General features: G+C 47.0%; 1 protein-coding gene across 1 annotated transcript; it reads right to left on the reverse strand.

Moving 5' to 3' along the window:
- Positions 1–2,542: 2,542 nt before the first annotated feature.
- Positions 2,543–119,747, reverse strand: TOMM70 (translocase of outer mitochondrial membrane 70). The gene is made up of 12 exons (XM_063956235.1): positions 119,404–119,747; positions 85,834–86,007; positions 84,816–84,942; positions 83,881–83,990; positions 82,549–82,697; positions 66,247–66,454; positions 50,119–50,253; positions 31,237–31,344; positions 30,904–31,020; positions 19,098–19,195; positions 7,376–7,498; positions 2,543–7,300 (listed from the first exon to the last, which is right to left on the reverse strand). Exons 1-12 carry the CDS (start codon positions 119,629–119,631, stop codon positions 7,147–7,149), a joined length of 1,731 nt encoding a protein of 576 aa, XP_063812305.1. The 5' UTR covers positions 119,632–119,747; the 3' UTR covers positions 2,543–7,146.
- Positions 119,748–144,179: the final 24,432 nt, after the last annotated feature.

Genomic DNA, 144,179 nt, shown 5'->3' on the forward strand with positions numbered 1-144,179 from the left:
GCCTCCATCCATGTGCTTATAGTCAAAGAACATATAGCCTATTTCCTTACATGACCATATATACATATAGTATTTTATATACATTTTCTATGGTATAACAAGTATATAACACAATGCAGCCCCTTCTTTAGCATAGGCTGTCTATTGCTGCTGCATAATCTCTCCCCCCCCCCCCCCCCCTGCAGCTGCGCTGCATGTAATAGGGACAGGGAAATCCTGACTGCCCAGCATGAGCCCACTAGTTACTAGAGGGCTGTTTTACAGGTACAGACCGCGGCAGCAGTGTGCACTGTCCGCGGTCTGAGTGATCAGAGGCGCCGGCATCTCCTCCCCCCCCCCCCCCCCCCTGCTACCCCCTTAGCGTGTGCAGGGAGCGCTGGCAGTGCTGAGTTATTGAGACGGCCCGCGGCAGCAGTGAACGCTGTCCGCGGTCTGAGCAGTTACCTTCCCCGAAGCCTCCGACCGTTACAGGGACAGACCGCGGCAGCACTGAACGCTGTCCGCGGTCTGATTGCACTACAGGCAGGGAGGCCTGAGAACGGCGCTTGCAGCGGCCGTCCAGCGCGTCCCACTGAGCGGCGTCCGGGAATAGGGGAGCGGCGGCGGGGAGCTGATAACAGCGGTGGCGGGGACGGAGCAGCAGGATGCCTCGGGCGACGCACATTGCCCCCACACGGCGGGGCGGCAGCGTGAGCTGACCGCCCCGGTCATAAATACCTGGGATCCTGTGCTCTGACGGGCTTCTGCAGCAAGCTCCGTCCTGCAGCCTCAGCTGAAGGTAGCTGATGTACCTGGGCTCTGACGGGGCTTCTTCCAGCAAGCTCCGTCCAGTCCTTTCTGCAGTCTCAGCTGAAGTTAGTTGAGCTGCTTGTGGCTGTGAGGGGGCTCCCTTGTGAGGCCCGACACGCTAAGAGCTGCACGCAGCAGCTTCTGTAATCCTGGACCCATAGCTTTTGTGTAAGCTGGGAAAGGATTGTAAATATATAAAAAGCATAAAAAGCAAAAATAAAAATACAATATGTGGAGGAGCTCCACGCTTGAGCACCGAAAAAACACTGAGGTATTCTGGGAGTATGGAGGGGAGGAGAGTTACTGAAATTTGAATATTCAGTGCCCTGTCCTTGCTAACACCGTCCATATCCCAAGAGTACTCCGGTGACCCCTAGTGGATGAAAAAGAAACTGATTTGCCTGAGCAAGGAGGTGGGGATATATGGACGGGCCCGTTGCATGCTGGGAGGCCGGAAAAGCTTTAAACGATTGGTGCAAAGCCTCTGTCGCTTCATCATATCCCATTGTTATCCTGTGGACCCTGCGGGAGAAAAGTGCTGTTTTCTCGCACTAAATGAAGACCCTCCCATATATTTTTACCATTTTTGTTTTATAATGTGAGTAGTAATACTTCTATTTTTTTTAAAGCATTCTTACTTTGCAGAATTTTCCACACCTGCCTAAAACTTTTGCGCAGTACTGCATGTGTGCTGTTCGAGTGTCCACAAATTTGTGTCTGCATGGAACAGGAGAATCACAGCATGCATGAGTAGCCAACATATCTACAGCAACAGGGAGAAGCTATTGTGACAGCAGAATATCTAGGTAATATTTCCAGCACCTAGCTGAATCCATACCACAAAAAAAAAAAAAAAAAAAAAGCTGTTCTGGTGGTAAAGTGGAGTCCTATCCAATACTATAAAGGTGAACCTAGTAGAACATGCGCACATGCACAAAATGGAAATTATATCAAGTTATAAGTAATGGTAGGTGCTTTGAATTTGTATATGTCTGCATATTGGGGTTCAGGAGCAGTTCTGGTCGTATTTTTCTTTTTAACCTTATTTATACACAGACAAATATACCGGTAGGAGAGTCCCAACGTAAACATCAAAATCCTTGTTAAACATATTTCACTACCGTATCTTATAAATATATATGGGATGTAGTTACTATACAGACGCCAGGATCCCGACCGCCGAGAATGTCGACAGCTGCGCCAGGGCTATTCCCACTCGTGGGTGTCCACGACACCCATAGAGTGGGAATAGAACCTGTGGTGAGCAGAGCGAGCATGCAGGGGGCTTTCTAGCGCTTGCCCCACTGCCGGCATTCCATCCCCAAACCACGAATATAAATACACAGAATGCAAGGCACTGCCACCTCATTTCCACGAGTTGCTTATTACTCCTCCCAGAAGAAAGCAGAATACAGAACACACAGATACTGTGCATGATTTTCACAATGGAAAAGGTAACTCAAGGGTCACAATTATTGAACAATGTCAGTGTTGGTGTTAAAACTTTTTGTTGAATATTATTTCATATTTCCCATTTTCTTTTTTATTATTATTTATATACCTTGCATTGACTATTATAATTCTTATAACATGTTGATTTATGTACTACTTCTTTCATGCCAATGTCTTATAGGTTATTTTGTTACAATTTACGAATAAAAATTATTTCATAGAAGGAAAAAAAAACTGATTATATTCACTACAACAGATGTCTGGTGGAGGTGAAATTTCTCAACCAAGGATCACAAATCACTTTTATTGTAATATTTATTTAGTATGGATTTTTGTCATATGGGATCATTTACAAAATAACAAATGTAGACAGCATTAGTGCACTTTCACATAGCAGTCAAACAATCTGACCTGGAATGCAGCACAATTCAGCTCATGCTGTGTCCGGTTTATAATTCTGAGAACTGAATAGCACTAACATAAGTGATATAAGCCATGCAAATAAAACACACTACAAAGTTCATATACAAGCTCGGTGCAACCTTCTAACCCTGAGCTAGAGTGTTCTTAAAAATAACTGAGAACATTTGTCAAAAGCCCTTTTTATCTAGAAGAGGTAATTACTTTTCTACAGAGATAGCTTTTAGCATTTAGAAATAGGGAATTGGAGGGTCTAAAAACCCATAGAAAGCATCAGTTTTCACAGTGCAGCCAGCCATTGTGCGATCTGAACCAGCGTTCAGGAGAATAATGGAACCAGTGACATCACCAAGGAATATAGTGTAATTTACTAGTTCCTAGTGGATTTTCAGGCCCACAAACCAGCTGCCACCACTGCACGTGACAGTCTAACATAACGCTAAGCCCAATCACACCACCCGTTTGTACCACTGCAATCTACTATTCAACAAATTACTAATATATCAATCTGTACTATACACTGTTAAAAAAAAAAAAAAAAAAAAACTTGTCTCCATTTATAAAGGAAACTGGTCATTTTATATTTTTTTGTTATTGGTTTTTATATACTCTGAAGAAATTAAAAAAACTTTTATACCAGTCAGCAACATCGGAGTTTAGTTTAAAGATACCTTTATATGTGGAATCAATTACGCTAACACGAGTGGGGTACGTTTGAAAAGCATTTATTTCAGCCGTGATTTGTGCCTGATTCTCGTTAAAGATACCTTTATGTGTATTTCCTAATCCCCTGTTATGCGAGTCTTTGGTACGCTCAGATATATATATTTGGAATGGTGGAGACATCCTATTCTTTCATCTATCAAAGAGAACATCACGCCAGAGCTCTCTTTCTGTAAATTTTATGAAGCATTATTCATTTAAAGCAATATTACACTGTGTATTATTTTTTTCTTTTTATTATCATCCTGTGAACTTTTGGACAACGATTGATTCAAGGAAACCGCACAAACATGATGAATTAGTAATATTTTTATTGCTCCTTACCTATCTTGAGAGAGCTGTATTGTTGTTGATGGTTTGTTTTTTCTGGTGGCACCTTTGATCATTCCCTTACTTCTTTGCATTTGTATTCATTTATTACTAGTTTGGGCAGGTATTGAAGGGTTTTAATTGGGCAGACCCATTATTTGCACTACAGTTTACCCTTTTTCTATTTTATATTGGTCACGGATTCAACTGTCTACTGCACAGATAGCACCTTTGTATTAGGGAAAAGATTCCCAGAAGTTTATAAACAATGGAACAGGTAACATCACAGGGGTATATAAAAAAACAAAAAACATTTTTTTTGCTTGGAACCGGAAAGGACTATAGTAGCAAGTATAACTGCACATACCAGACATTCTGTGCAAATAATTCCAAGCAACTGTTCTTTATTATCAGCCATGCATATAGCTACAGTTGGTGGCTAAATGTTGGAAGCTGTACAATAGTGCAGTTGGATTATTGGAAGGAAATCTGCTCAAAGGACAACAATGGCCTCACTTCTAGATCACAACTTTATAGGCTGGAAATTAAGTAGTGTTTCTTACTGGCACCTCCAGACTACCAAAAGATGTAAAATGGGGGTATGTAAAACATAATAATCACTCTATTATCCGGGTGTCCTATTTTTATACATTGTTTATTAGAATCACCCTGAAGTTAGAGCACTCTATTTAGGCTTTGCACATTTATTGGGGTATCATAATTCTATCATTTTTGGGGGGTCCCCAATCCAGCACCAGAACTAAACAAATGTATTTTAAATGGAGTACCTTCATTTCTCTCTAGCTCCCAAAACATTTAACTGTATATCTGTGAAAGTCAATCATATTTTAAGTTTAGTGATCAATGAAAGAGTGCAATGACATGAGTACCATTGTGAAACATTGTAGTGTCTCCTAGAACTGTTTTAAAAGAGAGCGTAGCTTCAATATAAATCAAAGGTGCATTTTTGACCATCTTTTCTATTAAGACCGCCTCAGCAAAAGTAAAGTAATAACGAGATACAGAGAAAGTACAAACGTGCAACAAAGGATGGTAAAAGACAGGAAACAACCTCAGTGTAAGAAAACGATAGATGGTATGTGCCACTGATCACTCTCGTAAGTCAAGAATATAACTGCAAGCCCATTTCTGCATATACTAGAGATGGCTGAAGCTCCAGAACTAGGAGTCAGCTGGAAGACTTGTAGTGAAGCTCATCAGGGCTGGCGTACTGCAGCAGATCTGAAATCTGAGCAGGGTCTGGGTAGATTAGACACACAGCTCAGCTTCCGTGGCTTTCTACCAGCTTAACAATTTAAAATTAAATTTAAAATTTGAATAATATTTACAGCCAGATATAATTGGTTAATTATAATGGACATTGAATCTAAAAGAAACAGAAAATGTTGTAGCATTTGGAGCAGCCTGGATATTTTGGCTATGGAGAAAGCAGACCTAGAGCACGGTCAACAAGGTTTATATGCTGCCACAAGGATTGTTTCTGATTTCCATTAGCTATCTGAAGATAGCAGCCAAGTTTACACCTGTCCAATGAAAACGTGCTACACGGGCCATTGGTAAGATAAACATGAGGTGTCCAGTCACATATTGTCATTTACAGCTGCCGTTTCTGACGTGCAATTGCTACTTTAGTAATGTTTATCAGCCCAACCACCAATTTAAGTTGGTGATATAAGGGATGCCCAAAAACATCAGTTGCAACATACTGTATAAATGTAATTATCTCTACTATAAGCTCAAAGATCCCAGGCTAATGTCATATACAAGATAATGATGCCATTACATAACACTAGTTACCAGCCCGTCAAAATTACAGATCATAACTAATGTCACTGAAGGCGGCTGTGCGCACCCGTACGGAGCAACACTAGAACTGTTCCGTTGGGCGCCATCTAGTGGTTGCCGGCACGCAAAACACTTGAATTTCCCCCATAGAGGGGAGGAGCAGCGTTAGCCTTTTAATATATAGGATAAGGAAAATAAAGGAGAGATTATTTTTTTTTATATCCTCAATTTTTTAAGTGGGTTTGCAAATTATACATTTTTTTCTGGAAAAATTAGCATTTGCAGGCATCATTTTACACTTAAGGGCTACCTTTTCTAATATGTTCCAGAGATCTGCAGATAAAATACTCCAGCAGATATGTTAAAAACAGCTTTAATATACGCTTTATTTCCACCAAAAGACAAAAAACAACGATTTGCAAAAAAGTTTCATCATTAAAAAGGAAAATAATAAAAGGAGTGGAAAAAAAAAAAGGACATTTTATGTAATTTTACCCAAATCACATTAAAGTCCCCAAAAAGAAAAAATAAACAAAACAACCAACAGGTGGCTGTAAGAGAATGAGCATTATGGTTTTATTTAGAGTATAACTATTGAAATTTCACAGAAAAAGAATTATAAACATCTGAATAAAAGGTTGTGAGAATTAAAGGGAACAGTATAACTCAATATTGTCACTGAGAATATGCATTTACATATAGGTGTGAGGAAGAAATATTCTCTTGAAACCTTATGTTTAATTAGTAACAGGCACATTGTAAGTGTTTCCTAACATGCTGGACAGCGCCCTTGCAACACTAGGAGGAATTTCGGAACGGACCTGCAAAAAAAACTTGCAATCACTGCAACTGTTCCAGGTTCTGCATATGATAGATAAAAAAAAAACAAAACATTTATGGCCAAGAATATAAAGATAGTTTTGTAAATTGCCTTAAAGACACTCAAAAAATCATGTCAGCTCAGGTAGAGTAACCCAGCACAATTCGCACTGTTAGGTTGTTGGGGGCACTGTAGCGGTATTTCCCACACAAAAAAAAAAAGCTGTTAATTAAAACCTAGAAATAAGATCTCTCATAAATCAGAAGGGGATGTTAAAGTTGTACATGCTGAGTGTCTGTTTATTTTCAAAGCTGGTAACTTAAAAAAATAAGTTGCTTTATCACTACTAAAAAAGGAATAAATCAACTATTTGTGATCCATTATGTACAAGAGAATAGAAAGCATAGTAACGCAATCAACAGGAAAAACAAAACGAAATGTAAAAAATATCAGAAATATTTAAAAAAGGAAAAAAAAAAAAAAAAAGAAAACTACTCACAAAATAACCGCCCATTCCTTGACAAAAACAGAAATAAACAAATCAGCAGTTTTATTTGCATGGCAAACTATGTCCTTCTGTTCTCATGCAGCGGAGCCTCTATTTGCCCTTTGACATCACAAAGGGAAATGTGGCAAATAAACCCCGACACTCACGCCCACAATACCAAAAACATCTAAGAGAAGGGATGATTGACAACACCAAAAGCAGAAAAACAGGGTCCGCCATTCCCCCTTTTTTGGATGCACTACTCTCCTTGAGAAATAAACTTGTCGTATAAGGACAAAACTTCTCAGTTATCACATTTGCTCGTCAGCTGGGAGTCCGTTTACAGTGTTGGTGGCTTCAAGCCATACTTCCTGGCGACTTCTGTCTGAGCGTAAGCGGCGTCACATAGTGAGTAGAGATGCGCCATTTCCATTTCAGATTTAGCCAGATTAATGGCTTTATTGAACATATCAATGGCTTTGTCCAAATTCCCCCTGGAAAAACAAACGTACGTTACAATCAAAGCTATACATAAAACGGACACCAAAATTCAAATCGCTGTATCTAACCTCTGAACTTCTATTGTCCCCATTGTCTCGTAGGCAAAGTCACATTTGTTATCTATTTCAATGGCCTTGCTGATGAGATCTAAGCCTTTATCCAGATCTTGCTTCCACTGCAGTTGAAGTAAACTGTAAGAAAGGCAACAGAATATTACATTACATGCAATAAAAGATAAAAATGCTAAATTTGATTACTTGTGGCCTAATTTCCTGTAGATTGTGTGTGTATAAAAATAGGATTTTGGTACTTACCAGGTAAATCCTTTTCTTTGAATCCATAGGGGGCACTGGAGTACTCTTGGGATATGGACGGCTTTAGCAGAACCAGGGCACTGAATATTTAAATTTAGTAACTCTCCTCCCCTCCATATTCCCAGAGTACCTCAGTGTTTTTTACTGAGCCTAACAGGAGCGATAGAGAGGTTGACAATGGAGAATTACATATAACATAACGGACAACAATAAAGTTGACACATAACGTTACTGACAACTAAACAGTTGACACCATAACCAGAACTTGATAATTTGAACCAGTCGGTGAGAGTGTGTTACCATAAGATCCCCTGAACTTACCAGAAACCAGGTAAAACTGCTCTGGGTGAGCGTCCAGTGCCCCCTACGGATTCAAAGAAAAGGATTTACCTGGTAAGTACCAAAATCCTATTTTCTATTTCATCCACTAGGGGTCACTGGAGTACTCTTGGGACGTACCAAAGCTTCCCCCTTGGGCGGGAGAGCTGTTTGGCACCTGTTACACTAGGCGGCCAAAGCTAGATGCTGATGCCGCAAACGTATCAAACTTGTAAAAGCGCACAAACGTGTGCACTGATGACCATGTAGCCGCACGACAAAGCTGCGTCGTAGAAGCTCCACGACCAGCTGCCCATGAAGTTCCCACAGAACGTGTGGAATGAGCTGTTACTGATGTAGGCGGCTGTAATCTAGCATGAAGGTAAGCCTGACGTATGGTCAGTTTTATCCATGTGGATAAGGTCTGCTTAGAAGCTGGCCAACCCATATTGGCAGCATCATAGAGAACAAACAACGTATCTGTCTTACGAACTATAGACGTTCGGGATACATAAACGCGGAGTGCGCGTACCACATCTAACGTTCCAGGATCTCCTGTTAACACAGGAACTACTATTGGTTGATTGATGGCAAAAGATGACACCTTTGGTAAGAAAGCGGGATTCGTCCGAAGTTCCGCTCTGTGATCATGAAACACCAAATACGGTGGCTTGCATGACAAGGCACGCAAATCTGAAACACGCCTTGCCGAAGCTAAGGCTAGGAGAAAAATTGTTTTCCAAGTGAGAAACTTAATATCCACTTGTTGTAAGGGTTCAAAATATGAAGACTGTAAGAAATCTAAAACCAGATTCAAGTCCCATGGCGCCATAGGTGGAATGAATGGAGGCTGTACTCTGAAGACACCTTGCAGAAAAGTGTGTACCGACGGCAATAGAGCCAATCGTCTTTGAAAGTAAATTGACAATGCAGATACCTGCACCTTTAGTGTAGATAAACGCAGTCCTCCATCTAACCCGTCTGCAGAAATAACAAAAGACGGGATAACTTGAAAGATGATGTCGGAAACTTCCGAGCTTCACACCAACCTATATAGGCACGCCAAATTCTGTAATAATGAGCTGCCGTAACCGGCTTCCTAGCTCGTAACATGGTTGGTATAACCAATTTTGGAATGCCCTCTCTTCTTAAGAGGGCAGTCTCAACAGCCACCCCGTCAAACGCAACCTTGCTAAATTGGGGTAAAGGAACGGACCCTGTTGTAACAGGTCCGGACGTAGTGGGAGAGGGCAAGGATCGTCTGAGATCCGAGAACCAAGCTCTCCGAGGCCAATGAGGCGCCACTAGTATGACTGTGATGGACTCTATTTTGATCCGTTTTAGCAATAGAGGGAGCAGCGGAAACGGTGGAAACAGATACACGAAGCTGTACGGCCACGCGATTGTGAGAGCATCCACTGCCACTGCCTTTGGATCTGTCGTTGTGGACACATACTGGGTCGTTTGGCGATTGTGGCGAGATGCCATCAGGTCCACTTGAGGGTAACCCCACCTCTGGACCAACATGTGAAACACTTCTGGATTTAATGGCCATTCTCCTGTATGAAAATCCCGACGGCTGAGATAATCCGCCTCCCAGGTGTCCACTCCCGGAATGAACACTGCCGACAATATCCCTTGGTTATGTTCGGCCCAATTGAGGATTCGAGCTACTTCCCGCATTGCCATGCGGCTTCTCGTTCCTCCGTGTTTGTTGATGTACGCGACTGCCGTCACGTTGTCTGACTGCACCTGGACAGTCAGAGACCGAAGCATGTGTACTGCTTGTCGTAGCGCAATGTAAATTGCCCGGAGTTCCAGGACATTTATAGACAGCAACCTTTCGTGATCCGCCCAGAGACCCTGGAGCTGACAATTTTGAACTACAGCTCCCCATCCTCTGAGACTCGTGTCCGTCTTTAGAATTATCCAATTCCAGGCGCCAAACAGTTTCCCTGCGGTTAGATTGTGTACTTTGAGCCACCAGAGTAGAGATACCCTTGCCCGTGACGACAACCTCACCCTGTGGTGAATCTGCAGATGCGAGCCCGGCCACTGTGCGAGCACATCCAGTTGAAATGGACGTGAGTGAAATCTTCCGAACTGAAGCGCTTCGAAAGCCGCCACCATTGTGCCTAAGAGGCGAATGCACAAATGTAGTGACTGCGTGGCTTGAGCACTAATTGTACCAGATGACGAATAATCTGTACTTTCTGTTCTGGTAGGGTAATTCTTTGATCTACCGTATGGAGAATCATACCTAGGAATTGAAGTCATTGAGACGGAATTAGATCTGATTTCTTGAAGTTGACAATCCAACCGTGGTGAACCAGTACATTGTACGTTAGCAACGCATGTTGGAGGAGCATCTGTTGAGACGGAACTTTGATGAGCAGATCGTCTAAGTACGGAACTATTGTCACTCCCAGGGATCTGAGATGAGCTATCATCACAGACATCACTTTGGTGAATACCCGAGGCGCTGGCGAGAGGCCAAACGGTAGATCCTGAAACTGGTAATGGTTGTGGCGTATTGCAAAACGCAAGAACCTCTGATGAGGTGGTCAAATTGGAAAGTGTAAGTACGCATCCTTGAGATCTAGTGCAATCATGAATTCCTGTGGCTATAAACCTGCAATTACTGACTGCAGAAATTCCATCTTTAATCTGTAGTAAGTAACGTACTGATTGAGACCCTTTAAGTTCAATATTGGCCTGACGGAACCATCCGGCTTCGGTACCACAAACAGACTGGAATAATAACCCTGACCTTGTTTGTGTACCAGGACTGGAATCCAAACTGCTGAATCCAGCAGAGACTGAGTGGCAATTTGCCGAACCGCCCTCTTGTCGTCCGACAGAGGCAGTCGTGTCTTGTAAAACCGCAGTGGCGGGATACAGCTAATTGTTTAACCCTGAATTGCGGATCCACCCATCTGTGGATATCTGGAACCCCGCCAAATGGAACGTCTGAAGGCGTGCTCCCATAATTGGAAATCCGAGATAGCCAGGGAGCCCGTCATGCCACTGGCTTGTCGGTGACCTTAGCGTCCTGACGACTGGTGTTGGTTTGTTGGAAACCACCTTCTCGACCTAGTCTACCAGGCGTGACTGTTTTCTACCACGGCCTTGAAAGGGCTGAGGTCTAAAGGATTTGAACGCCGGCCCAGAGTATTTCCGTCTGTGTACTGTTGGAGGCAATGTTAGGAAAACAGACTTTCCCCCCGTGGCCTTAGAAATTCATTTGTCCAATTTAGGACCTAACAACTTCTTGCCACCGTATTCTTTTGACCTCTGACTCCGCTTGCCAAGAACGCAGCCAGAGTGCTTGTCGTGCTGTAACTAGCGACGATGAAAGGCGAGAAGCGAGTTGAAAGCCGGCAGTAGAAGCTGTACATATATACTCAGCAGCTTCTCAGACTTGATTAGCGAGAAGTATAACGTGATCGTCAACGTAGGGCAGACTTGAGTTCTGTTATCCATACAATTAGCGCCTTAGTGACCCAAATGCCCTTCTATCTTACGTCTGAAGGGTCTTTTAAGTTTTGACACAGATGAATCCACCAATGGCGGATTCTCCCATGTAGATGTCACTGACTGTGGAAACGGGTAACTAGACTTAAATCAGCGATGTATAGAACTGGTTATTCGGATTCTTCCGTGTTTCTACTAACATCTTATTAAGAGATTCCGAAACAAGAAACCCATTGGAGATCTCTGTCGTTTAGTAAATACGACTTTATTATATGTCAGAGGCTTCTTAGTCTCTGTAAACTTCAGAGACCGACGCACTGGCCTGATGAGATTATCAATGCTTGTGCTGTCAAATTCTGCACCATCTGACTGCTGGTCTAATTCGCCTTCCTCACCCTTCTTTAGCGCAGTGAGGTCTGGCATAGAATCTTCAGACTGCAACATAGCAGAAACTGGTAAATTATAAGACAAATTAAATTTATCCCGTGTACCCAAAGTGAATCTGGACCTTTGCAAAGGCTGAGAGCCCTTCGATAGTTCTGGCGGTCTCACCCGAGATTGAGACCTTGCCGCTCGTGTCGAACGGCGGCCAATTGTGATTTCAACCCAGCCATTACTTTGTTTAACATAGACCATGGAGTATCCGGGAATGAAACCTGCTTCCGGAGTGGAAACCTACAAAACATACTGTACATGTGGTAGATCCATGTACAGACATTGCAGTGAAACTTATTTTTAGTCTTTGCTGGTGCCTTACTCATTATGCATACAGACAATACAATATACAAAGACAGACACTTGCACGACTCAGTAAACGTGTTACTTAAGGTGTGTAATATATATATATATATATATGGCCGAAGTGAAGTTCACGTGGCCAGCCCTATATGAAACCTGAACCAAAATTCCCACTAACACCCCTGCACCTCCGGTGGAGTAGAGATGTAGGACAGGAACGTTCTGGAATCACAAACAGGAAGAAACAGGAAGCATGGTTAAAATGGCCCCCAAGCCATGCTTACAGTTATAATCACAGTGCAGGTTACAATACATGACTTTACAACCTGTACCTGACTTTGGTTTAATATAGTCTTAATAGGCTATTAATATAACCTATGCAGCATAAGTAATCTGGCAGCCTGTCCTGCAGCCTATTTATCTCCTTTGCAGCAGCGCTGCCTGTGACCAGCTTCTCCCCCCTTCCCCTGTGCTCCGTGTAGCGCTGTGTCTCAGCGGGGAGCGATTGCCGGGAAGCGTGGCTTAATTAATTGCAGGGAGGCGGGGGACGCTTATAAGGAGAGTGGCCGTGTGAACGGGGTTGGCGGGCCGGAGCGGCGTGTAGCGGCTTTAGGCGGCGCTAGTGTGAGCGCTGTGGTGCGGCGGTTCTCCCCCTCGTATCGCTGGAGCAAACTTTGAGATCCGTACAGCGCGGACGGAGCGGGCGGCCTGCATTAGCGGCGGGTGCGGGCGGCGGTGATAACACGGATCCAACACAGCGGGGCGGCAGCGTGTGCTGACCGCCCCGTCCCCCCCAGCATACCTTGTGTCCTGTAGGGAGGGCTGCGACGGGGCTTCTTTCTGTAAGCTCCGTCCAGCTCTTGCAGCAGTCAGTGGGCTGCGTGTGGCTGTGAGGGTGCTCTTTGTGAGGACCGACACGCCATGCGCTGCCTCCGTGCAGCGGCACTATCCCGGACCCACGTTTTTAGCAGAAACTGGGAAGGGATGTGCTTAAGTAATAAAAATAAAAAATCAAAAAATATTCAAAGAAAGTGTGAGAGCCCCACACAAACCTTGTTAGTGCTGTGAGCACAGAAAAAAAACTGAGGTACTCTGGGAATATGGAGGGGAGGAGAGTTACTAAATTTAAATATTCAGTGCCCTGGTTCTGCTAAAGCCGTCCATATCCCAAGAGTACTCCAGTGACCCCTAGTGGATGAAAAAGAAATAGGATTTACCGGCAGGTAACCAAAATCCTTTTCTCGTAGTCCGTAGAGGATGCTGGGGTCCACATTAGTACCATGGGGTATAGACGGGTCCACCAGGAGCCATTGACACTTTAAGAGTTTGATAGTGTGGGCTGGCTCCTCCCTCTATGCCCCTCCTACCAGACTCAGTCTAGAAACTGTGCCCTAGGAGACGGACATCTTAGAGAGAAGGATTTAACACAGATAGTGGCGAGATTCATACTAGCTCACACATAAAAGGCACATCAAGCTAACTACAGTAGCTTGAAAAACTCAGCAACTGCTGAAACATTACTTACCAAGTAACAATGCAGTACATAACTAAACAATGTTGTACTGAACCAGATAACGGTTTCAGGAAAACGAAGCGCTGGCCAAACGCCCAGCATCCTCTACGGACTACGAGAAAAGTATTTACCGGTAGGTAATCAAAATCCTGTTTTCTCTTACGTCCTAGAGGATGCTGGGGTCCACATTAACAACATGGGGATTTACCAGAGCTCCCAGAACGGGAGGGAGAGCGCAGAGGCTCCTGCAGAACTAATTGACTGAACTTCAGATCATCAGAGGCCAAAGTATCGAACTTGTAGAACTTAGCAAACGTGTTCGACCCAGACCAAGTTGCCGCTCGGCAAAGTTGTAACGCCGAGACACCCCGGGCAGCCGCCCAAGAAGACCCCACCTTACGAGTAGAGTGGGCCTTAACAGATTTTGGACACGGCAATCCTGCCGTAGAATAAGCATGCTGGATAGTGAACCTAATCCAGCGAGATATAGTCTGCTTTGAAGCAGGACACCCAATTTTCCTGGGATCATACAGAACAGAGTCCGATTTCCTGTGACGAGCAGTCCACAGACGCTAAGGCCAACAACGTGACAGCCGTCCATGTAAGAAATTTGACCTCAACCTCCTGTAGAGGCTCAAACCAGTCCGACTGGAGTAACTGCAACATCACGTTAAGGTCCCAAGGTGCCGTAGGCGGAACAAAGGGAGGTTGAATGTGCAGAACTCCCTACAAAAAGGTATGTACCTCAGGGAGGGCAGCCAATTGTTTCTGGAAAAAAATAGACCGGGCCGAAATCTGGACCTTCACAGATCCCAACCTCAGGCCCATGTCCACACCTGCTTGCAGGAAGAGGAGATAACGTCCCAGTTGAAACTCCACCGCAGGAAACTTCTTGAACTCACACCAAGAGACATATTTCTTCCAAATACGATGGTAATGTTTAGACGTTAACCCTTTCCTAGCCTGTATCAGGGTAGGAATGACCTTCTTCGGAATGCCCTTCCGAGCTAGTATCAGGCGTTCAACCTCCATGCCGTCAAACATAGCCGCGGTAAGTCTTGATAGGCAAACGGCCCCTGCTGCAGTCGGTCCTCCCGAAGAGGAAGAGGCCTCGGCTCTTCCTGCAAGAGATTCAGAAGGTCCGCGTATCAAGCCCGCCTTGGCCAGTCTGGAGCAATGAGGATCGCTTGAACTCTTGGAATGAGTGGGAGTGGTGGAAACACGTACACCGACTGGAACACCCACGGAGACACCAGGGCGTAATTGCCACTGCTTGTGGGTCCCTCGACCTGGAACAAAAGCGGCAAAGCTTCTTGTTGAGACGAGAGGCCATGATGTCTATTTGGGGTAACCCCCAAAGGTCTGTTATTTCCTTGAACACCTCCGGATGGAGACCCCTCTCCCCCGGATGGAGATCGTGTCTGCTGAGGCAGTCTGCTTCCCAGTTGTCTACTCCCGGAATGAAGATTGCAGAGAGTGCCAACGCGTGTTTTTCTGCCCATAGGATGATTCTTGTCAACTCTGACATCGCAGCTCTGCTCTTCGTTACGCCATGTCGGTCTATGTAAGCCCCCATCGTTACATTGTCCGACTGTAGACAGCTCTTAGTTCCAGGATGTTGATCGGCAGGCCGGCTTCCAGACTTGACCACATTCCTCGGAAGGTTTCCCCTTGAGTGACTGCGCCCCAGCCCCGGAGGCTCGCATCTGTGGTTAGAAGGACCCAGTCCTGAATCCCGAACCTGCATCCCTCCAGAAGGTGAGGCAATTAGAGCCACCAGAGGAGTGAAATCCTGGCCCTTGGCGACAGATGAATTCTCTGGTGCATTTGTAGATGAGATCCTGACCACTTGTCCAGGAGATCCAGTTGGAAGGCCCGAGCATGGAACCTCCCCAACTCGAGAGCCTCGTAAGAGGCCACCATCCTTCCCAAAAGGCGAATGCATTGATGAACCGACATGCAGGCTGGCTTCAGGACATCCCGGACCATGGTTTGTATCACCAATGCCTTTTCCTGTGGAAGAAACACCCTCTGCACTTCCGTGTCGAGGATCATCCCCAGAAAAGGCAATCTCCGGGTTAGTTCCAAATGAGATTTTGGAAGGTTCAGAATCCAACCGTGGACTCTGAGTAAGTGAGTTGTGAGTACAATGGACTGCAACAGCTCCTCCTTGGACGATGCCTTTAATCAGTAGATCGTCCAGATACGGAATGATGTTTACCCCCTGTTTTCGGAGTAGAACCATCATCTCCGCCATCACCTTGGTGAACACCCTTGGTGCTGTAGAGAGGCCGAATGGCAGGGCCTGGAATTGGAAATGACAGTACAGTAATGCAAAACGGAGATAAGCCTGATGCGGTAGCCAAATCGGAATGTGGACGTACGCATCCTTGATATCCAGGGATACTAGGAATTCCCCCCTCTTCCAGACCTGATATCGCCGCCCTGAGAGACTCCATTTTGAACTTGAACTCCTTCAGAAAAGGGTTCAGTGACTTTAGGTTCAGAATGGGCCTGACCGAACCATCCGGTTTCAGTACCACAAAAAGGTTCGAATAGTAACCCGTAGCTTGCAAATGAGGAGGTACTGGCACAATGACCTGTGCCTCCACCAACTTCTGGACCGCTGCTTGTAGGACAGTCCTATCCGCCAGCAGAACTGGCAAGCCTGATTTGAAAAATCAGTGAGGAGGGAGATTTTGAAATTCCAACCTGTATCCCTGGGAGACAATATCTATCACCCAGGAAACCAGTACGGACGATACCCAGACGTGACTGAACTGTCTGAGCCTCGCTCCCATTGGCCCCACCTGTCATGCGGAGGACTTCGGCGTACTGGAAGCAGGCTTAGTTTCCTGGGAACCTGCCGCAGCAGGTTTCTTGGATTTAGCTCGACCTCCCCTAAAGAAGGTAATGGACGGCTTGGCCTTTCTTGGCTTGTTAGACCGAAAGGACTGTGATGCTGATGAAGAGAAGGATTTCTTCGGAGCAGGTGTAGCTGAGGGAACGGAGACTTACCCGCTGTAGCCGTGGCTATCCACGCATTCAAAGCTTCCCCAAAGAGAACCTGACCTGTGTAGGGTAGGGACTCCACACTTTTCCTGGATTCCGCGTTGGCCGACGCCACAGTCCCCGACGAGCTGAAACAGACATGGAAGAGATCCCTGCGGCCATGGAACCCAGGTCTTTCATGGATTCTACCATAAAACCTACTGAATCGTGAATGTTACGCAAAAACAATTCAACATAAACCTTATCCATTGTATCCAAATCCTCAAGTAAGGTGCCTGACCATTTTACTATAGCTTTTGCAATCCATGCAATAGCAATAGTGGGACGTAATATGGCCCCCGAAGCAGTGTACATTGATTTAAGTGTATTATCAATTTTTCCATCAGCTGGCTCATTTAAGGCGGTAGATCCCGGAACAGGTAAAACCACCTTTTTGGACACAGATGCGTCAACAATTAGCGGGCTTTCCCATTTTTTCCTATCCTCCTCAGGGAAAGGAAACGCCACCTGGACCCTTTTAGGGATCTGGCATTTTCTCTCAGGGTTTTCCCATGCTTTCTCAAATATAGCATTTAATTCCTTTGACGCAGGAAAGGTTAGCAAGGCTTTCTTATTTTCAGTGAAAAAAGCCTCCTCAACCTGCTCAGGTGTGGTATCAGTAATATTCAACACATCCCTGACAGCCTCTATCATCAATTGCACCCCCTATGCAAGAGAGGCAGACCACCGCAACACATCCCCAGTACAGTCTGTGGTATCAGAATCGGTATCCGTGTCATCTTGCATGACATGAACAAGCGCATGTTTGTGGGGGTATATAGCGGAGCGCCCTGAGGTACCAGAATCGGGCCATACTGCCATAGAGTTCTGTAATACCTGGGTTGCGGATTCATTAATGGCAACCCTATCTGAAATCTGAGAAATCCAAGACTTGATAGAGGAAAACCACTCAGGTTTCCTTGCTGGAATCTGTGCTAAACCATGGGATCATCCTGGGAGGACATATCCTTCGCAGCATATGACACAGTGTCCCTGGACATAGCTAAAGGAGACAACAAAACACTACACACACACAGGGGAGGGCAGACAGAGTTTCACCTCAAGAATGGCAAGAGAGACACAGATTGGAGCCAACCCACACACAGCGCTTTTAACCAAAGGGAGACCCCTTGTCAGCGCTGACTGTGCACCTTAATAGGACACACAGCCGTATTGCAGCCTCCCTCCCTTCTACAACCCCCTGGTACCGTGAGAGATAGCTGGAGTTGCTGTGGAGGGACCTTCTTTCTCCTGATCAGCGTTGTGCAGGCAGGAAAATGGTGATGAACGCTGCTAGGTCCGATCTGAGAAGCTCCGCATCCAAAATGGCGCTGTGTTCCCGCTCTTCATCTGATTATACTGGCCGAAGGATTGATGCTGGCTGAGATCCTGGGACCCCGACAAGCTTTGTGACCAGTGTAGGGTGTAAGCGCTGGCCCAGGGCGGCTCTCACCGCGCCACACTATGTACCACTGAACCATCCTGGAGCGCAGTTAATACTGCGCTGCTGCCGCCATCTTCACACCGGCCCTCGCTTGCTAGGGGGGGGTCGGTGTCTTACTCGCCACAATCTTCAGCTCTGTAAAGGAGGCGGTGGCATGCTGCTGGGGTGAGCAATCCCCTGTGGCAGGGAACAATATATCCCCTCAGGAGCTCAGTGTCCTGTAAGTGGCTCAGACCCCACAGGGCGGACACTACCAGCAGCCTCCCTGTAAAATCTAAAACTCTAAAATAACTTTTTACTAGAAAAGCTCTGGAGAGCTCCCCTAGCTGTGACCCATGCACATTTTCTAAACGGAGTCTGTTAGGAGGGGCATAGAGGGAGGAGCCAGCCCACACTCTCAAACTCTTAAAGTGTCAATGGCTCCTGGCGGACCCGTCTATACCCCATGGTACTAATGTGGATCCCAGCATCCTCTAGGACGCAAGAGAAAATGGTTTTAGGGAAATGTGTGAACACTATCTTCAGACACAGCAGAAAACAAGACAGCGGCACCAGGGAAATGTTTTTATATTTTATGGTATGGTTTAATGGCTAAAAGATGAAAGGTTTACAGAGAGGAATATTTAGTCAAGCACCTTCATTTATGCTTTGTATTTTCCTTTCAACTGCAACCAGCATCGGGGGGAATGGGGGGAGGAAATGAGGAAATGAGGGGGAGGAAATGAGGAAATGAGGGGGAAGGGGGAGGCAGGGAAAAGGGAGGCAGGGAAAAGGGGGAGGCAGGGAAAAGGGGGGAGAAGGGGGGAAAATAATGCAGATTACCTGTGCCGGTCAAACGTAGGACCCAGCTGGACTTGGAACATATACCCACTGCAAATTATGAAAGGATGTGTTTTGGGATTAGGAAATATAGCAGTCAGTCATCAGGCTGCACTTACCCTTTATGAACGTATGTTGTAGCATTATCTGGTTCTAGATCTATGCACTGATCGTACATCTCATCTGCTTTTCCAAACTGCTGTTGATCTGTTAAAGCCTGTACGGATCACATTAGCAAAGGTTACTTTATGGGCATTATTTAGCTCTTGCTTCACATATAAAACCCCTAAATAGCCCCCCAAAACCCATAACGATCCGGTTTCCTGGGTTTGAATTCCAGATGATTAGCTGTGGAGGAGGCTCACTACTGGACTCCAACAAAGTGTGGAGAGCCAAAAATAGGATTTTGGTACTTACCAGATAAATCCTTTTCTTTGAATCCACAGGGGGCACTGGAGTACTCTTGGGATGTGGACGGTGTTAGCAAGGACAGGCACTGAATATTTAAATTTAGTAACTCCCCTCCATACTCCCATAATACCTGTGTTTTTTCCTGAGCCGAACAGGAGCGATAGAGAGGATGACAATGGAGAATTACATATAACATTATAACATAACGGACAATAATAAAGTTGACACATAATGTAACTGACAACTAAACAGTTGACACCATAACAGATCTAACTTGAACCTTTGAACAAGTCGATGAGAATGTGTTACCATAAGATCCACTGAACTTACCACAAGACAGGTAAAACTGCTCTGGGTGGGCGTCCAGTGCCCCCTGTGGATTCAAAGAAAAGGATTTATCTGGTAAGTACCAAAATCCTATTTTCTTCTTCATCCACTAGGGGTCACTGGAGTACTCTTGGGACATACCAAAGTTTCCCCCTTGGGCGGGAGAGCTGTTTGGCACCTGTAACACTAGGCGGCCAAAGCTAGATGCTGATGCCGCAAACGTATCAAACTTGTAAAAGCGCACAAACGTGTGCATTGATGACCATATAGCCGCCCGGCAAAGCTGCGTTGTAGAAGCCCCACGACCTGCTGCCCATGAAGTTCCCAAAGAACGTGTGGAATGAGCTGTAACTGATGTAGGCAGCTGTAGCCTAGCATGAAGGTAAGCCTGACGTATGGTCAGTTTAATCCATCTGGATTAGGTCTGCTTGGACGCTGGCCAACCCATCTTGGCAGCATCACAGAGAACAAACAACGTATCTGTCTTATGAACTGTAGACGTTCGGGCTACATAAATGCGTAGTGCGCGTACCACATCCAAAGTTCCAGAATCTTCTGTTAACACAGGAACTCCTATTGGTTAATTGATGTGAAAAGATGACACTACCTTTGGCAAGAAAGGGGGATTCTTCCGAAGTCCTGCTCTGTCATCATGAAACACCAAATACGGTGGCTTGCGTGACAAGGCACCCAAATCTGAAACACGCCTTGCCGAAGCGAAGGCTAGGAGAAACATTTTTTACAAGTGAGAAACTTAACATCCACTTGTTGTAAGGGTTCAAAATATGAAGACTGTAAAAAATCTAAAACCAGATTCAAGTCCCATGGCACTGTAGGTGGTATAAATGGAGGCTGTACTCTGAGGACACCTTGCAGGAAGGTGTGTATAGACGGCAAAAGAGCCATACGCCTTTGAAAGTAAATTGACAAGGCAGAAACCTGCACCTTTAGTGTAGTGTAGACAAACGTAGTCCTCCATCCAACCCCATCTGTAGAAATAAAGGACGGGACAACTTGAAAGATGTCGGAAACTTCGGAATTGCACACCAACCTATATAGGCACGCCAAATTCTGTGATAATGAGCTGCCGTAACTGGCTTCCGAGCACATACCATGGTTGGTATAACCGATTCCGGAATGCCCTCTCTTCATAAGAGGGCGATCTCAACAGCCACCCCGTCAAACGCAGCCGCGCTAAATCGGGGTAAAGGAACGGACCCTGTTGTAACAGGTCCGGACGTAGCGGGAGCGGCCAAGGATAGTCTGCGAGTAGTCCACGAAGATCCAAGAACCATGCTCTCCGAGGCCAATGAGGCGCCACTAGTAGGACTGTGGCGGACTCTCGTTCGATCTGTTTTAGCAACAGAGGGAGCAGCGGAAACGGTGGAAACAGATACACAAGGCTGTGCGGCCACGTGATTGTGAGAGCATCCACTGCCACTGCTCTCTGATCTCGCGTTCTGGACACATACTGGGGCGTTTGGTGATAGTGGCGAGATGCCATCATGTCCACTTGTGGATAACCCCACCTCTGGGCCAACATGTGAAACACTTCTGGATTTAATGCCCATTCTCCTGGATGAAAATCCTGACGGCTGAGATAATCCGCCTCCCAGTTGTCCACTCCCGGAATGAACACTGCCGACAATATCACTTGGTGATGCTCGACCCCATTGAGGATTCGAGCTACTTCCCGCATGGCCATGCGGCTTCTTGTTCCTCCTTGTTTGTTGATGTACGCAACTGCCGTCGCGTTGTCTGACTGCACCTGGACAGGCTGAGACCGGAGCATGTGTACTGCTTGTCGTAGCGCAATGTAAATTGCCCGGAGTTCCAGGATATTTATAGACAGTAATATTTTGTGATCCGCCCAGAGACCCTGGAGCTGACAATTTTGAACCACAGCTCCCCAACCTCTGAGACTCGCGTCCGTCGTTAGAATTATCCAATTCCAGATGCCGAACCTTTTCCCTGCAGTGAGATTGTGTACTTTGATTCACCAGAGTAGAGATACTCTGGCCCGTGGAGACAACAGCACCATCTGGTGAATCTGCAGATGCGAGCCCGACCACTGTGCGAGCACATCCAGTTGAAAAGGACGTGAGTGAAATCTTCAGAACTGAAGCGCTTCGAAATTTGCCACCATTTTTCCTAACAGTCGAATGCACAAATGTACCGAGACTGTGCGTGGCTTGAGCACTAACTGTACCAGATGACGAATACTCTGTACTTTCTGTTCCGGTAGGTAAATTCTTTGATTCACCGTATCGAGAATCATTCCTAGGAATTGAAGTCGTTGAGACGGAATCAGATTCGATTTCTTCAAGTTGACAATCCAACCGTGCTGAACTAGCACATTGTACGTTAACATCGCATGTTGGAGGAGCACCTGTTGAGACGGAGCTTTGATGAGTAGATCGTCCAAGTACGGAACTATTATCACTCACAGGGATCTGAGATGAGCTATCATCACAGACATCACCTTGGTGAATACCCGAGGCGCTGACGAGAGGCCAAACGGTAGAGCCTGAAATGGTTTTGCCGTACCGCAAACTGTAAGAACCTCTGATGTGGTGGCCAAATTGGAATGTGTAAGTACGCATCCTTGAGATCTAGCGCAATCATGAATTCCTGTGGCTCTAAACCTGCAATTACTGACCGCAGGGATTCCATCTTGAATCTGTAGTAAGTGACATACTGATTGAGACCCTTTAAGTTCAATATTGGTCTGACCGAGCCATCCGGCTTTGGTACTACAAAAAGACTGGAATAATAACCCTGACCCTGTTGGTGAACAGGGACCGGAATCAAAACTGCTGAATCCAGCAGAGACTGAATGGCAATTTACAGAACCGCCTTCTTGTCTTCCGACAGAGGCAGTCCTGTCTTGAAAAACCGCACAGGTGGGACACAGTCGAACTCTATTTTGTAACCTTTTTTTTTTTTTTTTAAAGTATTTTATTGGACAGCTGTACAACATTTGCATACGTTATCTCAAAACAGGGCAAAATGATACAGTAACATATCTATACATTTGGTACAATTAGTTTGAGATAAAACAATCAACATACATCAGTTCAGTTCTATCGAAAAGCACCACTGTAGAAGGCCTTTTCAGAAGGGCGGGTGTCCTAGGTCTAGGATTTCTAGGTTATACCATGTGGTGTACTGTATGGCTTGGCGTAGGGAGATTTTGACAGGGTTATCTAGTGTTTGCACGTAAGGTAGCCATATGTCAAAGAATTTTGTTATTTTGTTCTCTTTATCTAGTAGCATTTCCAGCCATTCCATGTGGAAGAGGTATGATATTCTTGGCAAAAATATAGCTATGGATAGGGAGTCTGTGACTATCCATTGGGACAGTATTGCTTTTTTCCCCGCTGCTGCTATTTTGGTTAGTAATTGACGTTTTCCTGTCGGTAGCTTAAAGGTAGGGTGGTATGAGTGTAAATCCCATATAACCCATTCCGGGGAAACATCTAAGTGGAGGTGTAGTTTATCTCTAACATATGTTTGAATTAGGTTCCAGAATTTTCGTACTTCAGGGCAATTCCATAAACAGTGATAAATATCAGCATCTGTCATGTCACATTTAAAACACTTGGAGTCAGAAGCTGCTCCCATCTGGAGCCGTAGTTTTGGTGTAATGTATGATCTGTGTAGGATTTGATAATTCATTTCTGCGTAAGATGCTGATATAAGGGTTTTATTGATCTTATTAAAAGCCGTAAGCATGGTGGGAACATCAATGGATGGGAAGTCTGGTAGCCACTTTACTAGTCCCGTCTGGGTGGACTCCCAGTCAATAGATTTTTTATGTATGTATATAGCAATGCGGTAGAGGTGTGCATGGTCGGTGTCAATTGTAAGGCAATGTCAAATGCGTTAGTCCTATCTTCTGCAGACATCAGGGCCATGGACTTTTTGATGTAGCTACGTATCTGAAAGTATATGAATAGTGGGATTTTAAATTGTGGGAAGCTATCGCAGAGATGTGAGTATGTGTAAACCTGGCGGGTGTTTTGGTCAATCAGTTGGTATAACAACCTAATTCCTCCATCTGACAGGGAAATTAATGTGGTACGTGCCGCGGTCCCTCTAAGGTCTGGGTTATGATCTATAGGGAGAAACATCGTGTTATAACTGGATATACCCATCCTTGAGCGTGTCTGTCTCCAAGCCGCGCAAGTCGAGGTCAGTAATATATTATTTTTGGTCGAGGGTGGAAGGGCCGATGGGCGCAAGTGTAACAAGCTGACAAGCGGGAGTTCAGGGCAAAAAGCTTGTTCTAGGCCTGTGTTGGCAAAGGACTCAGTTTTATGTATCCAATCGATGGCATATCTACAGTTCGCTGCTAGCATATAACTTCTAATACAAGGTAAGTTAACCCCTCCCAGTTTTTGTGATTGACTCAATTTAAATAGGGAAATTCTGGGCTTTTTTTGCGCCCAAATAAACTCACTAAAGGCTTTGTTTATGGTTTTTATGTCTGCTTCAGTTATTAGTAGGGGCAGCATCTGGATAGGGTACAGCAGTCTTGGGAAGGAAATCATTTTGATTAGTTGGCAACGTCCCAAATAGGACAGGGGCAGGTGTTTCCATGCCTGAAAGTCCGTCAACATACGTGTTATAATTCGTGGGAAATTGAATCTGTATAAATCAGTCGGATTTATGGGTATCTGGAGACCAAGATATATAATTGATCGGCTCGCCCATCGAAAAGGGAACTGAGAGCTCCAACCTTGTGTGGCTTTTAAGTGCAAGGCCAGGGCTTCCGTCTTAGATTTATTAATTTTAAACCCTGAGATCGACTCAAATGTCGCCAACAATGATATTAGACTAGGGAATGCATACTGCGGATTCGAAAAATATAATAACAAGTCGTCTGCATAAGCTGTGACCTTAAGTTTATGATTTTCAATTTCGATCCCCTGCCAGTCAGAGTTCAGATAGCAGTGTCTGATGAGTGGGTCTAGTGCTAGGTCAAAAAGGAGTGGGGACAGGGGGCACCCCTGTCTCGTGCCTCTATGAAGTGTAAACGAGTCTGTGTTTAAACCGTTCACTGTGATGAACGCGGAAGGTGTGTCATAGATAGTGCGAAATAGTTTGACGAAATCGGCTCCAAATCTCTGCCAGTGAAGCACCCTTAGCAAGTGAGACCATGACACGCGGTCAAACGCTTTATCAGCGTCACAACTCACTATCAAGGAAGACCCACCCGGCGTCAGGGCCGATATGGTCAATGCGGCAACTAATTGTCTAATATTGTGTACTGATGTTCTCCCTTTTACAAAGCCGGTCTGTGATGGGTGTAGTAATGTGGGTAACACCGTTTGCAGCCTAAGTGCCACTATTGTTGTCAATAATTTAAAATCTTGGTTTAAAAGTGAGATGGGACGGTATGATTGAACCAAGGTAGGGTCTTTCCCTGGTTTCGGTAATACTATCATACGCGCTTGGTTAAAGGTGGGCGGGGCAGCATTACCGGCCATAATGGAGTTAAGTAAGGTCAGGAGATAAGGTGTAATGTGGGGTTGCAGTAATTTATAATACTCTGCGTTCAGACCATCAGGGCCTGGAGATTTTCCATTAGCCAATTGTTTAATTGCTGTCGTTAGTTCTAATTCAGTGATGGGGGCCATAAGGGAATTTTGGTCCTCTGTTGTCAATGTGGGGGATCCTGCTGATCTTAGGAAGTTCATGCCGCTAATAGCGTCATCTGGCGGAGCTGTGTATAGTTCTTTATAGTAAGATAAGAAGGAGTCAGCTATTACTGCTGGGTCAGAAGATATTTGTGTGTGTGCTTGGAGAGTGAGAATGTGCGAGGTGGGACGTTGACTACGAACTACATTCGCCAGAAGTTTGCCAGCTTTATTTCCCCACCTAAAGTATTTATGCTTTTGAAAGTCTAAAGCATATTGGGCTCTCTCTGTGCAGAGGGTATCGTACAGGTGTTTAGTCTCTATATAGATCCTGCGAGTATCTTCTGTAGGGGAGGCTAACAACGCAGCATAAGAGTTTGTTAGTGTCAAGCCGAGGTCACAAAACCTTTGGTTGAGGCGCTTACGCTTGGCGGCTACATATGCTATGATATATCCCCGTACTACTGGCTTGGAGGCAGACCAAAAGAGGCCAATGTCCTCTGTGTGTTGTGCGTTGTCTCTAGTATAGTTAAGGAAGTTAGTCTCTAAATATGACTTAAATTCGGGTGAGTTGTATAAGTGAGAGGGAAACCGCCAATTATATGATGTCTGCTTAGGAGACTTCAGCTCAAGTGTAAACCATGTAGGTGCATGATCAGAAATGGCTATGTTTTCCACTCTGGAGTCATCCAGCCTGGAAAGCAGTTTTGCTGGGCACAGCCAGTAATCTATTCTAGTTGACGTGGCATGTGGGTGCGAATAAAACGTGTATTCTCGACTAATAGGGTGCTGGTGTCGCCATGGGTCTATTAGGTGGAATGAGGACAATAAAAATTGCAGTGATGCTGGGATGGAGTAATTATACCCACTAGATGTGCCTGACCTGTCCAGGGCTGGCTGTAAGGTTGAGTTAAAATCGCCTCCGATGATTAGATGACCCTCGGCCCATTCCTGAAGTCGAACATAAATGTCTGTAAAGAAGGCATTATGGTCCGAGTTCGGTGCATATATTGTCACTAGAGTGTATAGCTCCCCTTCTAATTGTACTTTCAGAAATAGGAATCGGCCGTCCTCATCCTCCAGTGTGTCTACTATGTTGTATCTAAGAGATTTACGGAATATAATCATTACCCCTCGCTTCTTGGAGGTGTATGATGCAGTGTTAAAGCCCTGAATCCAGGTATCTCTAAGTACATTGGGATCGCCCAGCTTCCAGTGGGTTTCTTGCAACATCGCCACATCCGGTCGCAGGCGTTTAAGGTGCTGCAATATCTTTCTTCTTTTAATCGGGGTATTAAGTCCCTCCACGTTCCATGTAAGGAATTTTAAACTCGTCTTAATCTCTGTAGAGGCCGCCATTTCAGTGTCTGACCTAGCCTATACCCGTCCTTTCGGACACATAAAACAGTGACATCTTAGATCGCGGGGTTCCCCATATCCCAGCGAGTAGGGAAACCAAGGCCAATGCAGTGGTAATTAACCTGTGTTTTAACAATAATAACAATAGTGTTTGTGAACTTTGTGTTACAGCATGTCCATTTTTCATATTTTTATGAACCCATAACAGTGGTCCTGGGGACTCACTATAAACCATTAGTATATCTCTGGTCAGAGTAATGAGAGGGGGGGGGGGGTGAAAGAAGGGGGGGGGGGAGGCAAGGAAGAGAGGAACACAGAGGCGGGGGAGAGAGGAAAAGGCAGACAAGCCCTGTGATTTCCAAATTCTGAAACAGGTGAAATTGTTCGGAACAGCATATAATAAGCAATAATGATCAGCCATACATTACCAATCACGGCCTCCATAAGGGAGGTGATACAGATGTTGAGCTTATAAGGACGTTTGTGGTTAGTCTCTGTCATTAGAGGCAGATGAAGGGTGGCTTCGTACTGATTCTGCAAATGTCTTTGCTTCCGCGGGTGAGTCGAACAGGTACGTTTTGCCATTATGTTGAGCCCGTAGTTTCGCGGGGTAGAGTAGAGCAAACCGTATGCCCTCATCAAACAGGATCTTACAAGTGGGGGAGAATTCTCTCCTTTTCATGGCCACGCCGTATGAGAAGTCCTGGAACAGGAGTAATTTGTCTCCATGATATAGAAGTTCCTGAGCTTTGCGATACGCATCCATCACTTTGACTTTGTCTGTGTAATTGAGAAATTTGAATATAACCGGTCTAGGTCTGCGGCGGTCTGTCTGAAAATCAGGACCAATTCTGTGCGCCCGTTCTATTGCCAAATTTTCACCATTTTTCAAGCAGCCCAACTCGTGCGGCAGCCAGGAGGAGACCAGCGCCATCAATTCTCTAGGTTTTACGGATTCCGGCAAGCCAATCATGCGGAGATTATTTCGACGATTGCGATTTTTTAAATCTTCTAACTTCTCCTGTATCACGGTGATGGAAGACGCTTGTGATTCAATTACAGAGAGGGCAGTGGTTAAGTCATCTTCTAGATTCGAGACCCGTTGTTCCACTTCATCTATTCGTGTGCTATGTTCCTTTAGCTGTGTCATGGTGGAATCGATAGCTTCCTTCAACCCTGCGAGTTTCTTGTCTAATAGTGGTGACAATATCTCAGATTTCCTGTGCCCTGGCCACGGCGTCCATGGTGTATCTCGCAGGGTCTGTTACGCCATCTAGGACACTAGCATTAGGTGATGGTGGCGGTGAATTAGCAGAGGCGGAAGCAGATGCTCTGGTGTCTTTAGTTTTTGCTGGTGCGGAGCCTCGTCCTCCTCTCTGAGGTTTGGCCACAAATTTATCCATATCTGCGCAATGGTAGAGAGTTTCAGCGAGAAACTGGATATAGTACGGTGTCCTGCCCTGCAGGGAGTATAGGCTGATGTGCAGTCACTGAATGGGAGATAGTGATGCCTGTGTGCAACGCCCGCTAGTTTGTGAGTCAGAGGCCGTCTTTTGCAGGATCTGAGATGACACTGACCAGCTCCTGTTAATAAGTTTAGGATGGGTCCAAGTGTCTGTTGGTCTGAGGAATGCAGTATAGTATGTGCAAGCCTGTCTTCCTGTCATTGGTGGCAGTGGAGTGAGTGTGAAGTATGTGTGGGGCTCAGCATGGTGCACTCACCCCTTTACAGGTCTCCTCCAGTCACCTTTCTTCCTTATGTGCTTATCTGCACTCTCTCCTCCGTCCGCGCCCCCCTCCACCAACAGCAGCCGTGCAGGGCTCAGCGGATCTTGTGGGGAAAGGATCAGGGCGCCGTTCTGTTTGTACTGGTAACAGGGGGGGGGGGGGGGGGGAAGCCCAGCGTTGTGCCTCTACCCCTGTGCAGATTCCTCCAGGCTGTGTCTCCGTCCCAGCCGCACTCCTCACCGCCAGCAGCAGCGTGTATTGCTAGGGCTCGGTGTAGTGCTGGCCGAGCAGGGCTTCCAGCCGCAGCCGCCTCTGTCGGCGAGTCGGGCGAGGAGGGGGACGTCAGGGGTGTCCGGCCACAGCCAAGATGGCGGCCGCAGACAGCATGCGCCACAGCTGGCGCTCAGACTCCGGTGAAGGGGGCGGTGGGGAGCCGGGGAGATGGCCTCCTCTTACCCACCAATATCTCCGCTGGCCCCTGATGTATTTTCGGGGCACAGGTCCCGATATATAGCTCTCAAGTCGGCTGCAGGGTGTCAGGGAACGGAGAGCTCTTCTAAAAAGCGGCCAGCTGGAGGTCCGCCCACCGGAAGTCCCTATTTTGTAACCTTTTAACACTAAATTGCGGATCCACCCATCTGTGGATGTCTGGAACCACGCCAAATGGAACGTCTGAAGGCGTGCTCCCACAACTGGAGATCCGAGATGGGCTGGGAGCCCGTCATGCCACTGGCTTATCGGTGACCTAAGCGTTCTGACGACTGGTGGTTTGTTGAAAACCACGTCCTCTACCTCGTCTACCAGGTGTAGTTGTACCTCTACCACGGCCTCGAAAGGGCTGAGGTCTAAAGGATTTGAACGCTGGTCCAGAGTATTTCCGTCTAGGCACCGATGGAGGCGATGGTAGGAAAACAGACTCCCTCCCTCCCCCCCGTGACCTGTGTTCTTGGGCTCTCCAGCAAGCTCCGTCCAGTCCTTTCTGCAGCCTCAGCTGAAGTTATCTAAAAGTAAAAGTAAAATATGTGGAGGAGCTCCACGCTTTGTGCTTCTATCCATGTTAGGCACCGAAAAAACACTGAGGTATTATGGGAGTATGGAGGAGGAGAGTTACTAAATTTAAATATTCAGTGCCTGTCCTTGCTAACAGCGTCCATATCCCAAGAGTACTCCAGTGACCCCTAGTGGATGAAGAAGAAATTACATATCTGTGCGCTGCATTAGTGTTCATTCTAGCATCCAGCATCTTATCAGCGAGGAGGGCAGATTTACATTTTTAAGGACAAAATATTATACGTGATTTATCGCTACAGTAGTTGTAGGAATATATCCAGTCTAAAAATATGCCCTCCTCACTTGATAAGGTGCAGGGTGCTAGAATGACCAGTATGCTACATAATCAACGGTCACCTTCATCGCATGACACTACAGTCTAAATAGAGGATTTAAGAACGTACAGAAAAATACGGAGTACGAGTTAATAATTATTACACCGTTGCAATCTGCATTTTTGTTGTAAGCAGAATAAAAGAATGCGGAGAAACCTTTAACTCAAATAAAGAAAATGTTAGCAAACCAGGAAACAGCGGCTCTCCTACGATCTCAGGCTGTGATAGTGTTGGGACATTCAGCAAATGTCACTCTAACATCTGCATACAGATGGCTGAGCAGAAGTACAGAACAGTGGGATCTGTAGAAAAAAATGCTTCTCTGGGGGCGAGTGGAGACAGGGGCAGAAGATTTATGATTTTTAATTCATCTATTATTTTCACCATTTTTTGGCAATGAATGGGTTAATTAACACTCTCCCCCCAAAACACCAGAATTAATGTAAGAAAGATGGATGAGGGGGAAAGGGGTGGCAGGACACGACTTTTAGGAGACAGATGGTCACATCCTCACCACAGTAATGTCAGTGGGAATTTCCCACTGTGATGTGGGCCACTGTCTGATCCTGCGGAACTCATTTCATTTTTACCCCTTTTGGGGTAATTTACCCATGTTCCCTGACCTAGAATACAATCCTATTGTGTACACAGACAACCACATTTTCCCCACAAGACTCTACAGGGTTTTGTTTTTGTTTTTTAACCAATATTCTATAGAATCATAACACCACCTTATGGCACATAGGTGACAGGTGCATGTTACACACCACCATTTAATGGCCTAACCAATATTCAGTTGATGAACTCATTGGGATTTAGTGACGTTATAAAGGAAGGAGGTGTAAAAAAATCTCATGCCTCAAGAGAGGTCACCAGTTGCCAGGGAACGGATAGGCAGCATTTTTGCGGCTGTCCCCACTGTGATAGACAGGTAAACCTTAAATATCCGCTTTAGACTGCAAAAAGCTATTCATAGCAGGAAATTCTCCACGGGCAAAGGGTCAAGATGACTGGCAAATGATCACAAAAACAAACAGACCAATCTTTATAGAGTAATAAATTAGATGCTGTACCTGAGCGTAAAGGGCGTAGCCTTCTGCACATTTCGGAAATTTCTTAATGACATCTTCAAACCCTTTCATGGCTGATTTGATCTGTAGAGGATTGCTACCTGTATATGCTTTCCGATACTAAATAAAAGAAGGAATATTAGGAATACTATCGTTATTTTTTTTGTCCAATATCGGTCTCTTGAATTTGGAACATGCATAGATTTTTAACCAAAGAGATTTTGCATACAGAAAAACCTTTAGCTGTTTTATCGAAAACTTTTCCTTCGGCACATTACTTGACACTGCCTCATGTATGGTTCCAGTCCCTCCCATGGGGTACATGCCAATACTTACTAATGCAAAGCATTTCTGTGCTTGAGCGAGAGCAGAGTCTGGTCGTAACCTAATACATTCATCAAAGTCAGCAACGGCTTCCTCCACTTGGTCTAGAAGGATTTTTAGCTGTAAATGAAGAGAGAGTCGGAATTGTAGAATTATATATTGAGCAACCCCATTCCCTTGGCTTGCAAATTAAGTAAACCCACGCATTATTTTTGTACTCGTAAATGTATTTAATTAAAAAATATTTTTCCATTAAAATGGAGAATATTTTTCATCATGTAACTGATAAAGAGGGGATTTTCACCATCAGATTATCAGATGAAATCTATGGCTCTTATGCTGCAAACACACGGTGCCACCCATGCGGCGGCTGATACTGACTATATAGATGCCGGAGGCATGAGCCTCCGATATAGTCAGTATCGGCCCCTGCCTGCACTCACTATATTTCCTTGTGATCCTGTGGGACCACGCATCGGCATCACAAGGTGCATACATATGGTGCTATATGCACTATATTTACTTCCGATATGGACTATATCCATATCGGAGATAAAAACACACCCTGTGTAGGCCTCTTTACAAACATGTTTGCTAAGGAACTAGCTGCCATCTGCTCTGGTCACCAGTGTCTGTACTGGGACATAGCACAAAACTGCTCCCTGCACAGCAGAGATGTGCCGTGTCCCAAGGTGACGATTACTGTTGTCGGATATAAAAGATCTGAAAATACAAGTAAATGCTACAAAAATAGGGATTTTTGTTTACTTACCGTAAAATCTCTCTCTCTGGTTCCATCTGGGGGACGCTGCGCACTTACTGATGGGTTAGTGTGTGTGTGGGAACGGAGTCTGGCACAGAACCTATAGAACCTAGAGAGACTAACTCCTCCCCCCCTCTAACTTCTCCCATCTGCAGCCTGTTCAAGAATCACCTCAGTTGACACCCAACAAAAAACAGTCTCCAATCCAAAAGTATGAAAACGTAGAACTTTGTGAAAATATGCACGGACGACCAGGTCGCCGTTCTACACAGCTGCTCGACAGATACACCGCCGCGAAAAGCCCAGAAGGCTCCAACAGCCCTAGTCAAATGAGCCCTCAGGGGGTCAGGAACGGGAAAAGTAAAGGATACATAGGCCTGTCGAAGAGCAGAGGACACCCAACAAGCCACGAGGTCGGCCAGCCACGTTTGGGTGCGTGAATAAAAATCAATAAGGTATCTGTATAGAAAATAGACTCCGTATGAGACAATAAATGCGTAAGGCCCTAACAACATCCAATAAGGCCAAATGACTATCCTCTCCGGAAGAATTCAGAACAAACACCAGAACTACAATGTCCTGATTCAGGTGGAAAGCAGACACCCGCTTGAAGAGTAAGGAACCACAATTCTACAGATTACAGAGGTTCAAACAGAGGCTTCTAAATAGCCTTAAAAACTAAAATTAAATCCCAGGGGGGAACCTGAGGAACAAACGGAGGTTGAAACCTGAGAATCCCTTGAAGGAACGTCTCGACCTGCGGAATGAGAGACAATTTATTTTTTAATTTATTTTAAAGTCCCTGACACCGCAGTACGGGATCAGTACTAAATGCCGCCGGTCGGAATCCCGGCGGTCGAAATACCGACGCCGGAATCCCGACCACACAATCCCGACAGGGGTGGTGAGCGGAACGAAGCCCCTTGCGGGCTCGCTTCGCTCGCCACGCTGCGGGCACGGTGCCTCGCTACGCTCGGCACACTATTATATTCTCCCTCTATAGGTGTCGTGGACACCCACGGAGGGAGAATGTGTCGGGATTGTGGCGGTCGGGATTCCGGCGTCGGTATTTCGACCGCCGGGATTCCGTCCGGCGGCATCCTGACCGCATCCCCGCAGTACTGCAACTATGTGGGCCATGATTTTCCTAAATAGCCGAGGGGCCGTGGATAGATCGAACGGGAGAGCTTGAAACGGAAAATGTCGAGGGCCGATTATAAAGCTCAGAATAGCATATTCTGAGCTTTATAATCGGCCCTCGACATTTTCAAATGGGAAACATGTAGATATGCGTCCTTTATGTCTATGGAAGCCAAATATCCTCCAGTTCCATGGAGGCGATGATTGAACGAATGGATTCCATTTTGAATATCTGTAGAGAGATACGGATTTAGGCAATTTAGATTTAAAATGGTCCACAAGCGATCCGTCCAGGTTTGTTTACGAGAAAGAGACTCGAGTAAAAGCCCTGACCCTATTGTTGTTTGGGAACCATAAGAATTACTCCTGTGTGTAAAAAGCGCGCAAGTTGCCTAATCAGTGCTTGTCATTTGGAGGGATCGCATGGGAGAGGAGTGATGAAAAAGCGGTGTGGGACTGGTTCGAGGTTCAAAATATATCCTCGGGATACGACCCCCGTCACCCACCGATCTGGTTTAAACAGGAGTCATACCTCCCTGAACTGAAGTAACCGAGCCCCTACCACCAAGGATCCCTCCCGAGACCTCAGAGCGTCATGTTGTAGACTTATCTGTAGACTTGACGGTTGGCCGACGAGTTGCCTGGGTTCCCCTACCTCGGAATGCTCCTCTACGTGGAAATCTTGAAAAGGCTCGAAAGGACTGGAAACTTCCCCTGCCTTGAGTACGAAAGGACCGAAACTTCGTTGGGTGTCGGCTTTTGAAGAGCAACTGGAAGAAACAGGCACTTGCCCCAGTGGTATTGGAGATAATGTTCGTAAGCTCCGAGCCAAAGAGAAATTCCCTTTCAAAGGGAACAGCTGTTAAAGTCTGTCTGGAATCGTAGTTAGCGTTCCAAACCCGAAGCCAGAGTGCACGCCTTGCCGTTACCGCTAAAGCAGATACACGTGACTGGGGCGAGGCAGAGTCCAACAAGGCTTCACCTACATAAGTGAGTGTTTCAGAAATTTGTTCAGCTAATTGTATAGCCTCGGATGGGTCATCAGATTGCATTACAGACTCCACCTGTGCAAGACAATCCTCTACGGCTTTCAGGATCCAAGCGTCGGCTAGGATTGGACGTAGAGAAATACCTGATAAGGCGACCATGGATTTAAGAATTGCCTCTATTTTCCTATCCGGGGGTTCCTTCAATGTCAGTGATTGTACTGAAGGAATAACCATAGCCTTCGCCAGATGTGTAATAGGAGCATCCACCTTCGGGGACTGATTCCCAGAATTTTGTGTCTTCCTCTGCAAATGAATACAGAAATCTTTATTTTATTATTATTATTTTTTTTTTAGGAGCCTGAAACCGCAAATACAGCTTAAGCTATGGCTTTTAAAATATTCTCAAAATGTGTATAGGAAGGGAAAACAGCCACTTGTCTATTCTGTCGTTTGAAAAAGGCTGTTGAAGTCTCCGTCACTGCCGTATCCTGAAAGATTAAGAGTCTGACGTATGGCTTCTATCAATAACCAGACACCTGACCTTGTAGACAACTCCTCCTCTTCCCAAGCGGAGATATCCTCCCACTCAGGATCTACTTCACCTTCCTCCAGAGGGGGAACTAAGGAATATAACTCCTCTCCAGGGAAAGTGATAGTGGGCAGTGGCTGCTGTCGCTTAGTAGCAGTGGAACCCGAAGCAGTTACTATCTTGTTCAAAGACGGTGCTAAGTCAGAAAGACATTTGCCCATATTTTTTGTCCACGGTGGCTCCTCAGCATACTGTCCCGAGTCAGTACCCGATTGGGACCAACGCAAGACAGCAATAGCATCGGCCATTTTCTTGGCCCACTGAGGAATTCACTGATCCGCAGAAACCCCCTGCTGCTCCGTAACAATATTTCCAGAGCACGCAGTGCAGAGAGGACCTGGGTCCGTGCTACCATTAGAGAGTTTGGAGCCGCATTGTGAACAGGTGAACAAACAACGGAGCCTGCTTTTCCTTTAGCAGATTTGTCCGGCTTATTGACCATATTGCTGTTAAAATCTTACAAGTGTGCTAATAAGTAAAACTGAGTAGTAAAAAGGGGCCTGAATTAAGCATTTATAATCCCCTTACACAATGTCTAATACAGATATGAACCCTGCCTGTATTAATAACAGGGTGAGTAAATAATAACAGTGATTGCAAAAAGAAATGTCTACACAGCCCCACAAGTTACTTTAACAGTGAAGGAAAAAATAAGATTTTACTTACCGATAAATCTATTTCTCGTAGTCCGTAGTGGATGCTGGGACTCCGTCAGGACCATGGGGATTAGCGGCTCCGCAGGAGACAGGGCACAAAAATAAAAGCTTTAGGACTAGGTGGTGTGCACTGGCTCCTCCCCCTATGACCCTCCTCCAAGCCTCAGTTAGGATACTGTGCCCGGACGAGCGTACACAATAAGGAAGGATTTTGAATCCCGGGTAAGACTCATACCAGCCACACCAATCACACCGTACAACCTGTGATCTGAACCCAGTTAACAGTATGATAAACGTAGGAGCCTCTGAACAGACGGCTCACAACAATAACAACCCGATTTTTTTGTAACAATAACTATGTACAAGTATTGCAGACAATCCGCACTTGGGATGGGCGCCCAGCATCCACTACGGACTACGAGAAATAGATTTATCGGTAAGTAAAATCTTATTTTCTCTGACGTCCTAGTGGATGCTGGTACTCCGTCAGGACCATGGGGATTATACCAAAGCTCCCAAACGGGCGGGAGAGTGCGGATGACTCTGCAGCACCGAATGAGAGAACTCCAGGTCCTCTTTAGCCAGGGTATCAAATTTGTAGAATTTTACAAACGTGTTCTCCCCCGACCACGTAGCTGCTCGGCAGAGTTGTAATGCCGAAACCCCTCGGGCAGCCGCCCAAGATGAGCCCACCTTCCTTGTGGAATGGGCCTTGATAGATTTAGGCTGTGGCAGGCCTGCCACAGAATGTGCAAGTTGAATTGTGCTACAAATCCAACGAGCAATCGTCTGCTTAGAAGCAGGAGCACCCAGCTTGTTGGGTGCATACAGTATAAACAGCGAGTCAGATTTTCTGACTCCAGCCGTCCTTGAAATATATATTTTCAATGCCCTGACAACGTCCAGCAACTTGGAATCCTCCAAATCGCTAGTAGCTGCAGGCACCACAATAGGCTGGTTCAGGTGAAACGCTGAAACCACCTTAGGCAGAAACTGAGGACGCGTCCGCAGTTCTGCCCTGTCCGAATGGAAAATCAGATATGGGCTTTTATACGATAAAGCCGCCAATTCTGACACTCTCCTGGCTGAAGCCAGGGCCAGTAGCATGGTTACTTTCCATGTAAGATATTTCAAATCCACCGATTTGAGTGGCTCAAACCAATGGTATTTGAGAAAATCCAAAACTACATTAAGATCCCACGGAGCCACTGGGGGCACAACCGGGGGCTGTATATGTAGTACTCCTTTTACAAAAGTCTGGACTTCAGGAACTGAAGCCAATTCTTTCTGGAAGAAAATCGACAGGGCCGAAATTTGAACCTTAATGGACCCTAATTTGAGGCCCATAGACAATCCTGTTTGCAGGAAATGTAGGAATCGACCCAGTTGAAATTCCTCCGTCGGGGCCTTCCTGGCCTCACACCACGCAACATATTTTCTCCAAATGCGGTGATAATGTTGTGCAGTCACCTCCTTCCTGGCTTTTACCAGGGTATGGATGACCTCTTCCGGAATGCCTTTTTCCCTTAGAATTCGGCGTTCAACCGCCATGCCGTCAAACGCAGCCGCGGTAAGTCTTGGAGTAGACACGGTCCCTGCTGAAGCAGGTCCCGTCTTAGAGGTAGAGGCCACGGATCTTCCGTGAGCATCTCCTGAAGTTCCGGGTACCAAGTTCTTCTTGGCCAATCCGGAGCCACGAGTATCGTTCTTACTCCCCTTTGCCGTATAATTCTCAGTACTTTTGGTATGAGAGGCAGAGGAGGAAACACATACACTGACTGGAACACCCACGGTGTTACCAGAGCGTCCACAGCTATTGCCTGAGGGTCGGTCTCTTGACCTGGCGCAATACCTGTCCAGTTTTTTGTTGAGGCGGGACGCTATCATATCCACCTTTGGTTTTTCCCAACGGTTCACAATCATGTGGAAGACTTCTGGATGAAGTCCCCACTCTCCCGGGTGTAGATCGTGTCTGCTGAGGAAGTCCGCTTCCCAGTTGTCCACTCCCGGAATGAACACTGCTGACAGTGCTATCACATGATCTTCCGCCCAGCGAAGAATCCTTGCAGCTTCTGCCATTGCCCTCCTGCTTCTTGTGCCGCCCTGTCTGTTTACGTGGGCGACTGCCGTGATGTTGTCCGACTGGATCAACACCGGCTGGCCCTGAAGCAGGGGTTTTGCCAGGCTTAGAGCATTGTAAATCGCTCTTAGCTCCAGTATATTTATGTGAAGAGACATCTCCAGGCTTGACCACACTCCCTGGAAGTTTCTTCCCTGTGTGACCGCTCCCCAGCCTCTCAGACTGGCATCCGTGGTCACCAGGACCCAGTCCTGTATGCCGAATCTGCGGCCCTCTAACAGATGAGCACTCTGCAACCACCACAGAAGAGACACCCTTGTCCGTGGAGACAAAGTTATCCGCTGATGCATCTGCAGATGCGATCCGGACCATTTGTCCAGCAGATCCCACTGAAAAGTTCGTGCGTGGAATCTGCCGAATGGAATCGCTTCGTAAGAAGCCACCATTTTTCCCAGGACTCTTGTGCATTGATGCACAGACACTTTTCCTGGTTTTAGGAGGTTCCTGACAAGTTCGGATAACTCCCTGGCTTTCTCCTCCGGAAGAAACACCTTTTTCTGAACCGTGTCCAGAATCATTCCCAGGAACAGCAGACGTGTCGTCGGGGTCAATTGAGATTTTGGAAAATTCAGAATCCACCCGTGCTGTTGCAGCACTATTTGGGTTAGTGCTACTACGTCCTCCAGCTGTTCTCTGGACCTTGCCCTTATCAGGAGATCGTCCAAGTAAGGGATAATTAATACGCCTTTTCTTCGCAGAAGAAACATCATTTCGGCCATTACCTTGGTAAAGACCCGAGGTGCCGTGGACAATCCAAACGGCAGCGTCTGAAACTGATAATGACAGTTTTGCACCACGAACCTGAGGTACCCTTGATGTGAAGGGCAAATTGGGACATGCAGGTAAGCATCCTTGATGTCCAGGGACACCATAAAGTCCCCTTCTTCCAGATTCGCTATCACTGCTCTGAGTGACTCCATCTTGAACTTGAATTTTTGTATGTACAGGTTCAAAGATTTCAGATTTAGAATAGGTCTTACCGAGCCGTCCGGCTTCGGTACCACAAATAGTGTGGAATAATACCCCTTTCCCTGTTGTAGGAGGGGTACCTTGACTATCACCTGCTGAGAATACAGCTTGTGAATGGCTTCCAATACCGTCGCCCTGTCTGAGGGAGACGTTGGCAGAGCAGACTTTAGGAACCGGCGAGGGGGAGACTTCTCGAATTCCAACCTGTAACCCTGAGATACTACCTGCAGGATCCAGGGGTCCACCTGTGAGTGAGCCCACTGTGCGCTGAAATTCTTGAGTCGACCCCCCACCGCCCCTGAGTCCGCTTGTAAAGCCCCAACGTCATGCTGAGGGCTTTGCAGAAGCCGGGGAGGGCTTCTGCTCCTGGGAGGGAGCTGCTTGGTGCACTCTCTTACCCTTTCCTTTGCCTCGGGGCAGATATGACTGTCCTTTTGCCCGCTTGTTCTTATAGGAACGAAAGGACTGCGGCTGAAAAGACGGTGTCTTTTTCTGTTGGGAGGGGACCTGAGGTAAAAAGGTGGATTTCCCGGCTGTTGCCGTGGCCACCAAATCCGATAGACCGACCCCAAATAATTCCTCCCCTTTATACGGCAATACTTCCATATGCCGTTTGGAATCCGCATCACCTGACCACTGTCGCGTCCATAAACTTCTTCTGGCAGATATGGACATCGCACTTACTCTCGATGCCAGAGTGCAAATATCCCTCTGAGCATCTCGCATATAAAGAAAAGCATCCTTTAATTGCTCTATAGTCAATAAAATACTGTCCCTATCCAGGGTATCAATATTTTCAGTCAGGGAATCCGACCAAACCACCCCAGCACTGCACATCCATGCTGAGGCGATGGCTGGTCGCAGTATAACACCAGTATGAGTGTATATACTTTTCAGGGTAGTTTCCAGCCTCCTATCAGCTGGATCCTTGAGGGCGGCCGTTTCAGGAGACGGTAACGCCACTTGTTTTGATAAGCGTGTGAGTGCCTTATCCACCCTAGGGGGTGTTTCCCAGCGCACCCTAACCTCTGGCGGGAAAGGATATAATGCCAATAACTTCTTTGAAATTAGCAGTTTTCTATCGGGGTTAACCCACGCTTCATCACACACTTCATTCAATTCCTCTGATTCAGGAAAAACTACAGGTAGTTTTTTCAGACCCCACATAATACCCCTTTTTGTGGTACTTGCAGTATCAGAGATATGCAAAGCCTCCTTCATTGCCGTGATCATATAACGTGTGGCCCTACTGGAAAATACGTTTGTTTCTTCACCGTCGACACTAGATTCAGTGTCCGTGTCTGGGTCTGTGTCGACCGACTGAGGTAAAGGGCGTTTTACAGCCCCTGACGGTGTCTGAGACGCCTGGACAGGTACTAACTGGTTTGCCGGCCGTCTCATGTCGTCAACTGATTTTTGTAACGTGCTGACATTATCACGTAATTCCATAAACAAAGCCATCCATTCCGGTGTCGACTCCCTAGGGGGTGACATCACCATTACCGGCAATTGCTCCGCCTCCACACCAACATCGTCCTCATACATGTCGACACACACGTACCGACACACAGCAGACACACAGGGAATGCTCTTATCGAAGACAGGACCCCACTAGCCCTTTGGGGAGACAGAGGGAGAGTTTGCCAGCACACACCCAAGCGCTATAAATATATAGGAACAACCCTACAGAAGTGTTGTTTCCTTTATAGCAGCTTAATATATCAATATCGCCAAAAAAGTGCCCCCCCTCTCTGTTTTTTTACCCTGTTTCTGTAGTGCAGTGCAGGGGAGAGTCCTGGGAGCCTTCCTCGCAGCGGAGCTGTGCAGGAAAATGGCGCGGTGTGCTGAGGAGATAGGCCCCGCCCCCTATTTCGGCGGGCTCTTCTCCCGGTGTTTGTGAGACCTGGCAGGGGTTAAATACATCCATATAGCCCCAGGGGCTATATGTGATGTATTTTTAGCCAGAACAAGGTATTATCATTGCTGCCCAGGGCGCCCCCCCCAGCGCCCTGCACCCTCAGTGACCGCTGGTGTGAAGTGTGCTGACAACAATGGCGCACAGCTGCAGTGCTGTGCGCTACCTCATGAAGACTGAAAAGTCTTCTGCCGCCGGTTTCTGGACCTCTTCACTTTTCGGCATCTGCAAGGGGGTCGGCGGCGCGGCTCCGGGACCGGACTCCATGGCTGGGCCTGTGTTCGATCCCTCTGGAGCTAATGGTGTCCAGTAGCCTAAGAAGCCAATCCATCCTGCACGCAGGTGAGTTCACTTCTTCTCCCCTAAGTCCCTCGTTGCAGTGAGCCTGTTGCCAGCAGGACTCACTGAAAATAAAAAACCTAATAACTTTTTCTAAGCAGCTCTTTAGGAGAGCCACCTAGATTGCACCCTGCTCGGACGGGCACAAAAACCTAACTGAGGCTTGGAGGAGGGTCATAGGGGGAGGAGCCAGTGCACACCACCTAGTCCTAAAGCTTTTATTTTTGTGCCCTGTCTCCTGCGGAGCCGCTAATCCCCATGGTCCTGACGGAGTCCCAGCATCCACTAGGACGTCAGAGAAAAGTAAGTAACTGAACCAGCACAGGGCCAGCACAATACTTGCTGTCAGCCGATCCCGGCATGAACTGAACAGGGTGTGAGGCTGGGGTCCCAGTATTTATTTTCTTTGTGTGTGCGCTATTCGCAGCGCAGCATCCCCAGCAGTGTATAGGCAGCATGGAGAAAATGGCGCCTGTAGCTCTAGCCCACCCACACAGAATGAGGTGGGCGGCATAGTAACAACTCTCCGAGCAGGAAGAGTAAGGCGGGAAGCTCTCCTTCCCCTTCTGTATCAGAAGCTGCCCTTCAGCAAAGGGACCTATCTACAGTGAAAGCGTGGCGTCAGACTGAGGTGGAAGCGGTATCTAGGGCTTACATTCCGCTCAGTACCGCACCGCCGGAGAAAGATCCCGCTGCCTCACCGCTGACCAAAACAGTGTGTACAGCAGCAGACAGAGCACCAGCATGCCAAATACAAGCGGCCCGTCAGACCGCACCACACAAAACTCCACAGCGCGCCCATACAACAGTCTTGTCAGACCCCACAGCGTCGCCGCTTACACCCTCCAGTGAGTCAGATTACCGGAGCACAGCACACACTAAATAAAATTATGAAAGGGGGAGTAACAGCCCAACGCTGCCCAGGCCGGTTGTGGCTGTTCTACCTAGAGATGAGCGGGTTCGGTTTCTCTGAATCCGAACCCGCCAGAACTTCATGTTTTTTTTTCACGGGTCCGAGCGACTCGGATCTTCCCGCCTTGCTCGGTTAACCCGAGCGCGCCCGAACGTCATCATGACGCTGTCGGATTCTCGCGAGACTCGGATTCTATATAAGGAGCCGCGCGTCGCCGCCATTTTCACACGTGCATTGAGATTGATAGGGAGAGGACGTGGCTGGCGTCCTCTCCATTTAGATTATAAGAGACTGAGAGAGATTTACTGGAGCTGACTAGGAGGAGTACTGTTACTGTAGAAGTGTAGAGACTGAGTGGAGAGAGTTTACTAGTGAGGACAGTGCAGTTTACTTTATAATCCGTTCTCTGCCTGAAAAAAGCGATACACAGCACACAGTGACTCAGTCACATACCATATCTGTGTGCACTGCTCAGGCTCAGGCCAGTGTGCTGCATCATCTATTATCTATATATAATATTATATATATCTGTCTGACTGCTCAGCTCACACAGCTTATAATTGTGGGGGAGACTGGGGAGCACTACTGCAGTGCCAGTTATAGGTTATAGCAGGAGCCAGGAGTACATAATATATTATATAGTGAGTGACCACCAGACACACAGTGCAGTTTATTTAATATATCCGTTCTCTGCCTGAAAAAAGCGATACACACAGTGACTCAGTCAGTCACATACCATATCTGTGTGCACTGCTCAGGCTCAGGCCAGTGTGCTGCATCATCTATTATCTATATATAATATTATATATATCTGTCTGACTGCTCAGCTCACACAGCTTATAATTGTGGGGGAGACTGGGGAGCACTACTGCAGTGCCAGTTATAGGTTATAGCAGGAGCCAGGAGTACATAATATATTATATAGTGAGTGACCACCAGACACACAGTGCAGTTTATTTAATATATCCGTTCTCTGCCTGAAAAAAGCGATACACACAGTGACTCAGTCAGTCACATACCATATCTGTGTGCACTGCTCAGGCTCAGGCCAGTGTGCTGCATCATCTATTATCTATATATAATATTATATATATCTGTCTGACTGCTCAGCTCACACAGCTTATAATTGTGGGGGAGACTGGGGAGCACTACTGCAGTGCCAGTTATAGGTTATAGCAGGAGCCAGGAGTACATAATATATTATATAGTGAGTGACCACCAGACACACAGTGCAGTTTATTTAATATATCCGTTCTCTGCCTGAAAAAAGCGATACACACAGTGACTCAGTCAGTCACATACCATATCTGTGTGCACTGCTCAGGCTCAGGCCAGTGTGCTGCATCATCTATATATATTATATATCTGTCTGACTGCTCAGCTCACACAGCTTATAATTGTGGGGGAGACTGGGGAGCACTACTGCAGTGCCAGTTATAGGTTATAGCAGGAGCCAGGAGTACATATTATATTAAAATTAAACAGTGCACACTTTTGCTGCAGGAGTGCCACTGCCAGTGTGACTGACCAGTGACCTGACCACACTGACCACCAGTATAGTTAGTAGTATACTTATATTGTGATTGCCTGAAAAAGTTAAACACTCGTCGTGTGACTTCACTTGTGTTTTTTTTTTTTTTTTTATTCTATAAAAATAAAACTCATTCTGCTGACAGACAGTGTCCAGCAGGTCCGTCATTATATAATATATAATATATACCTGTCCGGCTGCAGTAGTGATATATATATATTTTTTATATCATTTATCATCCAGTCGCAGCAGACACAGTACGGTAGTTCACGGCTGTGGCTACCTCTGTGTCTCTGCACTCGGCAGGCAGTCCGTCCATAATTGTAATACCACCTAACCGTGGATTTTTTTCATTCTTCTTTATACATACATAGTTACATAGACATCTTCTCTTTATCAACCAGTCTATATTAGCTGCAGACACAGTACAGTACGGTAGTTCACGGCTGTGGCTACCTCTGTGTCTGCACTCGGCAGGCAGTCCGTCCATAATTGTATACCACCTAACCGTGGTTTTTTTTCATTCTTCTTTATACATACATAGTTACATAGACATCTTCTCTTTATCAACCAGTCTATATTAGCTGCAGACACAGTACAGTACGGTAGTTCACGGCTGTGGCTACCTCTGTGTCTGCACTCGGCAGGCAGTCCGTCCATAATTGTATACCACCTAACCGTGGATTTTTTTTCATTCTTCTTTATACATACATAGTTACATAGACATCTTCTCTTTATCAACCAGTCTATATTAGCTGCAGACACAGTACAGTACGGTAGTTCACGGCTGTGGCTACCTCTGTGTCTGCACTCGGCAGGCAGTCCGTCCATAATTGTATACCACCTAACCGTGGATTTTTTTCAGTCTTCTTTATACATACATAGTTACATAGACATCTTCTCTTTATCAACCAGTCTATATTAGCTGCAGACACAGTACAGTACGGTAGTTCACGGCTGTGGCTACCTCTGTGTCTGCAGTCGGCAGGCAGTCCATAATTGTATACTAGTATCCACCTCCATTGTTTACCTGAGGTGCCTTTTAGTTGTGCCTATTAAAATATGGAGAACAAAAATGTTGAGGTTCCAAAATTAGGGAAAGATCAAGATCCACTTCCACCTCGTGCTGAAGCTGCTGCCACTAGTCATGGCCGAGACGATGAAATGCCAGCAACGTCGTCTGCCAAGGCCGATGCCCAATGTCATAGTACAGAGCATGTCAAATCCAAAACACCAAATATCAGAAAAAAAAGGACTCCAAAACCTAAAATAAAATTGTCGGAGGAGAAGCGTAAACTTGCCAATATGCCATTTACCACACGGAGTGGCAAGGAACGGCTGAGGCCCTGGCCTATGTTCATGGCTAGTGGTTCAGCTTCACATGAGGATGGAAGCACTCAGCCTCTCGCTAGAAAAATGAAAAGACTCAAGCTGGCAAAAGCAGCACAGCAAAGAACTGTGCATTCTTCGAAATCCCAAATCCACAAGGAGAGTCCAATTGTGTCGGTTGCGATGCCTGACCTTCCCAACACTGGACGTGAAGAGCATGCGCCTTCCACCATTTGCACGCCCCCTGCAAGTGCTGGAAGGAGCACCCGCAGTCCAGTTCCTGATAGTCAGATTGAAGATGTCAGTGTTGAAGTACACCAGGATGAGGAGGATATGGGTGTTGCTGGCGCTGGGGAGGAAATTGACCAGGAGGATTCTGATGGTGAGGTGGTTTGTTTAAGTCAGGCACCCGGGGAGACACCTGTTGTCCGTGGGAGGAATATGGCCGTTGACATGCCAGGTGAAAATACCAAAAAAATCAGCTCTTCGGTGTGGAGGTATTTCACCAGAAATGCGGACAACAGGTGTCAAGCCGTGTGTTCCCTTTGTCAAGCTGTAATAAGTAGGGGTAAGGGACGTTAACCACCTCGGAACATCCTCCCTTATACGTCACCTGCAGCGCATTCATAATAAGTCAGTGACAAGTTCAAAAACTTTGGGTGACAGCGGAAGCAGTCCACTGACCAGTAAATCCCTTCCTCTTGTAACCAAGCTCACGCAAACCACCCCACCAACTCCCTCAGTGTCAATTTCCTCCTTCCCCAGGAATGCCAATAGTCCTGCAGGCCATGTCACTGGCAATTCTGACGAGTCCTCTCCTGCCTGGGATTCCTCCGATGCATCCTTGCGTGTAACGCCTACTGCTGCTGGCGCTGCTGTTGTTGCCGCTGGGAGTCGATGGTCATCCCAGAGGGGAAGTCGTAAGCCCACTTGTACTACTTCCAGTAAGCAATTGACTGTTCAACAGTCCTTTGCGAGGAAGATGAAATATCACAGCAGTCATCCTACTGCAAAGCGGATAACTGAGGCCTTGACAACTATGTTGGTGTTAGACGTGCGTCCGGTATCCGCCGTTAGTTCACAGGGAACTAGACAATTTATTGAGGCAGTGTGCCCCCGTTACCAAATACCATCTAGGTTCCACTTCTCTAGGCAGGCGATACCGAGAATGTACACGGACGTCAGAAAAAGACTCACCAGTGTCCTAAAAAATGCAGTTGTACCCAATGTCCACTTAACCACGGACATGTGGACAAGTGGAGCAGGGCAGGGTCAGGACTATATGACTGTGACAGCCCACTGGGTAGATGTATGGACTCCCGCCGCAAGAACAGCAGCGGCGGCACCAGTAGCAGCATCTCGCAAACGCCAACTCTTTCCTAGGCAGGCTACGCTTTGTATCACCGCTTTCCAGAATACGCACACAGCTGAAAACCTCTTACGGCAACTGAGGAAGATCATCGCGGAATGGCTTACCCCAATTGGACTCTCCTGTGGATTTGTGGCATCGGACAACGCCAGCAATATTGTGTGTGCATTAAATATGGGCAAATTCCAGTACGTCCCATGTTTTGCACATACCTTGAATTTGGTGGTGCAGAATTTTTTAAAAAACGACAGGGGCGTGCAAGAGATGCTGTCGGTGGCCAGAAAAATTGCGGGACACTTTCGGCGTACAGGCACCACGTACAGAAGACTGGAGCACCACCAAAAACTACTGAACCTGCCCTGCCATCATCTGAAGCAAGAAGTGGTAACGAGGTGGAATTCAACCCTCTATATGCTTCAGAGGTTGGAGGAGCAGCAAAAGGCCATTCAAGCCTATACAATTGAGCACGATATAGGAGGTGGAATGCACCTGTCTCAAGTGCAGTGGAGAATGATTTCAACGTTGTGCAAGGTTCTGATGCCCTTTGAACTTGCCACACGTGAAGTCAGTTCAGACACTGCCAGCCTGAGTCAGGTCATTCCCCTCATCAGGCTTTTGCAGAAGAAGCTGGAGGCATTGAAGAAGGAGCTAAAAGGGAGCGATTCCGCTAGGCATGTGGGACTTGTGGATGCAGCCCTTAATTCGCTTAACAAGGATTCACGGGTGGTCAATCTGTTGAAATCAGAGCACTACATTTTGGCCACCGTGCTCGATCCTAGATTTAAAGCCTACCTTGGATCTCTCTTTCCGGCAGACACAAGTCTGCTGGGGTTGAAAGACCTGCTGGTGACAAAATTGTCAAGTCAAGCGGAACGCGACCTGTCAACATCTCCTCCTTCACATTCTCCCGCAACTGGGGGTGCGAGGAAAAGGCTCAGAATTCCGAGCCCACCCGCTGGCGGTGATGCAGGGCAGTCTGGAGCGACTGCTGATGCTGACATCTGGTCCGGACTGAAGGACCTGACAACGATTACGGACATGTCGTCTACTGTCACTGCATATGATTCTCTCAACATTGATAGAATGGTGGAGGATTATATGAGTGACCGCATCCAAGTAGGCACGTCACACAGTCCGTACTTATACTGGCAGGAAAAAGAGGCAATTTGGAGGCCCTTGCACAAACTGGCTTTATTCTACCTAAGTTGCCCTCCCACAAGTGTGTACTCCGAAAGAGTGTTTAGTGCCGCCGCTCACCTTGTCAGCAATCGGCGTACGAGGTTACATCCAGAAAATGTGGAGAAGATGATGTTCATTAAAATGAATTATAATCAATTCCTCCGCGGAGACATTGACCAGCAGCAATTGCCTCCACAAAGTACACAGGGAGCTGAGATGGTGGATTCCAGTGGGGACGAATTGATAATCTGTGAGGAGGGGGATGTACACGGTGATATATCGGAGGGTGATGATGAGGTGGACATCTTGCCTCTGTAGAGCCAGTTTGTGCAAGGAGAGATTAATTGCTTCTTTTTTGGGGGGGGGTCCAAACCAACCCGTCATATCAGTCACAGTCGTGTGGCAGACCCTGTCACTGAAATGATGGGTTGGTTAAAGTGTGCATGTCCTGTTTTGTTTATACAACATAAGGGTGGGTGGGAGGGCCCAAGGACAATTCCATCTTGCACCTCTTTTTTCTTTTCTTTTTCTTTGCATCATGTGCTGATTGGGGAGGGTTTTTTGGAAGGGACATCCTGCGTGACACTGCAGTGCCACTCCTAGATGGGCCCGGTGTTTGTGTCGGCCACTAGGGTCGCTAATCTTACTCACACAGTCAGCTACCTCATTGCGCCTCTTTTTTTCTTTGCGTCATGTGCTGTTTGGGGAGGGTTTTTTGGAAGGGACATCCTGCGTGACACTGCAGTGCCACTCCTAGATGGGCCCGGTGTTTGTGTCGGCCACTAGGGTCGCTAATCTTACTCACACAGCTACCTCATTGCGCCTCTTTTTTTCTTTGCGTCATGTGCTGTTTGGGGAGGGTTTTTTGGAAGGGACATCCTGCGTGACACTGCAGTGCCACTCCTAGATGGGCCCGGTGTTTGTGTCGGCCACTAGGGTCGCTAATCTTACTCACACAGTCAGCTACCTCATTGCGCCTCTTTTTTTCTTTGCGTCATGTGCTGTTTGGGGAGGGTTTTTTGGAAGGGACATCCTGCGTGACACTGCAGTGCCACTCCTAGATGGGCCCGGTGTTTGTGTCGGCCACTAGGGTCGCTTATCTTACTCACACAGCGACCTCGGTGCAAATTTTAGGACTAAAAATAATATTGTGAGGTGTGAGGTATTCAGAATAGACTGAAAATGAGTGTAAATTATGGTTTTTGAGGTTAATAATACTTTGGGATCAAAATGACCCCCAAATTCTATGATTTAAGCTGTTTTTTAGTGTTTTTTGAAAAAAACACCCGAATCCAAAACACACCCGAATCCGACAAAAAAAATTCGGTGAGGTTTTGCCAAAACGCGTTCGAACCCAAAACACGGCCGCGGAACCGAACCCAAAACCAAAACACAAAACCCGAAAAATTTCAGGCGCTCATCTCTAGTTCTACCTGAAGGTCGTCTCCTTGGATCTCTTGTCCAGATATAAGAAAGCCCCAGTGACCTCAGTATAGTGGCTCCCCACAGGCTACATTGAGTGGGGAATCTCTATCTAGCCCCACTCTAAGTATACTTGTCACCTGTATACTGGGACTATGTATCCACCAAAAATAAAATAAAACCTAACGAATAAAACCGAACTAATAAAAGCTAACTATAGGCAAAGACACTGTGCCTGTACTCTCCAGGCACAAAACTAAAACTGTGGTGATTCTTGAACAGCTGCAGATGGGAGGGGTTAGAGGGGGGAGGGGTTAGAGGGGGGGGGGGGGGGGCTGTTTAGAGTGGGGGGGAGAGTTAATTTCTGTAGGTTCTGTGCCAAACACCATTCCCACACACTCTAACTTATCACTAAGTGCGCAGCGTCCCCCAGATGGATGAAAGAGAAACTATGGATTCGCATACTGCAGAATTGAGGACTATACATAAAGTATAATGTATCAATGCCAGAATCCAAAATACAGTATCATTACCCTAGCTCAAGTTCAAGTGCAATGATCTAGAAATGTATACTACGTTGAATGTCCTAGTGACAATCAATACTATTGTCAAACCAATTTTTTTTCCTGAATAGACTCCTTTTCAATAACAGAAACATAGAATTTGATGGCAGATAAGAACCACTTGCCAATCTAGTCTGCCTCTTTTTTAACCATATTTTTACCTCAAACAGGAGGCAGATGTATTAAGCCTGGAGAAGAGATAAAGCAGTGATAAGTGGAAGGTGATATTGCACCAGCCAATCAGATCTTAACTGTCATTTTTTTAAACCCATAACGATTGGCTGGTGCGTTATCACCTTCCACTTATCACTGCTTTATCACTTCTCTAGGCTTAATACATTTGCCCCTCTTTTTGTACCTTATCTCTCTGTAATGAAGCCCTGATGTCTATCCCATGCATGTTTAAATTGCTCTACAGTCTTAGCCTCTACCACCTCTGATGGGAGGCTAATCCACTTGTCCACTACCCTTTTTCGAAACTCAATAGCAGCTAATCATAAAGGAGTATTAACAATCAATCACGTTATGACAATTTCTGTGACCAAATTCTTCACCCGTTGCTCATATTTAGGTATGAAACATTAGTAGTGCATGTTCCCGGCTGCCCAAAACAGACCACAGAGGTGCTGCAGGTGTTTTATTTTTATAATAACTATTTGCTCCATCAGGTATCAGGTCAGTTCCACTAAAAATGTATTCATACAAAACGGCATATAGTCTTCAGGCCTGCATGACTGTGGGGAGTGAAAGCAGATGTAGGGAACTGGAAACCCCAATGGCTGCATGGTGTTCTATCCAAGGCTGTGCATAACGGACTGTGTAGCCAGTCTCCACACTCAGCCTACGTACACATGGAGCAGTCGAAAATAAAGGCCAGTACTTCTAGTCAGAAACGTCAAATGGGTGTTAGAATGAAGTGCTCTAAGTAGCCGTTCATTCATACGCTGGCTAATTATCCTCACTATCATGGTGCTAGTAACAGAATGGTGAAAAAAAAAAAAAAACAATGCTAGAGGTTTGCTACAGAGGAAACATACAGCAAACTCCCAACCTAAGAGTGTGAACACCAAATAAAGCACGTATCTGACCTGTCCCCTGTGGTGGTAAACATCGGCATTCTGAGGGTCTATGTCTGCAGCCATGTTGAAGTCATGAGTGGACAGAATGGGTTGTTGTTGCTGCATATACATACTCCCTCGCTTGATGAGGGCATTTGCACGTAACTAGGAAAAACAAAAGAATAGGTAAATGCATTAACAATAATTCACTGCCTGTGAACGTGACGGAACATACCACTCATAACCACCAATGGTCTTCAGAATAGGTCTCAGTTAAAGATTTTACTCTATACTTTAGCAAATCTAAATCTAAACCTAAAATGTAACCAGACTGTGTTATACTTTGTTTTTCAACAATATCATAAAAATGACACCATCTTAATTTCCAATCCACCCATTAAAGCAGAAATCCTGTAAAAACATGAGACATGAAGCTTAATTTTCCCCCCCTTTTAAACAAATGACTGAGGAAGGCTATAACAGGAATCCTGATAACTGCCAATACTCTTATTAATCATTTCAGAATTCTTCACACTTTCCTCAGTGTTACACAACCGTAGGCGCATTGCAAATGATATAGGAGCAGAGTTGCATGGATGTAGGAACTGAGAGGAATGGAACACCCCACTAAAGCTTATCTACTGAGCTCTATTCTCAATATGACATACAGAGGTAAATGTATGAAGCAATGACGAGTGTGGATATACACAGCTGCTCTGTATAATTTTGCAGTATGCAAATTATAAATGTTACTTCAATGCTAATTGGTTGCCATGGATAACTTCTCCACTGGCTCGCTTTTCCACTCTTATCACTGCGTCATACATTTACCCCATAACCTATAATTGTTAACCCTTTGAGATCACAGGACATGCCGAGAGCCTGTATCTGTCTACTTGGACTGCGTTTGGACAATGCATTTTGGTGCCTTCTCACACACTGGCTGTGATATACTGCCCCTCATTCTCCCCAGCGATCACATATAATGCTCAGCGGTGACCCTGAGAAAGCCACATTTGTTTGCTTAGTAGATGATGGGAGAAGGAATGCTTCATTCCACCTCTGCAGTATTGTGACAATCACCTCATTGGCAAGGACTTTGTGAATGTACCATCTGTTGAACAAGACTTATGCCAGAGAACTAAGTGTGCCCTTGTCGCTTGTCTGTCTGGGATCCAACATTGCATCCTGCACATAAGACGTGTACAGAATACAGGATGAAAACTACACCAGCTACGACCTGGGTGTGACGTTCTGTCCTATAACCTCTGGAAGAGTCCTTTGTTAATCTGAAATCAGCCAACGTCACCAGGCAGTGGAAAAGGCCAGTCTAAAGGATATCACAATATAAGAAAGGGTAGGAGTGTTCTCAGTAGCCCATTTCTTATCTAGCTTGTCAAAGAACTTTTTGGGATTCTAGGAAAGGAACTATATCCCTCTTAAAATGCAGAGAGAAATTTACAGACAGTGTCCTACTTCCAATTCTAGGTGACCAAGGGAAAAGGGATAAAAGGCATCGAATCACAGGGAATGAAAATGCTATTGCAGTACACTCCAGATACAACCCAGTTAAAATAGATGATATAGGGAAATAAAAAAATAATAATTTTGTGGCAGACCACCTTTCATAAAAATTAAACAGGGTCATCTATTATCATCCTTTATTTATATGGCGCCACAAGGGTTCCGCAGCACCCAATTACAGAGTACATAAAAAAAATAATCAGAACAGGAAAAAGGAGATTTATGGTAAGACTTACCATTGTTAAATCTTTCTGCGAGGTACACTGTATTCCACAGGGAATAACATCGGGGTGTAGAGTTGGATCTTGATCCGAGGCACCAACAGGCTAAAGCTTTGACTGTTCCCAGGATGCACTGCACCACCTCCTGTATATCCCCGCCTCCAGGCACTGGAGCTCAGTTTTGTTAACCAGTCCAATGCAGTAGTAGGTAAAAGAAACGATAGTAGTTAGCCACATAGAACCACATTCTCACGACAGGAGAAGGTACCAGCGGCTATTGCCATACAAACCCAAAGAAGCGAAGTGCGTCAGGATGGGCGCCCTGTGGAATCCAGTGTACCTCGCAGAAAGATTTAACAACGGTAAGTCTTACCATAAATCTCCTTTTCTGCAGCGGGGTACACTGGGATTCCACAGGGAATAACATCGGGGATGTCCTAAAGCAGTTCCTCATGGAAGGGGACGCACTGTAGCGGGCACAAAAACCCGGCGTCCAAAGGAAGCATCCTGGGAGGTGGAAGTATCAAAGGCATAGAACCTAATGAACGCGTTCACTGAGGACCACGTAGCAGCCCTGCACAATTGTTCAAGGGACGCGCCACGGCAGGCCGACCAAGAAGGTCCAACAGACTGAGTACAATAGGCCTTGATAGCAGCAGGAGCTGGGAGTCCAGCCTGCGCATGAGCTTGTGCAATCACCATTCTAATCCATCTGGCCAAAGTTTGCTTTTTCGCAGGCCAGCCACGCTTGTGAAAACCAAAGGACAAAGAGAGAATCAGATCTCCTAAGAGAGGCGGTTCTCTTCACATAGATATGGAGAGGCCGTACCACATCCAAAAGACCGCTCTTTGGAGGACAAACCAGGAGATATAAAGGCCGGAACCACAATCTCTTTGTTAAGGTGGAAAGAGGACACCACCTTAGGTAGATAACCAGGGCGAGTTCTAAGAACCGCACGGTCACGGTGAAAAATCAGAAAGGGTGACAGACAGGATAAGGCGCCCAAGTCTGAAACCCGTCGAGCACAGGCAATAGCCAGCAAAAATAAGACCTTAAGCGTAAGCCATTTAAAATAGAGATGTGCGGGTTCGGTTTTACTAGGATTTACTCGGGGCTCGAAACGGCATCTTATTGGATCACGGATGTCACGTGTTTTGGATAGCCAATAAGCAAAACCCGAAATACCAGAGTAAATTCGAGTAAAACCGAACCCGCTCATCTCTCATTTAAAGTCCACAGACTCAAGAGGTTCAAATGGAGACTCTTGTAAGGCATTCAGAACAACGGACAAATCCCAAGGAGCCACAGGAGGGACATAGGGTGTTTTATGGATTCAGCCTCCCTGAGTGAAAGTATGAACGTCAGGCAGAGACGCAATTTTTCTCTGAAATCACACCGACAAGGCTGAAATATGAATCTTGAGGGAGGACAGACGAAGGCCTAAGTCCAGGCCCTGTTGCAGAAAAGCCAAAAGTTTGGCAGTACTGAACTTGTATGCATCGTAATCCTTAGCCGTACACCAGGTGAAGAAAGGATTACAGACCCTATAATAAATCCGAGCCGAAGCTGGTTTACAGGCTTTCAACATAGTTTGAATGACTGCCTCAGGAAAGCCTTTCGCCCTCAGGAGTGAAGCTCAAGCGTCACGCCGTCAAAGCCAGTCGGGCCAGATCCTGGTAGACACAAGGGCCCTGAACGAGGAGGTCTGGGTGTTGCGAAAGCAGAAGAGGGCGCTCTATCGAGAGACCCTGCAGGTCTGAGAACAATGCCTTCTGGGCCACGCTGGAGCGACTAGAAGTAGTATTCCTCCTTCTTGCTTGATCTTCCTTATTATCGTGGGCAGGAGTGACAACGGAGGGGACACGTACGGCAGCCGAAAGTTCCATGGAATTGCCAGTGCATCCACGAACGCTGCTAGAGGATCCATTGTCCTTGCTCCGAAGACCGGAACCTTGTGATTGTGTTGAGACGCCATCAGGTCTACATCTGGTAGGCCCCACTTGTCCACTAGGAGTTGAAAGACTGCCGGATGAAGACTCCACTCTCCGGCGTGTACGTCCTGACGACTGAGGAACTCCGCTTCCCAGTTGAGGACCCTCGGAATGAACACTGCCGATATGGCTGGCAGATGGCGTTCCGCCCATTGAAGAATCTTCGACACTTCCAACATTGCCATGCGGTTTCGCGTGCCGCCTTGATGATTTACGTATGCCGCCGTGGTGGCATTGTCTGACTGTACTTGAACAGGCCTGCTCTGTACCGAAGGCAGGGCAAGTTTCAGAGCATTGAACACTGCCCGCAACTCCAGAATATTTATCGGGAGGAGAGATTCTTCCCTGGTCCACTGACCCTGAAGAGAGAGCGTTGCTCCAACACCGCACTCCAACCCCGCAGACTGGCATCCGTCGTTAGGTGGACCCAGTTGGAGATCCAGAAGGGATGACCCCTACTCAATTGTTGGTCCTGTAGCCACCAGCTCAGTGACAGATGAACATACGTAGTCAAGGAGATCATGTGAGATCTGATCCGGTGAGGCAGGCCGCCCCACCTGCAGAGGGCGGGAATGAAATTGAGCGTATTGTACCATGTCGAAAGCAGACACCATGAGGCCTAGTACTTGCATCACCGAGTGTATCGACACTCTCGGGCGAGAGAGGAAGCATCTTATCCTGTCATGAAGTTTCAGGACCTTCTCTGGAGACGAGAACAAATGTTGGTTGTGTGTGTCCAAGAGTGCCCCCAGGTGCACCATGTTCTGAGCAGGGACCAGCGAGGATTTCTTCCAATTGCAAGGCTTGGAATTGATAATGTAGGTTGCCAATAGCAAACCGCAGATACTGCTGATAAACATACCTATTGCCATGTCGCAGGTAAGCAGTCTGTATGTCCAGGGATACCATATAGTCCCTGGGCTCCAAAGCCAGAATAGAGGGAAGAGTTTCCATACGGAATTTGGATACCTTCACAAATTTGTTCAAAGACTTGATGTTGAGAATGGGCCGTGAGGATCCATTCGGCTTCGGAACTAGGAACAGCGTTGAATAGTAACCCCTGCCCCTCTGAGACAGAGGCACCGGCACTATCACTCCTGTTTCCAGGAGGGATTGTACCACCAAATGTAGAGTTTTTGCTTTTAACGGATCCGAAGGGATAACTGTTGAGCAAAACTGGTGAGGGGGACGTGTCTTGAAAGAGATGGCATATCCGTGACTGACGATTTCCCTCACCCAGGCGTCTGAAGTAGTCTGTAACCATACCTGGGTGAACCGCAGAAGTCGGCCTCCCACCATGGGGTACTCCAGGGGGATGCACGCCCCGTCATGCAGCAGGCTTGTATGGTTTGGAAGCAGGCGGACGGGCAGCCCAAGAACGTTTAGGCTTGGGCTTAGAGGTTTTGGAAGTATGAGCCTGTTTCGGGTACGCCTGACCCTTTGCTTTACTTGGAGGTCGAAAGGAACAAAAGGAGTTACTTTTAGCCTTTGGAGCTGAAGGATTAGTACTTGGTAGACATGCAGTCTTAGCAGATGCTAAGTCAGCAACAATCTTGTTCAAATTTTCCCCGAATAGTATGTCTCCCTTAAAAGGGATCAACTCCAAGGTCTTTTTAGAGTCCAGGTCCACCGACCAGGACAGCAACCACAGAATCCGGCTAGCCAGAATGGACGTAGTAGACGCTTTGGCCACCAGAACATCGGCCGCCTGAATGTAATGAGAAGCTGTGGTAATATATGAAAGACACCTTCTGGCATTATCAGAAAAATTCAGAGGTAGCTCTGCCTCAACAGCTTGAACACAGGCTTCAATACCTTTTGCAGCCCGAGAAGCTGCTACAGCGGGTCTATGTACGGCACCCGGAAGAGTGTAAATAGACTTCATGCAACCCTCCACACGCTTATCCGTCGGTTCCTTCAGAGAGGTGACGGTAGTGACAGGCAGAGTAGAAGACACCACAAGACGCGCTACATGCGAGTCCACCGGTGGTGGTGTTTCCCAATTCTTACTTAACTCTGCAGAGGGGATAACGAGCTACCAACTTTTTAGACAGGGAGAATTTCTTTCCTGGAGACTCCCAGGATTTCTGACGTATGTCAACTAAATGGTCAGAATGTGGCAAAACGAATTTAATAACCTTCGGACGTCTGAACTTATCAGGTTTCTCAGACGTATCTGGAGGTTCAGTTTCATCATCAATCTGAAGAATTAGTTTGATGGCCTCCAATAGGTCAGGAACATCAGCCTGCATTGTAGATTCCTCATCAGAAGCATCTGCGTCAGTATATACCCCATCTTCTTCGGATGACGTATCCGAAACATGAGTGGATTGTGAGGAAGAAATGGCCCGCTTAGATGACCCTTTGGTCCTAGGAGGGCGAGGGTTAGGTTTTTGTTTAACTAAAGACTGATTTAATTGCTGTAACTGAGTTGACAGAGTATCCGCCCATGGCGGATTAACTACAGGGACAATATGTAGCTGTAATGGCACAGGAGGTCCTACAGGGGGCGCAAGTCTCGTCACAAGCGTAGTCAGTAAATTAGAAAAGGCAGCCCAAGGTGGGTCTTGGTGTGCCACCGATGCTGCCGACTGACTGAGGGGTACAGAACCCCCGATACCTGGACCCTCAGCTGGAATATTTTCCTCAGATAAATCAGCAGCGTCAGCACTGCATGATGCAGGATTAGCCACGGATCTCCCGCCCTGTGTAGCAGACATTATATGGAAACGTAGCCTTAGGGCGTAATAGTACAATATAGCCAGACACAATACCTGACAAAATCCCTGTGGAGTGTGACTGCAAATGCAGAACACAAAGAGAGGATTTAAGTGGTATATGGTGACTGAAATACACAGAGGAAAATACAACAGTATATCCTGTGAATCGCTAATAAATAAAATAATACACACACTATATATATATATATATATATATATATATATATATATATATATATATATATATATATATATATATATATATAGATATATATATAGAGATATATATAGAGAGATATATAGAGAGATATATAGAGAGATATATAGAGAGATATATATAGAGAGATATATATAGAGATATATATAGAGATATATATAGAGATATATATAGAGATATATATAGAACGAGTTTTATGGTAAGAACTTATCTTTGTTAAAACGCTTTCTGCGAGGTACACTGGGCTCCACAAGGATAGACATAGGGGTGTAGAGTAGGATCTTGATCCGGGGCACCTACAGGCTCAAAAGCTTTGACTGTTCCTAGAATGCATAGCGCCGCCTCCTCTATAACCCCGCCTACCTGCACAGGAGCTCAGTTTTTAGTTAACCAGCCCAATGCAGTAGCAGGAAAAGAGACAACAACAGTTAGTAGCCACATACACCACACTCTCACGACAGGAGAAGTGTTAGCGGCTAATGCCATACCAACCCAAAGAAGCTAAGTGCATCAGGGTGGGCGCCTTGTGGCGCCCAGTGTACCTCGCAGAAAGTTTTAACAAAGTTAAGTTCTTACCATAAAACTCGTTTTCTGCTGCGGGGTACACTGGGCTCCACAAGGATAGACATAGGGGATGTCCTAAAGCAGTTCCTTATGGAGGGGACGCACTGTAGCGGGCACAAGAACCCGGCGTATAAAAGGAAGCATCCTGGGAAGCGGCAGTATCGAAGGCATAGAACCTTATGAACGTGTTCACAGAGGACCACGTAGCCGCCTTGCACAATTGTTCAAGGGTCGCACCACGGTGGGCCACCCAAGAAGGTCCAACAGACAGAGTAGAATGGGCCGTAATGCGAGCAGGAGCTGACAGACCAGCCCTCACATAAGAATGTGCAATCACCGTTCTAATCCATCTGGCAAAAGTTTGCTTGTGAGCAGGCCAGCCCCGTTTGTGAAACCCAAACAGAATAAAGAGAGAATCAGATTTCCTACTAGAAGCAGTTCTCTTCACATAGATACGGAGAGCCCGTACCACATCCAAAGACCGCTCTTTGGGAGAAAGGTCAGGAGAGACAAAGGCTGGTACCACAATCTCCTGATTAAGGTGGAACAAAGAAACCACCTTAGGTAAATAACCGGGACGAGTCCTAAGAACCGCCCGGTCACGGTGAAATATCAGATATGGGGAACTACAAGACAAGGCACCCAAATCTGACACTCTTCTAGCTGAAGCAATAGCCAGCAGAAACACCACCTTAAGGGAAAGCCACTTAAGATCAGCTGAACCAAGAGGTTCAAACGGAGACTTTTGTAACGCCTCCAAAACCACTGACAAGTCCCAAGGAGCCACAGGCGGGACATAGGGAGGTTGGATACACAACACACCCTGAGTGAAGGTATGCACATCAGGTAAGGTTGCAATCTTTCCCTGAAAACACACCGACAAGGCAGATATTTGAACGTTGAGGGAGGCTAGACGCAGGCCTAAGTCCAGGCCCTGCTGAAGAAAGGCCAACAACTTGGCTATAATAAACTTATTGAAGCGTCATAATTGTTAGATGCGCACCAAACAAAGTAAGTATGCCAGACCTTATAGTAAATCCGAGTAGAAGCCGGTTTCCGGGCCCGCAACATAGTTTGAATGACCACCTCAGAAAACCCTTTAGCCCTCAAGACGGAAGCTTCAAGAGCCACGCCATCAAAGACAGCCGGGCTAGGTCCTGGTAGACACAGGGGCCCTGAACGAGTAGGTCTGGGCGTTGTGGAAGTAGAAGTGGACGCTCTGACGATAGGCCCTGCAGATCTGAGAACCCAGTGCCGTCTGGGCCACGCTGGAGCTATGAGAAGAAGAATTCCTCTTTCTTGCTTGGACTTCCGAATTACCCTGGGCAGGAGTGACACCGGAGGGAACACGTACGGCAGCTGAAACCTCCACGGCACCGCCAGCGCATCCACGAATGCTGCTTGAGGATCCCTTGTCCTTGCTCCAAAGACTGGAACCTTGTGATTATGTCATCAGATCTACGTCTGGAAGGCCCCACTTTTCCACTAGGAGTTTAAACACTTCTGGATGGAGGCCACACTCTCCGGCGTGTACGTCCTGACGACTGAGAAAGTCTGCTTCCCAATTCAGGACCCCCGGAATCAATATTGCCGATATGGCCGGTAGATGGCGTTCCGCCCATTGTAGAATTCGTGAGACTTCCTTCATTGCCAAACGGCTTCGAGTGCCGCCTTGATGATTTATGTAAGCCACTGTGGCGTTATCCGACTGTACTTGAACAGGACGGTTCTGAATTAAATGCTGGGCCAGGTTCAACGCATTGAAGACCGCCTGCAATTCCAGAATGTTGATCGAGAGGAGAGATTCCTCATTGGTCCACCGACCCTGAAGGGAGTGTTGCTCCAGCACTGCGCCCCAGCCTCTTAGACTGGCATCTCTCGTCAACGGGACACAGTCGGATATCCAGAAGGGACAGCCCTGGAGCCACCAGTGCAGCGACAGACGGACCTCCGGAGTCAAAGAGATCATGCGAGACCTGATCCGGTGAGGCAGGCCGTCCCACTTGGCTAGAATCAGCCTCTGGAGGGGGCGAGAATGGAATTGAGCATACTCCACCATGTCGAATGCTGATACCATGAGGCCCAGCACCTGCATCGCAGAATGTATAGACACTTGCGGACGAGAAAGGAAGCAACGAATCCTGTCCTGAAGCTTCAGGACTTTCTCCTGAGACAAGAACAAACGCTGGTTGTGGGTATCCAATAGCGCTCCCAGGTGCACCATGCTCTGAGCAGGGACCAGGGAGGATTTCTTCCAGTTGATGAGCGACCCGTGGGCTTGTAGAAACCAGACAGTCATATCCAGATGACGTAGGAGAAGTTCTGTGGAGTTTGCCAGAATTAACAAGTCGTCCAGATACGGCAGGATCCTGACCCCTTGACGGCGGAGTACCACCATCATCACTGCCATAACTTTGGTGAAGACTCACAGAGCCGTAGTTAAACCAAAAGGTAACGCCCGAAACTGGTAATGGAGGTTGCCAATCGCAAACCTCAGGTATTGCTGATGTGACACTGCTATAGGAATATGCAGGTAAGCATCCTGTATGTCCAGGCAGATCATGTAATCCCCAGGTTCCAAGGCCAGAACTATAGAGCGAAGGGTTTCCATACGGAACTTGGAAACTTTCACAAACCTGTTCAATGCCTTGAGATTGAGCCGAGAGGACCCATTCGGTTTCGGGACTAGAAACAGCGGAGAATAGTACCCTCTGAGCAAGAGGCACTTGTACTACGACTCCTGTATCCAGGAGGGTCTGTACCACCGAATGCAGAGTGTTTGCCTTTGTCTTTGTCAGGGAAAATCGATGAGGGGGCGGTTTTTGAAGGCTATGGCGTAACCTCGAGTGACGACTTCCCGTACCCAGGCATCTGAAGTGGTCTTCAACCATTCCTAGGTATACCCTAGAAGCCGGCCCCCCACCCTGGGATCCCCCAGGGGGAGGCCCGCCCCGTCATGCGGCAGGCTTATACGTCTTGGAAGCTGGCTGACGGGCAGCCCAGGCTCTTTTGGGCTTCGGCTTACCAGGTTTGGAAGTGCGGGCCTGCTTGTTGTACGCCTGACCTTTTGCTTTACCTGAAGGACGAAAGGGGCGAAAGGAAGTACCGTTAGCCTTCGACACAGAAGGAGAGTTACTTGGCAGACAGGCAGTTTTGGCAGTAGCCAAGTCAGCCACTTTCTTATTTAAGTCCTCCCCTAACAGAATATCTCCCTTGAAAGGGAGTACCTCCAGAGTTTTCCTAGAGTCCAGATCCACAGACCAAGATCTCAGCCACAATATCCGGCGAGCCAGGAATGATGTAGTAGAGGCCTTGGCTGCTAGAATACCGGCATCAGAAGCCGCCTCTTTAATATAGTGAGAAGCTGTGACAATACATGACAAGCATTGTCTAGCATGGTCAGAAGAGATTTCAGCTTCCAACTCCAAGGCACATGCTTCAATAGCCTCTGCAGCCCATGTTGCTGCAATAGTGGGCCTTTGTGCAGCACCCGTGAGGGTGTAAATCGCTTTCAGACAACCCTCCACACGTTTATCCGTAGGCTCTTTTAGAGACGTGACGGTAGTGACCGGTAGAGCTGAGGAAAACCACCCTAGCCACATGTGAGTCTACTGGAGGAGGCGTTTCCCAATTTTTAGACAGCTCTGGCGCGAGGGGATAGCGAGCCAGCATCTTCTTTTGAGGCACAAACTTCTTTCCCGGGTTTCCCTAGGGTACCTGACGTATATCCACTAGGTGGTCAGAGTGAAGTAAAACTTGTTTAACCACCTTCTGACGCTTGAACCTCTTTGGTTTCTTAGGAGGGACGGATGGCTCGGGATCATCCGTAATCTGTAAAATCAACTTAATAGCCTCCAAAAGATCAGGAACATCCACATGTGAACTACCCTCCCCATCAGCAGTATCTGTGTCAGAATCTGTGGGGTCAGTGTAAGCGCCATCTTCATCAGACGAGGTGTCAGTGACAGTAGTGGATTGTGAGGAGATAAGAGCTCGCTTAGAGGACCCCTTGGTCTTAGGCGAGCGAGTGTCAGACTTTTTAGTAGTCAAGGACTGGTTCAACTTCAATTGAGCAGATAAATTATCCGCCCACGGCAGGTTAGCACCGGCATAGGAGGTCCCATAGGGGGTGTTAGTTTAGTAACTAGCATATGTAAAAGCGTGGAGAAAGTAGCCCACGGTGGGTCATTATGTACCCCCGTTGCCACAGTCCCACTGGGGGGCAAGGAGCCCCCAGAACCAGAGCCCACAGCTGCTATAGTCTCCTCATAGGGATCTGTGGCTTCAGCAACATCGGTAGTGTGTTCAGCCCCAGAACAGTTACCTTCAGAAGCAGACATGATATAACTTGCAGTATCAGGTAACAGTACAATTGTCAGCAGCACAATACCTCTTGCCCAAACCCCTGCGCAGTGTAGTCAGCACAAGCAGAGATACAGGAGAGATATGGTGACTAAAATCACAGAGAAATATACGTATTAAAGTATATCTTGTGAAAATCCTATCTAATTATATAATCCTATATAATTATAAAACCTGACGCACCAAGCCCCCTCAGGTTATAGAATATAGGGATAGCAAGTTGAGTGAGAGACCTGAAATGGAAACCACTCAGCAAGCTAATGTACACACATATAGTCACAGTTATACAATGCAGAGGATATTACTAACAATAATACTGCACTGGACCAGCTTAGATAGATAGATAGATAGATAGATAGATAGATAGATAGATAGATAGATAGATAGATAGATAGATAGATAGCTAGCTATGTAGTCAATAGATATAACACTGCACAGTAAGAACTGGATGTATATCACAGGGTACTTGTACCAGAGAACCCTGACTAAATGCACTCTCTTAACTAACACTGTCTAATTTAACATGTAGAATACTTAAGTGTCATGTAAAGTCACAGCGCTGACAACCAGGCGGCTTTACAAAGGAGGATTTGCCCAAGCAGTCCCAGGAACAGTGTAGCTGAGAGAAATGGCACCCAAACACTGACAGGGAGTGAAGTGAGGGAGAGAGATAGATATGCAGCTCCAGGGCAGGAACATTTACTGGAAATGGCGCCCTGGGGCTGGGGGAGGGGCTCCAGGTCTAAGCCTTATCCCCTCTGCTGGCAAAACCTGGTACTGCGGGCTACATACAAAAAGGTTTTAAGAGAAAACCTGACCTGCACCCATGCCCTGGTGATCTAGTGGGATCGCCTGTACTGCCACAGTGTCCACCGCCAGCGCGCGCGGCCCGCCTCCCGCGCCGGATCGCGATCACCACCTCCCAAAGCGCGGCCACGCGATCCCGGTGAGCCCCCGTCGTGTGTGCCTGACCAGTAGAAAACCGGAGCCTCCTGCTGTAGGTACCCGGCAACCAGGGCGCGGGAGTGTACAACGCCGCTGGGGAGAGATGGAGCTGCAGCAGTGAATGTCACTAGACATGTACACACAGCTGCAGCCCTTGAAGTCTTCACTTTTCTTCTCAAAAAACCTCTTCTTAGGGCTGCCCAGAGCAGCCCCCCTGTTATGTGCCTGCTATCTGCGGCACCAACTACAAAACTGAGCTTTTGTGCAGGGAGGCGGGGTTATAGAGGAGGCGGCGCTATGCATCTTGGGAACAGTCAAAGCTTTTGAGCCTGTTGGTGCCTCGGATCAAGATCCTACTCTACACCCCTATGTCTATCCTTGTGGAGCCCAGTGTACCCCGCAGCAGAAATAAATATATATACAGTGGGGATTGAAAGTTTGGGCACCCCAGGCAAAAATTTATTTTAATGTGCAAAAAGAAGCCAAGGAAAGATGGAAAAATCTCCAATAGGCATCAAATTACAGATTAGACATTCTTATAACATGTCAAAAAAAGTTTGATTTTATTTCCATCATTTACACTTTCAAAAGAACAGAAAACAAAAAAATGGCGTCTGCAAAAGTTTGGGCACCCTGCAGAGTTAATACCTTGTCCTGCCCCCTTTGGACAGCAGAGACCTGGCAGTGTCATGGATTGTTCTCAATCATCGTCTGGAAAGACCAGGTGATGGCAATCTCAAAGGTTTTAAAAGCCCAGACTCATCTGACCTTGCTCCAACAATCAGCACCATGGGTTCCTCTAAGCAGTTGTGTAGAACACTGAAACTGAGAATAGTTGACGCTCACAACGCAGGAGAAGGCTATAAGAAGATAGCAAAGCGTTATCAGATGCCCATATCCTCTGTTTGGAATGTAATTAAGAAATGGCAATCATCAGGAACAGTGGAAGTTAAAGCAAGATCTGGAAGACCAAGAAAAATATCAGAACAGCTCGCAGGATTGTGAGAAAAGCAAGTCAAAATCCACGTTTGACTGCACGATCCCTCCAGGAAGATCTGGCAGACACTGGAGTTGTGGTACACTATTCAACTATAAAGAGATACTTGCACAAATATGGTCTTCATGGAAGAGTCATCAGAAGAAAACCTCTTCTACGTCCTCACCACAAAAATCAGCGTTTGAAGTTTGCAAATGAACATATAGACAAGCCTGATGCATTTTGGAATAAAGTTCTGTGGACCGATGAGGTTAAAATAGAACTTTTTGGCCGGAATGAGCAAAGGTACGTTTGGAGAAGGAAGGGCACAGAATTTAATGAAAAGAACCTCTATCCAACTGTTAAGCATGGGGGTGGATCAATCATGCTTTGGGGTTGTATTGCAGCCAGTGGCACAGGGAACATTTCACGAGTAGAAGGAAAAATGGATTCAATAAGGTTCCAGCAAATTTTGGACGCTAACTTGATGCCATCTGTGAAAAAGCTGAAGTTAAAGAGAGGCTGGCTTCTACAAATGGATAATGATCCTAAACACACCTCAAAATCCACGCTGGATTACATTGAGGCGTAAACTGAAGATTTTGCCATGGCCTTCACAATCTCCTGACCTCAACATAATTGAAAATCTATGGATAGACCTTAAAAGAGCAGTGCGTCACAGACAGCCCAGGAATCTCAAAGAACTGGAAGACTTTTGTAAGGAAGAATGGGCGAAGATATCTCAAACAAGAATTGAAAGACTCTTGGCTGGCTACAAAAAGCGTTTACAAGCCGTGATACTTGCCAAAGGGGGCAGTACAAGGTATTAACTCTGCAGGGTGCCCAAACTTTTGCAGACGCCATTTTTTGTTTTCTGTTCTTTTGAAAGTGTAAATGATGGAAATAAAATCAAACTTTTTTTGACATGTTATACGAATGTCTAACCTGTAATTTGATGCCTTTTGGAGATTCTTCCATCTTTCCTTGGCTTCTTTTTGCACATTAAAATGAATTTTTGCCTGGGGTGCCCAAACTTTCAATCCCGTGTGTGTGTGTGTGTGTGTGTGTGTGTGTGTGTGTGTGTGTGTATGTGTATGTGTATGTGTATGTGTATGACTTCACCACCGGGTACTATGGAGCCTGTAATAAACGGATTTTAGTAAATCCGACCTGTGCTCCCTGCCCTGGTGGATATAGTGTGGTCCCTGAACGGTTAGAGTGTCCACTCCAGCGTCGTGGTCTGACTCCGAGGACCGCGTCCCAGATCGCGATTTCAGCGGGTCCCGCCTGGGGGACCCTCTTACCTCCTCCCTATCGTGCGGCCATGCGATCCTGGAGAGCAGCGGCGGTGTGTACGCCTGAGAAGACCGGAGTGCCTCCACTGTAAGTACCCGGCAACCAGGGCGCGGGAGTACACAGCGCCGCTGAGGGAGCCGCAGCATGATATGTCAGTATGACATATATTCGATCAGGTGCCTATACTGCGGCCCTTGAAGTCTATCTTCTTAGAAAAGCTCTTTTCAGGGCTGCCTAACGCAGCCCTCCCTGTTAGCTGCCTGCACTGCAGGCACCAACTTACAAACTGAGCTCCAGTGCCCGGAGGCGGGGATATAGAGGAGGCGGTACAGTGCATCCTGGGAACAGTCAAAGCTTTAGCCTGTTGGTGCCTCGAATCAAGATCCAAATCTACACCCCAATGTTATTCCCTGTGGAATACCAGTGTACCCCGTGCAGAAATAGTAACTTACAGTTGAAGACAATATAGGACCGGTTGGTATCGGGAGACCAGTGTTTGGGATCCCTGAGGTCAGCATACCGACCCCAGGAACCCAGCCACCAGCAACGCCGGCAGGGGGTAATGTGGGGAGGAAGCGTACAGGGGCCCATAGCGGGCTAGCTACGCTCGCCATGCTGCGGGCTCAGTGGATTGCTGCGCTCGCCACAGGTTCCATTTCCACTGTATGGGTGTCGTGGACACCCACGAGTGGGAATAGTCCGTTAGTCGGCATGCCGACAATTCTGGTGGATAGAGATCGGGATTCCGGCATCAGTATAGGACAAGTACAGGGTAAATAAACATAGCTACAATGGCAGACGACATTGACATAAGTATCAGGGTGGCAGAAAACCGCCAGGTTTGGTGCCGTCAAAGAAGGTTTAAGTAAGAGAAGGATAAGCACATGAGGGGTTGAGGGCCCCTCTCGTCAGAGCTTACATTCTAAAGGGGAAGGGCAGACCGATAAGACAGGGGTGACACAGATGGGATAACAGTGAGCATGTAACAGAGGGTTAGGATGAGATTTGGCTGGGTTTGGTGAAGAAGTGGGTCTTCAGAGACCGTTTGAAGTTTTGTAGAGAGGAGAGTCTGAGGGGGGGAGGTGGAGAATTCCAGAGAATGGGAGCAGCACGTCTGTAAAGCATGTTCTCCCTCTTGCGAAGCAAGTGCACTGCTGTATGTACAGAAGTACCCGATTATTGCCTAGTAAGTTAGATTTGAATGGGAAATAATATAAAGTAAATAAAAACATTTGCTACAGATACCATTTAATAAGAATATATGACAGACCTAGATACATAGACACTACGGGATATGATGTGTATTATATTTGCAAAGGAAATAATGGAACCACCACATACCTTAACATTGGCCTCCTCTATACTAACAACCTGATCCAAGTCGGGCTTAGCAGCTGTGGAGTTGCCGATGAGAAGGTAGAATGTGGCTCTAAGCAGTAAAGCTTCAGCCATGTATTTGCCTTTAGCTTCTACTTCCTTTGTGCATTCACTGATTATTTTATCGTAGTTCTCCTCTTCCATATATTGTTTTGCCTTTAAATAGCCAGATCTGAGAAATAACAAAAAAAAAGTTATGAAGACTGCGTTGTTTGTTTTTATCATAGAAATAATAAAATCTTTCTTGTGACTTATTTCTGTCCTTGGAAAAACAAAACATTTGTTTAATGCTCCAACATATCTAGAAAAAAGAGGCGGCATGAGATTTAAGAACTGACACAGCGAACAAACATTAAAACAGGTAGGTGTCCACTTTATTACAAATTTGAATAATAAACCCTCCTCTCTTTAGACACACTTGTGAGTGGCGAACATATCGTTTAAACAAAAAAATAAAATCCTAACTTAATTTCATATTTAACACAGCACCGACTGTATGCTTCCTATACCTGGCATGTCAGTTTAAATATAATCTGTGTTCGACATGTGCATTAAATAATACCCCTTTCTCTTTCATCCACTAGGGGACACTGGAACTTTTCAGACAGCTGGGGTGTGAAGTATGCAGGCCGAGGTAGCACAATCTAAATAAAAAAAAATCTATGCACAGCTGGCTCCTCCCCCTTCATGCCCCCCAATCCCTCTGTTTGAAAAAATGTGCTGGAGGTGCAGCACAGGAAAGGAGCTTCTGCTACAATAAAGAATTAATTTTTAGATAATAGTCGGACTTGATCCGAGCAAACTTTCTGAAATGTGGGCCCCAAAGTGTAGGAGACTCAAAAATCCTGTTTGAAGGGGTCGGCATCTCTATCAGGAGATTGTTTAGCAGCAAGAGCAGTGTGTGTAATCACGGGTTTGGGTCGTAGGATAGACACAACTTAGGTCGACAGTCATTAGGTCGACCATGGAAGGTCGACAGGGACAATAGGTCGACGTGGTCATTAGGTCATGTACTATGTCGACAGGTCAAAAGGTCGACATGAGGTTTTTGGTGTCGTTTTCTCCGTAAAGTGACGATGAACACAAATTAGTGCACCGTGTCCCCTCGCATGGCTCGCCATGCTTCGGGCAAGGTGCCTCGCTTCGCACGGCACAGATTGCCGTTCCAATCGTAGTCCACATGGATCGTTAAGTATGAAAAAATCCCAAAAAAAGGAAAGAAAAATGTGAACAACTCATGTCGACCTTTTGACCTAGTACATGTCGACCTAATGGCATTGTCGACCTTCAGTGGTCGACCCAAGTTGTGTCGACCTAACGACTGTAACCCGTAATCACTGAGGGGAGGTGATACATTGGTTAGGTGCTGGGCAGCAAATCGACCGTCTCCCCCCACACCTCAGTTATTCCCCACAACAACTGCGCAGAAGATCAAGCCGCGTTAGTGACAGACACGCTGCTGGGGGTGTAGGAGGTCCGGCCGCAGCAGGACTGGAAGCTCCGGAGCGGGCGCAATTACTGGTAGACGCTGAGGTCGTAGCTGGGAGAGCAGAGACCCGGTGGTTTGGCGGCGCAGGACGGCATCCAGGGGAGTAGGATCTCAGGGACAGAGCCGCTTATCAGGTACCCGGGTGCGGGAGGCAGTTAATGGAGCGGGAAGAGTCTCCGTGCTGACAGAGGGCGGCAGGAGTAACTATGATGTGATCATGACATTTTAGTTGCGCCCATTTTGTGTTTAGTGTTAGGCGTGCAGCTTGAGCAGGCTTTCCTCTCTGAGGGGAGGATATAGAGAGAGTCCAGTCACTGAAGGGCGTACAGTGATAGAAGTATATGTTTCCTGGCAGCAGAGGAGGCTGAGGCTATCTATTGGTATACTAGCGCTGTTAGAGTAGGAGGCTCTGCTGCTGTGATCTCTCTGAATACAATATATAAATAAAAAAAATATGTTTTTATCTTCCAAGGGACACTGCTGACAGGTCCTTCGCAGGTGGAGCAACAGATTTACCAACCCAGTCAACTCAAGCTGTATCATCAGTTGGTGGTGTGAGGGTTGCAAACGTCAGGCTGTTTTTTTGTTTTTTTTATAGTATAATTCCAGCTGTGTGAATCCAAGCTCTTTTTGCGCCCTATATCCCTACGATCTTTCTCTTCCTATTCTAATAGGGTGAAAGCACTGCTAGATGGGCTCCGCAGGAGACATGGGCACTTTAAGAAAGACTTTGGATCTGGGTGTGCACTGGCTCCTCCCTCTATGCCCCTCCTCCAGACCTCAGTTAGAGAACTATGCCCAGAGGAGACGGACAGTACGAGGAAAGGATTTTAGTTAATCCAAGGTCAAGATTCATACCAGCCACACCAATCACACAGTATAACTCTAGTTAACAGTATGAAAAAACATAGCATCGGTCCAAAACCGATGAAACTATAACATAACCCTTATGTAAGCAATAACTATATACAAGTCTTGCAGAAGTAGTCCGCACTTGGGACGGGCGCCCAGCATCCTCTACGGACTACGAGAAATAGATTTACCGGTAGGTTTAAAATCTTATTTTCTCTAACGTCCTAGAGGATGCTGGGACTCCGTAAGGACCATGGGGATTACACCAAAGCTCCCAAACGGGCGGGAGAGTGCGGATGACTCTGCAGCACCGATTGAGCAAACAGGAGGTCCTCCTCAGCCAGGGTATCAAACTTATAGAACCTTGTAAAGGTGTTTGACCGCGACCAAGTAGCAGCTCGGCACAGCTGTAGTGCTGACACCCCTCGGGCAGCCGCCCAAGACGAGCCCACCTTCCTAGTGGAATGGGCCTTAACCGATTTTGGTAACGGCCGTAGAATGCGCCTGCTGAATCGTGTTACAGATCCAGCGAGCAATAGTCTGCTTTGAAGCAGGGCCGCCAACCTTGTTGGCTGCATATAGGACAAACAGTGCTTCTGTTTTTCTGATCCTAGCCGTTCTGGCCACGTAAATCTTCAAAGCCCTGACCACATCAAGGGACTCGGAATCCTCCAAGTCTCGTGTAGCCACAGGCACTACAATAGGCTGGTTCATATGAAAGGATGAGACCACCTTAGGTAGGAATTGAGGACGGGTCCACAATTCCGCTCTATATGGAAAACCAGATAGGGGCTTTTATGTGATAAAGCCGCCAATTCCGAAACTCGTCTAGCCGAAGCCAAGGCTAACAACATGACCACCTTCCAAGTGAGATATTTCAACTCCACTGTTCGAAGTGGTTCAAACCAATGTGACTTAAGAAAACTTAACACCACGTTAAGATCCCAAGGCGCCACCGAAGGCACAAAAGGAGGCTGAATATGCAGTACTTCCTTCACAAAAGTCTGTACTTCAGGCAGAGAGGCCAATTCTTTTTGAAAGAAAATGGATAAAGCCGAAATTTGAACTTTTATGGAGCCTAACTTTAGGCCCAAATTCACTCCAGTCTGTAGGAAGTGAAGAAAACGGCCTAGATGGAATTCTTCAGTAGGAGCATTCCTGGCCTCGCACCAAGAAACATATTTTCGCCATATCCGGTGATAATGTTTAGATGTCACACCCTTCCTAGCCTGTATTAGCGTAGGAATGACCTCATCCGGAATACCTTTTTCCGCTAGGATCCGGCGTTCAACCGCCATGCCGTCAAACGCAGCCGCGGTAAGTCTTGGAACAGACAGGGACCCTGTTGCAACAGGTCCTGTCTTAGAGGAAGAGGCCACGGATCTTCGGTGAGCATTTCCTGCAGATCCGGATACCAGGTCCTTCGTGGCCATTCCGGAACAATGAGTATTGTTCTCACTCCTCTTTTCTTATAAATCTCAACACCTTGGGTATGAGAGGAAGAGGAGGAAATACATAGACCGACTGGAACACCCACGGTGTCACTAGGGCGTCCACAGCTACCGCCTGAGGATCTCTTGAGCTGCCGCAATACCGTTGTAGCTTTTTGTTGAGACGGGACGCCATCATGTCTATTTGGGGCAATCCCCACCGACTTGCAATCTGTGCGAAGACTTCCGGATGAAGTCCCCACTCTCCTGGATGCAGGTCGTGTCGGCTGAGGAAGTCTGCTTCCCAGTTGTCCACTCCCGGAATGAACACTGCTGACAGTGCACTTACATGATTCTCCGCCCAGCGAAGAATTCTGGTGGCTTCCTCCATCGCCACTCTGCTCCTTGTGCCGCCTTGGCGGTTTACATGAGCTACTGCGGTGACGTTGTCCGACTGAATCAGCCCCGGTCGGTCACGAAGTAAGGTCTCCGCTTGACGTAGGGCGTTGAATATGTCCCTCAGTTCCAGGATGTTGATGTGAAGACAAGTCTTTTGACTTGACCAAAGGCCTTGGAAATTTCTTCCCTGTGTGACTGCTCCCCAACCGCGGAGGCTCGCGTCCGCGGTCGACAGGATCCAATCCTGAATGCCGAACCTGCAGCCCTCTAGAAGGTGAGCACTCTGCAGCCACCACAGGAGAGAAACCCTGGCCCTGGGGGACAGGGTGATCCGCTGATGCATGTGCAGATGTGACCCGGACCATTTGTCCAATAGGTCCCACTGGAAAGTCCTTGCATGGAACCTGCCGAAGGGAATGGCTTCGTATGTCGCCACCATTTTTCCCAGGACTTGAGTGCAATGATGCACTGACACTTGTTTTGGCTTTAACAGGTTCTTGACTAAAGTCATGAGTTCCTGCGCTTTTTCTTCCAGAAGAAAAACCCTTTTCTGGTCTGTGTCCAGAATCATGCCCAAGAAGGACAAGCGAGTCGTAGGATCCAGCTGCGACTTTGGAATATTGAGAATCCAGCCGTGTCGCTGTAACACCTTCAGTGAAAGGGATACGCTGTTCTGCAACTTCTCCCGTGATCTCGCTTTTATGAGGAGATCGTCCAAGTACGGGATAATTGTGACACCCTGCTTTCGCAGGAGCACCATCATTTCCGCCATTACCTTGGTGAAAATTCTCGGGGCCGTGGAAAGCCCAAACGGCAACGTCTGAAATTGGTAATGACAATCCTGTATCGCAAATCTCAGGTACGCCTGATGGAGGATATATGGAAACATGCAGGTATGCATCCTTTCTGTCCAGCGATACTATAAAATCCCCCCCTTTCCGGGCTGGCGATGACCGCTCTGAGCGATTTCATCTTGAACTTGAACCGATTTAAGTAAAGGTTCAGGGATTTTAAATTCAAAATGGGTCTGACCGAACCGTCCGGTTTCGGGACCACAAACAGGGTTGAGTAGTACCCCTTCCCTCTTTGAAGCAGGGGAACCTCGGCCACCACTTGTTGAAAACACAATTTTTGAATCGCCTGTAACACTATCTCCCTTTCCAGGGGAGAAGTTGGTAGCGCCGATTTGAAAAACCGTCGAGGAGGCACCTCTTCGAATTCCAGCCTGTATCCCTGGGAAACAATTTCCATTGCCCAGGGATCCACCTGTGAACCCAGATGTGGCTGAAAAGCCGAAGACGTGCCCCCACTGGAACGGACTCCCTCAGGGGAGCCCCAGCGTCATGCGGTGGATTTTGCAGAGGCCGGGGAGGACTTCTGTTCCTGGGAACTAGCTGTGTTGTGCAGCTTTTTTCCTCTGCCCTTACCCCTGGCAAGAAAGGACGATCCACGTACTCTTTTGCTTTTATTTGAACGAAAGGACTGCATTTGATAATGAGGCGCTTTCTTAGATTGTGAGGGAACATAAGGCAAAAAATTCGATTTACCTGCCGTAGCTGTGGAGACTAGGTCCGAGAAGCCCTCTCCAAACAATTCCTCACCCTTGTACGGCAAAAACTCCATATGCCTCTTTGAGTCGGCATCCCCCGTCCACTGTCGGGTCCATAAGACTCGCCTAGCAGAAATGGACATAGCGTTTATTCTGGAACCCAGTAAACTAATGTCTCTTTGAGCATCTCTCATATATAAGACAGCGTCTTTTATATGCCCTAGGGTCATTAAAATGGTATCCTTATCAAGGGTCTCAATATCCGCTGATAAAGAATCTGTCCATGCTGCTACAGCACTACAAACCCAGGCCGACGCAATTGCCGGCCTGAGCAACGTACCTGAATGAGTGTAAATGGACTTCAAGGTAACCTCCTGCTTGCGGTCAGCAGGATCCTTGAGGGTAGCCGTATCTTGGGATGGGAGAACTATCTTTTTTGATAAGCGTGTCAAAGCTTTGTGTACCCTAGGGGAGGATTCCCACCGTATTCTGTCCTGTGACGGGAAAGGATACGCTATTAGAATCCTTTTGGGAATCTGCAGTTTTTTGTCTGGAGTTTCCCACGCTTTTTCGCATAATCGTTCAGCTCATGTGAGGAGGGAAAGGTGACCTCAGGTTTCTTTCCCTTATACATGTGTACCCTCGTGTCAGGGACAGGGGGTTCCTCAACAATATGCAAAACATCTTTAATTGTGATAATCATATATCGAATACATTTAGCCACCCTTGGCTGCAATTTTGCATCATCGTAGTCGACACTGGAGTCCGAATCCGTGTCGGTATCTGTGTCAACTATTTGGGATAGTGGGCGCTTCTGAGACCCCGAAGGTCCCGGCGACATAGGGACAGACATGGGTTGACTCCCTGACTGTACCCCTAGCTTCAGCTTTGTCTAATCTTTTGTGCAATAAATTAACATTAGCACTTAAAACAGTCCACATATCCATCCAGTCAGGTGTCGGAACTGCCGACGGAGACCTAATATTCATACACTCCCCCTCCTCCTCAGGTGAGCCTTCAACCTCAGACATGTCGACACACGCGTACCGACACCACACACACACACACACACATACAGGGAAGCTCCTTTCTGACGACAGGTTCCCACCAGGCCCTTTGGAGAGACAGAGATAGAGTATGCCAGCACACACCCCAGCGCTATATGACCCAGGAAAAAACACAGAATGTTTACCCAGTAGCGCTTACGTATAATGTATATGCGCCAATTATGTGCCACCCTCTAATTTAAAACCCTCTTTCACCGTGTGTCAAGCAGGGGAGAGTCCGGGGAGCTTCCACTCAGCGGTGCTGTGGAGAAAAAATAGCGCTGGTGAGTGCTGAGGGAGAAGCCCCGCCCCCTCGGCGGCAGGCTTCTGTCCCGCTCAAATTTACTAACAACATGGCGGGGGCTCTTTTTTATACATGTACAGTGCCCAGCTGTACATGTATATATGTGTATTTGCCACCTGAGGTGTTTATTGCTGCCCAGGGCGCCCCCCCTGCGCCCTGCACCCGTACAGTGACCGAAGTGTGTGTGTGAGGTGAATGGGAGCAATGGCGCACCGCTTCATTGCTGTGCGTTACCTCTCATGAAGATCATGTCTTCTGCCGCCTCTGAAGTCTTTTCCTCACATACTCACCCGGCTTCTTTCTCCCGGCTCTGCGAGGAGGACGGTGGCGCGACTCTGGGACGGACGGCGAGGGTGATACCTGCGTACCCATCACTCTGGAGCTATGGTGTCCAGTAGCCTAAGAAACAGAGCCCTGAAACTCAGAGAAGTGGGTCTGTTTCTCTCTCCTCAGTCCCTCGATGCAGGGAGTCTGTTGCCAGCAGGCTCCCTGAAAATAAAAAACCTAACTAAAATACTTTCTTTTACAGGAAACTCAGGAGAGCTCCCTGAAAGCACCCAGTCTCCACTGGGCACAGTATCAAACTGAGGTCTGGAGGAGGGGCATAGAGGGAGGAGCCAGTGCACACCCAGATCCAAAGTCTTTCTTAAAGTGCTCATGTATCCCCATGGTCCTTACGGAATACCAGCATCCTCTAGGACGTTAGAGAAAATAGGATTTTAAATTACCTACCTGTGAATCCTTTTTCTCGTAGTCCATAAGGAATATTGGGGAATCTAGTACGATGAGGTATAGAGGGTGTCCAAAGGAGCCAGTGCACTTTAAATTGCCCCCTCCCACAGGCAGTTATAGGTAAAAACGTGCCCGAAGGAGAAAAGACATATGAGAGAAGAAAATATGATAACAAAGAGTGTTGATATTTACACCGCACTGAGGCACTTACGAGAAAAGGATTTATCGGTAGGTAATTAAAATCCTATTTTCTCTAGCATCCATAAGGGATATTGGGGAATCCAGTACGATGGGGACGCCCCAAAGCTTCCAGAACGGGCGAGAAAGTGCAGAGACTGCTGCAGCACCTCCTGCCCAAACTGGGTATCCTCTTTGGCCAGGGTATCAAACTTGTAGAACTTCACAAAAGTGTTCTTCCCCAACCAGGTAGCAGCTCGTCAAAGTTGTAAGGCCGAGACTCCACGGGCAGCCGCCCAGTAAGACAACGCTGATCTCGTAGAGTGGGCCTACAGAGACTTAGGAACAGGTAGGGCTACCGACACATAGGCTTGTTGAATAGTAAGCCTAATCCAACGTGCAATGGACTGCTTTGAAGCAGGACAACCCTTTTTCTGTGCATCATAAAGCACAAACAAAGAATCAGTCTTTTTGATCCGAGCCATTCTCTGGACATAGATCTTCAAGGCTCGCACAGCATCCAACGCCTCCGGAGTAGAAGAAGTGCCAGAACTGGATTGGAATCACAATAAGCTGATTCAAGTGAAACGCAGAGACAACCTTCGGCAGGAACTGCTGTCTAGTCTCTAGTCCGGAGCTCTGCTCTGTCCTCGTAAAAGACCAAGTATGGACTTTAACACGACAAGGCCCCCAATTCTGAGACACGGCGAGCAGAAGCCAGGGCCAGTAACATCACAGTCTTCCATGTGAGGTACATGTCTTCCACCATCATCAGAGGTTCAAACCAGGAGGACTGTAGAAAATCTAACACTACATTCAGATCCCAGGGTGCAGTAGGCGGCACAAAAGGAGGTTGGATGTGGAGTACCCCTTGCAAGAACGTCTGAACTTCTGGCAACACTGCCAATTTCTTCTGAAAGGCTGAAATCTGGACCTTAATGGAACCCAGACGCAAGCCTTTATCCATACCAGCCTGCAGGAACCATAAGAAACGGCCCAAGTGAAACTCAGCAGGTGGATACGTGCGCTCCTCACACAAGAGAGACATATCTCCTCTAGATATGATGATAGTATTTTGAAGTCACCGGTTTTCTTGCCTGATCCATGGTAGCAATAACCTTCTCGGAAAGGCCCTTGTGAGCTAGGATGTTCCGCTCAACCTCCTTACCGTCAAACGAAGTCGCCGCAAGTCCGGGTAGACGAACTGTCCTTGTTGAAGATCGCTTCTTAGTGGTAAAGGCCAAGGGTCTTCGACGGACATGTCCACAAAAGCCACGTACCATGCTCCCCAAGGCAATTAGAATTGCCTGGACTCTGATTACTGATTCGCTTTAGCACCCTTGGGAGCAACGGAATCAGAGGAAACAGGTAGACCAGCTGGTAAGGCCAAGGCGACGCCAGTGCATCCAGTGCCCTTGCCTGATGGTCCCTGGTTCGCGGATACCAGGGAAGTTTCTTGTTGAGACGAGAAGCCATCATGTCTATCTGTGGGCAGCCCCACGGTGAATGATCTACTGGAACACCTGCTGGTGGAGACCCCACTCCCCCGGGTGGAGATTGTGACGACTCAGGAAGTCCGCTTCCCAGTTGTCCACGCCCGGAATGAAGATTGCCAACATGGCTCTTGCATCTATTTCCGCCCAGAAGAGCATCCTTGACACCTCTCGCATGCAGGCTCTGCTTTTTGTTCCTCCCAGTCAATTGATGTATGCCACCGCCGTGGCGTTGTCCGACTGTACCTGGATCGCGTGATCCCTGAAGCAGAGCATTGTATATCGCCCGAAGTTCCAGAATGTTGATCGGAAGGAGACTTTCATGGGACGACCACCTGCCCAGGAACTGCGCCCCTTGGGTGACAGCTCCCCATCCCCGTAGACTCGCAACATTGACCCCCTGGACCCGGAGTTGGAACATCATCTCCGCCATCACCTTCATGAATACCCACGGGCAGTAGACAAGCCAAAGGGCAGTGCCTGGAATTGGAAGTGATCGTCCAGCAGGGCAAACCGCAGGGACTACTGATGAGGCAGCCAAATCGGAATATGGAGGTAGGCGTCCTTGGTATCCAAGGAGGCCATGAATTCCTGTTCTTACAGGCCCACAATTACTGGTCGCAGGGATTCCATCTTGAACACCTTCAAATAAGGATTCAAAGATTTAAGATTCAAAATGGGTCTTACCGAACCGTCCGGTTTCGGCACCACAAACAGGTTGGAGTAAACCCCGTGCCGCATTGTGGTATTGGTACTGGAACAACTTTTGGATGGCCTGTTGCAACGTAACTTGCATATCCTCCAAAGCTGGTAAGCTTGATTTGAAAAATCGTTGGGGAGGAGTACTGTCTAACTCCAGCTTGTAGCCTTGAGAAATGAGATTTCTGACCAAGGTATCCTGGCAGGAAGTCTCCCAGATGCGGCTGAAGTGATGCAGTCTAGCTCCCACCTCGAGATCCCATCGGGATGGGTGTGCACCGTCATGCTGAGGCCTTAGCGGAAGCAGAAGCGGTGGACTGGCCCTGAGAGCTGGTGCTTGCAGGCTCTCTGGACTTACCTCTGGTGCCTCTAGTCGCATTGGAGGCACCTGTGGCCTTAGATTGGAATCTGTGAGACTGAAAGGACTGGACAGACGGCCCCGGATAGGAGCGTCTCGCCGGCTGGTCCCCCAGAGTGGAGAAACGTGGATTTCCCAGCCATAACTTTGGGAATCCAGGTATCCAATTCAACCCAAAAGAGCCATTTCCGAGAAAAGGGAAGGGATTCTACGTCGGCAATCCACTGCCGCAACCACAAGGACCTGCGCGCCGACACCGCCATGGCAGAAGTCCTAGCATTAATGTTCCCCATCTCCTTGAGTGAATCACAGAGGACACGTGTAGTGTCCTGAATGTGTTTTAGGAGAGTCACCATAGTGAACAAGGGCCTATCCCCCGAGAGGCCCCCCGGCATGGGTGATCCAGCAACCCACAATGACCGGCCTTTGTGAGACACCTGCTGCCACGTAAATAGATTTGAGTGTAGTCTCTAGCTTCCTATCCCCAGGATCCTTCATGGTAAAGAAGCCCGGGGCAGGCAGCACTGCCTTTCTGGACAGGCGAGAGACCGATACATCCACCCCAGGGGGTTCCTCACAAAATTTCCTACCTTCAGGAGCAAATGGGAAAGTGCGCAAAATTTTTTTGGACATTTGGAATTTTTTATCTGGATTTTTCCAGGCTAGCTTGAATAGGTCATCTAACTCTGTAGAGTCAGGGAAAGTGACATTAGGCTTGTTTTGAATAAAGAAAAACAACTGCCGTCCCTTATAGCCAGAATTAGGGGTTCAATACCCTGTGCAGAATCAGGATCCCCATTAACGGGATCCAAATAATCCCCATCCTCCTTTATCAGAGAGTAGAGCAGGTAACCCACACTTCTGTGGACCTGCATGATGCTTTTAAGAAACCCTAGCCATGTGGGCTCTGAACACTCTCCCCAAGCCACTTCACTGAGTTGTGAAGATTGTCTGCATTTGTCACGAGACAGAATAAGATGATAATGGGGAGAATCACTGCACAGTTTTTGTTTACCCATGTTTGACAGTAAACACAACATACACACAGACAGTTATATTGCAAGCCTGCCCTACTGTATGGGAGAGGGGGGGGGCGGGGGGTGGGGGGGGGGAGAGAGAGAGAGAGAGAGAGAGAGAGAGAGAGAGAGAGAGAGAGAGAGAGAGAGAGAGAGAGAGGACACCAGCACACTCTGAGCTGTACAGCCCCAATGAGGATGTCAGCGCACTATATTACAGTAAACACTAACAATTTCTATCCTACAGAGGACCCAGATAGTGTACATAAGCGGCTCTCCCCCTTTGCTACACCCTGTACCAGATATCCAGCGTGGCTGAGGAATCAGGAAGCGCTGTGTGTGCTGAGAATGGCTGCAGTAAGCAGAGGAAGGCACCAAAACGCCTTAGATCCCGCTCTGATGTAGCTCCGCCCCCTCTAATGGCGCCAGAGTTACACTGATATTTATACTGGCAAAGTCTCCTTACAGGTAAAAAAACATCACACAAGTGCTAGTTCTAGCGGTTTTCTGCCAGTCTACGTGGGGAATCTTAGCGGGACCCCCCCAGGAGGGTCCCGTACGCCACGCCCGTGGTAAGCAGCACTTTGGACCAAGGGCCCCTGGTTTGTACTCACCATCGATGTCACCTTCTGGCAGCGTTAGGGGTGTGCGGCGTGCTGCAGCTTTGACAGCCAAGGCGCAGTACCCCGCTGAACAACAACCCCTCAGGACGGTAGTCCTGCAGCGGGGAAACGGCTCTGCACTTCGTAAGACCGTCTCCCCCCTAACTCCCACGGTGCAAGTATACTGTTGCCCAAACAGCATACCGAAAATAACAAACAGAAAAAAGAAATTGAAGAAAACTCTTTGAAGCTGGAGAGATGTGCATCCTCTCCTGAGGGCACTTTTTTCTAAACTGCCTGTGGGAGGGAGCATAAAGGTGAGGAGCCAGCACACCCAGTTGAAGAAATTAAAAGTGCACTGGCTCCTTTGGACCCCATCTATACCCCATCGTACTAGACTCCCCAATATCCCTTATGCATGCTAGAGAAATTAGAACGTTTACTTCATAACAGAACAAATTGCTGAAACGCGGACTTCTAATTCAATTACACAATCCATAAAGGAAAACAACTTTATAAAAAAAAATTTTTTTTTTAAAAAGACATTTAGATTAGCAGATATGGATATTCAGGTAAACAAAGAAATTATGGCATTTAAACCATGCCATGGAAAATAGGATTTTAATTACCTACCAGAAAAACCTTTTCTCGTAGCCCGTAGAGGATGCTGGGGTCCATTTTAGTACCATGGGGTATAAACTGTTCCGCAGGAGCCTTCGGCACGTTAAGACTTTTCAACAGTGTGAACTGGCTCTTTTGAAAAATCAAATAAGGACTCGTGTGTGACAGAGCCCCTAATTCAGACACTCGTCTGCCTGAGGCCAAGGCCACCAGCATGACAACTTTCCAAGTGAGAAACTTCAACTCCACCTCTTGCAGAGGCTCAAACCAGTCCGATTTAAGGAACTGCAACACCACATTAAGATCCCATGGCGCCGCAGGAGGCACAAAGGGAGGTTGGATGCGCAGAACCCCTTTCACGAACGTCTGGACCTAAGGAAGGGAAGCCAACTGTTTCTGAAAGAAAATGGGCAAGGCTGAAATTTGGACCTTGATAGACCCTAATCTCAAGCCAACATCCACACCCGCCTGTAGAAATAGGAGAAGACGTCCTAAATGAAACTCCATCGCAGGAGACTTCTTGGATTCACACCAAGATACATATTTTCTCCAAATACGATGGTAATGTTTAGACGTTACCCCTTTCCAGGCCAGAATAAGAGTGGGAATGACTTCATTGGGAATACCATTACGGGCTAGGATCTGGCGCTCAACAGCCATGCCGTCAAACGTAGCCGAGGTAAGTCTTGATAAACTAATGGCCCCTGCTGAAGCAGGTCCTCGCAAAGAGGAAGAGGCCGAGGATCTTCCAGTAGTAACTCCTGAAGATCTGGATACCAAGCCCTCCTTGGCCAGTCTGGAGCAATGAGAATTGCTCGAACCCTTGTTCTTCTGATGATCTTGAGAACTTTTGGTATTAGTGGAAGTGGTGGGAACAGATACACCGACTGAAACACCCACTGGGTCACCAGTGCATCTACTGCTATTGCTTGTGGGTCTCTCGAACTGGAACAATATTTCTGAAGCTTCCTGTTGAGACTTGATGCCATCATATCTACTTGAGGAACGCCCCAACTACCTCTGCAAAGACTTCTGGGTGGAGGCCCCATTCTCCTGGATGGAGATCGTGTCTGCTGAGGAAGTCTACTTCCCAGTTGTCCACTCCCGGAATGAAAATTGCCGACAGAGCTTTTGCATGTCTTTCTGCCCAGAGAATTTTTGTCACCTTTGCCATTGCCGCTCTGCTTTTTGTTCCGCCCTGACGGTTTATGTAAGCTACTGCCATTACATTGTCTGACTGGATCTGTATGGGACGACCTTGAAGAAGGTGTGCCGCTTGATGAAGGCTGTTGTACACAGCTCTCAATTCCAGAATGTTTATGTGAAGGAGTACTTCTTGACTTGACCATCTTTCTTGGAAGCTTTCCCCTTGCGTGACTGCTCCCCAACCTCGGAGGCTTGCATCTGTGGTCCCCAGGATCCAAGTCTGAATCCCGAACCTGCGTCCCTACAGGAGGTGAGAACTTTCATGCCACCACAAGAGTGAAATTCTGGCTTTTGTTGACAGGATTATCCTCCGGTGCATGTGTAGGAGCGATCCTGACCACTATCTGTAACACCCAAGGATCCAGATCTGAGTGAACCCAGACCTGGCTGAAAAACAGTAGACGTACCCCCACCCGATCGTACTTCCGCAGAGGAGCCCCAGCGTCATGCTGAGGTTTTAGCAGAAGTAGCTGTTGATTTCTGCTCCTGCGAGCCTGATCGTGTTGTAGATTTTTTAACTCTTCCTGCGAAGAAGGGGGTACCCTTTTGCCTTTTTGGACTTGTTGGGCCGAAAGGATTGCATCGTATGAGAATGAAATCCTTTCCTAGGTGTAGCAGCTGAGGAAGGCAGACATGCTGACTTGCCTGATGTAGTTGTTGAAATCATGGCATCCAGCTTGTCTCCAAAGAGGGCTTCTTCATTGTAAGGAAGCGCCTCAATGTTCTTTTTTGATTCCGCATCAGCATTCCATTAGCGGATCCACAGCGCCCTGCGGCTGAAATCGCCATAGCGGAGGATCTTGAACTCAGCAACCCAATATCATCCACAGCTTCAACTAAGTAACCTGCAGCATCTTTGATATGGCCGAGAGAAAGGACTATTTCATCCCTGTCAACTGTGTCTATGTTAACAAGCAAGTTGTCAGACCATTTTTCCACAGCGTTACCCACCCACGCACAAGGAATGGTGGGCCTGAGCTCCGTTCCGTTAGCTGTATATATGGATTTCAGGGTTGTTTCTAATTTACGGTCAGCTCGATCTTTGAATGAGGCTGAACCAAGGGCAGGCAAAACAATTTTCTTAGACAGCCGAGAAACTGAGGTGTCTATCATTGGGGGAGTCTCCCATTTGTGCCTGTCTTCCTCAGGGAAAGGGTACTCTACACATATCCTTCTGGGAAGGGTAAATTTCTTCTCTGGGTTAGCCCAATATTCTTCAAAGAACACATTCAAATCCTTGGAAGGAGGAAAAGTCACAACCTGCTTTTTATTTAATTTAAAATAATCCTTTTCCACTGGGACCAGTGTTGTTTCAGGAAACTCCAGACCTTTTCTGGGAACTGGATGGGACCAGAGTGGATGATATGGAGGGGTCAGTAAACAGTGCATCCTCCACAGACTGCCTTCAATATTTAGTCTGTTGTTCAGACTCAGAATTTCTTTGCAAGCATTGACATATTCTTTTGCAACATTCTCACCCATTCCGGCTCCTTCTGAGAGGGAAGGGCCACCATATTACCCTCTTGTGTATCTAAAATGGGTTCTTCCTGGGAAGAACCCTCCCCAATGTCTGACATGTTACACACTTGTACACACCCACCCCTATCACACAGGGGAGCTATTGGGGACAGACCCACACTAAAGTCTGTCAGAGAGACACAGAGGGATTTGCCAGTCCACACACTGCGCCTTATTGTGAATTGTGGAAATATTACCCACTTACAACGCATATACCAATAATAGGCCCACAGACCTAATTATAATGAACACTTTCTGCCCCTTCTAGAACACCTTGAACTTGTATCAGCATTGTCATGAGGAGAAACCGCGTTCAGGAGCTTCACACTGGAGTTTCTGCAGGAGAAAATGGCACCCAGTGAGTGTTCTGGCAAGTCTGAGGAGAAGCCCCGCCCTTCAGCCTCAGCAATGCAACATTTATACTGGCTGGGGATGGCACATCAGCGGCTATACATGTATGTACCCTTTTTGCCAGTGAGAGTAAGGTTTTAAAACATGCCCTCAGAGGTCTGGAGGAGGGGCATAGAGAGAGGAGCCAGTTCACACTGTTGAAGTCTTAAAGTGCCGAAGGCTCCTGCGGAACAGTCTATACCCCATGGTACTAAAATGGACCCCAGCATCCTCTAGGACGTAAGAGAAAAACTACTTGAGAAAGCCCATCAGAGTGTGACCGGCTCCCTCAGGCACATTTCTAAAACTGGTCTGGAGGGGGGGGGGGAATGATGGAGAAATAAAGTTTCGTTAGCTAAAAAACAAAACAAAACAAGAAACTCACTTCTCCTTTACCACAGCTGCCTCTCCTTCTTTATCCTTATCCTCGTCAGACTTCTCCTCTTTGTGCAGCGGCTGGGAGATGACATCATCCGTGAAGGAGCTGAAATAGGATTTGATGAACTGAGGTGAAGGCATCAACGGCTCCCTGTTCTAAAAAGAGAAGAAAAAAAAAAACTGAGTAGGTGTATGAAACTATTACTGGGCGTTTATGTTATATGGTATAACATAAAATGAACAGTACTTCTAACACACATTCTGGTATGAAACACTAGAAGCCATAAGCAGATCGGTGACCTCATACGATGAGAGAAAAAAAGAATCTGGGAGGGGCAGCTCGTGCACTGGGGAAGGCAGAGCCAGAGGCACTGATGATGGTAACTAAGATGTAAGAAGAAGAGGTAATGTAGTAATATATGTGTCCTAAAATAAACAAAAAAAATAAACTTGTACACTAAGAGCAAAGATAAGGTTATCCTGTTACAGTTGTTAGGCGCCCTACTTAAACAGCCTGCTATGCCGCTGCCGTGTGCACTGCATCTATTCACAGGAAAGAGAGCGCTTGGGGGAAGCCCAGCACCTTCGAAGGTTCTGGGCATAGCCCTATGACTGATGCCGGCAGCTCAGGCCCGTCCCCAATTGTGACGCCGGGGGGGGGGGGGGGGAAGAGTGTCCCCGCCGACCCAGAATCAGGGAACACTATGGAATGTAATAATATCTATAAAGCGGACAGAAATCATCGGCAGTTGACCGGAACACAGTCCCACAGCCTTTTGCGTTTTGTGTGCCAGCCAGATAGGTGAGTAATCTCCGTTAAGCCATAAGGCATATCTGTCTCTCTCAGTAAATCACAATAGAAAGAACAGGAGACTGGAATATTAAAGCTCTACTGGCACAACAGAGAAACCCTGAGATGTTTTATTATTAACATTTATTTATATTCCTACCATACCAAAAAGGCAGAGAAAAAAGTCAGCAATGACAGGAAAAGCTAGGCTCAATTAAAACTAAAGGAAGAGACAACAAAATACTTTAAAGCCCGTTGAGACCATGTGTACAAAACAGACGGAAGAACTGGTACAACTAATACAGGAATCAGACGCAAACTCATCTGTAATAGTAGCAGATCATGGTAAATGTGGTGGGCAAATCAACAAAATGACAAACTTGAATGAGTCTATCCCGATCGTAAGTAACTGCAGCAAGGAGACCAAGGACATAATAAACTAGCAAATGAAATAAGAAATGAGCCTCTATCACACTGGCTGCTGGAAAAGGCTTCTATAGAAATGGTCTGTTACTAACATACAGTATGTCACCCCTTCAAAAGAAATACCTTGTATTTGTCTTTGGCTTTTTCTTTACCAAGTTGCTTGAGCACTTTATCTGCTAGCAGCATGCTGGTCTGGTTCTGGAATCCTTCCAATATGCAAACTGCAGTGACATCTAGAACCACAAAACAGATGCATGCTGGTAGTTCATGAAAGGCCTGGGATCATTTTATTACATTTTGTTATCTACAGTACTCATGTCACATACAACTACTATTTGTTTCGGGAAAAAGTCGTCCGTAAACTAAATTAACAAGAGAACTCAAGCTAAAACTGAAACTTTTGATCTGTGTACTATCTCAAAAAGTCCAAAAATACATCTCCTTTAACTTCATGCTCAGCCCTGTCTGGCTGCAGGGTGTCTGCAAGATCTGCCGTCTGTGGTGGATTGCAGGTAAGTCATATTTTGGGAGGAGTCATCCTTTAAAGAAAAACCCCAGCTTGAATTTATAAATGTCTGACACCTCAGGGGTTGCTGTGAAAAGTGCTACAGAGAATTCAGCATGGAGAATATCTGAGGATTAGCTGGATCCATTGCATCAATGCTTCCGCTTTCCAGTGGGTGAATAGGATTGTGTAAAATAATTTATGGTCTGAACTGGAGTAACTTACTATCTGTAAGAGAATCCTTAAACTAACAAATAATACAAAAACCTCGATAGAAACTTTGTAAAATAAATTCTCCGTAAGGAACAGGTATCTTAAAGCGCCAGCATAATACATTTCCAAGTAGACAAATCAATTAGACACAATATGTCATAAGGCATTTCTGTGATGCCAGACTCCATGCATTTCAGCCAATTGCAGTAGTGCAGACATTGCAAGTTTTCCATCACACCACTATGAGAACTGGCAATGTCGGCAAGATGCGATGGACCCTTCAGGAGTGGCACAGAGCGTTGATGTCGAGAACTGAATTCCCTACATGTCAGTAAAGTACCTTCCAAGCATTCTTTTTTGTTGTCAAGCCTTTCATGTGCCTTTGCTCGTCGGAAAAGTGCTTTCACATATCTGGGATTTAGTTCCACTGCTTTTGTGCAGTCCTGGACCACTTCTTTCCACGTTTGCTGAGAAAGAGCACCAAAATAGAAATTTTTGCATACCATTTCACTAACAGCAATGCCATTTAGTGCACAGCACATCAACAAACACAATTAAGTGCATACCAGATACCAGTTGTCAGTAAAAACAAATCCGCTACAAAAACGATTATACACATAAATAAGAACAGTCACTCTCTTCTAACAACACAAAAAAAGGCACAAATGGTTTGCTGGCGAAATAAAAGTTTTCCGTGAAAATCAAAGCTTGAACAATGGGGGTCATTCCGAGTTGATCGTAGCTGCACTAAATTTAGCACGGCTACGATCATGTTCTCAGACATGCGGGGGGGGGACCCATCACAGGGCTAGTCCACCCCGCATGTCTGTCCGGCCACACAAGTACAAAAGCATCGCACAGTGGCGGTGCTTTTGTACTTGTCGAATAACTCCTGGCCAGCGCAGCTCCTGCGGCTTACCGGGAGTTGCTCGTCGCAGTGGCTGCGCTTGACTTCACGCAGCCGATGCGGTCCGCCCCCCGAACGGTCCGGCCACGCCTGCATTGGCCGGACCGTGCCCCCAAAACGGCAGCCAAAGGCCGCCGTGCCGCCCAGCGACCGCCTCTCGGCCAGAGGCGACCGCCAGGGAACGACGACCTTCGGCTGTCCAGCATGCGCCGGCGCACTGCGGCACCAGCCCAGTCCCGACCTGATCACTGTGAACTGCAGCGGGCGATCGTGTCAGAATGACCCCTAAAATAAAGACCAAACAAAACTGGCATTTAATTTGAGCTCAGTGTTGTATGTCGTTAGCCAACATGAGAATTGATATTGCAGGATCCACATCCTGAGCATATTTACAGCAGACAGACGCCAGCACCTGATGAAGCCTCTGTTACTTACGAATGTATTTACTTACCAGCTGTTCATAAGCTGCAGCTCTGTTCTGGTAGAAAGTAGACAAATCCACCTTCTTTTCTGGAGGACAGAGGCTGATGGCCTCAGTGTAACACTGGATGGCTTGTTCAAATTTCGAAGCTTTAAAATACTTGTTACCTTTGTTCTTTGCAGCTTGCGCTTTCTCCAACGGGCCCTACAAAATAGAAACCATAGCAATATTAACATAGATCGACCAAGAAACTCAACACAAGGATGCCAGAACTCTGCCTCTGTATACAGAAAAAAAAGGGAGGAAAGTAAAATATATCCATTGGACAATTATTTGTACAAAATTAAACAGATAATACACATGTTCAGAAAAAAAAAAAAAAAAAAAAAAAAAAACAACTTTTTTTTCTGAAGTCCGCAACAACGCTCCCCTCTCTGCTTGCACTGCTTTGGTGCTGAACCAGCAACCAGTGGGTGCTCCCTTGTGCATGAGAGCGGCTGAACAGAAGCTTATATGTAGTCATTTTTTAAGTTAGGAACAGTTCCTGGTAGTGTGACCCGAGAGTTGCCAAGTATCATTTTACATGACATTAAACGTGCGCTGGCTGTTACCAATTGGCAACTCTTATGTGATCTAAAACAGCTAGCACCATGTTGCCACAAGCATGACAATTATAGATATATGGTGGCATAGATGAACACCAATAACATTATTGGCATTTAATTCATCAGCGCTACATCCGGCAGCATATCAATGGGCATTACTGTTATTATATATAACAGGGGTGGCCAACCAGTCAGAGGCAAAGAGCCAGAAAAGATCCATAGGCAAGGGCAAGAGCCACTATCATGTGCGCGCCTTCGGCACGTGTGCAAAAATGGGGGGGTGGCCTAGTTGTCACAAAGCCACGCCCCATTTTTGTGCGCACACCTTTCGGTATGACATTTGTAGGCGTGTGACCTTGTGTCATAATCATTATGTACAGTGCCACATACATATAAAAATGCCAAAAAATGGGTGCCCCCACAGTGCCAGATACACATATGCCCACACAGTGCCAGATACACATATGCCCCACAGTGCCAGATACACATATGCCCCACAGTGCCAGATACACATATGCCCCACAGTGCCAGATATGCCCCAGTGCAGATACACATGCCCACACAGTGCCAGATATGTCCCACAGTGCCAGATACACATATGCCCCACAGTGCCAGATACACATGACCCACAGTGCCAGATATGCCCCAGTGCAGATACACATGCCCACGCAGTGCCAGATATGCGCGCATAGTGCCAGATACAGATATGCCCACACAGTGCCAGATATGCCCACACAGTGCCAGATACACATGCCCACACAGTGCCAGATACACATGCCCACACAGTGCCAGATACACATGCCCACACAGTGCCAGATATGGCCCCAGTGCCGATACACATGCCCCCCCAGTGGCTCCCACAGTGCCAGATATGCCCCCAGTGCAGATACTCATGCCCACACAGTGCCAGATATGCCCACAGTGCCAGATACATATGCCCCCAGTGCAGATACACATGCCCCCACAGTGCCTCATATGCCCCCAGTGCAGATATACATGCCCCCACAGTGCCTTATATGCCCCCAGTGCAGATACACGTGCCTCATATGCCCCCAGTGCAGATACACATGCCCCCACAGTGCCTCATATGCCCCCAGTGCAGATTCACATGCCCCCAGTGCAGATACACATGCCCCCACAGTGCAGATATGCCAGTACTGATACACATGCCCGCAGAGTGCCAGATATGCCCCCAGTGCTGATACACATGCCCCCACAATGCCTACAACAGTGCCAGATATGCCCCCAGTGCTGATACATATGCCCCCACCGTGCCTCACTCCCCCCCCCCAAAAAAAAAAAGTGCTGCTTACCGCGCTTCTGCTATGAGGGGAAGGAGAGCGCAGCGTCCGCCTCTCCTACCACTCAGTCTCCGGCGGCGGTGTCTATCTTCAATTCGGCACCGGCCCGTGAGCCAATCAGAGCTCGCGGTCCGGCAGCCAATCAGGAACCTTAGCTGCCGGCCCGCGAGCTCGGATTGGCTCACGGGCTGGCGTCAAATTTTAGATAGACACCGCCGCTGGAGACCTGCTGTGAGTGTGCTGTGTCGGGCAGCGGTGGCCGGGAGCGTATCGAGCCGCATGCGGAGGATGAAAGAGCCGCATGCGGAGGATGAAAGAGCCGCATGCGGAGGATGAAAGAGCCGCATGCGGAGGATGAAAGAGCCGCATGCGAAGGATGAAAGAGCCGCATGCGGAGGGTGAAAGAGCCGCATGCGGAGGGTGAAAGAGCAGCATGCCAAGGATGAAAGAGCAGCATGCGAAGGATGAAAGAGCAGCATGCGAAGGATGAAAGAGCAGCATGCGAAGGATGAAAGAACCACATGCGGAGGATGAAAGAGCCACATGCGGCTCGAGAGCCGCGGGTTGGCCACCGCTGATATATAAGCATGCCATTTATTACTAGTGGCATATTCATAAGCAATGCTGTTCCTACAGAGAACTACTACTGCTGCCTTATTACTACTGGGCATTACTGTTACTACTAACACATAATGGAGAATCATGGTTACTGAGGCTAACTCGGCAGTACCTGCTGTTTCACAAGTAATTCCTAAACAAGAGCCTGAAAAAAAAAAAAAAGCTATTACCAACAAGAATTTTACCAACAAGGGCCGCGCATCGCTATCGTTGAGGGGGCTACACACGACTGATCTGTGCTTAAAATCTAAGCAATCTAGTCAGATTGCTTAGATTTTAAGCATGGATCTCTCCGTGAGTACCCCCCTTAAAAACACTGGCAATCAGAGCTATTATAATAAACTCTGCATTTTAACATGGAATAAAATTGAGGTTCTTAGCATAATTTTTGGACAAAATATATGAGCCCACTACCACAGCCAGGTGACCTCATCAGCTGGGTACCTAACATTCCTGAGGCCTGATGAGGTCACCTGGCTGTGGTAGGCGGGTCCATATTTTTGGCCCAAAAATTATGCGAAGAATCTTAATTTAAATTTATGTTAAATTGGAGAGTTTATTTCAGTGTTCTTAGTGTTTAGAGTGTGCACCTGGATCTGCTTTTTTGTCTGTGTGGCTCTATAAAAGTCTCAGCTTAGTAGCACCTCTTATGTTTAGAATTAGGGTGTGCTCCTCCCATTTGTTAGATAATCTCTCCAGCTATACAATAAAGGTCCCCCACATGCTGCAATTGTGGCGCCTGATCATTTGACTACTAATAGCAATCAGCTGTCAGGATGAACAGTAAATGTGGTTGGACAAAGGCTGGATCAGACACCATATGCCGTTATCTGACCACAGTAATGGTACCTTGGCAGATCTGACCACTTATCAGATATGTATGTACATGCAAGTATTAAGCAATAGAGTGGCCAGGCTTAATTATACAGCCAGATAAAAGTAATCATAGTAATTTCTATATCTATATAGAATAGTATTCTATAAAATTGTATTTCTGTATATCAGATAATGATAACAGACTACAAACAGACATTCGCGATTGCGGAAACAGGCACTTGCTATACTTGGCCTTTGTAAGAATACCACCATCCAGACGCAGATATGTAAGGGATGCAGTTAGATTCCCGGCAGCCAGGATACCAACGCCCTGGAATCCCGACCACTGACAATGCCGCCAGCCAGAAACCCGGCCAACAGGGGCTATTCCCACTCATGGGTTTCCACGACAACCATAGAGTGGGAACAGAACCTGTGGCGAGCACAGCAAGCCCGCAAGGAGACTCTGCGCTTGCCATGTTGCCGGCCGGCATCCCAGCCACCGGTATATCATACTGAACCCAGGTGTAAATGGAAGAATCGCGCAAACCCATGTTCACACAAGATACGCCAACTAGCCTATCACTCACTCTGCATCAGCTCCCATGGGATATCTGCAACACAAATTCGCTCAGACTATGAATCTCTCTCAATATCAACCTTGACCAATGACATTGGGGTCGATTAAATTCACTGACAGTTGAATAGCACCGGAGTTTGCTCCGGGCGCTATTCAATTCAGCTCCAGTTAAGTCTGTGATGGCCCGTTCTCGCCGACTAAACATGTTGAATTGTCGGGAGAATGGGTATTATCCGACTTAACTCCCCGATACAAGGCTGATTCCCGACAGAATCAGCCTTACGGCAGCACTTTTGTCGGGTTTCTTCTCTCATCCCCCGGGGATGAGAGAAGAATTCCCGACAATTGACGGTCACTCATCGCTGTATTGAATAGCGCCGGGAGTTCTATTCAACTGTCAGTGAATTGAATCGACCCCATTGAGTACTTTGGAATAAAGCTTAACAAAAATGTGGATGTTTCCATAATGGAGTACGGTATTCTATTCGTGTTAATTGTTTACTTAGTTTCTCCCAAAACTCCAAAGTGGATTTAAATTCAGAACAGTACAAGAAGCCAATGCTCACTCAGTGGTTTTTCAATAGGATGTCCTCACCATTTGTTGGTCATTTGTTTGTTTTCTTTGTACACCACACAATTACACACCCCCATTTAAAAAAAAATGTTTCAATATGTTACCAAGACAAAGCTATATTGTTAAAGTCTACAACTTTTTTTTTTAGACTTTTTAGAATGAGATTACTGTAAAGTAGCACATGGAACAATTCATGCACGCATGGTAACCAGCAAGGGTGGTCTTCTGTTTGCCGGCGGTCGGGCTCCCGGCGCTCAGTATACCGGCGCCGGGAGCCCGACCGCCGGCTTACCGACACTTATTTTCCCTCGTGGGGGTCCACGACCCCCATAGAGGGAGAATAAAATAGTGTGGCGCGCGTAGCGCGCCACCGTGCCCGTAGCGTGGCGAGCGCAGCGAGCCCGCAAGGGGCTCATTTGCGCTCGCCAAGCTGTCGGTAAGCCGGCGGTCGGGCTCCCGGCGCCGGGATGCTGGTCGCCGGGAGCCCGACCGCCGGCCACCCGTAGTGAACCCACCAGCAAAGCATAAAAGATTGGAATCATGCAGATAAACCATGGACTTTGTAATGAACAGGATCTATGCCACATTCTTTTGGCTTGAAGGGCAATGTATAAGAAGCACACCGCATTACTAGCTGGTCAATGCACATGCAGCTGCTAAACATAGAACACACAAGCACCAAATAGAACTAAATCAGAAGATCCTGTTTGACCAGTTTGCTTCCATAGGCAGTACGAGAAACATAGTTCAGCATACACTATCTAAAACTATGGTCCGGATTCAAATGTGCTCTCCCCACTCCCGGCCGCAATCGCGCCTCTGCCGGTGATATTCTGTTACTGCCGACGGCCGCGACAAGATCATTTCAGCTTGCTACCCCCATAGGTAGCGGGCTGAATTGCATGTAAAGAGTCTTTTCATGATCACGCCCACTCGTTTAGTCCTGTTTAGGAGCTTTGTACGCCTAAACCAGACTGTACTGGGCACAATAGGGGTGAAAACGGGGGACATTTGAATACAGTCTCTCTATCTCCCGTCACTTTAGACGGGAGATAGGGGGCGCATTAACATTTGAATCCGGCCCTATATGTTTTTATTAGGGCTGGGAAAAGATGTTTAAAAAAATGCTTTATGTTTAAACAAGCTTTATTTTTTGCATTAATGTTTTAATGAAAAAAATGTAATCATAAATTAGAAACCTTGATCAACCATGTTTTTGTTGATCGTCAATTTTGAGCTATAAAGAATTTTGCAGCTATAAGGATGTGACCCATAATATACCTATTATTGGGCTCGATGCAATTCAGTGACCGTTAAATAGCGCAGGGAATTAGCTCCCCACGCTATTCAATACAGTGCAGTGGCAAATCGTAGAATGCCCGTTCTCCCAGACTACACAGGGTGTTTTGTTGGGAAAATTGGCAAATTTCCATATGGATATTTGTGGAGTTTTGGTACCACATGCGGAGGTTGAGTGACACTAAACAACCAATGTCTTAGCTGCAAATACTTTAAAAAAAAAAAATCCCTGGGGGGAGGGGGGGGGGGTGGGGGGGGGGGGGGGAGGAGAGAGTATTGTGACTATCTGAGAATATGATAGCTAATGCTCCACAAACTCCTCCCATAAAAATCCCATAGGATAGGAGAAAATAAGAATTTACTTACCGATAATTCTATTTCTCGGAGTCCGTAGTGGATGCTGGGGTTCCTGAAAGGACCATGGGGAATAGCGGCTCCGCAGGAGACAGGGCACAAAAAGTAAAGCTTTAGGATCAGGTGGTGTGCACTGGCTCCTCCCCCTATGACCCTCCTCCAAGCCTCAGTTAGGTACTGTGCCCGGACGAGCGTACACAATAAGGAAGGATTTATGAATCCCGGGTAAGACTCATACCAGCCACACCAATCACACTGTACAACCTGTGATCTGAACCCAGTTAACAGTATGATAACAGCGGAGCCTCTGAAAAGATGTCTCACAACAATAATAACCCGATTTTTGTAACTATGTACAAGTAATGCAGATAATCCGCACTTGGGATGGGCGCCCAGCATCCACTACGGACTCCGAGAAATAGAATTATCGGTAAGTAAATTCTTATTTTCTCTATCGTCCTAGTGGATGCTGGGGTTCCTGAAAGGACCATGGGGATTATACCAAAGCTCCCAAACGGGCGGGAGAGTGCGGATGACTCTGCAGCACCGAATGAGAGAACTCCAGGTCCTCCTTAGCCAGGGTATCAAATTTGTAGGATTTAACAAACGTGTTTGCCCCTGACTAAATAGCCGCTCGGCAAAGTTGTAAAGCCGAGACCCCTCGGGCAGCCGCCCAAGATGAGCCCACCTTCCTTGTGGAATGGGCATTTACATATTTTGGCTGTGGCAGGCCTGCCACAGAATGTGCAAGCTGAATTGTATTACACATCCAACTAGCAAAAGTCTGCTTAAAAGCAAGAGCACCCAGTTTGTTGGGTGCATACAGGATAACAGCAAGTCAGTTTTCCTGACTCCAGCCGTCCTGGAACCTATATTTTCAGGGCCCTGACCACATCTAGCAACTTGGAGTCCTCCAAGTCCCTAGTAGGCGCAAGACACCACAATAAGCTGGTTCAGGTGAAACACTGACACCACCTTAGGGAGAGAACTGGGGACGAGTCCGCAGCTCAGCCCTGTCCGAATGGACAAACAGATATGGGCTTTTTTGAGAAAAAAAACACCAATTTGACACTCGCCTGGTCCAGGCCAGGTCCAAGAGCATGTTCACTTTTCATGTGAGATGCTTCAAATCCACAGATTTGACTGGTTTTAAACCAATGTGTTTTGAGGAATCCCAGAACTACGTTGAGATCCCACAGTGCCACTGGAGGCACAAAAGGGGGTTGTATATGCAATACTCCCTTGACAAACTTCTGGACTTCAGGAACTGAAGCCAATTCTTTCTGGAAGAAAAATCGACAGGGCCCAAATTTGAACCTTAATGGACCCCAATTTGAGGCCCATAGACACTCCTGTTTGCAAGAAATGCAGGAATCAACCGAGTTGAAATTTCTTCGTGGGGCCTTCCTGGCCTCACACCACGCAACATATTTTCGCCACATGTGGTGATAATGTTGTGCGGTCACCTCCTTTCTGGCTTTGACCAGGGTAGGAATGACCTCTTCCTGAATGCCTTTTCCCTTAGGATCCGGCGTTCCACCGCCATGCCGTCAAACGCAGCTGCGGTAAGTCTTGGAACAGACATGGTACTTGCTGAAACAAGTCCCTTCTTAGCGGCAGAGGCCATAAGTCCTCTGTGAGCATCTCTTGAAGTTCCGGGTACCAAGTCCTTCTTGGCCAATCCGGAGCCATGAGTATAGTTCTTACTCCTCTACGTCTTATAATTCTCAGTACCTTAGGTATGAAAAGCAGAGGATGGAACACATACACCGACTGGTACACCCACGGTGTTACCAGAACGTCCACAGCTATTGCCTGAGGGTCTCTTAACCTGGCGCAATACCTGTCCCGTTTTTTGTTCAGACGGGACGCCATCATGTCCACCTTTGGTAATTCCCAACGGTTTACAATTATGTGGAAAACTTCCCCATGAAGTTCCCACTCTGCCGGGTGGAGGTCGTGCCTACTGAGGAAGTCTGCTTCCCAGTTTCCATTCCCGGAATGAAACACTGCTGACAGTGCTATCACATGATTTTCCGCCCAGCGAAAAGTCCTTGCAGTTTTTGCCACTGCCCTCCTGCTTCTTGTGCCGCCCTGTCTATTTACGTGGGCGACTGCCGTGATGTTTTATCCCACTGGATCAATACCGGCTGACCTTGAAGCAGAGGTCTTGCTAAGCTTAGAGCATTATAAATTTACCCTTAGCTATATTTATGTGGAGAAAAATCTCCAGACTTGATCACACTCCCTGGAAATTTTTTCCTTGTGTGACTGCTCCCCAGCCTCTCGGGCTGGCCTCCGTGGTCACCAACATCCAAAACTGAATGCCGAATCTGCGTCCCTCTAGAAGATGAGCACTCTGTAACCACCACAGGAGAGACACCCTTGTCCTTGGATATAGGGTTATCCGCTGATGCATCTGAAGATGCGATCCGGACCATTTGTCCAGCAGATCCCACTGAAAAGTTCTTGCATGAAATCTGCCGACTGGAATTGCTTCGAAGGAAGTCACCATTTTTTTACCATGGCCCTTGTGCAATGATGCACTGATTTTAGGAGGTTGCTGACTAGCTCGGATAACTCCCTGGCTTTCTCTTCCGGGAGAAACACCTTTTTCTGGACTGTGTCCAGAATCATCCCTAAGCACAGGAGACTTGTTGTCGGGATCAGCTGCGATTTTGGAATATTTAGAATCCACCCCTGCTGTTGTAACAGTATCCGAGATAGTGCTACTCCGACCTCCAACTGTTCCCTGGACTTTGCCCTTATCAGGAGATCGTCCAAGTAAGGGATAATTAAGACGCCTTTTCTTCGAAGAAGAACCATCATTTCGGCCATTACCTTGGTAAAGACCCGGGGTGCCGTAGACAATCCAAACGGCAGCGTCTGAAACCGATAGTGACAGTTCTGTACCACGAACCTGAGGTACCCTTAGTGATAAGGGCAAATTTGGGACATGGAGGTAAGCATCCCTGATGTCTCGGGACACCAGATAGTCCCCTTCTTCCCGGTTCGTTATCACTGCTCTGAGTGACTCCATCTTGATTTGAACCTTTGTAAGTGTTCAAATTTTTTTAGATTTAGAATAGGTCTCACCTAGCCTTCTGGCTTCAGTACCACAATATAGTGTGGAATAATACCCCTTTTCTTGTTGTAGGAGGGGTAATTTAATTATCACCTGCTGGGAATACAGCTCGTGAATTGTTTCCCATACTGCCTCCTTGTCGGAGGGAGACCTTGGTAAAGCAGACTTCAGGAGCCTGCGCAGGGGAAACGTCTCGACATTCCAATCTGTACCCCTGGGATACTACTTGTAGGATCCAGGGGTCCTGTACGGTCTCAGCGTCATGCTGAGAGCTTGTCAGAAGCGGTGGAACGCTTCTGTTCCTGGGAATGGGCTGCCTGCTGCAGTCTTCTTCCCTTTCCTCTATCCCTGGGCAGATATGACTCTTATAGGGACGAAAGGACTGAAGCTGAAAATAAGAATTTACTTACCGATAATTCTATTTCTCGGAGTCCGTAGTGGATGCTGGGGTTCCTGAAAGGACCATGGGGAATAGCGGCTCCGCAGGAGACAGGGCACAAAAAGTAAAGCTTTAGGATCAGGTGGTGTGCACTGGCTCCTCCCCCTATGACCCTCCTCCAAGCCAGTTAGGTACTGTGCCCGGACGAGCGTACACAATAAGGGAGGAATTATGAATCCCGGGTAAGACTCATACCAGCCACACCAATCACACCGTACAACTTGTGATCTAAACCCAGTTAACAGTATGATAACAGCGGAGCCTCTGAAAAGATGGCTCACAACAATAATAACCCGATTTTTGTAACTATGTACAAGTATTGCAGATAATCCGCACTTGGGATGGGCGCCCAGCATCCACTACGGACTCCGAGAAATAGAATTATCGGTAAGTAAATTCTTATTTTCTCTATCGTCCTAGTGGATGCTGGGGTTCCTGAAAGGACCATGGGGATTATACCAAAGCTCCCAAACGGGCGGGAGAGTGCGGATGACTCTGCAGCACCGAATGAGAGAACTCCAGGTCCTCTTTTGCCAGGATATCAAATTTGTAGAATTTTACAAACGTGTTCTCCCCTGACCACGTAGCTGCTCGGCAGAGTTGTAATGCCGAGACCTCTCGGGCAGCCGCCCAAGATGAGCCCACCTTCCTTGTGGAATGGGCCTTAACCGATTTAGACTGTGGCAGGCCTGCCTCAGAATGTGCAAGTTGAATTGTGTTACAAATCCAACGAGCAATCGCCTGCTTAGAAGCAGGCGCACCCAACTTGTTGGGTGCATACAGTATAAACAGCGAGTCAGATTTTCTGACTCCAGCTGTCCTGGAACATATTTTCAGGGCCCTGACAACTCCTAGCAACTTGGAGTCCTCCAAGTCCCTAGTAGGTGCAAGGCACCACAATAAGCTGGTTCAGGTGAAACACTGACACCACCTTAGGGAGAGAACTGGGGACGAGTCCGCAGCTCTGCCCTGTCCGAATGGACAAACAGATATGGGCTTTTTTGAGAAAAAAACACCAATTTGACACTCGCCTGGTCCAGGCCAGGGCCAAGAGCATGGTCACTTTTTATGTGAGATGCTTCAAATCCACATATTTGACTGGTTTTAAACCAATGTGATTTGAGGAATCCCAGAACTACGTTGAGATCCCACAGTGCCACTGGAGGCACAAAAAAGGGGTTTGTATATGCAATACTCCCTTGACAAACTTCTGGACTTCAGGAACTGAAGCCAATTCTTTCTGGAAGAAAATTTACAGGGCCGAATTTGAACCTTAATGGACCCCAATTTGAGGCCCATAGACACTCCTGTTTGCAGGAAATGCAGGAAACGACCGAGTTGAAATTTCTTTGTGGGGCCTTCCTGGCCTCACACCACGCAACATATTTTCGCCACACGTGGTGATAATGTTGTGCGGTCACCTCCTTTCTGGCTTTGACCAGGGTAGGAATGACCTCTTCCGGAATGCCTTTTTTCCCTTAGGATCCGGCTTTCCATCGCCATGCCGACAAACGCAGCTGCGGTAAGTCTTGGAACAGACATGGTACTTGCTGAAGCAAGTCCCTTCTTAGCGGCAGAGGCCATAAGACCTCTGTAAGCATCTCTTGAAGTTCCGGGTACCAAGTCCTTCTTGGCCAATCCGGAGCCATGAGTATAGTTCTTACTCCTCTACGTCTTATAATTCTCAGCACCTTAGGTATGAGAAGCAGAGGAGGGAACACATACACCGACTGGTACACCCACGGTGTTACCAGAACGTCCACATCTATTGCCTGAGGGTCTCTTGACCTGGCGCAATACCTGTCCCGTTTTTTGTTCAGACGGGACGCCATCATGTCCACCTTTGGTATTTCCCAACGGTTTACAATCATGTGGAAAAAACTTCTCAATGAAGTTTCCACTCTCCCGGGTGGAGGTCGTGCTGAGGAAGTCTGCTTCCCAGTTTCCATTCCCGGGATGAAAAACTGCTGACAGTGTTATCACATGATTTTCCGCCCAGCGAAAAGTCCTTGCAGTTTCTGCCATTGCCCTCCTGCTTCTTGTGTCGCCCTGTCTGTTTACGTGGGCGACTGCCGTGATGTTTTTCCCACTGGATCAATACCGGCTGACCTTGAAGCAGAGGTCTTGCTAAGCTTAGAGCATTATAAATTTACCCTTAGCTCCAGTATATTTATGTGGAGAAAAGTCTCCAGACTTGATCACACTCCCTGGAAATTTTTTCCTTGTGTGACTGTTCCCCAGCCTCTCAGGCTGGGCTCCGTGGTTACCAGCATCCAATCCTGAATGCCGAATCTGCTGCCCTCTAGAAGATGAGCACTCTATAACCACCACAGGAGAGACACCCTTGTCCTTGGATATTGGGTTATCCGCTGATGCATCTGAAGATGCGATCCGGACCATTTGTCCAGCAGATCCCACTGAAAAGTTCTTACGTGAAATCTGCCGAATGGAATTGCTTCGTAGGAAGCCACCATTTTTACCAGGACCCTTGTGCAATGATGCACTGTTTTTAGGAGGTTCCTGACTTGCTCGGATAACTCCCTGGCTTTCTCTTCCGGGAGAAACACCTTTTTCTGGACTGTGTCCAGAATCATCCCTAGGCACAGCAGACGTGTCGTCGGGATCAGCTGCGATTTTGGAATATTTAGAATCCACCCGTGCTGATTGTAGCAGTATCCGAGATAGTGCTACTCCGACCTCCAACTGTTCCCTGGACTATGCCCCTATCAGGAGATCGTCCAAGTAAGGGATAATTAAGACGCCTTTTCTTCGAAGAAGAATCATCAATTCGGCCATTACCTTGGTAAAGACCCCAGGGTGCCGTGGACAATCCAAACGGCAGCGTCTGAAACTGATAGTGACAGTTCTGCACCACGAACCTGAGGTACCCTTAGTGAGAAGGGCAAATTTGGGACATAGAGGTAAGCATCCCTGATGTCCCGGGACACTATATAGTCCCCTTATTCCTGGTTCGTTATCACTGCTCTGAGTGACTTCATCTTAATTTGAACCTTTGTAAGTGTTCAAAAACAAATTTTTAGAATAAGTCTCACCTAGCCTTCTGGCTTCAGTACCACAATATAGTGTGGAATAATACCCCTTTTCTGTAGTAGGAGGGGTAATTTAATTATCACCTGCTGGGAATACAGCTTGTGAATTTTTTCCCATACTACCTCCTTGTCGGAGGGAGACTTGGTAAAGCAGACTTCAGGAGCCTGCGAAGGGGAAACGTCTCGACATTCCCATCTGTACCCCCGGGATACTACTTGTAGGATCCAGGGGTCCTGTACGGTCTCAGCGCCATGCTGAGAACTTGTCAGACGCGGTGGAACGCTTCTGTTCCTGGGAATGGGCTGCCTGCTGCAGTCTTCTTCCCTTTCCTCTATCCCTGGGCAGATATGATCTTATAGGGACGAGAGGACTGAGGCTGAAAAGACGGTGTCTTTTTCTGCAGAGATGTGACTTAGGGTAAAAAACGGTGGATTTTCCAGCAGTTGCCGTGACCACCAGGTCCGATGGACCGACCCCAAACAAGTCCTCTTCCTGTATACGGCCATACTGTGCCGTTTGGAATCTGCATCACCTGACCCCTGTCGTGTCCGTAACATCTTCTGGCAGTTATGGACATCGCGTTTATTCATGATGCCAGAGTGCAAATATCCCTCTCTGCATCTCGCATATATAGAAATGCTCTATAGTCAATAAAATACTGTCCCTGTCAAGGGTATCAATATTTTTAGTCAGGGAATCCGACCAAGCCACCCTAGCTCTGCACATCCAGGCTGAGGCGATCGCTGGCCGCAGTATAACACCAGTATGTGTGTATATACTTTTTATTATATTTTCCAGCCTTGTCAGCTGGTCCTTGAGGACGGCCCTATCTATAGACGGTACCGCCACTTGTTTTGATAAGCGTGTGAGCGCCTTATCCACCTTAAAGGGTGTTTCCCAACGCGCCCTAACTTCTGGCGGGAAAGGGTATACCGCCCATAATTTTCTATCGGGGGGAACCCACGCATCATCACACACTTTATTTAATTTATCTGATTCAGGAAAAACTATGGTAGTTTTTTCACATCCCACATAATACCCTCTTTTGTGGTACTTGTAGTATCAGAAATACGTAACACCTCCTTCATTGCCTTTAACGTGTGGCCCTAATAAGGAATACGTTTGTTTATTCACCGTCGACACTGGATTCAGTGTCCCTGTCTGTGTCGACCGACTAAAGTAAACGGGCGTTTTAAAACCCTTGACGGTGTTTTTGAGACGTCTGGACCGTACTAATTGCTTGTCGGCCGTCTCATGTCGTCAACCGACCTTGCAGCGTGTTGACATTATCACGTAATTTCCTAAATAAGCCATCCATTCCGGTGTCGACTCCCTAGAGAGTGACATCACCATTACAGGCAATTGCTCCGCCTCCTCACCAACATCGTCCTCCTACCTGTCGACACACACGTACCGACACACAGCACACACACAGGGAATGCTCTGATAGAGGACAGGACCCACTAGCCCTTTGGAGAGACAGAGGGAGAGTTTGCCAGCACACACCAAACACGCTATAATTATATAGGGACAACCTTATATAAGTGTTTTCCCTTATAGCATCTTAATATATATATAAGCATATCGCCAAATTAGTGCCCCCCCTCTCTGTTTTAACCCTGTTTCTGTAGTGCAGTGCAGGGGAGAGCCTGGGAGCCTTCCCTCCAGCCTTTCTGTGAGGGAAAATGGCGCTGTGTGCTGAGGAGATAGGCCCCGCCCCTTTTTCGGCGGCCTCGTCTCCCGCTCTTAACGGATTCTGGCAGGGGTTAAATATCTCCATATAGCCTCCGGAGGCTATATGTGAGGTATTTTTAGCCAAATTAGGTATTCATTTGCCTCCCAGGGCGCCCCCCTCCCAGCGCCCTGCACCCTCAGTGACTGCCGTGTGAAGTGTGCTGAGAGGAAAATGGCGCACAGCTGCAGTGCTGTGCGCTACCTTTAGAAGACTGAGGAGTCTTCTGCCGCCGATTCTGGACCTCTTCTTACTTCAGCATCTGCAAGGGGGCCGGCGGCAAGGCTCCGGTGACCATCCAGGCTGTACCTGTGATCGTCCCTCTGGAGCTGATGTCCAGTAGCCAAGAAGCCAATCCATCCTGCACGCAGGTGAGTTCACTTCTTCTCCCCTAAGTCCCTCGTTGCAGTGATCCTGTTGCCAGCAGGACTCACTGTAAAATAAAAAACCTAAGCTAAACTTTCCTAAGCAGCTCTTTAGGAGAGCCACCTAGATTGCACCCTTCTCGGCCGGGCACAAAAATCTAACTGGCTTGGAGGAGGGTCATAGGGGGAGGAGCCAGTGCACACCACCTGATCCTAAAGCTTTACTTTTTGTGCCCTGTCTCCTGCGGAGCCGCTATTCCCCATGGTCCTTTCAGGAACCCCAGCATCCACTAGGACGATAGAGAAAAGACGGTGTCTTTTTCTGCAGAGATGTGACTTAGGGTAAAAACGGTGGATTTTCCAGCAGTTGCCGTGGCCACCAGGTCCGATGGACCGACCCCAAATAACTCCTCTTCCTTTATACGGCAATACACCTTTGTGTCGTTTGGAATCTGCATCACCTGACCACTGTCGTGTCCATAAACATCTTCTGGCAGATATGGACATCGCACTTACTCTTGATGCCAGAGTGCAAATATCTCTCTGTGCATCTCGCATATATAGAAATACATCCTTTAAATGCTCTATAGTCAATAAAATACTGTCCCTGTCAAGGGTATCAATATTTTTAGTCAGGGAATCCGACCAAGCCACCCCAGCTCTGCACATCCAGGCTGAGGCGATCGCTGGTCGCAGTATAACACCAGTATGTGTGTATATACTTTTTATGATATTTTTCCAGCCTCCTGTCAGCTGGCTCCTTGAGGACGGCCCTATCTATAGACGGTACCGCCACTTGTTCTGATAAGCGTGTGAGCGCCTTATCCACCCTAAGGGGTGTTTCCCAACGCGCCCTAACTTCTGGCGGGAAAGGGTATACCGCCCATATTTTCTATCGGGGGGAACCCACGCATCATCACACACTTCATTTAATTTATCTGATTCAGGAAAAACTACGGTAGTTTTTTCACATCCCACATAATACCCTCTTTTGTGGTACTTGTAGTATCAGAAATATGTAACACCTCCTTCATTGCCCTTAACGTGTGGCCCTAATAAGGAATACGTTTGTTTATTCACCGTCGACACTGGATTCAGTGTCCCTGTCTGTGTCTGTGTCGACCGACTAAAGTAAACGGGCGTTTTAAAACCCCTGACGGTGTTTTTGAGACATCTGGACCGGTACTAATTGTTTGTCGGCCGTCTCATGTCGTCAACCGACCTTGGCGCGTGTTGACATTATCACGTAATTCCCTAAATAAGCCATCCATTCCGGTGTCGACTCCCTAGAGCAGGCATGTCCAAACTGCGGCTCTCCAGCTGTTGTGAAACTACATATCCCAGCATGCCCTGGCACAGTTTTGCTGTCAGAGAATGCTAAAGCTGTGTCAGGGCATGCTGGGATGTGTAGTTTCTCAACAGCTGGAGGGCCGCAGTTTGGACATGCCTGCCCTAGAGAGTGACATCACCATTACAGGCAATTGCTCCGCCTCCTCACCAACATCGTCCTCATACATGTCGACACACACGTACCGACACACAGCACACACACAGGGAATGCTCTGATAGAGGACAGGACCTACTAGCCCTTTGGAGAGACAGAGGGAGAGTTTGCCAGCACACACCAAAAACGCTATAATTATATATGGACAACCTTATATAAGTGTTTTCCCTTATAGCATCTTTTTTATATATTTCTAACGCCAAATTAGTGCCCCCCCCTCTCTGTTTTAACCCTGTTTCTGTAGTGCAGTGCAGGGGAGAGCCTGGGAGCCTTCCCTCCAGCCTTTCTGTGAGGGAAAATGGCGCTGTGTGCTGAGGAGATAGGCCCCGCCCCTTTTTCGGCGGCCTCGTCTCCCGCTCTTAACGGATTCTGGCAGGGGTTAAATATCTCCATATAGCCCCCGGAGGCTATATGTGAGGTATTTTTAGCCAAAAAAGGTTTTCATTTGCCTCCCAGGGCGCCCCCCTCCCAGCGCCCTGCACCCTCAGTGACTGCCGTGTGAAGTGTGCTGAGAGGAAAATGGCGCACAGCTGCAGTGCTGTGCGCTACCTTAAGAAGACTGAGGAGTCTTCTGCCGCCGATTCTGGACCTCTTCTCGTTTCAGCATCTGCAAGGGGGCCGGCGGCGAGGCTCCGGTGACCATCCAGGCTGTACCTGTGATCGTCCCTCTGGAGCTAATGTCCAGTAGCCAAGAAGCCAATCCATCCTGCACGCAGGTGAGTTCACTTCTTCTCCCCTAAGTCCCTCGTTGCAGTGATCCTGTTGCCAGCAGGACTCACTGTAAAATAAAAAACCTAAGCTAAACTTTTCTAAGCAGCTCTTTAGGAGAGCCACCTAGATTGCACCCTTCTCGGCCGGGCACAAAAATCTAACTGAGGCTTGGAGGAGGGTCATAGGGGGAGGAGCCAGTGCACACCACCTAATCCTAAAGCTTTACTTTTTGTGCCCTGTCTCCTGCGGAGCCGCTATTCCCCATGGTCCTTTCAGGAACCCCAGCATCCACTAGGACGATAGAGAAAACCACATCTTACATTCTCAATCTTAACCTAACAAATTTTTCCACACAAAACCGCTCAGAAATTTTTATTATTATTAAATAAAGATTAAAAAGTGTTTTAGTAAAATAAAATATTTTAATTTAAAAAATATATATCTAGGGGTAACCCCCCCCCCCCTCCCCCTGTCCAAAGGCCCCCATTATAAAATAACGTCCCACCTCCCACTGGCAACAGACCCCCTAGTACAAAAACCCATGTAACCACCACACCCCTAGTACAAAAACCCATGATTTATAACACCCCCTGCCCCAATATTAAAAACCCCTCTTCTGCAGCTCACATGCACACTATTCTGTGACCAGGGTATTTTTAAACCAAACCCCCATCAGCATAATGTAGAAAAACACAGAATTGGATGGCAGATAAAAACCACTTTCAAATTGCTCTACTGTCTTAGCCTCTACTACCTCTTATAGGAGGCTATTCCACTTTTCCACTACCCTTTCTGTGAAATCATTTTTCCTCAAATTACCCCTGAACCAACTGCCCTCTAGTTTCAGTGCATGTCCTCATGTTCGAATGCTTCTCTTCCTTTCCCTCCTGAACTTTAAAACCCTTGATGTATTTGAAAGTTTCTATCATGTTTCCCCTTTTCCCTTCTCTGCTCCAAACTATACATATTGAATTTTTTTTTATTTTCTGAGTATGTTTTGTGGTGTAAGCCATGTTCCATTTTAGTTGCCCTTCTTTGTACAGTCTCTAATGTATTACAGGTGGAGTATCCCATATCCAAATATTCCGAAATACGGAATATTCCGAAATACGGACTTTTTTGAGTGAGATAGTGAAACCTTTGTTTTTTGATGGCTCAATGTACACAAACTTTGTTTAATACACAAAGTTATTAAAAATATTGTATTAAATGACCTTCAGGCTGTGTGTATAAGGTGTATATGAAACATAAATTAATTGTGTGAATGTACACACACTTTGTTTAATGCACAAAGTTTTAAAAAATATAGGCTAAAATTACCTTCAGGCTGTGTGTATAAGGTGTATATGAAACATAAATGCATTCTGTGCTTAGACTTGGGTCCCATCCCCATGATATCTCATTATAATATGCAATTATTCCAAAATACGGAAAAATCCTATATCCAAAATACCTCTGGTCCCAAGCATTTTGGATAAGGGAGACTCAACCCGTAATATCCTTCTAAGATATGGCCTCAAGAAATGAACACCGTATGGTAGATGAGGCCGTACCAATGACCTATACAGTGGTATTAATACTATAAAGTAAATATTTTACTTTATCTACCCCCACTGGTTAAAGTTTCCCCACTGAGGTGTACCCACCGCCCCCCCTCCCCATGGGCATATACTCTCCCGCCTTCCCCATGCAGAGCATTTGTCAGAGGGGACTGATGACCTGTCATCCCTGCTGCAAATGATCTCTGCACGGAATGCGATTAGGTGACCAGATGCCGGGATCCCGAACAGTCATTATGCCGCCGGTCGGCACTTATTTATACACAGACAAATATACAGGTAGGAGTGTCCCACCGTAAATATAAAAATTCTTGTTAAACAATCTCTCACTGCTGTACCATATAAATATATATGGGATGGAGTTAATATACCGACGCCGGGATCCCGACCGCCGACAATGCCGATAGCTGTGCCAGGGCTATTCCCACGACACCCATCGAGTGGGAATAGAACCTGTGGCGAGCGCAGTGAGCTCGCAAGGGTCTTCGTTGCGTTTGCCCCCCCCCACCTAACTGCAGGATTCCGGCGTCGATGGTGACCTCACACAAACCCAAACCCTTCTGCACACGGGTGTGGTATAAAAGATAGTGTCTAGTTAATAGATAGACATCATATGTTAGACAGACATTAGGTTGACAGGGAGAAGAATTCCCGACAATTGCGGGTAACTAGGTGCTGAATTGAATAGCGTCGGGAGCTAATTCCCGGTGCTATTCATCTGTTGCCGAATTGAATCAACCCCCCTGTCTATCTATCAACCAGATACCCTGCACACGTAGAGATCAGCTAAATTGTGCAGGGAGAGGAACGAAGTTCCCCTCCCCACACTGTGATTCCCGCAACGTGCACTCCAGAACGCCGGCTGCATGGCATTCTGGGGCACGATTCTGGCAGTGATTTCAGCGATTACACACAGCCACGCAACTGGTAATACAGAGGGGGCAGTGGACGACCAATGGACTCCTAGCTTTGGTGTTGCATCACAGGTAACCATGCCAGGCAAGGGGTTAAATAAAATATCAAATGTTCTTGGGCGGCTACAGAGGGGCAGGCGCTGGGCACACAGGGAGCTGCTGCAGACTTCCCTGGCACCTGCAAATACCGCGCTGGCCACAGTAACTAGGACAATTTGGGCATGTAGCTGAAGGTGCAGAGGGGCCTTCCGAGATTGGCGGCTGCAGGAAGATTATCTTCCCACAGCCGCACAGTGGGTGTTTCTGACTGGTCGCATCCGATGCGACCATTTAAGGGAAATCCCAGTCTGGTGTAGCCACATCTGATGCGACCATACCAGGCTATTGGTCAAAGGGTATGTATATTATATATTTACACTGTTATGGAGAAGGGGGGTTGGTTACAATCAAGGAATAGCATGCACAGATTGTTTCTTTAGTGTGCATTACATGTAGTCATGTATTTGCCCATAGCATGTGTGTCGTTCCGCATTATATGTGTATTTGCAGTTTTTTTAATTTACTTTTTGATGTGGGGGGGGGGGGGGGAGAGAGAGAGAGATTTGGAAGTGCTGCAGCTTGAAGCTTCCACTTACATCCCTGAAGCTATTCTGAGAGTATGCCATCTGTCTCCAGAAATGTCCATTACAATTATTAAAGGGCTCCAGAAGAAACGCTTTTTGTGATTTAGATCTACTAAAATCAATACAGTATTCTGATTTGTTATGTGCTCTTTTGACCTCAAATGATTTCCTTCAGACCTGGTACTGATTAAGAGTAGCATTCATACAGCTTCTCTGCTTCAGGAGCACATGCAGGTCATGTTCTGCATAACCTTGCATGCTGCCTGAATCTCAGCCTAATAGGCCCTACACACTGGCCGATTTTCTGAAAGATATGAACGATCTCGTTCATAAATGAACGAGAACTCGTTCATATCTTTCAGTGTGGAGACTCCAGCGATGAACGATGCGCGGCCCCGCGCTCGTTCATCGCTGGTCCCCCGTCGGCTGTGCATGCAGGCCAATATGGACGATCTCGTCCATATTTGCCTGCACTTCAATGCAGCCGCGTGACGGGGGGAGTGAAGAAACTTCACTCCCCCCGTCACTGCCCCCCTGCCGCCGGGTCGCTCGTCGGCCGTATCCGCCGTCGGGCAGCTCGGCGGCGGGTCGGCCAGTGAGTAGGGCCCTTAAGTCAGGGAATTTGTAGGCCACTTTTTTGAACATGTGCAAATGGCTGGAAAGTGGTATGTTCTCCTTAAATTACCTTGGCCTTATAGGCCCTACACACATGCCGATTTGTTTGAAAGATATGAACGATCTCATTCATAAATGAACGAGAACTCGTTCATATCTTTCAGTGTGGAGGCTCCAGCGATGAACAATGCGCGGCCCCGCGCTCGTTCATCGCTGGTCCCCCATCGGCTGTACATGCAGGCCAATATGGACGATCTCGTCCATATTTGCCTGCAGTTCTATGGAGCCGGGTGACGGGGGGAGTGAAGAAACTTCACTCCCCCCGTCACTGCCCCCCCGCCGCCGGGTCGGCCGTCGGCCGTATCCACCGTCGGGTAGCTCGGCGGCGGATCGGCATGTCTGTAGGGCCCTTTAGAGACTCTATTATGCAGAGTCTTATACACTATTTATTTATTTATTTATTTATTAGCAGTTTCTTATATAGCGCAGCATATTCCGTTGCGCTTTACAATTAGAACAACAATTATAGAACAAAACTGGGCAAAGACAGACAGACAGACAGAGGTAGGAAGTCCCTGCTCGCAAGCTTACAATCTATAGGGAAATAGGCATTGATACACAAGGATAGATGCTACCTGTCACATAATGGTTCCCCAGGTTGCTAGGTTCTTATATGATATGATCACCCAGCAATGTTGGAAGACAAAATGTGAGTTTATGTGGACTGTACAGAGGGGATGTAACTTGATAGGGAAGCTGTGAAGGTTATGTGTGTGGGTCTGAAATTTGGTAGGCTTGTCTGAAGAGATGAGTTTTCAGAGAACGTTTAAAGGTTTGGAGACTAGAGGAGAGTCTTATTGTGCGTGGGAGTGCATTCCACAGAGTGGGTGAAGCCCGGGTAAAGTCCTGTAATTTTGAGTGGGAACAGGTAATACATGTGGATGAGAGACGCAGATCTTGTGCAGAGCGGAGAGGTCTGGTAGGGAGATATTTTGAGATGAGTGAGGAGATGTATGATGGTGCAGTTTGGTTAATAGCCTTGTATGTAAGTAAAAGTATTTTATATTTGACACGGTAGAATACCGGTAACCAATGGAGGGACTGACAGAGCGGATCAGCAGATGAAGAACGTCTGGCGAGGAAGATTAGCCTCGCAGCTGCATTTAAAATGGATTGAAGTGGTGATAGCCTATGTTTGGGAAGACCAGTAAGGAGACTATTACAATAATCAATGCGGGAGATGATGAGTGCATGGATTAGAGTTTTTGCAGTGTCTTGTGTAAGATAAGGGCGTATTTTGGATATGTTTTTAAGGTGCATGTAACATGATTTAGAGACAGATTGAATGTGTGGAACAAAGGACAGTTCAGAGTCAAGGGTGACACCTAGGCAACGAGCTTGTGGGGTGGGGTGGATAGTTGCATTGTCAACAGTTATAGAGATATCAGGTTGGTAACTACTCTTAGCTGGTGGGAAAATAATTAATTCGGTGGGTGCACTGGTTGGATACTCTCCAAACCCTAAGTAGCAAAAGCCATTAATCTATATCTTGCACTTTGGAGACTCCGTAAGATCGTGCTGTCTGCAGTTGGATCAATGGGTTCAGCACATTGGCTGCATGCACATAAACAAGCACATCTGTGGTCATGCTTGGCTGACAGGCATAGATGAAGTGCCATTCCCATTTCTCAACTCACAAATCAAAATGATGTCCTATATTAGGTAATCTGACTGCTATTTCACACAGAAGTATTAGGCCCAATTATATTTTCCCCAAAATAAGGAAAACAAGCCCTACATAGAGGGTTTTACCTTGAGCGGGAGAATAAACGCAGCACTGAACATTCCCTAAAATGACGTTATGGCTGGGCAAGAACATTCTGCTGCACTTCACCTTCTCACTGACTGTATAAAGCATTAATCTGTCCCTACCAATGCAAAATTTAAACAAGCTTTTTTCCATTCATTCAAATGAATGGTGTATAAGTCAACGCATACAACCCCTATTTGTTGATCTGAGATGGCAGTGCTGCACTGAATTAAAAACCAAACGCATCAATATGGCCATAACCTGACATGAACCCATTCAGTATTAATCAATGATCTCTTCTAATAGTCCTTTTTAGGAGTTAAAATACTCAGACAGAACAGAACAAACAGAATTGGAGTACAGAGGGATAGTGTTTGAGTTTAGGTTGAGCAATCATACGGAAATCTGACATAAGCATTGCATCTCTGCTGAAATATCCACGTTATTACATATACATTTAGATAAACTCTATAAAAAGTTATGAATGATGACAGTAATGTCATAACCCAATCTGAACTCTACAATTACACAATAAATATCAGAGATACAGACAGAGAGCTAGTGAGAATGCATGAATAGATTTGCTAGTTGCCCTGTGACACATTTCAAACCTATGGCCGGAGCCGCACTGTCCATTCTTATCAACCCATGATATCTACTGACCTGTCCAAGGTCACAAAATGACAACACAGTAATGGGGGGTACACACGTGAGATGTGTTCTAAGCGATCTATCACAGACCACGCAGCACACATCTCTCCCCCCGCTCAGCGCTATGTGTACTGAGCAGGGGGTTAAGGGGGTGGTGGTAAAGTGAGTGCTAAAGTAAAGTGGTAAAGTGAGTGACCCGACTAGATTTGGCATGCATGCCACATCTAGAGCCGGCGATAGCAATGCGTGGGAACGCGCATTGCTGTCGCCGGCACCCTACACATAGAGCGATGTGTGCTTAATTTTTAAGCAATCTAGTTAGATAACAGGATATCGGCCTTAAGGTTTAAAAAAAATTGTTTGTAAAAGAAAAATTAGGGAACATCAAAGATTATTCATGTTCCAGTTTTCATGCTAGTAAGCAGAAACTTAATGGGGTAATTCAATTGTTGTTTGGGTGCCCGTACGTATTCAACTGTCTGCAATCAGGCATGACTGCTTGATTTCTGCTCACAGGCTCCTGAGGAGGTAGCAGGTATTTGTGAAAACTCAGCTGTTTGGTTGTGCCAACCAGGACACTGCACGGATTTAGCCTTTTTACACATCTAAACCTGATGCATTTGAGCCGACAAGCGCAATTGTTTTCCAGACACGGCTCAACTGCCTTACGTATCTTAAGACAGTCGAGCCGTATCAGCAAAACAATTGAATAGCTTTGCGGTGCACCCATTACTTATCGCGCCCCCAAAAAATAAGATTTTACTTACCGATAAATCTATTTCTCGTAGTCCGTAGTGGATGCTGGGGACTCCGTCAGGACCATGGGGAATAGCGGCTCCGCAGGAGACAGGGCACAAAAGTAAAAGCTTTAGGATCAGGTGGTGTGCACTGGCTCCTCCCCCTATGACCCTCCTCCAAGCCTCAGTTAGGATACTGTGCCCGGACGAGCGTACACAATAAGGAAGGATTTTGAATCCCGGGTAAGACTCATACCAGCCACACCAATCACACTGTACAACCTGTGATCTGAACCCAGTTAACAGCATGATAACAGCGGAGCCTCTGAAAAGATGGCTCACAACAATAATAACCCGATTTTTGTAACAATAACTATGTACAAGTATTGCAGACAATCCGCACTTGGGATGGGCGCCCAGCATCCACTACGGACTACGAGAAATAGATTTATCGGTAAGTAAAATCTTATTTTCTCTGACGTCCTAGTGGATGCTGGGGACTCCGTCAGGACCATGGGGATTATACCAAAGCTCCCAAACGGGCGGGAGAGTGCGGATGACTCTGCAGCACCGAATGAGAGAACTCCAGGTCATCTTTAGCCAGAGTATCAAATTTGTAGAATTTTACAAACGTGTTCTCCCCCGACCACGTAGCTGCTCGGCAGAGTTGTAATGCCGAGACCCCTCGGGCAGCCGCCCAGGATGAGCCCACCTTCCTTGTGGAATGGGCCTTGACAGATTTAGGCTGTGGCAGGCCTGCCACAGAATGTGCAAGTTGAAATGTGCTACAAATCCAACGAGCAATCGTCTGCTTAGAAGCAAGAGCACCCAGTTTGTTGGGTGCATACAGGATAACAGCGAGTCAGTTTTCCTGACTCCAGCCGTCCTGGAAACCTATATTTTCAGGGCCCTGACAACATCTAGCAACTTGGAGTCCTCCAAGTCCCTAGTAGCCGCAGGTACCACAATAAGCTGGTTCAGATGAAACGCTGACACCACCTTAGGAAGAAACTGGGGACGAGTCCGCAGCTCTGCCCTGTCCGAATGGACAATCAGATATGGCTTTTGTGAGACAAAGCCGCCAATTCTGACACTCGCCTGGCCGAGGCCAGGGCCAACAGCATGGTCACTTTTCATGTGAGATATTTCAAATCCACAGATTTGAGCGGTTTAAAATGTGATTTGAGGAATCCCAGAACTACGTTGAGATCCCACAGTGCCACTGGAGGCACAAAAAGGGGGTTGTATATGCAATACTCCCTTGACAAACTTCTGGACTTCAGGAACTGAAGCCAATTCTTTCTGGAAGAAAATTGACAGGGCCGAAATTTGAACCTTAATGGACCCCAATTTGAGGCCCATAGACACTCCTGTTTGCAGGAAATGCAGGAATCGACCGAGTTGAAATTTCTTCGTGGGGCCTTCCTGGCCTCACACCACGCAACATATTTTCGCCACATGTGGTGATAATGTTTTGCGGTCACCTCCTACCTGGCTTTGACCAGGGTAGGAATGACCTCTTCCGGAATGCCTTTTTCCCTTAGGATCTGGCGTTCCACCGCCATGCCGTCAAACGCAGCCGCGGTAAGTCTTGGAACAGACCTGGTACTTGCTGAAGCAAGTCCCTTCTTAGCGGCAGAGGCCATGAGTCCTCTGTGAGCATTTCTTGAAGTTCCGGGTGCCACGTCCTTCTTGGCCAATCCGGAGCCACGAGTATAGTTCTTACTCCTCTACGTCTTATAATTCTCAGTACCTTGGTTATGAGAAGCAGAGGAGGGAACACATACACCGACTGGTACACCCACGGTGTTACCAGAACGTCCACAGATATTGCTTGAGGGTCTCTTGACCTGGCGCAATACCTGTCCAGTTTTTTGTTCAGGCGGGACGCCATCATGTCCACCTTTGGTCTTTCCCAACGGTTCACAATCATGTGGAATACTTCCCGATGAAGTCCCCACTCTCCCGGGTGGAGGTCGTGCCTGCTGAGGAAGTCTGCTTCCCAGTTGTCCACTCCCGGAATGAACACTGCTGACAGTGCTATCACATGATTTTTCGCCCAGCGAAGAATCCTTGCAGTTTCTGCCATTGCCCTCCTGCTTCTTGTGCCGCCCTGTCTGTTTACGTGGGCGACTGCCGTGATGTTGTCCCACTGGATCAATACCGGCTGACCTTGAAGCAGAGGTCTTGCTAAGCTTAGAACATTGTAAATTGCCCTTAGCTCCAGTATATTTATGTGGAGAGAAGTCTCCAGACTTGATCACACTCCCTGGAAAAAATTTTCCTGTGTGACTGCTCCCCAGCCTCTCAGGCTGGCATCCGTGGTCACCAGGACCCAGTCCTGAATGCCGAATCTGCGGCCCTTTAGTAGATGAGCACTCTGCAGCCACCGCAGAAGAAACACCCTTGTCCTTGGAGACAGGGTTATCCGCTGATGCATCTGAAGATGCGATCCGGACCATTCGTCCAGCAGATCCCACTGAAAAGTTCTTGCGTGAAATCTACCGAATGGAATCGCTTCGTAAGAAGCCACCATTTTTCCCAGGACCCTTGTGCAATGATGCACTGACACTTTTCCTGGTTTTAGGAGGTTCCTGACTAGCTCGGATAACTCCCTGGCTTTCTTCTCCGGGAGAAACACCTTTTTCTGGACTGTGTCCAGAATCATCCCTAGGAACAGCAGACGTGTCGTCGGAAACAGCTGCGGTTTTGGAATATTTAGAATCCACCCGTGCGGTCGTAGAACTACTTGAGATAGTGCTACTCCGACCTCCAACTGTTCTCTGGACCTTGCCCCTATCAGGAGATCGTCCATTTTCTTTGAAGAAGAATCATCATTTCGGCCATTACCTTGGTAAGGACCCGGGGTGCCGTGGACAATCCAACCGGCAGCGTCTGAAACTGATAGTGACAGTTCTGTACCACGAACCTGAGGTACCCTTGGTGAGAAGGGCAAATTGGGACATGGAGGTAAGCATCCCTGATGTCCCGGGACACCATATAGTCCCCTTCTTCCTGGTTCGCTATCACTGCTCTGAGTGACTCCATCTTGATTTGAACCTTTGTATGTAAGTGTTCAACTATTTCAGATTTAGAATAGGTCTCACCGAGCCGTCTGGCTTCAGTACCACAATATAGTGTGGAATAATACCCCTTTCCTTGTTGTAGGAGGGGTACTTTGATTATCACCTGCTGGGAATACAGCTTGTGAATTGTTTCCACTACTGCCTCCCTGTCGGAGGGAGACGTTGGTAAAGCAGACTTCAGGAACCTGCGAGGGGGAGACGTCTCGAATTTCCAATCTGTACCCCTGGGATACTACTTGTAGGATCCAGGGGTCCACTTGCGAGTGAGCCCACTGCGTGCTGAAACTCTTGAGACGACCCCCCCCACCGCACCTGAGTCCGCTTGTACGGCCCCAGCGTCATGCTGAGGACTTGGCAGAAGCGGTGGAGGGCTTCTGTTTCTGGGAATGGGCTGCCTGCTGCAGTCTTCTTCCCTTTCCTCTATCCCATGGCAGATATGACTGGCCTTTTGCCCGCTTGCCCTTATGGGGACGAAAGGACTGAGGCTGAAAAGACGTTGTCTTTTTCTCCTTTATACAGCAATACTTCCATGTGCCGTTTGGAATCTGCATCACCTGACCACTGTCGTGTCCATAAACAACTTCTGGCAGATATGGACATCGCACTTACTCTTGATGCCAGAGTGCAAATATCCCTCTGTGCATCTCGCATATATAGAAATGCATCCTTTAAATGCTCTATAGTCAATAAAATACTGTCCCTGTCAAGGGTATCAATATTTTCAGTCAGGGAATCCGACCAAGCCACCCCAGCGCTGCACATCCAGGCTGAGGCGATCGCTGGTCGCAGTATAACACCAGTATGTGTGTATATACTTTTTAGGATATTTTCCAGCCTCCTATCAGCTGGCTCCTTGAGGGCGGCCCTATCTGGAGACGGTACCGCCACTTGTTTTGATAAGCGTGTGAGCGCCTTATCCACCCTAAGGGGTGTTTCCCAACGCGCCCTAACTTCTGGCGGGAAAGGGTATACCGCCAATAATTTTCTATCGGGGGAAACCCACGCATCATCACACACTTCATTTAATTTATCTGATTCAGGAAAAACTACAGGTAGTTTTTTCACACTCCACATAATACCCTTTTTTGTGGTACTTGTAGTATCAGAAATATGTAACACCTCCTTCATTGCCCTTAACAAGTAACGTGTGGCCCTAAAGGAAAATACGTTTGTTTCTTCACCGTCGACACTGGAGTCAGTGTCCGTGTCTGTGTCTGTGTCGACCGACTGAGGTAAAAGGACGTTTTAACGCCCCTGACGGTGTTTGAGACGCCTGGACAGATACTAATTGGTTTGCCGGCCGTCTCATGTCGTCAACCGACCTTGCAGCGTGTTGACATTATCACGTAATTCCTTAAATAAGCCATCCCTTCCGGTGTCGACTCCCTAGAGAGTGACATCACCATTACAGGCAATTGCTCCGCCTCCTCACCAACATCGTCCTCATACATGTCGACACACACGTACTGACACACAGTACACACACAGGGAATGCTCTGATAGAGGACAGGACCCCACTAGCCCTTTGGGGAGACAGAGGGAGAGTTTGCCAGCACACACCAAAAACGCTATAATTATACAGGGACAACCTTTATATAAGTGTTTTTCCCTTATAGCATTTTAATATATATATAGTCATATCGCCAAATAAGTGCCCCCCCTCTCTGTTTTAACCCTGTTTCTGTAGTGCAGTGCAGGGGAGAGCCTGGGAGCCTTCCCACCAGCATTTCTGTGAGGGAAAATGGCGCTGTGTGCTGAGGAGAATAGGCCCCGCCCCCTTTTCGGCGGGCTTCTTCTCCCGTTTTTCTGAGACCTGGCAGGGGTTAAATACATCCATATAGCCCCCAGGGGCTATGTGAGATGTATTTTTAGCCAGAATAAGGTACTATCATTGCTGCCCAGGGCGCCCCCCCCAGCGCCCTGCCCCCTCAGTGACCGCTGCTATGAAGTGTGCTGACAACAATGGCGCACAGCTGCAGTGCTGTGCGCTACCTTATGAAGACTGAAAAGTATTCTGCCGCCGGTTTCTGGACCTCTTCACTTTTCGGCATCTGCAAGGGGGTCGGCGGCGCGGCTCCGGGACGAACCCCAGGGTGAGACCTGTGTTCCGACTCCCTCTGGAGCTAATGGTGTCCAGTAGCCTAAGAAGCCAATCCATCCTGCACGCAGGTGAGTTCACTTCTCTCCCCTAAGTCCCTCGATGCAGTGAGCCTGTTGCCAGCAGGACTCACTGAAAATAAAAAACCTAACAAAACTTTTACTCTAAGCAGCTCTTTAGGAGAGCCACCTAGATTGCACCCTTCTCGGCCGGGCACAAAAATCTAACTGAGGCTTGGAGGAGGGTCATAGGGGGAGGAGCCAGTGCACACCACCTGATCCTAAAGCTTTTACTTTTGTGCCCTGTCTCCTGCGGAGCCGCTATTCCCCATGGTCCTGACGGAGTCCCCAGCATCCACTAGGACGTCAGAGAAACTAGTGAATTCCATCCCTAAAAAGCATTTGGCTGTGGTTTTCTTTAAAACCAAAGTCTATTGGACAGTGCTTCACTGACATTTAACAGTGTATCAGAGTAGTGCAAAACGCCTCTAAGACAAAATACAAATGACAACAAAACCACACCCCACCTCATGAACAAATGTAAACTAGAAGGTAGAGAATTTTGGCGGAATTCAATTGTGGCACGCACCAGCAGCCACTAGATGTTGCCCAATAAAGCAATTTAATGCCAGCGCCTGCATTTCAGCTCGCATTCCCCAGGACCCATTTGGGCACCAAACAAAACTTTTTGCGATAGTGCCCAGCACTTTGGTCGGGTTTAGCGGCTTTACACAGCTAAAGCCGACCTTTTTGGGCGCGATCACAGCGGAAAAAAAAAAAAAAAAAAACTAGAATTGCGCTCCACGATCTACGGTCATTTTAGACAGATCGAGGGCACAAAACAATGCAAAACATCCCATTTAGGCGCACAAACGAGACACTTCGCATATTTCTGCTTGCCACCTCAGGAAGCTGCAAGCAGAAATTCTGGCGCCGGCAGGGATCACACCCAAATGGCAGAGCAACTGAATTGCTGTTGTTGAGCGCCATATAGTGGCCAGTACCTAAAAAAAAAAAACTGAATCGCCCCCAGTAGGTCTTCACTTCTAAATAGAGATTTAAGGAGAGGAGGTATTTGAACAATAAACTAGATAGATATAAACCAAAAAGGGATTACACTGGATTAGAGGGACAAAATTAAATTTAACAGTGCCATTGTGGAACAGCCCCCATCCACACTTCAACTTCAACCTACACCATATAGATGTGTGCAGGGAAACGTGCAACGTCAACAGTATTATAATTGGCCAATATGTGCACAGCAGAGGATAACGGTGATGCTCGGCGGCACATTACCCGTAAGTGAATATGATCATATTCTAATATGGGCCACTCCATCATATAAGGCAGGGGTGGGGAACCTCCGGCTCGCGGGCCGCATACGGCCCGCAAAGCCGTTGTTCTGGCCCACCCGCTGCTGTAGGTCAGTGAGACATGCCGCCCCTCCGTCCAGCAACGGCGTGTCTCAGCTGTCAGGGCAAGGAGGAGAGCACAGCTATGTCCGACGGCAGCGGCGGGTACGATCCCAAACCAACCGCTGGTTCGTGAGCCAATCAAGAGCACCCAGTACCACTAAGGGGCATAACTACTGGCTGGCAGGTTAATTTTTAAGTTGATAATTTTTGTATGGCCCCTGAAGGACTTTATAAATATCCAAATGGCCCTTGGTAGAAAAAAGGTTCCCCACCCCTGATATAAAGGCACAATTCTCAATAGTAACCACTAGGGGGTACATTTAATAAGCTTTAGTTTCCCATATCAAAGGGTGAAGGTTAAATTCTACAAGACTAAAAAACCTCAGCCGTCACTACCACGTGACCTGCGACAAGATGGGGGAGGGGCATGGTCAGAACACGGGATCCTAAATTTACCCCTGCGGCCTCGCTTCGCTCGCTAATAGGTTACTAAAGGGAATAGTTGTTGACGTGTATAGTGAGAGTGCATCCCACAGACCTTCCTCCTGCCCCTGATGTCAAAAGACCTCCCCTGTGTGCCTGGCAGCTGTCTTGGGGGTAAAAAGTAACGTCACGATGTTAAAGATGTTCCGAGGTTACCGACCGATATTCCGATGTTTAAGACTTTTTTTTATTTTTTAAATATTTTAAAAAAATAATTATTTCATTTAACTAAAATAATTTTGTATAAGGTTAAATTCATATTCTTCACCTAATTCACTCACAAAAAAAACAACAATTTCGGAGCGCTTTTTTTGGGGGGGGGGGGGGGGAATCGTCCGTTAAGTGGTTAAAGGGGTAGTATTAATTTCTAATTGGTGTATAAAAATGTATTTACATAGCGGACATTTATTATTGTATGGCTATATACTGTATATACATTGCCCTGTTGTAAAAGCATTAAAAAGGGAAATCATTAAGGGGGATTTAATTTACATATAAGATGGATGGGGGGCATTTAATTTACTATTTTTTTCAACCCCTTAAATTATTTTCCTTAACATCATTCTATTATCGAGTACTCTACTACAACACATCCGACTGGGACCTTTCCACCAACACAAACTGATACATTACTCCAGGATACGGTTACATTGCCGGCAGTCATGATACAGACGCCGGAATACCGACCGCTGATAATGCCGATAGCTGGAATTCCACAACACCCATAGAGTGAGAATAGAACGTGTGGTGAGAACAGCGAGTCCACAAGGGTTCTGTTACCGCTCACCCCATTGCCGGCATTCTGGCGTTGTTATGCTGACCGCCGGGAACCCATACCCAACGCATCACTAGTACACTAGTCACACTTTACACTCAACACACTCCTATTAAACTCTTGAGCACAATTCCACAAAAATAAAGAGGGAAGCTCATATCAGAGACACCAAGATATTATTGTACCATCTTCCCCTGCTATTCGTGCAGCGACCCTACACAATGACAAATGGGAATGTATGTATAGCCCAGGCTGTAGGAAGGGGGGGGGGGGGGGGGAGGTTTAGGCTGCGTGTATGGAGGCATTGGGGAAAGGTAAGTATACTTACCTTTCTCCTGTTGGGACTCCCACCATCGAGATGCCACGGTCAGTAAACGGACCACCGGCATTTCAGACCCAATGCCCTCAGACTATATCCCATACTTAAGATATAATGACGCCAACTCCTTTTGTTTCCCCATAATACCGGTACTGGAATAAAAACAGATAGGCTTCCAGCAGCAGCCACAATCTAAGATACTTGCTTTTAAAGCTGCAGGTTTAGTAAAAGCAAAAATGTGCTTGACACAAAAATAAACCTACAACTATTCCTAAGCCAAACATGCCGGCCAGCTTCTACCTACTATAATTAATATGTCCATTAGGAGTCAAACCTACTCATATGGTGGAATTGTCCATAAATCATGTCTCTACGCATCTTCTAAATGCTCTATTTAGATACGCTGCCCCTATCATTTGTATATTTCCTAAAATGACTGCGACCACCCAAAGGAATCAGACCCGTTACATAAATGTACAAGATACTGCAGAGCCATGAGATGCTCCCACATTTCTAGAGGTATCCCTAAGTAACAGTTACAATGAAAAGACTAAGAGGCTTGCCATTGCAGTGGCGTGTAAACACTGGAAACAGCAGCCAAATTCACAACTCATTCTAGTGTCGCACATTCTGCGAGTACGGCGGTACTGTAAGTGCGGCATACAGCCACCGTCATGATGTGGAATTATACTCCCCAATAATAACACTTGTACAAGGTACGATGCCTGCCTTCTGTGTCACCTGGGATTCCTGTACAAGGTACTATACCTGCCTTCTGTGTCACATGGGATTCCTGGATTCTACAGAACCATTTGTAAGGCCATAGCTCCATAAAATCTTAACTACTTCCAACACTGTATTTTAGTGTGTCAATTTCTTCTAATGCAGGAATGTGAAAGACAAAACCCCTTCAGCCTGCTGTCTGACATCCCGATCCCCTACTTGTATCAAATATATTATATATTATCACACGTCCCTGCTATAGTACCACATATAGCTGCTGTTCCATTAGAATATTGTATAGGGACATGCCGAAGGGGGGGGGGGTGTATATGAATAGTACATGTGAGGGTACACACGAGGTATAGGTGAAAGACATGAGAGCCACATGCGATGTATACGAAATGGACACAAGTGGCACACGTTATGCACAGGTGAGGAGACGTGTGGTATACATGAGGCACAGGTGAAGAGACAGGTGAGGTATAGGACGACATGAGTGACACATGTGAGATGGCCATAAGTGGAACACGTTATGCACAGGTGAGGAGACATGTGTGGTATACGTGAGGCACAGGTGAAGGGACATGTGAGATATAGGAGAAGGACATAAGTGGCACGTGAGGGGTACATTGTGAGGCACAGGTGAGGTATATGAGAGGCACATGTGAGACAGGTCACCGCCCTCACCACTCATTCTCTGGGTGCTCCATTACCACACCCTGAGCTCCATATCTCCTATGCGCCCTCCCCGATTCTCACCATCTCCTGCGGCGGGTTAGAGTCCGGGTTTTTGCTACCCCCGCTGGGCACCGGGCTGGCCCGCCCCTCCGGCGTTCTCCTCTGGTTGTCCCTCTTCGTAGACTTGTGCCTGCTCCACAGATACAGGGCTCCGGCTCCCAGGAGCAGTGGGGCCCCCACGGCCAGGGCCAGCTTCCAGTGGGGAATCCCGGGCCCGCCTTGCGGCTCCACGGGCTTGGAGGCGGCCATATCTAATCCGTCCCTGCGGTGGCTGTGGACACGGGGTGAGACAGGGAGGTGAGGTGCCGGAAACGCAGAGCAACCTGGGAGCCGGTAGCTCGGGATCACTTCCGGGATAGTAGACAACAGAAAGCGCGCTCCCCCTGCTGGTCATTAGTACGTGCTGCGGCGCGGCCACTGTGACTGAAACACTTGCTGTGGAGTGAGTGTGGCAGTAGCAATGGCAGCTGTGGCAGCAGGACTCCAGTGATTTGCCTGCCACAGTAGCAATTTAACAGTTTTATAAACTTATGCTATTGCTATTATCATGTAATTTACAATATTAGTTACGTGCTGAATAATTGCAATATTAGTTTCGAGCGGAATTAACATGCAGTAGTGTTAAAGTGTCCCAGCAAAACTCCATTGTGTTTTCTTAATTCCAAAGAGACCACACCCCCAACCCAACTGGAATTTTTGCTACTTAACTAATGGATCTTAAAGGCCCTACACACTGGCCGATATTCTTCAGAGATATGAACGATCTCGTTCATTATTGAACAAGATAACGTTCATATCATGCAGTGTGGAGGCACCAGCGATGAACGATGCGCGGCCCCGCGCTCGTTCATTGCTGGTGCCCCGTCGGCTGTGCATGCAGGCCAATATGGACGATCTCGTCCATATTTGCCTGCACTTCAATGTAGCCGGGTGACGGGGGAGTGAAGAAACTTCACTCCCCCTGTCACTGCCCCCCCCCCCCGCGCCGCCCGGTCGCCCGTCGGCCATATCCGCTGTCGGGCAGCTTGGCTGCGGATCTTTATATGTGTAGGGCCCTTAATGCCATTAATGAACGAGATACCGTTCATATCTTTCAGTATGGAGGCACCAGCGATGAACGATGCACGGCCCCGCGATCGTTCATCGCTGGTGCCCCGTCGCCTGTGCATGCAGATCAATATGGACGATCTCGTCCATATTTGCCTGCATTGCTATGGAGCCGGGTGACGGGGGGAGTGAAGAAATTTCACTCCCCCCGTCACTGCCCCCCCCCGCCGCCGGGTCGCCAGTCTGACGTATTGGCGGTCGGGCAGCTCGGCGGCTTATCGCCGTGTCTGTAGGGCCCATTAGCTATATGTATATAAATATATTCCAAAAAATTAGGTGGTGCTCCCAGGTCATAAATTTCAGGGTTCATGACCCGGGAGTCCGTCTGTGCATGCGCTGGGAGGGAACCGATGCTGAAAGAAGCTCATAGACTGCTACAGCTGTGGTTCTCAAATTGTGTGCCGTGGTATCCTGGGGTGTATCAGGACACTTGCAGGGGTGCCCCGGGTTGGTGATCCAGACCCAATTAAAATTATTTATGGTAAATGTAATAGGCAAAACCAATGCTGGTAGCTGCTAATCATAAAATATGTGGACGAACAGAGGCAAATCTTGGGGGTCATTCTGACCCACTCGCTGCTTTTTGTCGCAGGCGAGCGAACGGGTCCCTACTGCGCATGCGCCGGCACCATAGTGCACCGGCACATGCCAGACCGCCGAAGGCCGTGGCAGGGCTGCGATCGCCTCTGCCTGATTGACAGGCAGAGGCGATCGTTGGGTGGGAGGGGGCGGAATGGCGGCGCTGGCCGGGAGCTACTCTTGAAGTGCAAAGGCATCGCCGCTGTGCGCTGCCTTTGCACTTTGTTGAAGTCGAAAATATTGCAGTACACACATCACGTACAAACTACACACAGATGGCCTCCGTGCGCGTACTTGTTCTGCCGTGCGTGCACATATTCGCAAGTTGCGTATGACCGCTCACGCGGTCCTGCGTATTAGCGCGCGGTATGAGTAATTACGGTAGCATTTGTAATCGCATGGAAAAGCCATAAAGACACATTACATATTTAATACACATAGCGCACAATTTACACATAGTCAGCCTGCACCACACCAGCGAGTTACACTTGCTTAAAGGGTATAATAACAAAGGGATTCACCTTTACAGGATATGAGGGCACAGAATTAGGTTAGGAGGTGGTGTTTGGTATCCAGCTGTAGGGTATATTAAGAGCAATATTCCGGTGTCGGTTGCGGAAGATAGCACACTCCTGCGAATAGATATGCATAGGAGCAGAATATTAATATCAACTGTATTTACTGTACTCCTGATATTCGGCGGGAACCCAGTGGAGACCAACTGCAAGTGCACCAGGACCAGACATCGCCCACCTATTCAAACCGACCTATGACCTCTCCTGTACTGTAAACGACCATCCCAGTGACCAATAGATGAAGAGATTACAGTTTCCATTGTATTAGGTTTTGGACAAATGTATAAAAAGCCAGCTGCAGGCCTGGTCACACACAATCTCTGAAGGTCATCTACCTTGATGACTGAGGACCGGAACGGGAAGCGCAGGCGAACAAACGTATGTACCATTGACTGTAGCCTTTTTCTCTTATTGTATTGTATTATTCTTGTAACCCCCTGCTAAGTAAAATAACCGTTGGTGGGTTGGACCCCAACATAGTTTTTGAAATACAATTGGTGTCGTGTCCCATTTCCTGCTAAGGTTAAAGTTGTATTTCTATAACAAGTGTAGCTGCATTGTGCTCTCACCGTGTCCGTGTGTGTGTGTATGCACTGCGTGTACTTTGTATGTCCGTCGCTGCGTGAGTACGCAAAGTGCATACAGGGTACGGGCCTTTGTACGCTAACTGTGTAAAAAGTACGTAGGGTAAGGATTACATACAGCGGCCGCAGCGGCTCGAATTTAAGTGTATTAAGGTATTGCTTTTGTCCTGTAAAATAATCAGCATTCACAATTGGGGGCTCGATACGGTTTTTCACACACTCAAGGGCTAGTAGATCATAGCAGACTTTAATCTATCAGCAAAGGGTGGAAATACAGCTTTAAGTTAAACCTTTTTCTGGTTGCTTGGATGTTTTAAAACCCTATTTGTGTGCTGTTAGATTGCGTCTGCTCTGTCTGGTCTGCAGAGGTGCTGGAAGAACCCAGAGGGATACAGGAAAAAAGCTGTTTAAAAATCTCAGTGTAATTTTTGGCGCGAAACAGTGCACACAGGGTGTACCGATACTTTGCATACCCCCTCTCACATATTTTTGTCACAAGGTATAGATTTTTAGATCAGTTTAGATCTGTGTGAAATCAGATACATTTGTTTGCTATATAGATAAATTTGAATTGGTGTGTTAAGGGAGTAATTCTAAAAACACAAAACGCAGTTCTGGCCTGGTTGTAAAGGGTTACACAGAACAAGTGTGGGTTGTGTTTGTGAGCGATTATAGTTTGTATTGCTCACATTTATAGAGATTGTGTGGTTTGTATTATTGTAGATGCACGTTTTGTAGACGAGGGCCGGACAAAGTACAGGACCGCGCACGCGGCGTAAAAGGCACGCACGGTCGCGTGTTTATGCAAAGTTGCGTAAGAGTGCGGACGCTAAGTACAAATCACACGATAGTTCAATTAAGGTGGGATAGTATACCTTGAATACAAATAGCACAGTACTATCCGATTTCAAAAGCAGATTAGTATACGACTTTTGTCTAAACTGTACTGCCTCTGGGGTAAAGCTGCCAATCAGAAAGAGTGGAAATTTTTTCTGTACAGAAAAACGCTGTGTATTTGTGTGAGCTGAAAGTAGGAGTGAGTGTATAGAACCCCGTGAATTTGGGATCCCGTCGTTGGTACACCAAGTAAGTAGAGGCTTGGCGGCGTGAGGCGGCTGACTCACGCTGAATACAGATAGTGAAGTACGCAAATCGTGAGGAGATTTGCAGAGGAGCGTAATAGGGAATTGTGCATTGTGTAGTATTGAAGTAAAGGTTTTTTGTTACGCTCCGGCTGAGGAGCGCAGCTTGTATATTCGACTCCAGTGGTCGTAGAGCGGATAGGTAACAAGTATCTATACGCTGTGCGATTAGACTGCGCGTTTGTGGGTGCGATACGTGACGCAACTTGATACCCTTGTGCGAACGTTTTGCGCAAAACTGCGGTATCAGCGCCGTTTAGAGCATACGCGTGATTTGTGTATAAGTGCATAGGGAGTTTTCGCTGGTCTCTCTCAGGAAAATCTCCAACAGTAGATATTCACTGGAAAAGGTAAGTCACTCCTAAAAACTTCCAGTGAATAGAAGCCAGTTAGGGCCCTAGGTTGGGTACATTGCCTTGTACTATCAACAGTGTATCATAGTACTGGCCATCGTGGGCGAGAGTGGGTGAAGAGTGCTCTGAGAACTTTCACCGTCTGCTTGCATTGTGTATTTTGGTGGTGTTTGTGGGAAAGGACCCACAATGGGAGCCAGTTGCTCAAGTAAGAGACGTATGGTGGCCAGGGTTCAGGCTGAAGAGCCGCGGCCCAAGGGGTCAGCTAGGTTCATTATGTGTGGGAAATATGATCCACATGCTGAAGCTCATTGTGATGAATGGGTACGTATGACTGCGGAAGATAGGGCATCATTCCCTAGAATGGGCAGCTTTGAGCCAGAGGTATTACAGAACATAAGGATTAGGATGTGTATGATAAAATACAACAAACAAAGGATTAGACATACAGATTGTTTAAACTTGTGGCAGCAAGAGGGGGATGTGCAGAGGAAATTGGCTCGCACAGCAGGTTCCAAACCTAGCGGGAAAGCGATGGCGACCGCACCACCATCACCATATGTTGATGGGGAGAAATTGGCTACAAGCAATGATGCATTGGTACAGGATAGGAAAGTAATTGATCAATGTGCTAACCCTTGCCAGCTGTGTCCCGTTTTAAATTTTCCCCAGGACTGTGAGCAGGAAGATGAGCCCAGCACGATATCGGCACACTCTCTAGCAGCCACCATACAGAATACTCAGGTTGGCACAGCCCAACCACCAAGAGTTGAAGCGAGCCCCCCCAGCAGAGGGGTGAGTGATGTTGTGTCCACAGGTAAGTACGGCACCATACACTATGCAGAGACAATAGCTCCCCGCATTATAGAGTCAAGCCAAAATGATGTAGTTGAATTAAATCCTGTCAGGGTGATTGCAGTTCCCAACGGGAGAACTGACAATCAGGGAGTAACTCCCATCAGGAACATTGCCATGCATTGTCCTTGGTCCCGAGCAGAGTTAAGGTCAATTATGTCAGAATTCCCCGATCCCAGAAAAGATCTAGTCGGATGCCAGAAATTCGTTAGAGAGTTAGGTAACGCCCATGAACCCACAAACAAAGATTGGCAAACAGTGCTACGGGTGTGTTTACCCTCAAATATTGACATCACGAAATTCATAACGGATTGTAAGTTAGATGCAGAAGTACCTCTCACTGATTAATACAATCAGGAGAACATAAAGCAAATCAATCTGCAATTAGGACAATTAGGAGTGTATTTCCCTACTGTTGTTAAATGGAATAAAATCTTCTCCATAAGAAAAGAAGGAAGGTGAAACAGCATCCGAATATTTCCATAGAGCACTGCAGGAAATAGCTAGATACACTGGGATCGAGGACATTAAGGATAATGCACATCACAGGGAGGTAGCAGTCTCGGTGTTAATGGATGGTTTAAAGGAAACACTAAGGACAAGGGTGCAAACCTCTCTACCTAACTGGAGAGGTATCTCGATGGCTGCGTTGAGAGAGTCCACTATCGAGCATGATCAGAATATCACAAAACACAGGGAGTCGCAAGGGGATAAGCTGATGATGGTAAGTATACAGGCACTTACAGGAAAGTCCCATCAGCCAAAACCCCAGACCCCTGATGATAAGTCACGGGTAATAGTATGCTACAATTGCCAGCAGGAAGGGCATTACTCAAGGGAATGTAGGAATAAAGGGACACATAATGTATACAGACCTCCTAGACCAGGATACGAACCACACTATATAACACATAGTTGGGAACAGGGACCACATAGAGGGGAAACACGGAGGTACCCACGTAGGAGGGACTGGCAGACCTCCAAAAACTCTCAGTTATCCCCCTCACATATCGTAGCTGCCAATGCACTGCGGGAAGGTCCCACTACACAATAGAGGTCAGGCCACACCTGTAGTCTACAGCCAGTGAAGTTGATTGCTAGCCTTGGAAAGGAACCTGAGGTCATGGTTGATGTAGCTGGTGTACCATTACCTTTTCTTGTAGATACAGGGGCGGCCAGGTCAGTGTTGAATTCCACATCAGGTGTAAAAACCACGGGAAAAACGATTTCGTCAATGGGAGTAACAGGAACTGTGCAACAATAACCTTTTTGAGTAGACCTGCAAAGATTACGATAGGGCCCTTGCAAACCAAACATTCTTTCCTGTTGGCAGCATCGGCTCCGACTAATCTACTTGGCAGAGACTTATTGTGTAAAATGAGGTGTGTCATATATTGTACTCCTGAGGGTGTCTTCTTGGATATACCTGAGAACCACGCTCAAGAAGTGTAAGATATACTAGACACCCCTCAAAGGCTAATGTCGCATTCTACTGTTATAGACACGTGTCCATCAAAGGTAGAGGAAATGATCTCGCAAATACCAGGTTCCCTTTGGATCAAAGATGGACAGGACACTGGATTGATGGCGAATGTAGCTCCAGTAGCAGTACAAGTAAAAGATGGCAGGATAGCTCCAAAAATCGCTCAGTATCCTCTGAAGCCAGAGGTAGAATTAGGAGTGTACCCCATCATAGAGCGGCTGCTACAACAGGGCATCCTAGTCAGGACGTCCAGCACCGCCAATAGCCCCATCTTCCCTGTGAAAAAGAGTGGGGGGAGGGGTTACAGGTTAGTGAAGGATTTAAGGGGGATAAACAAAATAGTTGAGAGCCAATTCCCCGTAGTCCCCAATCCAGCTGTCATCCTCATGCAAATCCCCCCACCGCAAAATTCTTCACTGTCATTGATCTCTGCTCTGCTTTCTTTTCTGTCCCTCTTCACCCTGACAGCCAATACCTTTTTGCCTTTACATACAGGGGAGTACAGTAAACCTGGACTCGACTTCCCCAAGGTTTCATTGACAGCCCTAGTATTTTCTCCCAGGCCTCACATGACTGTTTGCAATCTTTTCAGCCTGAGAGTCAGTCAGTGCTAATACAGTATGTTGATGACTTGTTGTGTTCTGACTCACTCGAGTCGTCTTTGGCAGATACTAAACAGCTTCTGTTTCACCTTTCCCAGACAGGACACAAGGTTTCAAAAGATAAGTTGCAGTTGTGCCAGACCAGGGTTAAATACTTGGGACACTGCTTGACGCAAGGACTTAGACACCTCACCGCTGATAAAATACAGGCGATTCGCGACATGACTCTGCCACAAACTCAGCAACAGATCCGCACTTTCCTCGGAATGTGTGGGTACTGTCGTAACTGGATTCCGGGGTTCTCCATACTGGCTTTACCTTTGCAAGAAATGGTCTCTTCGAACAAACCAGAACGGGTCTCTCACACAGATGAGTCCGAACTGGCATTTGAGAGACTCAAACAGTGTTTATCACAAGCACCTGCATTAGGTATGCCAGATTATGAGAAGCCCTTTGAATTATACGGTATTGAAAGTGCTGGGTGCGCGGCAGGAGTCTTAACACAGAGACATGGTGATGCCAGCAGACCGGTAGCCTACTACAGTGCACAGTTGGACACTGTAGCACGGTCTTTCCCCACTTGCTTGCGAAGTGTTGCAGCGATAGCTTTGCTGGTAAGTAAAAGCGAGGACGTAGTGTTAAGACATGACTTGACCATTCATACACCTCATGCAGTGTCAGCCTTACTAAACTCCGCCCAAACCAGACATGTCTCATCTGCTCACTTTACAAAGTGGGAATTATCTGTGATGGCCCTGGTAAACATCACCATTAAGAGATGCAGCTCACTAAATCCTGCAACTTACTTGCCAAGTGTGCCTAGTCATGCACAAAGGGAGGAGGATGACAACGATGGTAAAGGAGGATTTAGTGCAGATACTGATACGCATGATTGTATGGAATACCTGAACCAAACTTTCACTGAGAGACCTGACATCAGTGACAACCCACTGGAAGGAGTAGACTTTACCTTCTACACTGACGGTAGTTGCCACAGACAGACGGAATCGGGAGACCTGTGCACCGGATATGCAGTTGTAGATGGTATCATATAAGCTGAACCCCTTGGCCCACCACACTCAGCGTAAGTCGCTGAGCTGGTCGCCCTAACCAGAGCATGTGAGTTGGCCAAAGGTAAGTCAGCTAATATATACACGTGATAATGTCGATATTATCTTAGACCGAAAAGCTATACCTCTAGATACACTATTACCGTGGAGCCGCTATGGCCGCTAGACTGAATACACGTGCTACGCACTTTGTACGCTATTTGCGTACAGAGTCCTGCACGTGTTACGCACTTGGCGTACACGCGCCGCGCTGAGTGTACAGAGTACACACAGCGAGCGCACACACAATTGATAACCTTTAAACCTTGTTAATGATACAATGCAATGATATGATTATACTTTAAACCCTTAGCAGCAAAGTACTGCAACGATGTTATACCTTAAACCTTAAGTAGCGCTGACGGTATAAAGTACCCGCAGTGCATACACCGTATCAATACCTATACACCTTTTACAGATAAATACACTTTAAAACCCTTGCAGGAAAGTGAAGACACAACACAGATTTGTAGTTGAAACCACAGGGTTCTAAGGCCACAGTGGATTAATTCCAAAAGGTAAAACAGTACAAATCATACACTACAGGCTAACAAGATAAATCTAAACAGAATAATGGCTACAGAGAATGTACATACGTGAGAATGTTCGCAAGCGCAACCCGGCCAGTCCTCCGCTGGTCATACAGATAGCGTTCAGAGTCTTCTGACCGGCCAGGCAACAATGGGCTTTTTATACACAACATGCATACACAATATAATGGTCACTGTAATCTCATTGTCCATTGGACACAGGGATGTGTCTTTACATTACAGAAGAGGTCATAGGTGGATTTGAATAGATGGGCGATGTCTTTCCCCAACTGCTCTTGTGGGTGGTATCCTCTGGATTCCTGCCGCATACATAATATACAGTAAATACAGTTAATGTTCATATTCTGCTTCTGCACATAACTATACGCTGGAACATGCGATCTTTCTCTAACCAACACCGGAATGTTACCCTCAAAATACCCTACAGCTGGATACTAGACATCACCTTCCAACCTTTATCTGACCCTTCCTATCATGCAAAGGCGAATCTCTTAGTCCAGGAACTGTTTAAACTGTTGATACTTGCTGATGCGGTCTAGGGGAGCTATATCTAAAATGTACACTATTTGGGTTAAATATGTAATGTTCTAATAACCCTCTATGCGTTCACAAACTCTACCGTAAATGCGCATACCACGCGCTAAGGCGCATGGCCGTGGAAAGCTCCTTTACGCAAATTGCGGATATGTGCACGCATGGCAGACTGAGTGCACGCGCACCGGGCATGTGCATGGGGTTAGTACGTGGGGCATGCATTACAATATTTTTCGACTTTGACAGTCCACCCTTTGGCAGTCAACAATAACTGCTACTATCTAAACATTAAACAGAAAAATATACAATACAATATCTACAGATGGTTGGATAAAAATATGCAATACATTATCCATAAAATAATTGGATGGTAGGAGGAGAGGTGTAGGCGGGAAATGTATGACCTAGTGGGATAGTAAAAGCATGTATGTATGAAATCCATGTCTGAGGGGCATGTATCATCGTGCCGTATATGTTCTAGATAAGCTTCGAGGTATTGCGAAGTATACATTAAATCCTTCTTATCCCGTATTAAGGGTCTGTAAGTGGGCCAACAAACACTACCGAGCTCTTTTCGGCTTCTTGTTCCAACAAATGGGGTGCACATTTAGTTGATGATACATGGAGGGGGGGGGGGAACATATGTGAATGCTAATATATAGGTATTACCTATCGACTATGTGTGACACTACCTGAAGGTTGTAGAGATGAAGATAAGACACGTATCACAAATACATTCACATAACATTTGTGCAATCGTTCTTGGGTGTTGGTTGAAGTCTTGTCCGGATGGGTGTATCTTTGCTGAAAGTGTTAATCAAAGTCTTTTCTGGATGGATGTATTGAGTAACAAGAATTGGTTGGATATCAGTGCGCTGTCTACAGCTGCTATTCGGGTATCACTAACGAGGTTCCTCCACCCTCAAATCACACAGACATTCACAAACATATAGGATACCACTGAGTCAGCGCTGAATGGAGGTCAAGATCGATCGTATTCTTATAATCTCTTACTCTTTAGTCCAATAGACCGGAAAAGGAAAGAGAAATATGGAACATAGTGCAGTACCTTAAGTTAAAAGGTTTTAATTCACACAATTTACACCACACATTAATATAAAATATCCTGGATAACACTGCTTAGTTATCATTAAAATTACAGCCTATGCTGTTGGGCATTATTTGGTGGACTCAATCCGACATAGATACAGGTAGTGGGTAATTACCAGAACAAGGTAGAAACTGGCAAAGTACAGTTCCACAGGCGTGCCGACGTCAGGCCTTTCCAGCTGCAGCAGGAGAGTCTATCTGGTGTCAGTTCAGCCCTCTTGGTCTGGCATAGATGGTACCACGTCCTCCTCTGGTCAGTTAAGTCCACTGGGGCACCCACGCGTTCCATATCTGTCTATGACACTTGTGGTTTTTGATATAAGGGTGCATGCTCTGCATTCCCCGCATGGGTAGGAACCAGTGATGGCCGGTGTGCGTTTTGGATGACTGATGAAATGACTTGAGACTAAATGATCTTTCAAATTGCTAGATCGTCTCCAACTCATCGAAGGTTTGGTTTCAAGATTCTTGGCCAGATCATCGTCTAATAGAAGTACTGGCCAGTGTTTCTCAATGGAGTGTCTAATTTTCTTCCATTCTCTACAGAAGGTTCCTCCAAATCTGAGTTTGTTGTCTGATGTTTGCTTGTCTTTTTCTTTCTGCCCACTGGAAAAAATTAGATAATCCCTTGCAGTAGATAATGTTTGTTGTTTTGCTTTTTTGATGGATCTACTACTGTATCCTCTTTCCTTGAGTCTGGATGAGAGATCAATGAGAGATTAATTTATTAATAATAACATTTTCCTATTCTCATTTTTAATTAATTTTTCTACTCAAATCTTTATCTATATTTCATCACCCCATTCACATCAATAGCCCTTCCCAGACACTATATTTTCTTTTTATATGACGTTAGGATTTTCCAGATCATGTACTAAGATCGCCATTTTAACATACAGTGTCCTAACAATAGGAAAGGCAAGGGTATCTACTATAATATGTGATTTCTCTATATACCGGTCATATATCCCATCCATAGGTACCAAGCCTTTGTAGAATATGCATATATTATATAGCTAACTACACATATTACGGGACAAGTCTTTCCCGGAAGTTCTCGCCAGGGGCAGCCTGTGAAACACAAACGTCTCTATGACAACCTGGAGTTTTAGTTCAAAAACGTCACTTCCGCTAGTGCGGACCATCAGAGGCCGTGGAACGCAAGCATCCCTATGACGACCGGAGGCATTGGCGGAAAACGTCACTTCCGTCTGACGCTGGCAATGCACTTCCGCCAGTGCGGACCATCAGAGGCTGTGGAACGCAAGCATCCCTATGACGACCGGAAATATTGGCAAAAGACGTCATTTCCGTCTAATGCTAGTAATGCACGGTGCATCGATCCACATGCCTGGCGGCCATCTAGGTAATCATACTTACACTATATATACCCTTATTGGAGACTAATTAATCACCAGTGAACAAGCCTACATATCGGTGAAACGGGCCGTTTGGTCAGTGGGGCTTGGTGGGACTGCGCAGCCCACCCCCACACAGGGGACGTATCGGTTTAGTAAGTGCCCATTTGGGCCGTCAGATTTCTCCCTTATCTTTTGCTACATAATAATTTTTTGCTTTCATCATTTTTTCTCATTTTGATTCTATTATCTATGTGTTGATATGCTCGAGATACTAGCACAACAATTATGTTACAGAGATGCAATGATAGGTTTGTAAAATCCCACATAAGGGACATATCGATTTAGTAAGTGCCCATTGGGGCCGTAAGCTTTTTCCCTTATCTTTTACCATACATCAAAAAAATCTTTTGCTCTCATTTCTTTTTTACTTTGATTCTGCTATTCATCTACCTATTTGCTTGCCTTATATGTTAATATATAATATCAGCACTACAATTGTGTTACAGTGATGTAATGATAATTTTGCAAATATATTAATTCTGTCAGCAGTTATTTTCTTCCTCTGTATTAGAGACAAATGTATTAATGTCATCAGCTCAATATCTGCTATTTATATCAGTTAAAAATTTTGTTTAGAAAAGCTATATGGTGCCAACAAGCATTAGTTCAGAATTGTGCTGTGAACTCTAATTAGCTTTAGCTTCTATGGGGTAAATTTTATTCTACCTAAAATTGGAGAAAAAAAACACCTATTGATAAGATCCTCTCCACTTTGACTGCTTGCTTCTTTGTGGATCATTAACATTGGTAATACCATAGAAATTTAAGTCTTTACAGCAGCAATACCTGTTAAATACTACTATAGAGCTATGGTTTTTTCTTTCCCCTTTTTCTGGCTGTTTGACTCACCAGACAAATATCAGTGTGGATTACAAACACTGGTAACACCCTAGAAATTAGAGTCTTTACAGCGATAATACCAGTTTAACATTACCAAACATTCATGTTCGATATATAGTGCATATCTCCCTTCTGTATAGCATTTGTACTTTGCATATTTTCAATGCTCTCTCATCCACTAACCTGGACAGCAGAAGCATCTTGGTAGTCATACTCTCTCATTCAGCAGATTACGGCCATACTCCACAGGATACGCCTGATCTCGTCTGATCTTGGAAGCTAATCTGTGGCAGGCCTGGTCAGTAACTGCCTGGGGGACCAGCAGCGAATACCAGGTGCAGTAAACAACCCAGCTGAACAGCGGAAGTAAGACACCCCTTCTTTTTGATTCCATCTTTTCTTTCATTATTTCTTAATTAAACAATACATTACGTGATTGCTGAATAGATTACACTTCCTTTTAGCACACACCTATACTCAATATTAATTTTGTACTCTCAGTCCTTTTTTGCTTGTTGCAAAAAGGATAATGACGTAACAACCATCGCAACAAAAGGCTTTTGGTGAACACCACTGCCTCAATCTAGAGCTGTAGGTGCTGAAGGACCCTTATAGGCAACATTTTTTCGACTATATTGCATCTTTTTTTCTTTAGCATTAGTAACACGGAGAAATCCAACCGACAGATTATCCCTCTGGGATTTAAGTATAACCTGTCTTACATTATAGACAGGATTCCCAGTGTAACGTACAAATTACAAGTCATTTTCACCTAGGCGTTCTTATATATTTGATCACTATTATTTTGAGTCACCGTATTTTATTATGTTTATTAAAAGTTAAGTTTTAGTGTCGATTTTTCAATAAAGAGTGCCCCAACATAGAGTCTTTCTCCTCTTTCGCTTTGCTACCTAAACTTACTGACTCTGGGAGCACCACCGACGTATAATTGGTCAAGTACACTTGGTGTACATCATTAGTTTAAAGTCGGTTACAGACTTAGATCTAATCTTGGTCAAATGTCTGTTAGAACCAACCTGTTGCGGAACTATCCCCTTTAGATTAAGTATGTGTCTTTACATTACAGAAGAGGTCATAGGTGGATTTGAATAGATGGGCGATGTCTTTCCCCAACTGCTCTTGTGGGTGGTATCCTCTGGATTCCCGCCGCATACATAATATACAGTAAATACAGTTAATGTTCATATTCTGCTTCTGCACATAACTATACGCTGGAACATGCGATCTTTCTCTAACCAACACCGGAATGTTACCCTCAAAATACCCTACAGCTGGATACTAGACATCACCTTCCAACCTTTATCTGACCCTTCCTATCATGCAAAAGCGAATCTCTTAGTCCAGGAACTGTTTAAACTGTTGATACTTGCTGATGCGATCTAGGGGAGCTATATCTAAAATGTACACTATTTGGGTTAAATATGTATTGTTCTAATAACCCTCTATGCGTTCACAAACTCTACCGTAAATGCGCATACCACGCGCTAAGGCGCATGGCCGTGGAAAACTCCTTTACGCAAATTGCGGATATGTGCACGCATGGCAGACTGAGTGCACGCGCAGCGGGCATGTGCATGGGGTTAGTACGTGGGGCAAGCATTACAATATTTTTCGACTTTGACACACGGACTCTAGGTACACCTTTGGAGTGGTGCATGATTTTGGGGCCCTGTGGCGCCTCAGAAATTTCATGACGGCAGCTGGCACACCTGTAGCACATGCATCCCACATCATAAGGCTCCTGACAGCAATACAAGAACCAGACAGAGTGGCTGTTATCAAGTGTAAAGCACACACTTACAACCAAGACCCAATATCACTTGGGTAACAGCCGGGCAGACGAAGCTGCTAAATCAGCAGCAAGCACCACCATACAAATGAACATCACACCACTGATGACATTTAACACGGTCAACACAAAGCAGCTAATTGAAATGCAAAATTTGTGTTCCCTACAGGAAAAGGCGGTCTGGAAGGCGAAGGGGTATGGTCAGGAGTCCTCAGGACTTTGGACAGATGGACACGGTAAGCCAGTGGCCCCCAGAGCATATCTTCCAAGTCTAGCTGAGGCGGCACACGGTCTGACTCATCTGGGCAAAGAGGGTATGTGCAAGCTGGTAAGAGCTTACTGGAGTGCGCCAGGATTCTCTTCTCATGCAGGTAAGAGAGCAATGACATGTTTTACTTGCTTGAAGAAGAATATTGGTAAGGCAATACCAACGGAGCCGTACCATATCCCTCCTACAGACGGACCTTTTCAGGTAATACAAATCGACTTCATACAGTTACCACCCTGTAGGAATTTGAAATATGTGTTAGTATGTACTGATGTGTTTTCCAACTGGGTAGAAGCGTTCCCTGCTGCCACAAATACTGCTACGTTCATTGCAAAGAAAATCGTGCAGGAATTTGTGTGCAGATATGGTATCCCTAGAATGATTGAAAGTGATGGGGGTACCCATTTTACAGGTGAAGTCTTTCAGGTCATGTGCAAACTGATGGGAATTAATAGCAAGCTACATACTCCGTACCGGTCACAGGCGAGTGCAAAGGTGGAGAGAATGAATAGCACTGTTAAGAACAAGCTGAGCAAAGTGATGGCTGAAACTGGATTGTTGTGGCCAGAAGCTTTGCCACTAGTGTTGTACAGCATCAGAACCACTCCGAGGTCACCGCTTAACTTTTCTCTAACGTCCTAAGTGGATGCTTGGGACTCCGTAAGGACCATGGGGAATAGCGGCTCCGCAGGAGACTGGGCACATCTAAAGAAAGCTTTAGAACTATCTGGTGTGCACTGGCTCCTCCCCCTATGACCCTCCTCCAAGCCTCAGTTAGATCTCTGTGCCCGAACGAGAAGGGTGCACACTAGGGGCTCTCCTGAGCTTCTTAGTGAAAGTTTTAGATTAGGTTTTTTATTTTCAGTGAGACCTGCTGGCAACAGGCTCACTGCATCGAGGGACTAAGGGGAGAAGAAGCGAACTCACCTGCGTGCAGGGTGGATTGGGCTTCTTAGGCTACTGGACATTAGCTCCAGAGGGACGATCACAGGCCCAGCTTGGATGGGTCCCAGAGCCGCGCCGCCGGCCCCCTTACAGAGCCAGAAGGCAGAAGAGGTCCGGAAAATCGGCGGCAGAAGACGTCCTGTCTTCAACAAGGTAGCGCACAGCACTGCAGCTGTGCGCCATTGCTCTCAGCACACTTCACACTTCGGTCACTGAGGGTGCAGGGCGCTGGGGGGGGGGCGCCCTGAGACGCAATAAAAACACCTTGGATGGCAAAAAAATGCATCACATATAGCTCCTGGGCTATATGGATGCATTTAACCCCTGCCAGAATCCATAAAAAAGCAGGAGAAAAGTCCGCGAAAAAGGGGCGGAGCCTATCTCCTCAGCACACTGGCGCCATTTTCCCTCACAGCTCCGTTGGAGGGAAGCTCCCTGTCTCTCCCCTGCAGTCACTACACTACAGAAAGGGTTAAAAAAAGAGAGGGGGGCACTAATTAGGCGCAGTATTAACTATACAGCAGCTATAAGGGGAAAAACACTTATATAAGGTTATCCCTGTATATATATAGCGCTCTGGTGTGTGCTGGCAAACTCTCCCTCTGTCTCCCCAAAGGGCTAGTGGGGTCCTGTCCTCTATCAGAGCATTCCCTGTGTGTGTGCTGTATGTCGGTACTTTTGTGTCGACATGTATGAGGAGAAAAATGATGTGGAGACGGAGCAGATTGCCTGTAATAGTGATGTCACCCCCTAGGGGGTCGACACCTGAGTGGATGAACTGTTGGAAGGAATTACGTGACAGTGTCAGCTCTGTATAAAAGACAGTGGTTGACATGAGACAGCCGGCTACTCAGCTTGTGCCTGTCCAGACGTCTCATAGGCCGTCAGGGGCTCTAAAGCGCCCGTTACCTCAGATGGCAGATATAGACGCCGACACGGATACTGACTCCAGTGTCGACGGTGAAGAGACGAATGTGACTTCCAGCAGGGCCACACGTTACATGATTGAGGCAATGAAAAATGTTTTACACATTTCTGATAATACGAGTACCACCAAAAAAGGGGTATTATGGCCCTCATTTCGAGTTGATCGGTCGCAAGGCGAATTTAGCAGAGTTACACACGCTAAGCCGCCGCCTACTGGGAGTGAATCTTAGCTTCTTAAAATTGCGACCGATGTATTCGCAATATTGCGATTACTAACTACTTAGCAGTTTCAGAGTAGCTCCAGACTTACTCTGCCTGTGCGATCAGTTCAGTGCTTGTCGTTCCTGGTTTGACGTCACAAACACACCCAGCGTTCGCCCAGGCACTCCCACCGTTTCCCCGGCCACTCCTGCGTTTTTTCCGGAAACGGTAGCGTTTTCAGCCACACGCCCCTGAAACGCCGTGTTTCCGCCCAGTAACACCCATTTCCTGTCAATCACATTACGATCGCCGGAGCGAAGAAAAAGCCGTGAGTAAAATTACTTTCTTCATAGTAAAGTTACTTGGCGCAGTCGCAGTGCGAACATTGCGCATGCGTACTAAGCGGATTTTCACTGCGATGCGATGAAAAATACCGAGCGAACAACTCGGAATGAGGGCCCATGTTCGGTGAGGAAAAACTACCTGTAGTTTTCCTGAATCTGAGAAATTAAATGAGGTGTGTGATGATGCATGGGTTTCCCCCGATAACAACGGATAATTTCTAAAATGTTATTGGCATTATATCCTTTCCCGCCAGAGGTTAGGGTGCGTTGGGAAACACCCCCTAGGGGGGATAAAGCGCTCACACGCTTGTAAGGGCTCTACCTTCGCCTGAGATGGCCGCCCTTAAGGATCCTGCTGATAGAAAGCAGGAGGGTATCCTAAAAGGTATTTACACACATACTGGTGTTATACTGCGACCAGCAATCGCCTCAGCCTGGATGTGCAGTGCTGGGTTGGCGTGGTCGGATTCCCTGACTGAAAATATTGATACCCTAGATATGGACAGTATATTTTTGCCTATAGAGCATTTAAAAGATGCATTTTTATATATGCGTGATGCACAGCGGAATATTTGCCGACTGGCATCAAGTCTAAGCGCGTTGTCCATTTCTACCAGTAGAGGGTTATGGACACGTCAGTGGTCAGGTGATGCGTATTCCAAACCGCATTTGGAAGTATTTCTTTATTAAGGGAGGAGTTATTTGGGGTCGGTCTTTCAGACCTGGTGGCCACGGCAACAGCTGGGAATTCCACGTTTGTACCCCAGGTCGCCTCTCAACATGAGAAGACGCCGTATTATCAGGCGCAGTCTTTTCGTGGACAAGCGGGCAAAAGGTTCCTCATTTCTGCCCCGTGACAGAGGGAGAGGAAAAAGGCTGCAGAAATCAGCCAGTTCCCAGGAACAGAAACCCTCTCCCGCCTCTGCCAAGCCCTCAGTATACGCTGGGGCTTTACAAGCAGAATCAGGCACGGTGGGGGGCCCGTCTCAATGAATTTCAGCGCGCAGTGGGCTCACTCGCAAGTAGACCCCTGGATCCTTCAGGTGATATCTCAGGGGTACAAATTAGAATTCGAGACGTCTTCCCCTCGCCGTTTCCTAAAGTCGGCTTTACCGATGTCTCCTTCTGACAGGGAGACAGTTTTGGAAGCCATTCACAAGCTGTATTCCCAGCAGGTGATAATCAAGATACCCCTCCTGCAACAGGGAACGGGGTATTATTCCACACTGTTGTGGTACCGAAGCCGGACGGCTCGGTGAGACCGATTCTAAATCTAAAATCTTTGAACACTTACGTACAGAGGTTCAAATTCAAGATTGAGTCACTCAGAGCAGTGATTGCGAACCTGGAAGAAGGGGACTACATGATGTCTCGGGACATCAAGGATGCTTACCTTCATGTCAAAATTTACCCTTCTCACCAAGGGTACCTCAGGTTTATGGTACAGAACTGTCACTATCAGTTCAGACGCTGCCGTATGGATGGTACACGGCACCCCGGGTCTTTACCAAGGTAATGGCCGAAATGATGATATTCCTTCGAAGGAAGTGAATTTTAGTTATCCCTTCCTTGGACAATTCCCTGATAAGGGTAAGATCCAGGGAACAGTTGGAGGTCGGTGTAGCACTATCTCAGGTAGTGTTGCGGCAGCACGATTGGATTCTCAATATTCCAAAATCGCACCTGGTTCCGACGACGTGTCTTCTGTTCCTAGGGATGATCCTGGACACAGTCCAGAAAAAGGTGTTTCTCCCGGAGGAGAAAGCCAGGGAGTTATCCGAGCTAGTCAGGAACCTCCTAAAACCGAGCCAAGTCTCAGTGCATAAATGCACAAGGGTTCTGGGTAAAATGGTGGCTTCCTACGAAGCAATCCCATTCGGCAGATTCCACGCAAGAACTTTCCAGTGGGACCTGCTGGACAAATGGTCCGGATCGCATCTTCAGATGCATCAGCGGATAACCCTGTCACCAAGGACAAGGGTGTCCCTCTTGTGGTGGTTGCAGAGTGCTCATCTTCTAGAGGGCCGCAGATTAGGCATTCAGGACTGGGTCCTGGTGACCACGGATGCCAGCCTGCGAGGCTGGGGAGCAGTCACATAGGGAAGGAATATCCAGGGCTTATGGTCAAGCCTGGAGACATCACTTCACATAAATATCCTGAAGCTAAGGGACATTTACAATGCTCTAAGCTTAGCAAGACCTCTGCTTCAAGGTCAGCCGGTGTTGATCCAGTCGGACAACATCACGGCAGTCACCCACGTAAACAGACAGGGTGGCACAAGAAGCAGGAGGGCAATGGCAGAAGCTGCAAGGATTCTTCGCTGGGCGGAAAATCATGTGATAGCACTGTCAGCAGTATTCATTCCGGGAGTGGACAACTGGGAAACAGACTCCCTCAGCACGACCTCCACCCGGGAGAGTGGGGACTTCACCCAGAAGTCTTCTACATGATTAAAAACTCGACAGGTATTGCGCCAGGTCCAGGGACCCTCAGGCAATAAGCTGTAGACGCTCTGGTAACACCGTGGGTGTACCAGTCAGGGTATGTGTTCCCTCCTCTGCCTCTCATACCCAAGGTACTGAGATTGATAAGATGGAGAGGAGTAAGCACTATATTCGTGGTTCCGGATTGGCCAAGAAGGACTTGGTAACCGGAACTTCAAGAGATGCTCACGGAGGATCCGTGGCCTCTACCTCTAAGAAGGGACCTGCTCTAGCAAGGACCCTGTCTGTTCCAAGACTTACCGCGGCTGCGTTTGACGGCATGGCGGTTGAACGCCGGATCCTGAAGGAAAAAAGGCATTCCGGATGAAGTCATCCCTATCCTGATCAAAGCCAGGAAGGATGTAACCGCAAAAACATTATCACCGCAATTGGCGAAAATATGTTGCGTGGTGCGAGGCCAGTAAGGCCCGACGGAGGAAATTCAACTGGGTCGATTCCTACATTTCCTGCAAACAGGAGTGTCTATGGGCCTGAAATTGGGGTCCATTAAGGTTCAAATTTCGGCCCTGTCAATTTTCTTCCAAAAAAAAAAAAAGAACTAGCTTCAGTCCCTGAAGTTCAGACGTTTGTAAAAGGGGTACTGCATATACAGCCTCCTTTTGTGCCTCCAGTGGCACTTTGGGATCTCAATGTAGTTTTGGGTTCCAAAAGTCACATTGGTTTGAACCACTTAAATCTGTGGAGTAAAAATATCTCACATGGAAAGTGGTCATGCTGTTGGCCCTGGCCTGGGCCAGGCGCGTGTCAGAATTGGCGGCTTTATCCTGAAAAAGCCCTTATCTGATTTTCCATTCGGACAGGGCGGAATTGAGGACTCGTCCTCAGTTTCTCCCCAAGGTGGTTTCAGCGTCTCACCTGAACCAACCTATTGGTGGTGCCTGCGGCTACTAGGGACTTGGAGGCCTCCAAGTTGCTAGACGTTGTCAGTGCCCTGAAAATATATGTTTCCAGGACGGCTGGAGTCAGGAAATCTGACTCGCTGTTTATCCTGTGTGCACCCAACAATCTGGGTGCTCCTGCTTCTAAGCAGACTATTGCTCGTTGGATTTGTAGTACAATTCAGCTTGCACATTCTGTGGCAGGCCTGCCACAGCCAAAAATCTGTAAATGCCCACTCCACAAGGAAGGTGGGCTCATCTTGGGCGGCTGCCCGAGGGGTCTCGGCTTTACAACTTTGCCGAGCAGCTACTTGGTCAGGAGCAAATACGTTTGTAAAATTCTACAAAATTGATATCCTGGCTGAGGAGGACCTGGAGTTCTCTCATTTGGTGCTGCAGAGTCATCCGCACTCTCCCGCCCGTTTGGGAGCTTTGGTATAATCCCCATGGTCCTTACGGAGTCCCCAGCATCCACTTAGGACGTTAGAGAAAATAAGAATTTACTTACCGATAATTCTATTTCTCATAGTCCGTAGTGGATGCTGGGCGCCGATCCCAAGTGCGGATTGTCTGCAATACTTGTACATAGTTATTGTTACAAAAATCGGGTTATTATTGTTGTGAGCCATCTTTCAGAGGCTCCTCTGTTATCATGCTGTTAACTGGGTTCAGATCACAGGTTATACGGTGTGATTGGTGTGGCTGGTATGAGTCTTACCCGGGATTCAAAATCCTTCCTTATTGTGTACGCTCGTCCGGGCACAGTATCCTAACTGAGGCTTGGAGGAGGGTCATAGGGGGAGGAGCCAGTGCACACCAGATAGTCCTAAAGCTTTCTTTAGATGTGCCCAGTCTCCTGCGGAGCCGCTATTCCCCATGGTCCTTACGGAGTCCCCAGCATCCACTACGGACTATGAGAAATAGAATTATCGGTAAGTAAATTCTTATTATCACCCTTTGAAATTCTTTTTGGTCGACAACCCCGTGTAATGATAGACCCCCTGGATGATTTGAAATGCAATAATGAAATAACTGTCAAATATTTTGTTAGGATGAGCGAGCAGCTGAGAAATCAACAAAGAAATCTAAAGCTGGTGATTCCTGACCTACCGAACAGTAATTGTCATGACATTGAGCCTGGGGATTATGTGATGATACGAAATTTTCTACATTCAGGTTGCCTCATAGACAGGTGGGAAGGACCGTACCAAGTCTTGTTAACCAGCACAACAGCATTAAAGAGAGACTTGGGTCCACTCATCCCACTGCAAGAAGTTCGCTGACCCGGAGAAAACTCGTGACAAAGAGCAAGGTGAAGAGAACCTCGTATCACTAGAGAGTGTCACTGACCTAGGTTGGGGGTGTTGTGAACTCTGGGGTTCTCCCGATGGTAGGGGAGAGGAACCACAGTTGGGTCGGAACAGGGATGGCTTGATATAGGTCTTCCTCATACAGGACTCTGACAGAAAAGCTTGGTGAAAATATTAAAGGACTTTATTGCAGGAAGAGTGTATGGAGAAATGTACAGGGAGTACTTGTGAGTGACGGTAAAAGATACTGGTGACTGAAGAACTTGAGAGCGGTGGTTAAAAGACACTGATGATTTGAAGAACTTGAGAGCGGTGGTTAAGACTCTGATAATTTGAAGAACTTGAGAGCGGTGGTTAAAGACACTGATGATTTGAAGAACTTGAGAGCGGTGATTAAAGACACTGATGATTTGAAGAACTTGAGAGCGGTGGTTAAAGACACTGATGATTTGAAGAACTTGAGAGCGGTGGTGAAAGACACTGATGATTTGAAGAACTTGAGAGCGGTGGTTAAAGACACTGATGATTTGAAGAATTTGAGAGCGGTGGTTAAAGACACTGATGATTTGAAGAACTTGAGAGCGGTGGTTAAAGACACTGTGATTTGAAGAACTTGAGAGCGAGGGTTAAAGACACTGAAGACTTGTATACCTTGAGAGCAAGGGTTAAAGACACTGAGGACTTGTATAACTTGAGAGCGAGGGTTAAAGACACTGAGGACTTGTATAACTTGAGAGCGAGGGTTAAAGACACTGAGGACTTGTGTAACTTGAGAGCGACGTTTAACCTGCAGCCCACACTGACTCTAAGAAGCACTGGTGACAAGAGCGCAGTGGAACCCAGCAGCGGCTGGGAACGCTGGAAGCTGTGCAACAACTGACACCTGGAAATGCCGGAGACACTGGGGTATGCTGCAGAGAGATCCACCGAGGACAGAAGCACTGGCATCCACTTCAGGGGAAAAGACGATACTCAGGCGCCGAGGCGCTGCCCGGCGTCTGCCTTTGAATCTCCCGCCTCCGCTGGATTGGCGGAACAGTCTGATGACATCACCTGCTCCCCGCCCACGTGATGCCGGGTGTCATGGCGGCGCCCCTGCCCCGGAGAACCGCCGGGAGCCGCGCCAGCCAGGCGCCGGAGCCCGTGGACCAACGAAGGCGGAGGCCGCTACACAGACCAGCAGGCACGCAGGGGTAAGCGCGGTGAACGCCGCCTATGGCGTGAGACAGTACCCCCTCCTCCAGGAGTGGCCCCCGGACACTTTCCAGGTTTTGTTGGATGTCTGGAATGGAAAATCCGCACCAGTCGGGGAGCCATAACTTCAGTAGCCTTGACCCAGCTCCTCTCCTCGGGGCCAAAACCTTTCCACTCCACCAAATACTGTAGATTCTTGTGAAGATAACGAGAGTCAAGATTAGCTTTGATTTCAAAGTCCGTTCCAGCTTCAGACTCTGCAGAGGTTGGCCTTGGGGACTTTGAATGGAACCGGTTTAAAATAAGGGGGCGAAGGAGAGAAACATGAAAGGAGTTTGGTATCCAGAGGTGGGAAGGCAATCCCAATTTGCAGACAACCGGGTTCAGGACTTGTAACAAGGGGTAAGGACCAATAAACTTTGGGGCGAACTTCATAGTGGGCACCCTTTACCGGAGGTTGAGGGTGGAAAGCCATACCCTGTCACCAACCTTGTATTGGGGAGCTGCTCGTCGCTTCCTATCTGCAAAGAATTTATAGCGGCCGGAAACTCTCTTGAGATTAGCATGAACTTGACTCCAAATTTGGCTGAAGTGCCGAAGAGTAGAGGCTGCAGCAGGAACCTCCTCCGGAGGACAAATGGGTAATTCAGGAACTTGAGGATGGAACCCATAATTAATGAAAAATGGGGACTCACCAGTCGAAGAGTGGTACAGATGATTATGGGCAAACTCGGCCCATGACAACAGTTCCACCCAATCATCTTGCGAAGGAGAAAGATAAACACGGAGAAAAGTCTCTAAATCTTGATTGATGCGTTCAGTTTGCACATTGGTTTGTGGATGGTAAGCGGATGAAAACTTGAGTTTTATTTGTAAGGCCGTACAGAGAGCTCTCCAGAATCTTGCAGTGAATTGTAGCCCCCGGACAGAGACAATTTCCTGAGGTAAGCCGTGCAGGCGGAAATGTTCTCGGATAAATAACAAAGCCAACTTGGGAGCTGATGGTAACCCAGTCAAAGGTACAAAATGTGCCATCTTAGAGAAACGGTCGATAATTACCCAGACAGTATTGTGACCATTGGAGAGGGGCAATTCGGTGACAAAGTCCATAGAGATATGGGTCCAAGGCCTGTGAGGAATGGACAGTGGATGCAATAACCCCGCAGGAGGCAAACTAGGAATTTTGTGCTGAGCACACAGAGGACATGAGTTGACATAATCTTGAATATCCTTCATAGTGTCCCACCAGTAAGATCTTCGTAGAAACTCCCACATCTTTTGAACTCCAGGATGACCGGAAAACTTGGAAACATGAGCCCACTGCAACAACCTTGGTCGAAATTTAGCTGGCACAGACATTCTCCCAGGAGGAGGACCCAAAGCGGTGGGAGCCGCTGACATAGAAACTGGACTGAGAATCAAAGCCTTCTCAACGGAATTCTCCTCATCCGAAGCTGTTAAGGAACGGGATAAAGCATCAGCCTTGGTGTTAAAAGTCCCAGCCCGGTACTTAATAACAAACGAAAACCGGGTAAAGAAGAGCGCCCATCTAGCTTGACGGGGATTCAAG

This window comes from Pseudophryne corroboree, chromosome 2 (genome assembly GCF_028390025.1).
Source record: "Pseudophryne corroboree isolate aPseCor3 chromosome 2, aPseCor3.hap2, whole genome shotgun sequence".
Taxonomy (NCBI): Eukaryota; Metazoa; Chordata; class Amphibia; order Anura; family Myobatrachidae; genus Pseudophryne; species Pseudophryne corroboree.

Bases quoted from the DNA above. Each gene is read 5' to 3' on its own strand.
- TOMM70 (XM_063956235.1), bottom strand. From the start codon at position 119,631: ATGGCCGCCTCCAAGCCCGTGGAGCCGCAAGGCGGGCCCGGGATTCCC. The intron at 84,943-85,833 runs GTAAGTAAATAC...GCTCTTTCTCAG, and splicing joins CTGCAGCTTATGAACAGCTG to CAAACGTGGAAAGAAGTGGT. The intron at 31,021-31,236 runs GTAAGTATTGGC...TCTTTTATTTAG, and splicing joins CACAGAAATGCTTTGCATTA to TATCGGAAAGCATATACAGG.